General features: G+C 33.5%; 7 protein-coding genes, 2 non-coding genes and 1 pseudogene across 10 annotated transcripts; 6 read left to right on the top strand and 4 right to left on the bottom strand.

Annotated features, from left to right (window-relative positions):
• The first annotated feature begins 53,739 nt into the window (after nt 1-53,739).
• On the top strand, nt 53,740-55,786 carry LOC131601382 (tubulin beta-2 chain-like). The gene is made up of 3 exons (XM_058873184.1): nt 53,740-54,291; nt 54,572-54,841; nt 54,953-55,786. The coding sequence occupies exons 1-3, from the start codon at nt 53,898-53,900 to the stop codon at nt 55,636-55,638; spliced, it is 1,350 nt and encodes a 449-aa protein (XP_058729167.1). The 5' UTR covers nt 53,740-53,897; the 3' UTR covers nt 55,639-55,786.
• Nucleotides 55,787-69,977: 14,191 nt separating this feature from the next.
• On the bottom strand, nt 69,978-70,335 carry LOC131606336 (small ribosomal subunit protein uS14z/uS14y/uS14x-like; annotated as a pseudogene).
• A 7,372-nt stretch (nt 70,336-77,707) lies between these two features.
• On the top strand, nt 77,708-79,816 carry LOC131601383 (tubulin beta-2 chain). The gene is made up of 3 exons (XM_058873185.1): nt 77,708-78,211; nt 78,554-78,823; nt 78,915-79,816. The coding sequence occupies exons 1-3, from the start codon at nt 77,818-77,820 to the stop codon at nt 79,604-79,606; spliced, it is 1,356 nt and encodes a 451-aa protein (XP_058729168.1). The 5' UTR covers nt 77,708-77,817; the 3' UTR covers nt 79,607-79,816.
• Nucleotides 79,817-81,909: 2,093 nt separating this feature from the next.
• Nucleotides 81,910-81,983, top strand: TRNAI-UAU (transfer RNA isoleucine (anticodon UAU)). The gene has a single exon. It is a non-coding gene; the product is annotated as a tRNA-Ile (tRNA).
• Nucleotides 81,984-83,436: 1,453 nt separating this feature from the next.
• On the bottom strand, nt 83,437-84,856 carry LOC131606337 (L-type lectin-domain containing receptor kinase IV.3-like). Its single transcript, XM_058878585.1, has one exon. The coding sequence runs from the start codon at nt 84,619-84,621 to the stop codon at nt 83,557-83,559; it is 1,065 nt and encodes a 354-aa protein (XP_058734568.1). The 5' UTR covers nt 84,622-84,856; the 3' UTR covers nt 83,437-83,556.
• Nucleotides 84,857-100,882: 16,026 nt separating this feature from the next.
• Nucleotides 100,883-104,493, bottom strand: LOC131601385 (uncharacterized). The gene is made up of 4 exons (XM_058873186.1): nt 103,998-104,493; nt 101,902-102,080; nt 101,332-101,674; nt 100,883-101,253 (listed from the first exon to the last, which is right to left on the bottom strand). Exons 1-4 carry the CDS (start codon nt 104,391-104,393, stop codon nt 101,173-101,175), a joined length of 999 nt encoding a protein of 332 aa, XP_058729169.1. The 5' UTR covers nt 104,394-104,493; the 3' UTR covers nt 100,883-101,172.
• Nucleotides 104,494-106,400: 1,907 nt separating this feature from the next.
• On the bottom strand, nt 106,401-107,994 carry LOC131604273 (putative F-box/LRR-repeat protein At3g59230). Its single transcript, XM_058876725.1, has 4 exons — nt 107,098-107,994; nt 106,864-107,019; nt 106,525-106,779; nt 106,401-106,418 (listed from the first exon to the last, which is right to left on the bottom strand). The coding sequence occupies exons 1-4, from the start codon at nt 107,992-107,994 to the stop codon at nt 106,401-106,403; spliced, it is 1,326 nt and encodes a 441-aa protein (XP_058732708.1).
• Nucleotides 107,995-115,407: 7,413 nt separating this feature from the next.
• On the top strand, nt 115,408-120,514 carry LOC131601386 (transcription factor MYB1-like). The gene is made up of 2 exons (XM_058873187.1): nt 115,408-115,809; nt 119,491-120,514. The coding sequence occupies exons 1-2, from the start codon at nt 115,524-115,526 to the stop codon at nt 120,273-120,275; spliced, it is 1,071 nt and encodes a 356-aa protein (XP_058729170.1). The 5' UTR covers nt 115,408-115,523; the 3' UTR covers nt 120,276-120,514.
• A 15,629-nt stretch (nt 120,515-136,143) lies between these two features.
• LOC131601387 (serine/threonine-protein kinase ATG1c-like) lies at nt 136,144-142,823 on the top strand. Of its 2 annotated transcripts, XM_058873188.1 has the most exons (13): nt 136,144-136,666; nt 137,727-137,844; nt 137,919-137,977; nt 138,143-138,207; nt 138,566-138,659; nt 139,274-139,354; nt 139,521-139,629; nt 140,097-140,175; nt 140,252-140,622; nt 140,739-141,094; nt 141,651-141,942; nt 142,172-142,242; nt 142,386-142,823. In XM_058873188.1, exons 1-13 carry the CDS (start codon nt 136,412-136,414, stop codon nt 142,635-142,637), a joined length of 2,202 nt encoding a protein of 733 aa, XP_058729171.1. In that variant the 5' UTR covers nt 136,144-136,411; the 3' UTR covers nt 142,638-142,823. The 2 variants fall into 2 exon arrangements, with proteins under 2 accessions (XP_058729171.1, XP_058729172.1); XM_058873189.1 differs by lacking the exons at nt 136,144-136,666; nt 138,143-138,207 and having other exon boundaries at nt 137,764-137,844.
• Nucleotides 142,824-143,595: 772 nt separating this feature from the next.
• TRNAA-UGC (transfer RNA alanine (anticodon UGC)) lies at nt 143,596-143,668 on the top strand. Its single transcript has one exon. It is a non-coding gene; the product is annotated as a tRNA-Ala (tRNA).
• The last annotated feature ends 511 nt before the right edge of the window (nt 143,669-144,179 follow it).

Raw genomic sequence — 144,179 nt, forward strand, 5'->3', positions numbered from 1 at the left:
GACCATGTGTATTTTTAAAATTATCACTCTATTTTCGGAGATATATCTTAAGAAACACTTTTTTTTACTCAACATTAAATTGTTTCGTAGATACATCTACGAAATCTTCTCTTAACTGAATTATTTTGAAGTTTTTCTCAATATTTATCAGTTTAAACTACTTTCGTAAGTGTAGTTTCGGAAAAATTTAAATTTGGTCAAAAAAGTACTAGTACTACCTAATGTGTATCTTAAAAAATAATGGACATGAATGAAATTTCGCAGAGTATAAGGGAGTATAAGGGGTAGATTGAGATATTGTTTTTTTTTTTATCAAAAGAAAATCAGCTCATATCATTAATAAGTAATTGTTCAATACAAGGAGGACTCACATGAAAGAAACTACGCCTAGTCCAAGAATCAGCCGCCTTAGCAATAGCATGAGCAACTGAATTCGCTTGGCGTTTTACAAACTTGACCTCAAAGTTAGGAAAATTAAACAATAAACTACGAATAGCAGAAATAATGTGACTAAACTCCGATAAACCAGTGAGATCAGAGCGAATTGCTTGGACCGTGTTTTGAGAATCACTCTCAAAAATAACATGCTCCAAATGCAAGTCTATGGCAATAGTAATAGCTTCTTTGAGGGCCAAAGCTTCGGCTTCCAAAATGGGGAGGGAACCAAAATCCCAAGATGCTCCGGCATAAATGAAATTACCCATATGATCTCTAATACACCAGCCTCTGTTTGTAGTGCCTCGACGACTATTAAAGCCTGCATCAACATTACATTTCAAACTACCTTCTACCGGTGGGTACCAGTTCAGTTGAGGTTGGTGCGTTTGCTCCTTTACGGAACTATCCTGAGCCAGAAACCACTCCTGCCAACTACAAAAAGCATGTAAACCAAGTTTAGAAAAAGACTCACTCTCATTATTCCAAAGCATATTATTACGGTTTCTCCACAGCACCTCAAACATAACCGCAACTCTCCCCCGCCAACAGAATAATGTTTTCAACTATTAGGAGTGATAAACAATAAAAATTAAATAATATAGTTAAAAGGAAAAAAATTAATTTAAATTGTAAGTTGAAAATGATCACTCATTTTAGAACACTTTTCTATTTCAATTGAGTCACTTGAGTAGGGAGTTACTTGTTAAAATCGAGAAAATGTTGAACAGCATGCTAACAAAACGTGACCACATAAATTAATAAGGTTTTCAACCTCATGAGGATGATCCATTAAATAATCAACAATGTCAAAACCATTTTTCTCCACCTTTTCCTTCACCACTTGATCACTTGCAACTCCTCCAAGCTTCACCACTCCATATTTCTCCTCACCTTCTTCTCTTATCACATCCCTCTCATCAATAGGATCATATGCGACATATTCTTTGAGCATCGATGGATCGTAGGTGAGTTCGGTTACGGGAGAAAGTTCATACTCTTGGATTCCATGATTTTGTGTGGTTTTGATCGCTGAATATTTTGGTGTTTCAACTCCAACTCTTCCCAATACTAAACCCATATCAAAGGATGAGAATGAAAAAGTAACAAAGATGACACAGTTAGAGATTTTGATGGATGGTTAGAACTAAGAAGTGGCTTTAAATCATGTGAATAATGTAAAATAAAGAGTTAAAGATATGCAAAAGGAATAGGGAGAGTTTGTAGGGTTGATAATTCTATGAGTGTAGTTTTCATTCTTTGAAAAGAAGATAGTAAATTGAGACTTTTCATGGAAAATGAAAAATGAATGGACTCAGTCCTCCACGACTACAAGTTACAACATTTTTGGATCTTTGCATGTGTGAAAGCTAACACTCATTTCTAAAAATACGCGTATTTTGAATGCTTGTAATTTGAAGTTTCAATTTTTTTTTGTTTTGGAAGAAAAGATGACCGAAATACAAAGAGAAAAGATTACATATTATTGATCAATTTAGGAGGAGAGATTTTAATATATTTCACTAACAAAAGAAGAGAAATTTGAGAAAAATTTACTCATAAAACATCAAATTATGACTTTGATCACATCTCATGTTCGAATATGACACCTAATTCAGTTTGAGCAATTATTAAATTTATTGTATCAATTGCATTCTAATTATACTATTCTGTTCAAAATCCAAAGTATTTTGAACAACCACTTTAAAATTTATAGGCATTCTAATTAGTCTAATTTATCTATTGGCATAATTACCTCATGAGTCCTTTAAGTAATTTAATTGTAACAATGTGGTCTTTTAAGTTTTTTTTTGCTACAAGTGAGCCTTTTAAGTTATCTAATGTGTGCACCGTAGACCTTTTTTTACCATTTTTTTTAGGGGTGGCAAAACGGGTCCAGCCAAGATTTTAGGTCCGCACCCTCTACTATGACCGCCCCGCCCCGCCCCGTTTTTTTGCGGGCTTTTGCGGGGCGGGCCTAAACGGGGCGGGCATGCCCGTTTGCCACCCCTAATTTTTTTCAATCTTAGATTAAACCAATCACCCAAAATACAGAGTTGAAACAAAAATACAAATATTAGCATCTTAAATATATAAAGTAGCATCCAAAAAATATAAAATCGATTCTAATTCAACCAAATTTTTTTAAAGGATCAATTTGTTAAAAAAAAACTTAAAGGACCACCTTGTTACAATTAAATAACTTAAAGGACCTCTGAGGTAATTATGCCTTTATTGTTATTTTGACTTAATCCTTACCAAATATATTTATAATAAATTTGATTATTGTAATATTTTGATTTTGATTTTGTGGAATTGAAATTAAATAATTTGCATATTATATATAATGATCAATTTTTCTATAAATAAATTACGTAGAAACAAAATTAAAATAATAAAGCTAAGCCACTGCCCGTACCTCTCAGCACAAGTTATGGATTACAAGGGCCCCTTTGCACTGGGAACCATAGTACGAAAGCCAAAAAAAAATTAAAATAATAAAGATTGTTCCAACCTAAGCTACGACATAAATAAGGGAATAAAGTAAGTACATTCACAAGATGAGTTATAGACTAAAATTACACTTGTTTCTACCCGGTCACAACTCAATGAGAATAGGTCCAATATAGTTACAGAGCATAAAAGAAAATATATTTATGATATAATGACCACTAGTCGTTGATGTTAGAGGCCAGAATATCTATATTGACGGTTAAACATAAGGTTTTGGTACTTGTGGAGAAGGACTTAGACTTGTTTAGAAAACACTTGATCTAGGTAGGAAACCAAAGCATGATCGCCAGATGATAGAACAAATCGCATGTTAACATTTGTCTCCTCGAACGACCATGATTAAGGCTAAGGGTCGGGTGTCTTCGAAAACTCTAATAAACCCTTATATAAAGGGTTGTAGACACCAAACAAAGTAAACATTCTTGAAAACCTCAAAATGTTACTTCTTACCCTATTCATGCACTGTTTTGATGTCTAAGTGTTTTGCAGGTACCACACTTTACCAAAACTTAGAACCAGAAAGGAACTCTCAATGACGAAGCATCACCAGACATTGTCATTTAATAGATTCCCAACTCATTGTTGGGATATTTTGGTTTGGGTAGGATCATTGGCACCAAATACGAGAATGAAATAATTAGGATAAAGTTATTAATTATAGAATGTGATTCTATCTACAACTATATCCTCAGACACTCTTCATTAGCAACCTTAAGGGTGGTTTCCTCTAGTGTTCACCTAAAACTAAAATTCAATGCTCTAGATGATTAAACTATGGTGTTAGAAACTGACTTTCCATCATCTTGGGCTTGCTTTATAGCTCTCTTCACAAAGCAAACCCACACTAAAGAGTTTTAGGACCTAGTTGAAAAGGCTAAATATGCATTGAAACCAGCCTCACCACTATAAAAATAATTTATAGATGAAGGCCAAAGAGAAGAAAAGGTCACCCCACCAAGGCCCGGAAGAAGGTGGAGTTACCCGTAAAAATTGGAGATGTCACCGCCAACTACGTAAGAGGAGATCCATAAAAAACCTAAAATTATGTTCCTCATGAGACAGATGTTAAACATGATGTCCTGACAACTAGTTTGACAAGTTAAACCATAATTACTATAATGAACACAATCTAACTTGTACAAGATGTTGGAGCAGAAAAGTAATAAATAATACAGTCAATTGGTAAACCAGTTTGATACAAATAGCACCTACATCGGGAGGGTTTGCTTCCAACCTGTTAATTCTCTATATTTTGATTGGCATTATATTTGGTAAAACTAACTTATGGAAATATGTTGAACAAGATGTTCCATTTACTTCAACTGAAGAACATGTCAAGAAAGATGTCTTATGCAGATTTTATTGGACATCGCGTCTGATATGTTACAACTGGATTTGTTGAAGTTAGTTGATGTACATGTGCCGAATATTTTGGAATATTATGCAATCCTATGTGGCGCTTGATTTAAGGGATAAGAGATTGTCTCTATTTTCAAGATATTTGATTAGTTACAGGAATCTAATATTTGAAGCTCTATCTTCATGAAGAAGATTTTGGAAGATTTTCTGGAGTGCCCTGCAGCGATTTGAAGTCCAAATCCAGATCAGAAGATTGTTATAAATAGCAAGCATCAAACCTATTATTTCGTGTAAACTTTCATTGTAATTTGTGTTAGGGTTTGTATAGTCTTGTCTATTGTAAGCCACTCTAATATCAAATTGATAGAAGATGTTGGTGTTTCCATTGAGTTGTAAGTTCTGTGTTCATTCATAAGCTTTTAAGCATTGAATGATTGTATTTTAGAAGCGTGTCTTCTAATATTTGTAATTATTTTAAGGGGGTTTGAGGAGGGCCTCATAAGTAACACCCTTCTAAACCCTTGCGGAATATAAAATAATTTCAGAGTAAAACATGTAAAAAGGATGCTACAACTCCTCAATAGCAATTTTACAAACCATTGTCATGCTTTTCCGAGGAACATAATCAACATTATTCAACAAACATGTTTAACACAACGGAATAGAATCTCATAATTCGAATAATGTAAAACACCGTTAATCGGCACCAAAAATCATTGGTTCGTGATTCAGCCAAAATTATCTAAATAAATAAAAAAAGAGTTTATTAGATCACTCTAAAATAAAAGATCGTTCCCCAGTGTTACAAGACTAGAGCATGACACCCGACTCGACTAAAACTAAATGGATTAGCTTTACGAGCTATCCTCACCGAGCACAAAAGTTGTTACTCATTAATCTGAAAATGGTCAACAGTAAGGGTGAGACATCTTCACAATTCACATATTTTATGAGTTCATAAAAAACAAAACATCAAAAATAAATTGTTCACCCTATTGCAATATATTTTAGATTTTAGAATATTAACCAACAATTCACAATTACAAATAACACAAGTCACATCACCACATTATAACACTGGAATTCATCCACTCATGTTATAAGGAACATACATAATAATTCAATGAGACACTATGCATGTCGTACCAAAATCATGGGATTAACCCATCTCACCTATCCAAACACCACCGGGATACGGCCACTGCCAACTCACTAATTCCACACAATGGGAATTAGCTTCCACTGATCCAAACACCACCGAGATACATCCACAAATATGATTATGAATGCATGCACACATAGCATACTAATTGTCATACCCCAAAATTTGCCCACCATATTTTCATGCAGAGACCCGTGCGATCGCCCGGGTGCATTATTTATGGTGTAGTCTTTTATGAGCGATACGTAAAAATTTGAAGTAAAGTATTTTCCACAAAATTGAATAAAAAATAGGAAATTTACCATTAAAAAACGGTTTATAACATATTATTAGTATAAAATTCAGGTTATATGACAAGTTAATGATCCACAATAGTTGTTTAAAATAGGTCAAAATATAATAGCAAATAATTTTAGGGATAAGCATAAATTATTGACGAGCCAACAACAATAGAGAATAAGATGGCCCATTCTATAATGTAAATTTCTAGGAATACATGACCCATACAACATTTTAAAGATATTAACAGAAATATGTGTTCTCATTAGTTAACATTAGACAAATTATAATGAAGTAGAGAAAATGATTGTTAGGAGCATGGTAATCAAATAACCACATCATTGTTCTGCTTGATAAATATATGGGTTGTTCCTTGGAACCAAATCAAACAAAAATAAAAGAAACTACACGGTTGCCATTACATAGATATAGGTAATTATAATTCAAACATATAATGGAAAGAGACTACACGGTTTCCATTATAAATCATATGTCAAAATATTCAGAAACAATTGAATAAGTTATCATGCCTTATTGGGGTGCACCAGTATATGATAAAATTATTGATGTGCATTGTATTGAAAACCCATGAATTGCATAAGTAAAAATGGATTGAGCTATTACATAAAACAAACAATGTAGAAACTAACCTTAGGTTGAAGACTTATGAAACAATGGATTGAGCTATTGCACCAGTATGTGAAATGTAATATTGTCTGGCAATAATTATGAAATATTAACAAAGATATGCAGCTATGAGTTGGCTAAGACAATACCAATTGTTTGCTCAAAGTATGCAAATCCGAAGGGTAAAGGCTTGCATTTTCACAAACGGTTAGGTTGAAGACTGTATTTTATTGTTTAATTTAGGTTCAAAAAAGGACTTAGTGGCAAGGATAATTTGATTAAACAATGGAAAAAATAAAGCAGGACAGTTAATATCCATTACCATTTAATTAAAAGTAGGTAACTCTATTATTTGGTAAAAGGAAAGAAACCAATTTGTGAAAGTAATAATATTTAAGTGTTTCTTTTGTATCATTCATCCTTTGTGAAGTTTGTTTCCTTTGGTTGAGCAGAAACACTAAATCAAATATTGAATGAAGATCCAAGTTTTAAAAAAACTGCGAAGTATCTAAAAATGAGAACAATTTCCCCATAAATCGGTTCTTGTGTAAAAAACCAATTTGTGAAAGTAATAATATTAAAGTGTTTCTTTTGTATCATTATTCCTTTGTGAAGTTTGTTTTCTCTCTAAAATAGCATTTCACCAATTTAGTTAGCTTACAACGATATTGTGTGTTGGTAATGCAATGACTAATGTGTGTATGCTGACTGTCAACTTTCCAAGCAACAGAAACTGCACAGTGTGCAGTGTATCATTCAAACGTGAAATCTGGACAAACCATGAATATTATATAACTTAATATGACTTTACACCATAAAGTAAGTAGGTTGTCTAAGTACTTTTACCGTCGTTTAGTGTAGACGATATACTAGCAATTAGGTAGTACAGCATGGGAATAGCTTAGAAGTAAGACCTTGCATTTAAGGATGACTTGACTTTGGGTTTGAGGGCTATCTTGAAATGCTGCCTCCTGACAGACAGGATATATCACTTGATGCAAACAGATAGGGATGGCAACGGGTCAGGTCGGGTGTGGGTTTCACACTACCCAAATCCGCACCCAAAATCGACACCCGAACCCGAACCCAAACCCAAATATTGTTCGGGTGGCAAAACAACACTCACGCCCACACCCGTTGGGTTTCGGGTTTTTTCACCCAAACCCGAACCCGTAACAAAATACACAAAATACATTTTTCCTACAACTTTCCACAATATATCTTATATATATATATATATATATATATATATATATATATATATATATATATATATATATATATATATATATATATATATATATATATATATATATATATATATATATATATATATATATATATAAGCGGGTGTGATTTCGGGTTTCGGGTGCGGGTTTCACACTACCCAAACCCAAACCCGAAATATCGGGTGGCACCCGAACTCAAACTCAGTCAACTCGGGTTTTCACCCGTTGACTCGGGTTCGGGTGCGGGTAGGCTCTGCGGGTTTGGGTCTACTTGTCATCCCTACAGACAGATGCGAAAAGTAGCAACACATCCGGTTCCCAAGGTAATAAAGCAAAAGCATTGGTCATCCATATTTGACACCGAGTCGAAAAAATCACATACTTTACATCATTTCTGCATGTGTAGTGCATATTATGAATTAAGTTTTTTATTTTCAATATACTTTGGCTATTCTATGTGGTACATGTCGAAGCCACTTAGTTTGGCTATTGAGAACGGAAAGTATGAAAACATCATTAAGCAGAGAAATATACTTTGTTTATTGGCTATTGTCCATTGTTATTTAGATTGCACAGCTGAAACATTTGTTACAACAGGTTGTGTTTTTTCCTCCATGCAAGTTTCATATATTCAAGGATTGGTGATTTGCAAGTTGATAATGGATAAGTATCACAGAAATAATATTTTTAAAATAAACCTGGAAAGAAATATTGCAAAGCAGGCCAAAGATGGAAAAATAGTTTTGTCTTATGAACTATTTAGTGAAATATATAAAAAGTAAAACAGCAGTATCTAGCAAAAGTAGTTATAGGATAATGGCTGCATATTTAGTCAATATGTCTAGCAAATTCATAACAGCAAAAGTAGTTTAGCAGTAAAGTAGTCCAAGAGGATAATGCATACAAAATGCATAGTTACACCCACATATTTTGAATTCCAAACATTGTGGAATCAAGCAGTACAAAAAGGGTGAAAACATAATTATGCATCAAAAGAAATAAAGTTTTTTGACATAGGACCCCTCATCACTCTTTCTTGATATGCTTGACTTTTCTTTCAGGCTTGACCTTAGTGGCAGATTGTTTTGGAGTAAGATCTTCAGCCTCAATAAGGTCGTTAACCGATGTTGACATAGCTATCCTCTTGGCAGGTGTGCTAGTGGATCTTGCATAAGGACTCCAAGCATGGTTTGCAGCAGACGATGGTTGAGCAGAAATTGATGGTTCAGTACAAAGTGTCATCTAAGGAGGATATATCAATTAGAATAATAATAATAATAATAAAGTGAATGGGAGGGATATGATTCTTACACTTGTATCATTTGGATGATTGTCTGGGTGAGATGGTGATATGTCAAGAACTTGTGCATTTGAGGTATGCTGGGAAGAAACAGATTATGAGAAACATCTTCCACACCTGGTTTTCTTTGACCAGGTCCTTGATGAGAATGGGAACCCTAGACATAATTAGTATCCAAAGTTGAGAAATATCTAGAAAAAATATAATACTTTAGTATCACAATGTTAAAGGCATCGAAAAAAATTGTTAAAGTCAGGAAAACATGTAAAGTTTATATTTTTTTCTCTCATGATGTCACTGTTAGGTGTAAAAGGCATGTAAAATAGGTTTAAATCAAACTATGCAACCATATAAAATTAGGATAAACATCAAAACTTAGGAAAACATGTAAAGTTTACATATTTTCTCTCTCATAAGGTCACTGTAAGATGTAAAAGGCATGGAAAATAGGTTTAACTCAAACAATGTAACCATATAAGATTATGATGAACATCAAAACTCAAGAAATAATGTAAAAAGGCATGAAAAATGGTTTAAAAAACAATGAAAGCGTAAAAGTTCCAGTAAAAGATGTAGACGACATTTGCAAAGGTGAGGAGGAAAGAGTATCCGTTGTAGAAGATGTAAAAAGCCATGGAAAATTGGTAAAAAAACAAACAATCAAACAATCACTGTAGAAGATGTAAAAAGCCAAGAACAATTTTTTACGAAAAAGTTTACGGAAAATTTTACGGAAGATATATCTTGTTCATTGTTGATGCAAAGGCGATTTGGAAAGTTACCTGGAAAAGATGCGTGTTGAAAATGGTATTCAGGAGAGAGGAAAGGTCAGACAAGAGGAAAGCAGTTCTTTTAGTTTGGGAAGGAAAGTAAACTGTTGGTTTTTGTTTAAAGTTTGGGAAGAAGGCGTTTGTACGATAAGGGGGTCAGACAAGTTGGAGGGAAATTGAAATAAAAAAGTTGGACCAATCAGATAGGAACAATTGTCACCAAGAATAGAAAAAGTAGGAGAAAAAGTGGAAGAATTAGTGTTCTATTTAGTTGATTACAGAAAAGCCCTTTTTGCTTTGTAAATGAAAATTGATGAAGGGACAAATTGGTAAGTATGGTCAATTGATTAGTAAATGTATGATAGTAGATAGTAGATAGTAGATGGGCCTGACTTTTTATGACCCAAACTTGTTCCTAAAGCCATCAAGGAGCTCCAATTCCATTCCCACGCCCATGTGATTTTTATTTCATTTTTTATTGAATTTTTATTCATTTAAAATGAAACTTAAATCAAATAATTGAAAGAAAATAAAAAGATTTCATTTGGTTCTATTCTCCAATCAATTCCAATCATCCAAAGACCATATTATTGACTTAAATTCGTGGCAAGGGATATTGGAGAGAGATGAGCCATATTTGAATCAATTAGGAAAGATTTCATAACTAATTTTCAATCAAATTTTCCATCATCAAAGAACAAGATTGAATTGGATTTTCTGCAAGTTTGTTACCCTAATCCAATCCCATATATATGTACAACAAGTTCAGATGCAGAGGGAGAGATTTTCGGCAGCCAAGAACCCTAACACGAGTAAAAAAAACTGTGGTGCACCAGCAAGTTGCAGTCAGGGTTTTAGCTCATTTCAAACCATTCTAAACATCCCTACACGTCCCTGGGATTGCTCTTAATCGTTCCAGACTCTTACAACACATCAAAGCGTCCAGAATCACAAGGCTACGATCTCGGTTTGCACCACTTTTCTCAAGTTTCGATTTCAATGTTTCATGCATTATAAATGTGATTCGATTGCATATTCATGTTTATTTTAATGTTTAAAATGTCTCTGTATGGTTTGATTTAAGTTTAGGCGCAGGTACCGTGATCCACCATTATTAGGTTTTAGAAGCTTCGTTTTAGGGCTTTGAGTTACAAGAGAAATTGGCCAAAGCCACTGCCACCAATGCATTCAGACGGAGATTTTGAGTCGAAATATGGTCTTACTCGGAATTTATTTGATGTTTGTGATGAGTTTGTTGCAGGTACTAGCTACGCAATACTTCGTAGCTGATCGCTGGCAAAATCGTAGCAAAAAACACATAGGCAAGAGGAAGAAGACGATGGAGCTCGCGCGCGTTTTTCATTTTAAAATTTGAAATAATTGTTTTTCCTTTATATGATTTGTTGGATATATGTTATGAGTTGAAGCAAAAGGGCGAAGCGAATGGAATACGCGCCCGATGTTCTAAACGCATGGGCAAGGGTTCGATCCCCGCCTCTTGCCTTTATTTCTATTATTTTCCATAAAAAGCTTCTCTTGCAGATCCAATGTATCCGATTCATGCATGACCATGGTGTACCTACGTCCATCAGCCATCAGATCATCTCAGCTTCAGATCCAACGCATGAGAAGGCGCAGGCGTACCATGAACCCTCAAATGCTAGCCACACACGATCAGGCGCCAGATTTTTTTTTTAGTTTTTTATTATTATTTATATAATATTTTTATTTCTTCTTCTTTTTTTTATTATTACTACACTTATTTCAAGTTAAGTTTTAGTTTATAATTTAAATTTAGGTTTAATAAATAATTTTGATTTAGTTTTAATTAATAACTAGACGTTTGCCTGTGCGATGCACGGGATTGTTATGCATAGTTTTAGAAAAATAGAATAATAAACGATGGATGACTCATTGCATCTTATATCATTTTTTCTATCAAAATTTTAGAAATTGTCCCTTTCATTTCGTCACAATAATTCAATTCAATATATCACACCAAAGTACACTAAAAAAAGTTAATTAGTGGGTTAGTGTGTTTTTTTATTAATTTATTATTTATTTAATTAAATTATTATTTATTAATTAGTTTACTTATTAACCACCTTGATAAATTAATTATTTTATAGAATAACACTAATTTAAAAAATGAAGATTAAAATGTACACAATTTCTTCTCACATTTAAATTGCTTTGCATAGTAAATGGTAAATATGTGTTCCAGTGCTGCACATTAACTTTGGGAGGAGGTGTTGCCATTAATTAAAATATTTAGTTCACATTTTACAAACATAAACTAACATAAAGTATATTATAAATAATATATCATGAACAAACCCACTATATAATTAAATAATTTCGTTGAAATTGAATAAACACAGCTATAATTTAAAAGCAATTAAAATATACATAAAGTGAGAAACATAATAGTGATAATTCAAAAGCAATTAAACTATACATAAAGTGAGAAACATAATAGTGATAATTCAAAAGCAATTAAACTATACATAAAGTGAGAAACATAATAGTGAAATCAAATTCATCAAAAATGTATTTTACAATACAAAATAAACCTAGCAAATAGAATAAAGGTTGGGAGAGGCTGGAGAGAAAAATAGGTTTTGGTGTGTGTTCTTCTTAACCGATTGCCATAAAGGACTGTTTCTTCAAATTTCAATTGTTCCAAATCTTCAAATTTCAATTGCCCTTAAGTAATTAAGTAATGAGAATGAAATGAATTAATAAATATGGAAGTTGTATACATAGTTAAAACTTAGTGGAGTTAGTGGAATTAGATAAGAATAAGAAAACGTGTAATTAGTAGTTTTATATATAGTTGTGAGTTAGTGGGGTTAAAAAAACCACCTTTAAAACAAATAAATTATAAAATCACATATTAGTGGGTGAGTGAGTTTTTTTAATTAATTAATTTTATATTTATTATTATGTATTAATTAATTAGTTTATTTTATTTAATTTATTTTTTATTTATTATAGATTTTTTGGCGGGAAGTTTTGGTGGGAAGAATTTCTAGGATTATAATTTAGTATGATGATATGATTTAAGGGTTAAATGGTTTTCATCCCCCGCAATAGTAGCGAGATTTGATTTTCCCCCCTATTAAAAAAAATTTAAAATTGAACCCATTAACACTTAGATACAAAGCAACCACCAAACCTCTAAATCAATTCCTTTTATTTGAAATAAGTTTGCTCCTGAAATGATATATTATATACATTTCGGTAATATGTTAATATAAATCTATTTAATATAATTATATTAATATAACATATAAATGTATATTAATATAAGTTTGCTCCTGAAACTGTACATATTAATATAAATGTATTTAAAAAAATTGTAATTATATAAATGTGTTTAAAAAATATAATTACGTTTTTAATATAAATGTAAATGTATAAAATGTTAAAATATTATTAACGTAATTATATAATTAATGTAATTATATAAATGTAAATGTAAATATTTTTAAAATGTAATTATATAAATGTAATTATATAAATGTATTTAATAAATGTAATCATATAAAATTTTAATTAACGTTTTTAATATAATTAACGTTTAATATAATTATATTAAAAAAATATAATTAAAATGTTTATTAAAATGTTAAAAATGTTTATTATTAAAAAAATGTTTATTAAAATAATTATTTAAAATTATTAAAAAAATGCTTATTAAAATTATTTAAAAAACCTTAAAATAAAATAGCTTTACCTATAGTATATTTGAAAAATGTTTATATAAAATAGCTGTACATATAATATATTTTATATAATTATATTTTTTTTAATAATTTTAATTAACATTTTATTTATATAATTATTAAAAAAAAGTTTTAATTAACATTTATATATTAAATTATATAATTATAAAAAAATGTTAAAATATTTAAAGTACATTTATATAATTATATAAAAAAAACATTAAAAAATTTAAATATATTTTATATAATTATATTTTTTTTAATAATTTTAATTAACGTTTTATTTATATAATTATTTAAAATTATTAAAAAAAAGTTTTAATTAACATTTATATATTAAATTATATAATTATAAAAAAACGTTAAAATATTTAAAGTACATTTATATAATTATATAAAAAAAACATTAAAAAATTTAAAATACATTTAAACATAATTATAAAAAAAAGTTAATTAAAAACGTTAATTAAATATTTTATAAAAAAAAGTTAATTAAAATACATTTTAACATTTTATAATTATATAATTATTAAATAATACATTTATATAATTATTTAAATATTTTATATGTACAGCTTTTTTAAATATAAGTATAAAAAAATGGAGTATTAATATGTACAGCTTTTTTAATTTATATATTATTGAAAAAAAATGGAGTATTAATATATAGAACTGCTTTGCAATTATAATCAACAAAACATGCATGGTTTGGTGTTAAGCTTTCAGCAATGTATCCTTCACCCTACTATTGCAGGGGGTAGGTTTAATAATTAGTTTTATTAGTTTTTTTTTAATTTAAATTTTTAGGTTAATAATTAATCAGGTTTAAAATTATTTTTTTAATTTTATTAATTAGGTAAAATAATTAGATAATTAATATATTTTAGGCTTAAATAATGTTTTCGTCCCTGTAAGTTAGCGTGTTTTTGGTTTTCGTCCCTGGTGGCTAACGTTTGCTGAGTTGGCATGCTTTTTTTATTTATTTATGATATATTCCACTTGGAAAATTTAATATTATTTAATTATTTGAGTGTTGAATCTTGAAAATCAAAATTTTTAAAATTTGGTCTTATGGAGATTCAAACCCTCTCCATCTAACTCAATAGATGCACGCTTCTCTTCCAGGCCACTCATGTTTCTTGTTTAATATTTGCAAAGCATATGTATATAATGAATGCTTTCAGCATATTTAATGCATTAATAGCCAACTGACATATTTAATGTATATAATGAATATTTTATATATTATATTAGGTTTTATTTAAAATGTTAAATAACAATGTTGAATAATAATGATAGACTTTAAAATATTTAAACGATAATAGTTTTAAAATGTCAGAATGTTAAAATGTTAAAATATTTAATATAATATGTTTTTAACGTTAAAATATTAAAATAGTTTAAATATTAATAATTGAAAAATTTAATTGTAAAAAATATTTAATCTGTTAAATATTTATTTTGTTAAATATTTAGTTTATTAAATATTTAGTTTAATAAAGTCCATTATATTTATAACTTTTCATTATTTTTTTAATAAACTAATTATTTAATAAATTAAAATTTTAAAAGTTTAATAGTTGAGATATTAAATAGGTGAAATATTTAATAAAATAATTATTTAATGAACAAAATAGTTAAAATATTTTTTCCAACACAAAATATTTTAATTATTATTGAAAAAAATTGTTTTACAAAATATCGTAAAACCTACTATTATTATTTTTCTAAATATACCTTAACTATTTAATATTTAAAATAATCAATTATTTAATAGTTATTTAATATTCAGTCAAACTAATTAAGTTTTAATTAAAATAATTATTTAATATTTAATTATTTTATTAAATTCATACCTAACTATTTAATTTTTAATTGATTATATTTAATATTTCACTATTTCATATTTATTTGATATTAGTATTAAATAAATATTTGAAGTATTAAATAAATATATATTTGTTTTTATTAAATAAATAAATATTTGAAGTTTCAAATATTTTAACTACTTATTAATACTGAAGCATTTATGTAATATATATGATGTTGCATTCCAATGACAGAATGGAAAGTGTGGCTTAGTGGTTAAACATTAAAATGTGAGGGCAAGGGGCATGGGTTCAACCCTTGTGTAAGCACTCGGTTTTGTGAGACGCAAATTGACTCTTCTTTTGCTTTTTGAGTTGTGAAAATCAGAGAGTCGCCACCGACTTTTACTTTATCCAATTAAGGAAAGGTTTATAAAAGAAACAGAAAAAAGACCTTTAAGAAATTCTGGGTAAGGGGATAGGTTATACAAAGGGAAGGTGTTAGCACCCTTTGTATCCATGGTTATCCATGGGCTCTTAGTTGCTTGGCTCACTTCTTTGAATCGTTTGTCTTGCCTTTAAATGCTTGTATGTGGTTTTAAAATTCATTTTGTGAATTGACTTTGTAATGATCCTTGTGCGGATGTATACAAAGTGTTTTGTTTTTCGAAAGATGTTTTGAAAAAAGATCTTTAACTTCGTAATGATCCTTGTTTGGATATATACCAAGTATTGTCTTTTTTGAAAGTTTTGTTTTGAAAAACGGTGAATATGTGAGACATTTGTTGTTTTGATTTGAGCAAGCAATTAGGAGGTCTATCCTACATTTATAAGGTCTTTTCCTAATTCTTTTAGAAAATTCTCCTTTTACCAGATGTAAACAAAAGTTTGAATTCGTATTTGAAACAGTAGAATTTGATTTTTGATTTCTGAAAAGAGTAAAAGAGGGATTACCCTAAGAGGTGCAAGTGTGATTGTGTTTTGATTCAAATATTTTATCTTTGAAGTTAGTGACCTAACGCTTCAATTTTTATCTTTGACATACACGCAATTTTATATATACAGAAAATAAAGTGCGGGAATGTAAAATGCGGAAAGTAAATCTACGCTATTACATCGATTGTGCGGGAAATGTAAACTACGCTATTTACATGATTTTGACAACCTATACACTTATCTAGGAATTTTAAATTGCAATAAGATAAAAGAAAATTTTTTGGATTTTTTGTATGATTGATTTTAATTAGAATTAATGCATGATTAATTTAATTAAAATGAGAAAAAGGTGGAAATAAAATTTAAACCTAAAAATTAAGTTTAAAATATGTTCAAAATACTTGTCAATTAATTTTAAGATAAAACTAATTTTTTTGGAATTTTTGAAATTGATTTGAAAACTATTAAGTTAAATAATATATAATTATAAAAATAATTAAAACTTAAAGAGAAAATTATACTAAATATGTGCAAAATTAGTCTATAATATATAAACTAAATTTAATATAAAGAACAATTTTTTTTTTTATTTTTGATTGGTTGAAATAATTAAAAGATAAATATATACATATTATCTAATTAATTATACAAAATATTTAAATTATGAAGAAAAATAAAATATTTTTATATCAGAAAATAATATATTATTTAATCAACTTAAAAATATTTTTTATGTATTTTTTGGATTTTTAAAGCTATTTTAAAATAATTTTACAAAGAAAATTAAATAAAATGAAAATATATTAAGTTATGATCTGGTGTGGTTGGCTGGAGAGTCCATGGTAAGGACTAGCATGTTAGATGCGTTGGATGGAGTGGTAAAATGATCTGATGGTGACCAGCGTGAGGGAGCATGGCGCATAACACACCTGCAAAACACTGGATCATAAATTTTAAATTAAAAAAACACGTGCGCGCTAGCCACTCAGAGGACGCCACGTCTTGTCTTCTTCATCAGGATGGATCTTTTACACCGTTCGTTTGCAGGTGCTGTAAAAGACTTCAACCTATTACACCTGTTAAAATAACGAATACAAGCAAAACGTGAAATAAATTTGGCGCAAGACCATGGATCAACTCGTTTTGTTCATACGAGTTTAATGGTACCATTTAGAACTTGTAATTTTGCATGGATCATAAAGCCCTAATTTTGAAAGCAAGAACCCTAAAATGGTGGTTCCTCGTACAGGTATCCAAACATCAATTAAACTTCCAGAAACGATCAGTACATCAAACTAAACTCAAATATATATCTACATCTTGTTAAACATGCGTGTATGATCAGATATGTGATGATTTATGTTTGAACAAACCGTGGCTTGTGTGGCTCGATTTGTGAGGCTTTGATGCTTAAAATTTATTTGGATAAGTTCAATGAAGTTCAGAGATGATGTTTGAATACTTAGTTTGTATTGAAAATGACTTAAACTTAAAATTCGAATTTCAAGTTTCTTTGAATATTACAAGTTGTTACAAGAGTGGTATATGTATATGGTAGGCTATGAATTCGTGTCTCTCTGTTTACTGAAGTGTCCTAGCCATTATATAAGCAATGAAGTGCTTCAAAACTAAGCTAAAAAGCATTAAGTGCTTTTGTTGAATTTTGGAATTTTTTAATATATTAAGCTTTGAATTCAAGCAACCATGGCTTGATTTTTCCACACCTCTTGCTCTAGGCCTGCTGTACTTCTCTTTGTTGCAGAAGATAAGCTATCTTTGATGACTCAAACAAGAGACAAAGCCTTGGATAATGATCTTGCATCATTTCTTTTTCAATTTAATTTTAAATGTAATAAAATTAAACTAAAAAAGAAATAAAAATGTTATGGGCCTTAGGTTGGTCGTGGGAGGACCTTAACATTGTTAGAATCATGTTTGGATCATGAAAACTTGGCCTCTTTTGGAAAAAAAACATTTTTGAACAATGATGGTTTCATGCATTTTCCCAAAATTTAGCCAACTTCAACAAGGCATAAATCCCTCAATTTTTATCATATGAAGGAATTCTTGTACTTTTTGGAAACCTCAAGATGTCCTCTAACCAACGTCTTTGGTCTCATATCAAAATGATTTTCCATGCTCCTTGTGTGTCCTTTTGAAAAAAGTGACTTTTTGTTGACTTTGAAAATGACCTGTAGTGTCTTGGTTCATATTTTTCAAATGGTGAATCTAATGACCATGGGACCAATTGCATTTGAAAGATAATTGAATTTCCTTCAAAATGAGATTTGGTTTGAATTTTTTGGATGAAGGATGAGAGAGTTATGACCAGTCAAAGTTCAGTTGACTTTTTAGGAGAAAACCCTAATTTAGAAACTTAGGGTTTTGCTGATTTTTTATCTTTCCTTGATGAATTATGATCAACCAATGATCAAATGATGAATCTTTTGACAAAATATGGATGTTGACAAAAAATTTCATTTTTGACTGTCTGTTGACTTTTTGGTCAAACGGGTCGTCTGTTGACTGTTTGAACTGCTGATTGTGCGTCTGAGTGAATTGAAGTTTGAAAATTTGTATGGTGGTACTTTGAGACATATGGAGGTACATGAAATCCATTTGAGGTCTCAAAAACTTGTTCTCCTGAAAAAAAACAAAAACCCTAGTTAGGGACTGTTTGTGTAGGAGACAGTCGAGCATACCTGATTTTTGTGTAGTGCTGAGTCTTTGCTGATCTTGTGATTGTCAGAAGACTTCTAGGACAAAAATCTTGGAATTTTGAAATGTGAAAGATGGATTTGATTGATGGTACAAAACACGGAGAATTGCACTGTCAGCGGTTTTTGACAGTCTTCTGACTGTTCGGTTATTAACGTAACAGTTAAAGTGAAAATTCAACAGTTAAAGTTAATTTTTCTTTTTGTTTTTGTTGTGTTAATGTTGAGAAATTATTTACATGATTTGTTAGAAAAACACAAACATAATAAATAATTAAAGTACACTGTACGAGAACAAAATTACCGTCAATAATAAGACTGAAAGGATTTAATGCACAGAAAAAATAAATATTTTAACTAGCAATAAACACATATAATATTATCTTACTAGTTAAATAACGATATAATAGATAGTGTAATACTTAATACTGACAGTACAAATATTACCTAAACAACACGTAGTGAACAGCACGGTAAATATAAAGAACGGTACATTCTAAAAACAGAAGATACGACAAACTTTACATATGACGATTAATAATCCATGCTATGACCAACAGAAAATAGATGATCGGAAGTGTAACCATCGCAGGTCCACATTTTTCAGGACTATGCAGACAGAAGAAGGACATGATCACCGTAGCAATGGTGATGACTATAAGAAAAAGTGTCTCCATCCACTTTGCCATTTTTTACCGGGGAAGAAGAGAAAATAGATATGAGGTAGAAATTTGAGAGATTGAATGAAATTTGATGTGAGATTTTATGGAAAAAATGAGAGGTATTTATAGAATGAAAAGAAGGATAGAGACGTTGGGGAATGAAGTGATTCCGTACAAAAAAGGAAAATTTGAGTGGAAGTAGGATTTGAAAGAAAGAGATGTATAGAATAAAGTTAGGATTTGATTTTGAAAGAAAGAGAAAGAAAGAGATTTTGAAAATAATAGAATATAGTACAAAAATTAGTGGGAAACAATAATAATTTAATTGTTACCAGTACAGTCTGAATCCCCTGGACTCTGCGCCTGCAAAATAAATTCTGTACCAATTGTGTCAGTACTATTTATCCGTAAATAAATCTCAAATAAATAGCGTGTGCGAAGTGATAAACAGTACTTGGCGTTTGCGTAAAAATAAATTTAACAGCGAACCAAAGTACCGTATAAGAAAAATTCTAAAAACCAAGTATTCATAAAATCAGGATATTTATGAAATAAAATCAAAGATTATATGAAACTCCCAATTTTTAGACAGAAGTCTGTTGCCTTCTTTTTTGAAAAAGATGTGGGCAAATTTTGGGGTATAACAGTTGCCCCTATTCAATCTTCTTAAACCTGATTGGAATCTGAAGGTAGAAGATGATTGAATATTTAGATGCCCTGAAATTTGCACTTACCTCCACCGACAGTGATGTTGGAAATTACATTTGAATGTCGTCTGAGAAATGTTGTCTGCAGATCGAAACATTGCCTGAGATGGGCCTTCAGATGCCATCTGGAAAATGTGTTGATGGTTTGTTCATCAGAATAAATCCATTGATTATATCTTGATGAAGGATTTGGAAACCTCTGTGTTGATCGTTACGGAACCGTCCGAGGTTACCGCTTTAAATCTTTGAGGTTGATTATTACAGAACTGTCCAAAGTTTCTGCTTCGAATTTTTGAATGCTGATCGTTACAGATCTGTTCGAGGTATCTGCTTTTAGATTTTGAAGATTGATCATCGTGGAACCGTATGAAATATCGGCTTAAATCTGAATGGTAGATCATGAAGGAACCGTCCAAGGTATCAACTTAGATCTGAAGGTAGATCATGAAGGAACCGTCCAAGGTATCAACTTAGATCTGAAGGTAGATCATGAAAGAACCGTCCAAGGTATCAACTTAGATCTGAAGGTAGATCATGAAGGAACCGTCCAAGGTATCAACTTAGATCTGAAGGTAGACCATGAAGGAACCGTCCAAGGTATCAACTTAGATCTGAAGGTAGATCATGAAGGAATCGTCCAAGGTATCAACTTAGATCCGCTTTGCTTGTTTAGAATTAGAGCTCTTCAGAGTGAATCTTTGGTTTGATTATATCTGAAAAGAATGCTCGTAATTGAAGATAACTTGCTGAGGATATTCGTCCACCTGAAAAATCAAGTTAGTGATATGCAATGTCATGATGCATGTAATGTATATGTTGAGATTCTCAAACTAAATGGATCCGTGTATGTTATGTATGAGTTTATCATGAAACATTATATGATATGTATGAATATGCGTATGATGTATGATGCATGATTTATGCAGTTTAAAGCGTATCAAACTTCTAGTTGGGAAAATAAATCCCTGCTTGCTATTTTGGAAACGATGGCATTATGAATGTTGACGATCTTCGCTACCCTGCTTGAGTACACTCAGCTGGGGAACTTTCTTACGAACCAGAATGTTCTATTGAAGGATCTTTGAATACCACTTGGTGATGAAAGTAACTTGAATAAGAGAGATAGGTAATCCTCCGATGCATTATTTGATCAGGCCTTGATGTGGAGGATCACACCTTCTGGGGATAGTGATCTTGAACAGCCCTGCTGGGGAATAAGGTTTCTCGAATCACCTTGTTGGAGAGAAAAATCTCATCAAAGATTCTGCTGAGAAATGCCTCTCTGTTGGGGAAATTTTCTTCCGATGCTGGTGTTGGAACGATGTCCAGATGATTGGGACATTACCTGAATGCTATTCCTGTTATTCTTGTTAATCATATTCAAATGCATATGTTCATTCAAAATTATCATTGGGACGTTTATGCATTCAAAACAGAAAAAGTGAAAACATTGATTTTAGCGTGAATTGTGTTGATTTTGAAAGAGGGCCATAAAAGGCGGATTAGTACAAGGAGACAACAATCCTAGTAGTAGGAAATTGTCATAAAACTTTGAAAAGTAAAATAGCTATGTGGAAACAATCTAGTCAAGTTTCAATTCTGCTATTGCCAATCTGTCTTCGAGTATCTCATCCCTCACTTGTTGGAAGAAAATGATTGGACTGATTAGTGCCTTTGATGTGTTGAACCTTGAATGTGAGCAAATAGCCAAACGGGACATAGTCGTATGCTTTATTCCCTAACTTTTGCCTAGGCTGCCTTTTCAGGTTTTCAGCCTACCGGGATAATTATTTTTTTAGTCTCTAATGTTAGAACAAGATTTGTTCTTATCAATTATCTTAGTTTTGATGATAACAATAATATGAATTTTGCTTAAGATAATATGGTACTCTAATCCAATGCAATTTCCCTTTCAGGAAATATATAAAGAGTACGCATAATTCAGCGCTCAGAAGTTGTATCTCAAATGGTTCAGCATGCAACATCAGAACATGGTCTGGCAAGACATCAGAAGATGGTCGAAGCAGAATCAGAACATGGGTCTATGGAAGCATCAGAAGAACATGAGATCAGAAGCACTGAAGATCAGAAGATGGTATCACGCTCAGAAGCACTTCAAGGTCAGAAGATCAGAAGATGCTATGCACCAAGCTGTTTTGACTCTGATGATATTCAAACGTCGTATTCACAAACATCAGATCAGAAGGAAGTACAGGTGGCAGACTACGCTAACTGACAAAAGGAACGTTAAAAGCTACTAAAGGCTACGTCAGTAGACACAGCGTGAACAAGGCTCGAGGTAGTTGACAAAAGCGTATAACATTAAGTGCAATGCTGTACGGAACACGCAAAGCATTAAATGCATTCAACGGTCATCTTCTCAACGCCTATAAATATGAAGTTCTGATGAGAAGCAAGGTTACCAATTCTTAACAACTCTGAACGAAAATAAACTTGCTGAAACGCTGTTCAATCAAAGCTCAGAATCTTCATCAACTCACTACATTGCTGTTGTAATATTTTAGTGAGATTAAGCTTAAACGATAAGAGAAATATCACAGTTGTGATTATCGCTTTTAAGAAGCATTTGTAAACTCTTAGAATTACATTAAGTTGTAAGGAACTAGAGTGATCAGTGTGATCAGTATACTCTAGGAAGTCTTAGCAGTTGGCTGAGCAGTTTGTAACTAGAGTGATCGTGTTGATCAGAATACTCTAGGGAAGTCTTAGGAGTGAACTAAGCCTAGAGTGATCGTGTTGATCAGTAGACTCTAGAAAAGTCTTAGAGGGTATCTAAGCAGTTGTTCCTGGAGTGATCAGTGTGTGATCAGAAGACTCTGGAAGACTTAGTTGCGGACTAAGTGGAAAACCATTGTAATCCGTGCGATTAGTGGATTAAATCCTCAGTTGAGGTAAATCATCTCTGCGGGGGTGGACTGGAGTAGCTTCGTTAACAGCGAACCAGGATAAAAATAATTGTGCAATTTATTTTTATCGTCCAAGATTTAAAGTCACACTTATTCAATCCCCCCCTTTCTAAGTGTTTTTCTATCCTTCAATTGGCATCAGAGCGCCGGTTCTAAGGTGCAAGCACTTAACCGTGTTTAGAAAAGATTCAGGAAGAGAAAAACGCTTCATTTAAAAGATGGTTGATGAAAGTGGAAAGTCTACATCTACACCTGCATCTACATCTGGCTCTGCTGAGCAATACAACGGAAACAATGGTTATACTAGACCGCCGGTATTTGATGGTGAAAACTTTGAATACTGGAAAGATAAACTGGAAAGTTATTTTCTGGGTCTAGATGGTGATATATGGGATCTTCTAATGGATGGTTACAAACATCCAGTAAATGCCAGTGGCGTGAAGCTGTCAAGGCAAGAAATGAATGATGATCAAAAGAAGCTTTTCAGGAATCATCATAAATGTAGAACTGTTTTGCTGAATGCTATCTCTCATGCTGAGTATGAGAAGATATCTAACAGGGAAACGGCCTATGACATATATGAGTCCTTGAAAATGACTCATGAAGGAAATGCTCAAGTCAAGGAGACAAAAGCTCTTGCCTTAATCCAGAAGTATGAAGCCTTCAAGATGGAGGATGATGAAGACATTGAAAAGATGTTTTCAAGATTTCAAACTCTTACTGCTGGATTGAGAGTTCTTGACAAGGGATACACCAAGGCTGATCACGTAAAGAAGATCATCAGAAGCTTACCCAGAAGATGGGGTCCTATGGTGACTGCATTTAAGATTGCAAAGAATCTGAATGAAGTTTCTCTGGAAGAGCTTATCAGCGCCTTGAGAAGTCATGAAATAGAGCTGGACGCAAATGAGCCTCAAAAGAAAGGTAAGTCTATTGCATTAAAATCAAATATCAAGAAATGCACTAACGCTTTTCAGGCCAGAGAAGAAGATCCTGAAGAATCAGAATCTGAAGAAGAAGATGAACTGTCCCTGATCTCCAGAAGGCTAAATCAACTCTGGAAGACCAAGCAAAGGAAGTTCAGAGGCTTCAGAAGTTCAAGGAAATTTGAACGTGGAGAATCTTCTGATGAAAGAAGATTTGACAAGAAGAAGGTCATGTGCTATGAATGCAATGAGCCTGGACACTACAAGAATGAATGTCCAAATCTTCAGAAGGAAAGTCCCAAGAAAAAGTTTCATAAGAAGAAAGGTCTTATGGCAACCTGGGATGAGTCAGAAGATGATTCAGAAGATGAGCAGGCCAACTGTGCGCTGATGGCGACAGAAGATGACGGATCAGAATCTACATCAGAATCAGATTCTGAAGAGGTATTTTCTGAACTTACTAGAGATGAGTTAGTTTCCGGTCTAACTGAACTTCTGGAACTCAAGTCTCAGATCAGTCTCAAATACAAAAAGCTGAAAAAGCAATTTGAATTTGAAACAAAGAAGCTTGAGTTGGAGAATTCTGAATTAAAAGAAAAACTTTTAAAATTATCCAATAATGTTGGATCTCCTTCTGATTCAGAAAAATCCACTCCTAGTCTAAACCATATTCTGAAAGAATATGATTTAAGTTTCAGGAAGTTCTTATCTAGAAGTATTGGCAGAAGTCAGCTAGCTTCTATGATATATGCCGTATCTGGAAACAAAAGAGTTGGCATTGGTTTTGAGGGTGAAACCCCATACAAACTTGAACCTGTTGATGAAATGAAAATTACATACAAGCCATTGTATGATCAGTTCAAGTATGGCCACTCTCATGATATTAGGCACACTTCACATGCTCAAAGTTTTCACATAACACACACACAGAAGCATGTGACACAACCTAGGAAATATCATGAAACTCACATTAAAAATTATCATGCTGTTCCTCCTATTGCTTATAATGTTAAACCCAAGTTCAATCAGAACTTGAGAAAATCTAACAAGAAAGGACCCAAGAAAATGTGGGTACCTAAGGATAAGATTATTCCTATTGCAGATATCCTTGGCTGCAAGAAGGACAAAGCACAACATGTCATGGTACCTGGACTCTGGATGCTCACGACACATGACAGGAAGAAGGTCTATGTTCCAAGACCTGGTGCTTAAGTCTGGAGGAGTAGTCAAGTTTGGAGGAGATCAGAAGGGCAAGATAATTGGCTCTGGAACTATAAAGTCTGGTAACTCTCCTTCCATTTCTAATGTACTTCTTGTTGAAGGATTAACTCATAACCTCTTATCTATCAGTCAATTGAGTGACAATGGTTATGATATAATCTTTAATCAAAAGTCTTGCAAGGCTGTAAATCAGAAGGATGGCTCAATCCTATTTACAGGCAAGAGGAAGAACAACATTTATAAGACAGATCTGCAAGATCTTATGAGTCAGAAGGTGACCTGTCTTATGTCTGTTTCTGAAGAGCAGTGGGTCTGGCACAGAAGATTAGGTCATGCTAGTTTGAGAAAGATTTCTCAGATTAACAAACTGAATCTGGTCAGAGGACTCCCTAATCTGAAATTCAAATCAGATGCTCTTTGTGAAGCATGTCAGAAGGGCAAGTTCTCCAAACCTGCATTCAAGTCTAAGAATGTTGTTTCTACCTTAAGGCCATTAGAACTCTTGCACATTGATCTGTTTGGACCAGTCAAAACAGCATCTGTCAGAGGAAAGAAATATGGATTAGTCATCGTAGATGATTATAGCCGCTGGACTTGGGTAAAATTCTTAAAACACAAGGATGAGACTCATTCAGTGTTCTCTGATTTCTGCATTCAGATTCAATCTGAAAAAGAGTGTAAAATCATAAAGGTCAGAAGTGATCATGGTGGTGAATTTGAGAACGGATCCTTTGAAGAATTCTTCAAAGAGAATGGTATTGCCCATGATTTCTCTTGTCCTAGAACTCCACAGCAAAATGGGGTTGTAGAACGAAAGAATAGGACTCTGCAAGAAATGGCCAGAACCATGATCAATGAAACCAATATGGCTAAGCATTTCTGGGCAGAAGCAATAAACACTGCATGCTATATTCAGAATAGAATCTCTATCAGACCTATTCTAAATAAGACTCCTTATGAATTGTGGAAGAATAGAAAGCCCAACATTTCATATTTCCATCCTTTTGGATGTGTATGCTTTATTCTGAACACTAAAGATCATCTTGGTAAGTTTGATTCCAAAGCTCAAAAGTGTTTCCTTCTTGGATATTCTGAACGCTCAAAAGGCTACAGAGTATACAATACTGAAACATTGGTTGTAGAAGAATCAATCAATATCAGGTTTGATGATAAGCTTGGTTCTGAAAAACCAAAGCAGTTTGATAATTTTGCAGATTGTGATATTGATATATCAGAAGTTGTTGAGCCAAGAAGCAACGCATCAGAAGCAGAGCTCCTCAGAAGCAAAGAACCAGAAGATCAAGTATCAGCTTCTCTGGAGGATCTAAGTATTTCTGAAGAACCATCTGTCAGAAGATCATCCAGACTCATCTCTGGTCATTCAGAAGATGTCATTCTTGGAAAGAAGGATGATCCAATCAGAACAAGAGCATTCCTTAAGAACAATGCAGATTGTCAATTAGGTCTTGTATCTTTGATCGAGCCAACTTCTGTTGATCATGCTCTAGAAGATCCAGACTGGATAATTGCTATGCAAGAAGAACTGAATCAGTTTACAAGGAATGATGTTTGGGATCTTGTTCCAAGACCAGATGGATTCAATATAATTGGTACAAAATGGGTCTTCAGAAGCAAGCTCAGAATGAGAAGATGAGAAATTCTTACGTATGAGTATCCTTTGATATGAAATTTTTTTTAAGAAGTTCTGATAGAAATCAATTAGAAACTGTGATTCAGTTATTACTAACGTTTCAGTGTCTAAGATGATTCAGAATCTCTCTAAAAGCAAAACAGCTGTAACTGGCTATCCAAATGGTAAACACGTGTTCACTATTCCTGGACAAGCGTGCGTGCAGTTGAGGGGACGTCTACTTAGGTAACTGTGCAAATCACGTCTTCATTTGTCTTTATTATCTCTCCTCACGTCACGTAACATTAAATGCTATTCATCATTCGTTTCACTTTATTTTCTTTAAATACTCTTCAAAATGGTTTTTGGTTTCCTATCTCTTTGTCTTCCTCTTAAAGTTTTTTTTTTCTCTCTCTCTCTCTCTCTCTCGTTTTTCATTTCTTCTCTCAAAACCTAGCGTTCACTCTAAGTCTGTTGAAGCTCCATGACTCAAAGGCGACAGATCTCTGTGCATCTCGGGATGGCTCTTCTAATACCGCTCAAGTCAGCCTCTTCTTTGATGTTGTTATCAACTTTCATCCAAAGACAGAAGACTTTCCTGAGTTATGGGAGGAGGTTAAGAATGATATTCTTGACTTCTATGTTGAAGGAAAGCCCCGTTTGCAACATTAGCTCTCTGTCTGTGAACTGTCCCTCACTTCCTCCTTGGTTCTGGGATCTCTCCTACAGTGGAGGTTTCAGTCTGGAAGACAAGAAGTCCTCCGGGATTCTTGATGGGTTGACACAGAGCGTGTCTAGCTAGGGTTCTGTTTTTTAATTTTTGTAGTGATTTCCTCCTTGGAAACTCTACTTTGTATTTGCTAGGAATGTTTTTCATCTTGTTAAACATAGGAACCTTTTGTAATATCTTTTGATTATCAATGAAAAGTTTCTTTGTGTTTTACATTCCAGTAAATGTCTTATTTGTCGTTTTATGCATCTGAATTTTTTTTAAAAATATTCTTTTTGATGTTATGACAAAAAGGGGGAGAAGATAAATGATAAGATAAATGATAAATGATTTGATTAATCTATCAGTTGCTGGGTAAAGGCTCCCACACATTCACTAACAAGAACTGCAAGTTCTATATGGTTTGAGTGTTTTGCAGGTACAAAAGTGAAGTTAATCTTCAGAAGCAAACACTAGAAGCAAAACCTTGGAAACTGAAGCAAGCTGAGTGCTGTCAAGCTTCAGAGATCAGAAGCAAGAAAGAAGAATGAATCAGAAGCACTGATAATAGAATTTGAATATCATTGTCTATCCTGTTCTGACAAAATTCTATTTGCTCTGATACATATAATGTTATGGCTCTGATACATTATTTGCTCTGATACATTATTTCAGCCTATATGGCTCTGATATATATAATGTGTTCAAACATACATTTTATGTTCTAACTCATTCATGCTGACTTTTGTCATTTAGTTTTTGTTCTGTAACATTTCAGGATGTAGAGATGCTCTGATGATGCTCTGGTACATTCAACAATGTTCTGATACAAATCTAGCATGAAGTGATGTTGGTAGACATTCAAAGTTCTGAAGCTATCCGAGGGAAGCAGAAATCAGAAGATGTGAATGTTCTAAAAGATCCAGAAAATTCAAATTCTGAAGCTGTCCTGAATAGAAGCAGAAGTCAGAAGCTGTGAATGTTCTGAAGATCAAAGAAAGTCAAGTTCTGAAGCTGTCCTGAATGGAAGCAGAAATCAGAAGCTGTGAGTGTTCTAAGGATCTAAAGAAATTCAAGTTCTGAAGCTGTCCAATGGAAGCAGAAGTCAGAAGCTATGAATTCTCTGAAGGCAGAAGCTTATATGATCGTCTCTACCGAAATAATCAGGGAAGTCTTTTATCAAAGTTCTTCGAGTATTTATTTCAGGGGGAGATTATTTATCTCAGGGGGAGATTGTTAATCTCAGGGGGAGACATATTCATATGCTTATGCTATAGCTGTGTAATTTGTCTTTTGCCGTCTACTCTTTCTGATCGCAAATTCATATCATTTATATATGTTTTTGTCATCATCAAAAAGGGGGAGATTGTTAGAACAAGATTTGTTCTTATCAATTATCTTAGTTTTGATGATAACAATAATATGAATTTTGCTTAAGATAATATGGTACTCTAATCCAATGCAATTTCCCTTTCAGGAAATATATAAAGAGTACGCATAATTCAGCGCTCAGAAGTTGTATCTCAAATGGTTCAGCATGCAACATCAGAACATGGTCTGGCAAGACATCAGAAGATGGTCGAAGCAGAATCAGAACATGGGTCTATGGAAGCATCAGAAGAACATGAGATCAGAAGCACTGAAGATCAGAAGATGGTATCACGCTCAGAAGCACTTCAAGGTCAGAAGATCAGAAGATGCTATGCACCAAGCTGTTTTGACTCTGATGATATTCAAACGTCGTATTCACAAACATCAGATCAGAAGGAAGTACAGGTGGCAGACTACGCTGACTGACAAAAGGAACGTTAAAAGCTACTAAAGGCTACGTCAGTAGACACAGCGTGAACAAGGCTCGAGGTAGTTGACAAAAGCGTATAACATTAAGTGCAATGTTGTACGGAACACGCAAAGCATTAAATGCATTCAACGGTCATCTTCTCAACGCCTATAAATATGAAGTTCTGATGAGAAGCAAGGTTACCAATTCTTAACAACTCTGAACGAAAATAAACTTGCTGAAACGCTGTTCAATCAAAGCTCAGAATCTTCATCAACTCACTACATTGCTGTTGTAATATTTTAGTGAGATTAAGCTTAAACGATAAGAGAAATATCACAGTTGTGATTATCGCTTTTAAGAAGCATTTGTAAACTCTTAGAATTACATTAAGTTGTAAGGAACTAGAGTGATCAGTGTGATCAGTATACTCTAGGAAGTCTTAGCAGTTGGCTGAGCAGTTTGTAACTAGAGTGATCGTGTTGATCAGAATACTCTAGGGAAGTCTTGGGAGTGAACTAAGCCTAGAGTGATCGTGTTGATCAGTAGACTCTAGAAAAGTCTTAGAGGGTATCTAAGCAGTTGTTCCTGGAGTGATCAGTGTGTGATCAGAAGACTCTGGAAGACTTAGTTGCGGACTAAGTGGAAAACCATTGTAATCCGTGCGATTAGTGGATTAAATCCTCAGTTGAGGTAAATCATCTCTGCGGGGGTGGACTGGAGTAGCTTCGTTAACAGCGAACCAGGATAAAAATAATTGTGCAATTTATTTTTATCGTCCAAGATTTAAAGTCACACTTATTCAATCCCCCCCTTTCTAAGTGTTTTTCTATCCTTCATCTAATTTTTGCCTGGATCGCCCTTTCAGGTTTTCAATCCACCGAGACGCTCATTTTTGCCTAAGTCGCCCTTTCGGGTTTTCAACTTAGCGAGCTTTTCTTTTCTTTAAGCGAAGTACTTTTTGACTATGTTCGCATTTACAGGGTGTGGGAGACCTTCTCCGTCCATAGTAGTAAGCAACATAGCTCCGCCGGAGAATACTTTCTTGATTACAAATGGTCCCTCATAGGTGGGAGTCCACTTGCCCCTGGGGTCACCCTGTGGTAGGATGATGCGTTTGACAACCAAATCACTGACTTGATATGTCTGACTCTTGACTTTCTTGTTGAAGGCTTTTATCATACGTTTCTGGTACAACTGACCATGACAAATAGCCGCAAGTCTCTTCTCATCGATCAAGTTTATCTGGTCCAATCGAGTCTGAATCCAATCGTCTTCGTCTAGATCGGCTTCTTTCATGATCCTTAGGGAAGGAATCTGGATTTCGATTGGGAGAACTGCCTCCATACCATAGACTAAGGAAAATGGAGTTGCCCCTGTTGAAGTACGCGCTGATGTGCGATAACCATGAAGAGCAAAAGGTAACATCTCATGCCAATCTTTGTAGGTTACTGTCATTTTCTGTATGATCTTTTTGATGTTCTTGTTGGCAGCTTCCACCGCGCCATTCATCTTTGGTTGATATGGAGATGAATTATGATGTTTGATCTTGAACTGTGTGCAGAGTTCAGTGATCATCCTGTTATTTAAATTTGTGCCATTGTCCGTGATGATCCTTTCAGGGATGCCATACCGACAAATGAGATTGTGCTTGATAAACCGGGCTACAACATTCTTGGTAACTGAAGCAAACGAGGCTGCTTCTACCCATTTTGTGAAGTAGTCAATAGCGACCAGTATGAAACGATGTCCGTTGGAGGCAGTAGGCTTGATTTCTCCAATCATATCAATACCCCACATTGCAAAAGGCCAAGGAGCCGTCAGGACGTTTAATGGGACTGGAGGTGCACGTACTTTGTCGGCATATATCTGGCATTTGTGACAAGTTTTGGAGTGATGATGGCAGTCTGTCTCCATGGTAGACCAGTAATAACCTGCTCTCAGAATCTTTTTAGCCATTGTATGTCCACTTGAATGAGTACCAAAAGCACCATCGTGTATGTCTTCCATAATCTGTTCTGCTTCCTTCTTGTTTACACAACGAAGTAAAGTCGAGTCATGGTTGCGTTTGTACAGGATTCCATTACTTAGAAAGAATTTGGCCGCAAATCTTCTTAGAAACTTTCTATCGTTAATGGACGCCCCTTCAGGATACTCCTGGGCTTTGAGATATCTTTTTACTTCATGGAACCATGGTTTTTCTTCCACTCCTTCGGTATCAATCTCATTGCAATAGGCTGGTTCATTGTGTCTATAAATGGTGATCATTGGCGCCTCATTGTCCCACCTGACTTTGAACATAGATGACATGGTAGCTAAAGCATCAGCCAGTTGATTTTCTTCGCGCGGGATGTGTTCAAAAGTGACTTCTTCAAAGTAAGGAATCAAACTCAGCACATATTCTTTGTATGGAATTAGATTCGGGTGCTTTGTGTCCCATTCCTCTTTGACTTGATAAATTACAAGGGCCGAGCCTCCGTAGACCTCCAGGACCTTGATTCTTAAATCGATTGCAGCTTTGAGACCCAGAATACATGCTTCATACTCAGCTATATTGTTAGTGCAGTTGAAACATCACCTGACAGTGAATGGCGTATGACCTCCTGTAGGAGAAATGATCACAGCTCTGATGCCATTGCCAAGCGCATTAGAGGCTCCATCAAAAACCATAGTCCATCGGGATCCTGGCTCGGGTCCTCCCTCTGGTCCTGGTTGTTTGTAGTCAGTGACTAGCATAATATCTTCATCTGGGAAGTCAAAGTTTAATGCTTGGTAATCATCCACTGCCTGATGAGCCAGATGATCAGCTACCACACTTCCTTTTATTGCCTTTTGCGAAGTGTACTGGATGTCATACTCTGTTAGAATCATTTGCCATCTTGCTATCCTTCCAGAGAGATCAGGTTTTTCGAACACATATTTGATAGGATCTATCTTGGAGATCAGGAAAGTGGTATGGTTTAGCATATACTGTCTTAATCGGCGAGCTGCCCATGCCAAGGCACAACAAGTTTTCTCGAGCAGTGAGTATCTTGTTTCACAATCGGTGAACTTTTTGCTAAGATAGTAGATTGCATGTTCTTTTCGGCCAGACTCGTCATGTTGCCCCAGTACACACCCCATTGAGTCTTCTAACACCGTTAGGTACATTATCAGAGGTCTTCCTTCCACTGGTGGTAACAAGATTGGTGGTTTTTGAAGGTATTCTTTGATCTTATCAAAGGCTAATTGGCATTTGTCGTTCCATCTTTCCACTTGATCTTTCTTCAATAATTTGAAGATTGGCACACAAGTAGTAGTCATATGGGCAATAAATCTGGCTATGTAGTTCAAACGTCCCAAGAATCCTCTGACTTGTTTCTCGGTACGGGGTATAGGCATTTCTTGAATGGCTTTGACCTTGGCAGGATCAACCTCAATACCTTTGCTGCTGACAATGAAACCTAAGAGTTTACCGGATCTTACTCCAAAGGTACACTTGTTCGGATTTAGTCGCAACCTGTACTTCTTGAGTCTGTCAAACAGCTTGTGCAGATGACCCAGATGTTCTTCTTCGGTGTTGGACTTTGCAATCATATCATCGACATAAACCTTTATCTCTTGATGAATCATATCATGGAACAGAGCTACCATTGCACGCTGATACGTTGCTCCTGCATTCTTTAAACCAAAGGGCATTACTTTGTAACAAAAGGTTCCCCAGGGTGTTGTGAAGGTTGTTTTTTCCATGTCTTCGGGTGCCATCTTGATTTGATTGTAACCGGAGAATCCGTCCATAAAGGAAAATACTTTGCATTGTGCAGTATTATCAACCAGTACATCGATGTGAGGTAAAGGGAAATCATCTTTGGGGCTTGCCCGGTTCAGATCTCTGTAGTCTACACACATCCTGACCTTCCCGTCTTTTTTAGGCACAGGCACGATGTTAGCTATCCAAGGAGGATAACTTACAACTTTCAGAAAGCCGACATTGAATTGCTTCTCAACCTCGTCTTTGATTTTCTTGGACATGTCAGGCCTACTTCTCCGTAGTTTCTGCTTAACTGGAGTGCTACCTTCTTTGATTAGCAGGCGATGGACCACTATATCTGTGTCGAGACCAGGCATATCTTCATAAGACCAAGCGAATATCTCGACGTAGTCTTGTAACATTTGAATCAGTCTTTGTTTGACACTGTTTTCTAAATCAGCCCCTATCCTGACTTCTTTCTTTTCTTCGTCACTGCCTAGGTTGATAACCTCAGTTGGCTCTTCATGCGGCTGTATAGTTTTTTCTTCTTGTTCTAACAGCCTTGTAAGTTCCCTAGGTACTTCACAATCTTCTTCACCTTCGTCCTCAGTTCGGTAGATCGGATTTTCAAAGTCATGATTGGCAATAGCAGAATCGTTATCGACAGGATCCAGAGTGAATGTGAATCTGCATTTATTATGTGGGTGTGTGTAAGAACACATAGCTATTTGAAAACAAAGTGAAGAAATGAATAAAAAGGATCGCAATAATTTGAACATGCAAACGTCCCATGATTTTATTATATGAACATATGATCATGATATGACAAACCCTTATAAAAAGGACCAGTGTGCTTCGGGCAAGGCACACGGCTTTCAAGCTCATGGTTCGATAGTACAGGAACCATTTTTATTTTTGAACATATGGATAGTGAAAACAGGAAAATGCATTTACCCCTGATCAAAGGAGATGACATCTTCAGCTTCTCAGTTGTTCAATCCATTGTTGTGAGCGGGGAATATCCAGTTGCCCCAGTTGCAGTTGTCTTCTGTGTTTCCCACAACATTGACTTCTTTAGTGACGAGATGAGCTATTGATCCTTCAGGATGAGCAAGATGCTCTGTTGGATATGAGGATCCAGGTTAAGGTATCTCTGTTGGTTGAGAGAGATACTCGATAAGGCCGTCCCATCCAGTCGGGATGACGTCTTGGATAGAGACTTGTGCATTCTGCTGAGTAGTGTACTGTGACAGAAAATAACCCTCATTATTTGGTATCTCCCAGGCTTCTCCAGGAGTGAAATTGTTTTCGCAATGTTCATCCCATCCAGTTGGGACAATGTCTTCAATGGCGACTTGTGCGCTCGGAGGAGCGGAATATTTCACCATAAAGTCATATTTGCCACTTGGCTCTCCTAGCGTATCCCAAACTTCTTTAGGTGGACTTTGATATTGCTCAGTAATGGAACTTGTGAGACTTTTGTAATCCTCGAACTGATTATCCCATCCAGTCGGGACAATGTTTTCGATGGCAATCGAAAAACTCGGAGGAGCAGTATACTTTACCATAAAGTCATACTTGCCACTTGGTTCTCCCAAAGTGTCCCAAACTTCCATGGATACATGTGGAACTCCATTGGGATATTGTTGAATCATTCCATCGTCTTCAATAGCATTTACTTCTTGGCTGATGAAATGTGTCATTAACCCTCCAGAATGAAGACTTTGATTGTTCTTCTGAGTTCCATTAGCATAGCCCAAACCCAGCTTGTCGAATTTGTAAGGCACATCAATGAGTTGTCCCCATGCTGTGCCACCACCTTCTTTGATTGCAGCTTTTGCATCTTTGAGAGAAGCCATTGTTGGATTTATTTTTATAGCAGGATTAACAGAAATGTGCTTGGCAGTAGAGACATCAGGAGAGACCACCTCAAAAGCTTGGCAGGGGGTTTCAATGAATTCTCCATCCATCTCAACATACTTGGAGTTACTCAGGTGGCTAACCACATATTCTTCTTCACCATGGACTGTGACGATCTTCCCTTTTACTGGATACTTTAACTTCTGATGCAGGGTAGAAGTTACAACGTTTTCCCCATGTATCCAAGGGCGTCCTAGTAAACAGGAGTATGTTGGATGAATATCCATCACAGAAAAGGTAGAATCAAAGACCTGAGAGCCCACTCTGATTGGGAGCCTAATTTCTCCATATACCGTTCTTGTCGACCCATCGAAGGCTCTTACCACCACATCACTTGGTTGTAACACAACTCCTTCGAAGTCAAGTTTTTCCAGTACTACTTTTGGTAATACGTTTAACGAGGAACCATTGTCTACCAGCACATGAGACAAAGTGGCGCCGTTACATTCAATAGAGATGTGCAGGGCTTTATTGTGATTTTTCCCAGCAGGGGTTAAATCAGCGTCGGAGAAACCGAGACCGTTGTGCACTGTAAGATTGGCAACACAATTTTCAAATTGGTTGATTGAAATCTCCTGTGGCACATGGGCAGCTTTCAAGAATTTCATTAAAGCTTTAGCATGAGCTTCTGAATACTTTAGCAAAGATAGCATTGAGATCTTTGAAGCAGTGTGCCCCAGTTGTTCAACAATATTGTAATCACTTTTGCAGATGATTTTCAATATTTCCTCCATTTCTTGCCTCGAAGGATCTTCAACAAGGACTTCAACGGGTACTTGAGCTGGTTCGGTCAGTGGCTCTTTGCCTCGAGCATTGACATCTTGATTAGAAACTGGGACCTGGACTGGAGTAGTAGCAACATTTGGAGAAATTTTTGGCGAAAAGATCCTTCCACTTCTCTTAATCTTACTAGTCCCCACAATATTGTCAACAGTTGGATTTACGGCCTCCTTTTGTTTAACTCCATGGACATAAACTTCAGTGTCATATTTCCATGGGACAGCTTTGTCGGTGGAATATGGAAATGGAGCTGGATTGGTAATGATTACAGATGCTACTCTGGGTGCTGCAGAAATTTTAAAGGGAGCTTTGGTAGGGATTTTCAATGGTATGTTAGAAACCACTGAAACGTCCTCTATTCTCATCCCGTTTGCAAAAACTTCGCATAAATCGTCCATAGAAGGGAGCCTTTCAAACATAATGACACGGCGATCCATCCATTTTTGAATTCCCATTTTCAAATTCTCACAACCATTTGGTAGGTGTGCACAATAAGAGCAATCAGGGTCACAACCTGGAAAGAAACCAGCTCGTATTAGCTTTCTTTTAACTTCAAGGAGCGGAGTTGACAATTCTCTCACATCATAGATATAAACAGTGTCTATGATAGCATTAACTGTCTTGTCGTGCTTTGGCATAGGTGCAGTGATGACATTTGGAGTTTCTGGAGGATCGAACTCAATTTCCCCAACATCTATCATGTCTTGGATTTTGTTCTTCAGAGCCCAACAGTGATCTGCGTCATGTCCTGGACAATCGGAATGGTATGCACATGTTGCGTCAGGGCGGTAACTAGGAGATGAAGTGTTGACATTCTTCGGAGGATCTTTCAATATAATCAAATTTGCCTTTAACAAGTGTTGCAATGCTTGAGAGATTGGCATATCGATTTTAGTGAAATTCCTTCTCGGTGCATCGGGTCGACGCGTATACTTCGGCGGTTGATCTTTTTGAGGTGCAGATGCAGAGATCAAAACAGCCCATATAGATTGGTGATGTTCACTTTTGCGACTTTTCTAATTTTGCATTGTATTGACCTCATTTTTCCCACCAATGGGTCTCTTTGCAGTACTAGAGGAAGAACCTACTTGAATTTTTCCATTTCGAATGCCACTTTCGACACGCTCTCCAGTCAGTATCTGGTCAGTGAAACCTGATGATGAGCTTCCCAGCAAATGACTATAGAACGGGCCAGTTAAAGTGCCCATGAACATGTCAACTAGCTCGCGATCAGATAAGGGTGGTTGAACCCTTCCAGCTAGATCTCTCCACTTTTGCGCATATTCTTTGAAACTTTCTTTTGGTGCCATGGTCATGCCTCGTAATTGAGTACGAGTTGGTGCAAGGTCAGCATTGTATTGATACTGTTTATAGAAAGCAGCAGCCAGGTCTCCCCAGGTGTGAACTTTTGTACTTTCTAGTTGGTAGTACCATTCGAGTTGAGTACCTGACAGACTTTCCTGGAAAAAATGAATCCATAATTTGTTATCTGCCGTATGAGGTAATATCTTCCTCACATAGGACCTTAGATGCAACTTTGGGCAAGAGACTCCATCATACTTTGCAAAGACAGGAACTTTGAAATTTGGAGGGATAACAATATCTGAGACAAGTCCAAGGCCGTCGAAGTCTAAACCAGGTATTTTCTGTATCTCCATGGCTTTCATGCATTCTTCCAACTGCTAGTATTTGTCATCATCCTGTCCGTCTCCAGAATGATAATCTTCTTCATTAGAAGAGAGAGAGGGTTTGGCAGAACCCTGGTTGCTGTGATTGTCTTCCTGATCACCATCACCGACTATTTCAGGGATCGGTGGCTTTTTGGGCTTTTTGACTGGGATTTTGATCTTCCTTTTCAGGTGACTCAAGCCTACAGATCCTTTGGGCTTCTTTTTCTTCTTGGTTATCAGGGCTTTCAGTTCTTGTTGCTCCTTTGCTAATTCCAGAATTGCTACTTGAACTTGGGCGTTCTGTGCTTCGAGATTCTTGATGCTTGTTTCGGATTCCATCTCTTCTAACTGAAATAAACAGCGAGGAGATGAGAAACCCATCATGTGAACCTGTTATGCAATGTTTATGAATAAAATGTATATGCAATGTTTATGAATGAAATGTATATGCAATGTTTATGAATGAAATGTATGTGCAATGTTTTCAAGGATCTTAGAATTTAGATTTTTTAAAACAAAAGAAAAACAAACATTTGTTAGTCAAACAATTTTTTCTTTTTTTCTTTTTTTCTTTCTTTCTTTTTTCTTTGCCTCATTCGGGCTTACAAAACAGAAAAATAGAGAAAATGAAGGATCCCTCAGGTCTCCCATGGACGCTTTCCCTTTGCACCCAGGAATGTGTTGATCTGCTGTTCTTCTTGGAGTTGTCTGGTGAGCTCCAACACTTTTCCCTCATAGTCTTGACAGTGTGCTTTAAAGGTGTCTCTTTCCTCTTTTAGCTGAACCCAAGATTTCTGCAACTCTTCCAAGTCAGTTGGCATGTCCGGATGTAGAATAACTCGAGGTTCCTCCCCTTCGACTCCTGGTTCAATAGTCATAGGTAGGATAGCGGGATATGGCATGATTAACTTTTGTGCACGGGTACGCACCCATTTGAGGTAAGGTTCCATGGGAATTGAATTCCACTGTCCTAAAGTCTTGCTTTCTACTTTGTAGACACTGCCCCAAGCATGTATAAACCTTCGTCGATACCTTTGGGAATCATCTTCGTAGTTGAACACAATGCCACAGATAATCATGTCATGAGGACCGTTACTTCGTGCATATCCGAATTGGTGTAAAGCTAAAGAGGGATTGTAGGTGATGCCTCCCTTAATGCCAAGGAGTGGCACATTAGGGTACTCCCCACAATGGTCAATGAGAGTGATGTCTCTTTGAAAGAAGTTGTTCCACCGGATATCTGAATGAGATAAAGACATGATTCTACGAGACCATTGCATCCTTTGTTCGTTTCTCAACACTGATCGGGGAAGGTGTAAGGTAAACCATCTAGCCAGTAGTGGTACACAGCACATAAGAGTTCCTCGTTTTTTCATGGTACGAGTGTGTAGAGAATGTAGGATGTCTCCCAGCAAAGTAGGCACCGGATTGCGGGTTAAGAAAATGTTGATAGCATGCACACTTATGAAATGGTCAGGATTAAGGAATAAAACCAACCCATAAATCAAAAGAGCCACAACTTCTTCAAAAGCTAGGTAACTTCTGTTTTTTAGTAGTAACCGAGCCTTTTCCATTAAGAACTTAGCAAGCAAACCCTCGACTCCACTCTTTGTTTCCCAATTGGACTCGATTTCTGACTTTTGCAAATGTAAGGCAGCAGCAATGATTTCTGGCTTTGGAATCTTTTCTAAACCAGTGAAAGGTAATCGATCTCGAACAGGTAACCCAATCAGTTTAGAGAACTCTTCCAAAGTGGGTACTAACTGGTAATCAGGAAATGTAAAACAATGATGTTCGGGATCAAAGAATTGGAACAAAACCCGTATCATGTCTTCTTCAAATTTTGAGGTAACCAAATGGAGTAGGTGACCATGCTTTTCCGTGAATTGAGCATTTCCGGGAAATTCTGATATTAAGTCCTTGAGTTCAGATGGTACTGTTGAGATGTTGATTAGGACATAATCTCTGGTAGCGGGAGCCATTACCTGCAACAACAAAGGTAAACTCTTTGATCCTTGAAATGATTAGTGAAAAAATGATATGCTTATGATGCTTATGATGTCATGATGTCAAACATGTGGCAAACACAAACAAATCAAACAATAGCCTTAGGTTCAAAGGCTTGCATGAGTTTGATAGGTGATACCCTCCCCACTGAAGTTGAGTTGGTTAAAACCTGTCTTAGAATAGTATTCGGGTTCTATGATCCTTGGAGACAACATCTTAATACGGCACTCGGGCGGCCGATTAAAATATTTCTCGAGGATAACTAACTTCGATCAATTTCAAAGCTAGCCACTTAATAGGCCACAAGTCAAGTTCAACTAAAAGGTTCTAAGACAAATTAGTGTTTAATGACATTTCGGAAGCCTAACATACTCCTTGATCATTTTCAAGGGACATCAGTATAAACCAAAGTGTCGAACTAACAGTGACTACCAGATCAACCGTATCGGTACATGCCGTACAGTTTCCTTGGTCTATTGTCACATACTTAAGGTATCTCGAGATTCGGGTTAGAATCTTTCACACAAGTAAATACCCAAACAAACCTTTGAACGATAAAGCAAACAAGACAAGCAATTGAAAACATCGAAATGGCCTAATCTCTAAGGTAACCCCTTTTTGAAAACATTTTGTTTTTGAAATCCCCAGCAGAGTCGCCAGTTCTGTAAGCACTCGGTTTTGTGAGACGCAAACTGACTCTTCTTTTGCTTTTTGAGTTGTGAAAATCAGAGAGTCGCCACCGACTTTTATTTTATCCAATTAAGGAAAGGTTTATAAAAGAAATAGAAAAAAGACCTTTAAGAAATTCTGGGTAAGGGGATAGGTTATACAAAGGGAAGGTGTTAGCACCCTTTGTATCCATGGTTATCCATGGGCTCTTAGTTGCTTGGCTCACTTCTTTGAATCGTTTGTCTTGCCTTTAAATGCTTGTATGTGGTTTTAAAATTCATTTTGTGAATTGACTTTGTAATGATCCTTGTGCGGATGTATACAAAGTGTTTTGTTTTTCGAAAGATGTTTTGAAAAAAGATCTTTAACTTCGTAATGATCCTTGTTTGGATATATACCAAGTATTGTCTTTTTTGAAAGTTTTGTTTTGAAAAACGGTGAATATGTGAGACATTTGTTGTTTTGATTTGAGCAAGCAATTAGGAGGTCTATCCTACATTTATAAGGTCTTTTCCTAATTCTTTTAGAAAATTCTCCTTTTACCAGATGTAAACAAAAGTTTGAATTCGTATTTGAAACAGTAGAATTTGATTTTTGATTTCTGAAAAGAGTAAAAGAGAGATTACCCTAAGAGGTGCAAGTGTGATTGTGTTTTGATTCAGATATTTTATCTTTGAAGTTAGTGACCTAACGCTTCAATTTTTATCTTTGACATACACGCAGTTTTATATATATAGAAATTAAAGTGCGGGAATGTAAAATGCGGAAAGTAAATCTACGCTATTACATCGATTGTGCGGGAAATGTAAACTACGCTATTTACATGATTTTGACAACCTATACACTTATCTAGGAATTTTAAATTGCAATAAGATAAAAGAAAATTTTTTGGATTTTTTGTATGATTGATTTTAATTAGAATTAATGCATGATTAATTTAATTAAAATGAGAAAAAGGTGGAAATAAAATTTAAACCTAAAAATTAAGTTTAAAATATGTTCAAAATACTTGTCAATTAATTTTAAGATAAAACTATTTTTTTTGGAATTTTTGAAATTGATTTGAAAACTATTAAGTTAAATAATATATAATTATACAAATAATTAAAACTTAAAGAGAAAATTATACTAAATATGTGCAAAATTAGTCTATAATATATAAACTAAATTTAATATAAAGAACAATTTTTTTTTTGATTTTTTGATTGGTTGAAATAATTAAAAGATAAATATATACATATTATCTAATTAATTATACAAAATATTTAAATTATGAAGAAAAATAAAATATTTTTATATCAGAAAATAATATATTATTTAATCAACTTAAAAATATTTTTTATGTATTTTTTGGATTTTTAAAGCTATTTTAAAATAATTTTACAAAGAAAATTAAATAAAATGAAAATATATTAAGTTATGATCTGGTGTGGTTGGCTGGAGAGTCCATGGTAAGGACTAGCATGTTAGATGCGTTGGATGGAGTGGTAAAATGATCTGATGGTGACCAGCGTGAGGGAGCATGGCGCGTAACACACCTGCAAAACACTGGATCATAAATTTTAAATTAAAAAAACACGCGCGCGCTAGCCACTCAGAGGACGCCACGTCTTGTCTTCTTCATCAGGATGGATCTTTTACACCGTTCGTTTGCAGGTGCTGTAAAAGACTTCAACCTATTACACCTGTTAAAATAACGAATACAAGCAAAACGTGAAATAAATTTGGCGCAAGACCATGGATCAACTCGTTTTGTTCATACGAGTTTAATGGTACCATTTAGAACTTGTAATTTTGCATGGATCGTAAAGCCCTAATTTTGAAAGCAAGAACCCTAAAATGGTGGTTCCTCGTACAGGTATCCAAACATCAATTAAACTTCCAGAAACGATCAGTACATCAAACTAAACTCAAATATATATCTACATCTTGTTAAACATGCGTGTATGATCAGATATGTGATGATTTATGTTTGAACAAACCGTGGCTTGTGTGGCTCGATTTGTGAGGCTTTGATGCTTAAAATTTATTTGGATAAGTTCAATGAAGTTCAGAGATGATGTTTGAATACTTAGTTTGTATTGAAAATGACTTAAACTTAAAATTCGAATTTCAAGTTTCTTTGAATATTACAAGTTGTTACAAGAGTGGTATATGTATATGGTAGGCTATGAATTCGTGTCTCTCTGTTTACTGAAGTGTCCTAGCCATTATATAAGCAATGAAGTGCTTCAAAACTAAGCTAAAAAGCATTAAGTGCTTTTGTTGAATTTTGGAATTTTTTAATATATTAAGCTTTGAATTCAAGCAACCATGGCTTGATTTTTCCACACCTCTTGCTCTAGGCCTGTTGTACTTCTCTTTGTTGCAGAAGATAAGCTATCTTTGACGACTCAAACAAGAGACAAAGCCTTGGATAATGATCTTGCATCATTTCTTTTTCAATTTAATTTTAAATGTAATAAAATTAAACCAAAAAAGAAATAAAAATGTTATGGGCCATAGGTTGGTCGTGGGAGGCCCTTAACATTGTTAGAATCATGTTTGGATCATGAAAACTTGGCCTCTTTTGGAAAAAAAACATTTTTGAACAATACTGGTTTCATGCATTTTCCCAAAATTTAGCCAACTTCAACAAGACATAAATCCCTCAATTTTTATCATATGAAGGAGTTCTTGTACTTTTTGGAAACCTAAAGATGTCCTCTAACCAATGTCTTTGGTCTCATATCAAAATGATTTTCCATGCTCCTTGTGTGTCCTTTTGAAAAAAGTGACTTTTTGTTGACTTTGAAAATGACCTGTAATGTCTTGGTTCATATTTTTCAAATGGTGAATCTAATGACCATGGGACCAATTGCATTCGAAAGATAATTGAATTTACTTCAAAATGAGATTTGGTTTGAATTTTTTGGATGAAGGATGAGAGAGTTATGACCAGTCAAAGTTCAGTTGATTTTTTAGGAGAAAACCCTAATTTTGAAACTTAGGGTTTTGCTGATTTTTGATCTTTCCTTGATGAATTATGATCAACCAATGATCAAATGATGAATCTTTTGACAAAATATGGATGTTGACAAAAAATTTCATTTTTGACTGTCTGTTGACTTTTTGGTCAAACGGGTCGTCTGTTGACTGTTTGAACTGCTGACTATGCGTCTGAGTGAATTAAAGTTTGAAAATTTGTATGGTGGTACTTTGAGACATATGGAGGTACATGAAATCCATTTGAGGTCTCAAAAACTTGTTCTCCTGAAAAAAAAAAACAAAAACCCTAGTTAGGGACTGTTTGTGTAGGAGACAGTCGAGCGTACCTGATTTTTGTGCAGTGCTGAGTCTTTGCTGATCTTGTGATTGTCAGAAGACTTCTAGGACAAAAATCTTGGAATTTTGAAATGTGAAAGATGGATTTGATTGATGGTACAAAACACGGAGAATTGCACTGTCAGCGGTTTTTGACTGTCTACTGACTGTTCGGTTATTAACGTAACAGTTAAAGTGAAAATTCAACAGTTAAAGTTAATTTTTCTCTTTGTTTTTGTTGTGTTAATGGTGAGAAATTATTTACATGATTTATTAGAAAAACACAAACATAATAAATAATTAAAGTACACTGTACGAGAACAAAATTACCGTCAATAATAAGACTGAAAGGATTTAATGCACAGAAAAAATAAATATTTTAACTAGCAATAAACACATATAATATTATCTTACTAGTTAAATGACGATATAATAGATAGTGTAATACTTAATACTGACAGTACAAATATTACCTAAACAACACGTAGTGAACAGCACGGTAAATATAAAGAACGGTACATTCTAAAAATAGAAGATACGACAAACTTTACATATGACGATTAATAATCCATGCTATGACCAACAGAAAATAGATGATCGGAAGTGTAACCATCGCAGGTCCACATTTTTCAGGACTATGCAGATAGAAGAAGAACATGATCACCGTAGCAATGGTGATGACTATAAGAAAAAGTGTCTCCATCCACTTTGCCATTTTTTACCGGGGAAGAAGAGAAAATAGATATGAGGTAGAAATTTGAGAGATTGAATGAAATTTGATGTGAGATTTTATGGAAAAAATGAGAGGTATTTATAGAATGAAAAGAAGGATAGAGACGTTGGGGAATGAAGTAATTCCGTACAAAAAAGGAAAATTTGAGTGGAAGTAGGATTTGAAAGAAAGAGATGTATAGAATAAAGTTAGGATTTGATTTTGAAAGAAAGAGAAAGAAAGAGATTTTGAAAATAATAGAATATAGTACAAAAATTAGTGGGAAACAATAATAATTTAATTGTTATCAGTACAGTCTGAATCCCCTGGACTCTGCGCCTGCAAAATAAATTCTGTACCAATTGCGTCAGTACTATTTATCCGTAAATAAATCTCAAATAAATAGCGTGTGTGAAGTGATAAACAGTACTTGGCGTTTGCGTAAAAATAAATTTAACAGCGAACCAAAGTACCGTATAAGAAAAATTTTAAAAACCAAGTATTCATAAAATCAGGATATTTATGAAATAAAATCCAAGATTATATGAAACTCCCAATTTTTAGACAGAAGTCTGTTGCCTTCTTTTTTGAACATATAGAGACGTTTTAAAATCAGGGCGGCATCCGACCCGTTGCCATCCCTAATTGAGATCGAGGCCCATGAATTATTATGTGAGGCTGAACTCGTAACTTTCAATCTTTGTAACAATCTTATAATTTTTTTTGCCAAATGTTGAATGCAGTATAGGGAAAGCAACAAAAAGATTTGGAAATATTGATCCGGGAATTATCGTCCTCAGAGATGGAGAGATGCCATTCAACAGTTTCTACGGTTTCGAACTTTGGATTTGAATGAGCAAAAAGTAAACAAAGATATAGACAATAAAAGAATAAACATATTCTTAGAAGAGAAATAACTTATCAGGAATGTAAATATATTCACTCTTCACAAACATTCACTTACCAACCCGTTATACTCAACCTACGATACTCATCTATGTCATCACGTATCTCTCACATAAGCGTCCATCTCTGGAGCACAAACGAGATCATCTCACAACTAAGGTTATCTCTAGCGCGAAGTCGCGAGAACATCTGTATTCTCGCGTCGGCGATCTCTCGCGCGCCGCTCAAACACGAAAGCATTAAGTACAGATACCCACAGTGAATGCTAGCTCTAAATCTATCTCTAGAGTTCAGATCCAACAGATTATTATCCTAGATAAGGATTCAAGAAGTTTATCTCTAAAGCACCCCAAATTCCCAGCATAGAGCAAAAATCCAGGATAACATCAACACAGATTTGTAAAGCAAGTTAAACATAACATTATAATCGGTAAATATACATAAGATTCAAGTAAATATACAAACAAAACCCAACCTAAGAGAAATACACAAAGAAGAAGAGAAATGAACCGAAAATCTCCCGGTTTGTCAGCTCCGTTCGACGCTCAATCCACTCCCAATCATCCAAATGCAACCTCCGAAGTTGTTTTCTAAGCTAATCTACCCTAAGAATGAAGGTTTGATGATTTGGGAACAATTACCCCAAAACATAACCTAAAAATTGTGTTTTTGGCCCCTTTTAACGAGCTGCTATCTGTCATGGTCGCTCAGCGAAGGTACTCCCGCTTAGCGGCTGACAGCAAAAGTGAAATCTTGTTTTCGCCTTAAGTTGAGAACCGTAACTCCGAATTGCGCCCGGTTTGAAGCGTTGGAAAGCTAATTCAATGCTCTATCCAATAATGAATGAATGGAAACCAAAATGATGATTTTGGCCATCCTTATTTTGAGCCTATGGAAGTCCGCTTGATGGTGGCTAAGCGGGCTTGCACAAAAACTGCAAAATCGAAGTCGTGCCTTTGACACTTTATTCCTCAAGGCTCCAATAAACATGAATACCTATAAAAACAAAGGAAAAACTATCAAATGGTATAAAAGTATATGAAAATACAACTATTCACAAAGTATACGTATTTATACACAAAATGGGGAATTATTCAAACGATATTAACAAAAGTATCGATAAGTGCCACTATTTACATACACAAAATAAGTACATTTTGACACTTATCAAACTCTCCCCAACTTGAAACTTTGTTTGTCCTCAAACAATGTCAAATAAATCAAAGAATTGAAAGTAATAAACCAAAGAATTGTGAACCAACAAGCTTTGAAAACCAAAAACAAATGTATGGTTCAACACAAAAACGTATAAACAAAGTAAATACTTACCACTATCCTACAACGACAACATGTAAACGAAACGCATCTTAAGTACAAAAAGCATACAAAACATTCTAACACAATACATGCTCACTTCATGAATCACACCTAGCAAAAATTCATCAATGGATGAAGAACACACAAAGGTGAGGGACTTTTAACACTCATCCAACAATCTTGCAAACAAAAGATTAAATTATGCATTCATCCAAAAATCACATTGAAGATATAAAAGCAAGAATCACAAGGACTTTTCAAGGTTGTAATGTGGCTTGGTTAACAAACAAGGGATATGTCCTAAGGCTAATCGAAACAAAAACTTGCATAAACCTAAGGGAGTGATCAATCCACCAAAGATTCAAACAACAAAATCTCGATTAAACTTCTTCCTTAACCACAAGTTTCTCAAACCAATCACAATACTTATTAGCACAATTATTAGCTTCTCTTTTCTTTTTGTTTTTCAAAACTTTTCACTTTTTTTTTCTTTCCTTTTCACTTTTTTTTTCTTTTCTTTTTTTCTTTCCAACCTCATAGAAACAACCAAATAAGTACATAATCATTTTCTCCCCAACTTGAATTCAACCACATCATCATGTGAATACTCCCTACTTTCTAAGGCAAGGTAAAAATTCATACCAAAAATCATGGTTGAAGGTTCAAGAAAAAAGAATCAACATCCATGCAAAAATGAGAACTAAACACTCAAAGATAAGCATTTAGCAAAAACAACATGGAAATTGACAAAAAGGGTCAAAAGGGTTAACAAATGATCACACACTCACAAGGTAGATTTAACTATTTGGTTATGGTGGTTGTGCTCAAAATGAAACAAAATGCCTTGATCCTTTTCATGCTTTCATAAAATCAACATAAACAAAAGATTAAGCATAATAAAATCCAGTTAAAACAAATATTGTGGCCTCCAGCATATATGAACAATGGAAAGCTTCCTCACATTTATGGTTTGGAAACTAAAGTGATTCAATCAACAAGCAAGTAATGCAAAAGAATGAATGGTATGGTAGTTGTACAAATGAAAAGTTTCCTAAACATGCTATGCTATAGAAAGCGATAAATGAGTACCTTGAATGATACAACTTCAAAAATAATATCCTACCATACATCCGCAAGTTGAAACACTCAAGCTTTGGAAAATCACCTCAAAAATCTTCGAATCACCGACAAAATTTGAGTACAAACAACCAATAAAAGAATTAGAAAAAGAAAACTAATATATACTACTAATTAGCCTTGGTGAAAGTGGGAAAAATGAGTGAACCAAGTGGAATGGGAACCCCACTGGTACAGAGCAGAAAAACAAAATTTTACTGTCATCGCTTAGCGGAGCTAGGCTCGCTTAGCGGATGACAGAAAAATCAGAACAGAAACACCTGTTCCAATTTTCCTCCACTTCACCTAAATACCTCAAATACTGAAATATAGACAAAAATCTACAACCGTTGGGGTGCCTCCCAACAAGCGCTTGTTTTACGTCGTTAGCTCGACGCCTTTATTGTTTTGGTGTTTGGAAAGTAGCTTCCTCCAATCATGCCATGGTGACGTCTCACTGCACAAGCCTAAAGAAAGTGTCCTAACCAAAGCACTCAACAAACGTTATAGGTACAAATATATACAAAAACTTCACAAACATAAAAACGAAAGTATACAACTATATACACAAACAAACACATATGCACAAGTATGGAACACAAACAACTATTATCATGCAAAAAGGAAAAAATTGTGAATGTAAACAAGTAAATATATACAAGTGAAAATATACAAGTGAAACTATACAATATATACGATATATACAAAGCTCAAGACCATATAAACTATTGTGATGCAATTCAACAACCATCCCCGGCAACGGCGCCATTTTGTTGAATGCAGTATAGGGCAAGCAACAAAAAAAAAGATTTGGAAATATTGATCCAGGAATTATCGTCCTCAGAGATGGAGAGATGCCATTCAACAGTTTCTTCGGTTTCGAGCTTTGGTTTGAATAAGCAAAAAGTAAACAAAGATATAAACAGAAAAAGAATAAACACATTCTTAGAAGAGAAATAACTTATCAGAAATGTAAATATATTCACTCTTCACAAACATACACTTACCAACCCGTTATACTCAACCTACGATACTCATCTATGTCATCACGTATCTCTCACATAAGCGTCCATCTCTGGAGCACAAACGAGATCATCTCACAACTAAGGTTATCTCTAACGCGAAGTCACGAGAACATCCGTATTCTCGCGTCGGCGATCTCTCGCGCGCCGCTTAAACACGAAAGCATTAAGAACAGATACAAACAGTGAATGCTAGCTCTAAATCTATCTCTAGAGTTCAGAACCAACAGATTATCATCCTAGATAAGGATTCAAGAAGTTTATCTCTAAAGCACTCAAATCCCCAGCACAGAGCAAAAATCCAGGATAATATCAACACAGATTTGTAAAGCAAGTTAAACATAACATTATAATCGGTAAATATACATAAGATTCAAGTAAATATACAAACAAAACCCAACCAAAGAGAAATACACAAAGAAGAAGAGAAATGAACCGAAAATCTCCCGGTTTGTCAGCTCCGTTCAACGCTCAATCCACCCCCGATCATCCAAATGCAACCTCCGAAGTTGTTTTCTAAGCTAATCTACCCTAAGAATGAAGGTTTGATGATTTGGGAACAATTACCCCAAAACATAACCTAAAAATTGTGTTTTTGGCCCCTTTTAACGAGCTGCTATCTGTCATGGTCGCTCAGCGAAGGTACTCCCGCTTAGCGGCTGACAGCAAAAGTGAAATCTTGTTTTCGCCTTAAGTTGAGAACCGTAACTCCGAATTGCGCCCGGTTTGAAGCGTTGGAAAGCTAATTCAATGCTCTATCCAATAATGAATGAATGGAAACCAAAATGATGATTTTGGTCATCCTTATTTTGAGCCTTATTCTTTGATGAATTGGTAGAATTTGCATTCTTGAAGCTTAGCCTTTGGTCTTTATTACTCAATGCTCCAAAGATGCATGAATACCTATAAAATGAATGGAAAACTATTAATTGGTATAAAAATGAATCAAAAACACAAGTATGCACATATTTACACAAAAGTTATGATTTTGGCACTTATCGATACTTTTGTTAATACCGTTTGAATAATTCCCCGTTTTGTGTATAAATACATATACTTTGTGAATAGTTGTATTTTCATATACTTTTATACCATTTGATAGTTTTTCCTTTGTTTTTATAGGTATTCATGCTTATTGGAGCCTTGAGGAATAAAGTGTCAAAGGCACGGCTTCGATTTCGCAGTTTTGGTGCAAGCCCGCTTAGCCACCATCAAGCGGACTTCCAAAGACTCAAAATAAGGATAAACAAAATCATCATTTTGGTTTCCACTCATTCATTATTGGATAGAGCATTGAATAAGCTTTCCAACGCTTCGAACCAGACGCAATTCGGAGTTACGGTTCTCAACTTATGGCGAAAACAAGATTTCGCTTTTGCTGTCAGCCGCTAAGCGGGAGTACCTTCGCTGAGCGACCATGACAGATAGCAGCTCGTTAAATAGGGGTAAAAATCACATTTTTAGGTTATGGGTTAGGGTATTTGTTCCCAACTCCATCAACCTTCATTTCTAGGTTAGATTATGTTAGAAAACAACTTCGGAGGCTGCATTTGGATGATCGGGGGTGAATTGAGCGTCGAATGGAGCTGACAAACCGGGAGATTTTCGGTTCATTTCTCTTCTTCTTTGTGTATTTCTCTTTGGTTGGGTTTTGTATATGATTTTACTTTGAACTCATGTATATTTGTTGATCATGACGTTATATAAAACTTGCTTTACAAATCTATGTTGATTGTTGTCTTAGATTTTTGCTCTGTGCTTGGGATTTGGGTTGCTTTAGAGATAAACTTCTTGAATCCTTATCTAGGATGATTATCTGTTAGTTTCTGAACTCTAGAGATAGATTTAGAGCTAACAATCACTGTGGGTATCCGTTCTTAATGCTTTCGTGTTTGAGTGGCGCGCGAGAGATCGCCGACGCGAGAATACGGATGTTCTTGCGACTTTGCGTTAGAGATAACCTTAGTTGTGAGATGATCTCGTTTGTGCTCCAGAGATGGACGCTTATGTGAGAGATACGTGATAACATAGATGAGTATCGTAGGTTGAGTATAACTGGTCGACAAGTTTACGTTGGTAAGAAGTAGATCATATGCAAAGCTTGATAAGTCTTATCTTTCCAAAGAATGAATTCTTTCTATGTTCATATTTTACTTTTCCGTTCTTATACTTTTGTTATTCAAACCCGAGCTCAAAACCATAGAAACTGTTGAATGGCATTCTCACCATCTCTGTGGACGATAATTCCCGGATCAATATTTCCAAATCTTTTTTGTTGCTTGCCCTATACTGCATTCATCTATGTCATCACGTATCTCTCACATAAGCGTCCATCTCTGGAGCACAAACGAGATCATCTCACAACTAAGGTTATCTCTAGCGCGAAGTCGCAAGAACATCCGTATTCTCGCGTCGACGATCTCTCGCGCGCCACTCAAACACGAAAGCATTAAGAACGGATACCCACGGTGATTGTTAGCTCTAAATCTATCTCTAGAGTTCAGAAACTAACAGATAATCATCCTAGATAAGGATTCAAGAAGTTTATCTCTAAAGCAACCCAAATCCCGAGCACAGAGCAAAAATCCAGGATAACATCAACACAGATTTGTAAAGCAAGTTAAACATAACATTATAATCGGTAAATATACATAAGATTCAAGTAAATATACAAACAAAACCCAACCTAAGAGAAATACACAAAGAAGAAGAGAAATGAACCGAAAATCTCCCGGTTTGTCAGCTCCGTTCGACGCTCAATCCACTCCCAATCATCCAAATGCAACCTCCGAAGTTGTTTTCTAAGCTAATCTACCCTAAGAATGAAGGTTTGATGATTTGGGAACAATTACCCCAAAACATAACCTAAAAATTGTGTTTTTGGCCCCTTTTAACGAGCTGCTATCTGTCATGGTCGCTCAGCGAAGGTACTCCCGCTTAGCGGCTGACAGCAAAAGTGAAATCTTGTTTTCGCCTTAAGTTGAGAACCGTAACTCCGAATTGCGCCCGGTTTGAAGCGTTGGAAAGCTAATTCAATGCTCTATCCAATAATGAATGAATGGAAACCAAAATGATGATTTTGGCCATCCTTATTTTGAGCCTATGGAAGTCCGCTTGATGGTGGCTAAGCGGGCTTGCACCAAAACTGCAAAATCGAAGTCGTGCCTTTGACACTTTATTCCTCAAGGCTCCAATAAACATGAATACCTATAAAAACAAAGGAAAAACTATCAAATGGTATAAAAGTATATGAAAATACAACTATTCACAAAGTATACGTATTTATACACAAAATGGGGAATTATTCAAACGATATTAACAAAAGTATCGATAAGTGCCACTATTTACATACACAAAATAAGTACATTTTGACACTTATCACCAAAATACTTTTGTTCCTTGTGTTTACATGAAAATTCCAATTTGTCAAAACATGTTTAAAAATAGGAAATTTTACCCCATAAGTATTTTGGTACACAATTTTTTTAATTTTTTAATTTTGTATTTATATTTAACAGGTATGGATATTCCTTTGGTGATATGCGATAAAAGTCAGACAAACGTAGATACCACTGAAATATTTTCAATGACACAAAGATTTGCAACACGGGAAGAGGGGACAAGGTGGATTTGGGAGGTTGGAATCAAGAATAAAGTGACAGTTATACTAAGTCATTCAGATACCAAAACGGCAAGAGAGGAAGAAGTAACAAATTAATATTTGGTTGTGATAGATGTGGAAAATACAAAGAAAGAGATAGTGAAACACAAAGTGCTAGTAATAAATGTGATTGTCCTTTCAAAAATAGGCAAACACTGTCAAAAGATGGTTTTGGATGGAATATTGATGTAAAATATGGACTTCACAACCATGGCTTACTTAATAAATTTGAAGGTCATTCATTTGTAGGTTGATTATGTGAAAGACACATGGTTGAGGCTATTCATATCCTTTGGAGAAAGCTAAGTATGGAAGGCAAACAAGAGGTAAATACACATGATGGATCAGAGATGGACATGACCAATGCAATTGATGCAATTTGGAAAAGGTTCAGGTTACTAGATGTTGCCGGAAAAAAAAAAACACTAAAAAGCAGGGTGTGTGAAATTGCTTATCCCACTACAACAAGGATGTGCCCACTGTCTGAAAAAATAAAAACCAGAGGAGGGGTGAAGAAGAAAGAGAAGAAACCCGTGGGATATGACATTGTTGTCGCTCTCCATCCACCGCCGGTCGACATTGTCGTCCATCACCCTGTCGTCGCATATTGTTGTCGTCCAGGCTTCTTCTTCTGCGCACCACTAAAAATAAATAAATAAAGTTTAAAAAACATGAACCAGATAACCTCTTCACAAGTTATCCAAATGACCATATCAAAAAACCGGATAACATGGCTCAAAGTTATCTGGTTAGCATTCTTGGGAACCGGAGAACCCTGACCTAAGTTATTCGATTTGCTAATTTTTCTAGTGAAAACCGAAAAACTTACTTGTAAGTTACCTGAAAACTTCTCCTCATGTTCTTTAGTTTGTGTACTGAATTTTGGTTCAGACAAATTTATTCTGTGTTCTCCAATTTTTGCTCTCCCAATCCTTTAAAACGAAATGAAGAAAAAATATCATTTCTTAAAACGGTAAGTATTTATACAAGAATACTTCGGTCCAAACGCATAATTTATAAGGAGGATAAATGATGGGGGTTACAAAATAAAATTTTCTCAAAAATATATCTAAATGCAGATTTTCCTTCTATATAAGCCCAAAACATGTTATGCCCTTTAATCATTTTATTCAAAAAGAGGACCCCATTAGTTTGAATCAAGTTCACACATCTTCTAAAAAATCTAGAGTAAAAGACAATTCTTCCCAACTTTTTTACATACTTTTTCTTTCAAAAAGCACACTTTAATTAATTACCCATCTACTTTTTCATTATTTGGAGGAAGAAATATTTTAGAATCTAAAAAAAAAAGCCCGTTTAAGTTTAGGCCAAAAAGCTACTATTACACTCTGTCTGTCCTTTTCTCCCAACAAAACCCAAAACCAGCAAATCATCCAGCTGTTATCTCTCTCTATCAACTTTCAAATTTCAAAAATCTTCCAAATTTAACACATTCATTATTCATTACAACTCACATTTCACAACGTTCCACTCTAAATCTAACCGTTACAACAATAATAAAATAACCCATTTTTCATTTCCATTTTCCCTATATAAACTAAAACCTCATTTCTAACCCTACATTCGCCCCACAAACCCCCCCTCTTTCTCTCTCTAGAAATTCTCTCTCTAGAATCTCTCTTCCAATTTTCACGAAAATGAGAGAAATTCTTCACATCCAAGGTGGACAATGCGGAAACCAAATCGGAGCCAAATTCTGGGAAGTTGTCTGCGCCGAGCACGGCATCGACCCTACCGGAAGATACGGAGGTGACACAGATCTTCAATTGGAGAGAATCAATGTTTACTACAACGAAGCTAGTTGCGGTCGTTACGTTCCTCGAGCGGTTCTCATGGATCTTGAACCGGGTACCATGGACAGTGTCCGGTCTGGACCGTACGGTCAGATCTTTAGACCGGATAACTTTGTGTTTGGGCAGAGTGGTGCTGGGAATAACTGGGCTAAAGGGCATTATACTGAAGGCGCTGAGCTTATTGATTCTGTTCTTGATGTTGTCAGGAAAGAAGCTGAAAACAGTGATTGCTTGCAGGGTATGGATTTTTAGCTTTTGTTGATGATTTTAGGGTTTTGTTAATTTTAGGGTTTTGTAGTTGAAATTATGTGTAGTTTTGAAATTGGATCTAGCTTTTAATGTCACGTTGCTGTTAATTGGAAGTTGATTTTATTTATTTTATGAAATTAATTTGTGTTCAAATTTAGGGTTTTGGTTGTGTGGAAATTTTTAGGGTTCATAATGATGATGGTTTTTTTTGGTGGAAAAGGGTGAATTTATTGTTGTTTTGAGGCTGATTGTGTAATGGGTGTGTGCAGGGTTTCAAGTATGTCATTCACTAGGTGGAGGAACTGGATCTGGAATGGGTACTCTTTTGATTTCGAAGATTAGGGAAGAATACCCTGATAGGATGATGCTTACTTTCTCGGTTTTTCCTTCGCCTAAGGTTTCTGATACGGTGGTGGAACCCTACAATGCTACTCTATCTGTTCACCAACTTGTTGAAAATGCGGATGAATGTATGGTTCTTGATAATGAAGCCTTGTATGATATTTGCTTCCGAACCCTCAAGCTCACAACCCCAAGCTGTAAGCAATTTTATATCCTATTGCGACTTGTTTAATCTATATATGTTCTCGGTTTTGTTGCATTTGTTAATAAGGTTTTCTGATGTTGATGTTTGGTTTTTTGTGATGCAGTTGGTGATCTTAACCATTTGATATCAGCAACCATGTCTGGTGTCACATGTTGTTTGAGGTTTCCTGGTCAGCTAAACTCCGATCTACGAAAGCTTGCCGTGAATCTGATTCCGTTCCCTCGTCTCCATTTTTTCATGTTAGGGTTTGCACCTTTGACTTCAAGAGGCTCTCAGCAGTACAGGTCTTTGAGTGTACCTGAAATCACACAGCAAATGTGGGATTCGAAGAACATGATGTGCGCTGCTGACCCTCGACATGGACGATACCTCACTGCATCGGCTATCTTCAGAGGGAAAATGAGCACAAAGGAAGTTGATGAACAAATGATGAATGTTCAGAACAAGAATTCATCCTACTTTGTGGAATGGATTCCAAACAATGTGAAATCAACTGTTTGTGATATTCCCCCAACTGGTTTGAAAATGGCTTCAACTTTCATTGGAAACTCAACTTCAATTCAGGAAATGTTCAGAAGGGTGAGTGAACAATTCACTGCTATGTTTAGGAGAAAGGCTTTCTTGCATTGGTACACCGGTGAGGGAATGGACGAAATGGAATTCACTGAAGCCGAGAGCAACATGAATGATCTTGTATCAGAGTACCAACAGTATCAAGATGCTACTGCCGAGGAGGATGAGTACGGAGAGGAAGATGACTATGAACAACAGGAACACGATGATATGTGAAGACTATGATCTTTTTTGCGGTGGAATTTTGGATTGAATGTGTAACAATTCATGCCGCAACTTCCTGTTGCCGGTTCATTATCTCTATGTTTGTAATGCTATACTTCATTCCGGTTTATGTGAAATTAATTGAATCTGCTTTTATTTCTGTTGGTTTGTAACAATGTTAGGGAATGATATATTGATCGTTGAAACAATTATTATTACTATATGCATCTATCTATTCTTCTAAATTTGATCTTTTATATACAATATACCTCTCCCAACACTTGAACTCTCTGCCTGATAACTGAATCTTGTAGTCACCATTGACAACCTTTTCAATATCTTAAAAAACCAATGTCCATATAAATTTAATAATGTCTATTTTCAACCTTTTCATAACCTTAAAAAGCCACATTGGTCTTGATTGAATTTAAAAAGCCACATTGGTCTTGATTGAATTAAGGTGTTACAATTATATATAAAAAAATCTTGGAACATATCCTCTTTTGAAGACCCTCTGCACTCCTAAGTGGAGTGATTGAGTTTGATTAAATTTACTATAGTTGATTTACAGTGTTTGGGCTAGTGCCCATACTTCTCGGCAAACTCTAGATTACTAGGGCCTCTTTTTCTTAGGAACCAGAGTGCAAAAAGAAAAGCTCTGGATTATTAGGGCTTCTTTTTCCTAGGAACCAGAGTGCAAAAAGAAAAGCTCTAGATTAGAGCTTCTTTTCCTTAAAAATCATTCGGCATAAACTCTGAATTACTAGAGTCTATTTTCCTTGGGAACCAGAGTGCGAAAAGAAAAGCTATGAGAAAATGAAAGAAAAAAAAAAAACTTGCTAGTAACAAGTGGCTTTACATGTTAGCATCAAGTGGGGAGTGAAATGAAAGCAATGACCAAGTGGCCAACCACAAGTGGGGTTTGTTAGATGCACAATTATTGTCAATATTAATACTTTAATTATTAAAATAAAATTATTTATTAGGAATAATAATGTATAATTTCAGTTTAATCTTACTTGGTGTGATTGGTGAATTGGAAGGAATCCTATACCATCCTGCTGGTATACCATTCAATCAAATCAAAGACCCCTCTGGAATGATTAACAATTTAACATGTTTCCTTTTGTCTTCTTTTGAGTTAATTCACATTATTTGATATAGCTGTGTTCTTTAACTTCAACAGCAACCAAAAAAATATTGTAGTTTTGTTTTCTAGGTATGCAAGTTAATCATATAGGTACAATGCCATGTCATATTGGTTGGCATGTTCATGTTGCTAATCTTTAGTGGGTAGACTGAACAGTAATGATATATGTATTAGATCAATTCACACCACATGTCAAAGCTTATTCATGTTGAGTATTCTAATTAAAGGTTCAACTAAAAAAAAAGAATAAATAGTTATGACACACGGACACGTTGAAATTGACTTCGACACTGACACGGCGACACCGATAATAATTTTAAAAAATGAATAAATTAAATGTAATCACAAGTGTCGATACAGGTGTTCGACACCGACACAGACACGTATATATTTTTTCAAAGGTGTCCGTACTACGTGGGAAACTCATGAACAAAATCAAAGTAAACATGGATTTGTACTAAAACAACAAAATAAATGGATAGAGAAATGAAATTGTTGTTCTTGACGCAATTTTACCAAAAAAATAATTGTATATAATAAAGAGAGTAATTTTTCTATCTACCATCAATGGGTCTTTAGAAGAGAAACAAAAATATCACAAGCAATTAATTCCAATCGTTCAAGATGAGCAATCTTAAGGTTTATTCTTTTTCTCTCTCCAATTATATAATTATTTTAACAAAATCAATCAAGTTCAAACAATGCTTGAACTTTGATATAAGTATGATTTGGGAAACACGTGAATGAAATCACTTTCCTTATAGAAAAATCAATTTAAATCAATTCGATCCATTTGGTTTATGAAGTAGCTTTTTCAATCATGATTTCCTTATATTCTACCATATCTCTAATGAATATAAATAAATATTAATGTGATTTGTCATCCCATGAAACACTATGATTCTTCCAATGAAATTCACTTTGGTTATCACAATATATCTTAAGACATCCTTGAGTATTCGTAGTTCCTCAATCATGCCCTTCAACCATATGATCTCTTCACTTTTTGACAAGGGCAATGTACTCCTCCTGAGTAGCATCTATAAAACCCTCCAAAGTGTCTTTCTCTTGACCAAATCTTGCGTATTTTAAAAACAATATAGACTTATTCAAGTATTTCAAAATCCACTTCAAAACTTCCCAATGCACTTGACACATATATCCTATAAATTGATTCAATATGCTAATTGCATATGTTAAGACTAGAATACTATAAATCATGTCCTATATGATGTTTCCTACCTGACTAGTATATGGAGTGATGTCCATCTTTCTTCTCTCTTCTCCATATTGAGGAACTTGCGTAAACGAAAGTTATGTTTGATGACCCAAATAAGTATTAACCGGCTTAACATTGTGCCTAAACTTGTCTACCATTTTTTCAAGTAACCAAATTAAGATAAGAATATTTCATCCTTATTCTAGTTACTCTCGATATCCATTCCAAGCATCCTCTTTACTGCCTATAGGTCGTTCATCTCAACTTTAAAGTTAACTTCTTTTAGAACTTACAGATCTTCTCCTTTCTAGAAATTTCCATTAAGATATCGCCTGCATATAGAAGCAGGTTGAGAATGAACTTCTCAAACCTTTCCATAATGTAGACACAAATATCATACACATTTCTCATAAAATTTAACATCTTAAGAAACTTACTAAACTTGTGATACCATTGTCTTAGACTATGTTTCAATGGACACAAATGTTTCTTTAAAAGACACATTTTATAGCTATACCACTCTGGTGCCACAATATCCCATATTTTCCTATATATATTTCCAATTGATAGTTAAGATCAACAATTTTTGTACTTCTTCTAGAATTTATGATGGAGGATTAACCTCATCTTCACACCTTATTCACCAGTGGAAGATTCCAACTAAAAAGGAGTTTTTCTCACTCATTTTTTAAAGTTTATGTCCTTTAGGTCTTTGTATTTCCTCCACATGTGGATCTTATTAAAAGTAATACCATCCTTATTAAGAATCTTGATCATTTAGGTTTCATCTTTAACCACGTAGCCTTTCACACCTTCTAGATAGCTATTGAAGGTGAGAACATTTGACGTCCATGACCAGATTCTTTATATATTTCTCAAATTGACACACCATTATTCCATCTTTCAAAGCATTCATTACTTGCATAAAATTATTCTCCCTTCTAAGGACAATCCTTGTTAAAGTGATATGTCTTATTTGAATTCAAGCATTTGTACGTTGATTTATAGTTTCCCTTTGATTTGGATTTAGACTTAGACTTTTTACTTTGTTATATCATTTAATCTTACATATTTCCCTTGAAACAATTAAGCATTCCCCATTATCTTCAACCTTCAAGTATTGAAGTTTGGATAGATCATCAGTCCTAAAAGATTATTGGACCTCTTACAAGAAAATAGTATATTTTTTCCATAAGCGAGTGCACATATTTGAAATGCTCAAAATATCTAGGCAACAAACTCAACCAGAGTAAAGCTTTATCCTCATCATCTAGTTTCACTTTAATATTTTGAAGTAATTAATGATCATGTTGAATGTTGTAAAATTCTACACAAAATATTTTGACTCTTCCATTATAAATGAATTGATTTGTTTTTTCATACATAATCGACATGCGAACGAATTGGTCATGTATAAAAATTCTAACTTTGTCCACATCTCTACCTCAGTCTTCTTCCTTGCAACTTAAATTTAAACTTTATATTCATTACACAAGATTATGACACTTCTTTTCTTATATATCATCCTTATCTTCTCTAATTGAGTTAGGGTGACCAAAATATGGGCAATATCTTTCAACTCATCACACATTTTTGTTAAATCAAGATTCCTTCCATCTTCACTTTTTATTCTGAAATTGAAAGATTCAATTATGTGCGGTGACAAAAAACAATGACAACCAAAATAAATGGTCTTTGGAAAAATAACTTTATGCAATAAGACAAAAACTTAACTTGGCAGAAGAAAATAAAAGATATAAAGCAAAATAATTTTTTTACCTAGTTCAATTAAATGATCTACTCCAGGGAAGAGACAAGCTCTATAGTTCACTATACGTCAAGAGTTGTTACAAAATAATTACAAATGAGATACAAGAAAATAGTCGCCCAAGTTCCCAAGGTCAAACCCTATTTTCTATCAAAATGTTTCCTAATTTTTCCAACTTTCTATAGATAAATCACTGTTGAATGCAGTATAGGGAAAGCAACAAAAAAGATTTGGAAATATTGATCCGGGAATTATCGTCCTCAGAGATGGAGAGATGCCATTCAACAGTTTCTACGGTTTCGAGCTTGGGTTTGAATGAGCAAAAAGTAAACAAAGATATAGACAAGAAAAGAATAAACACATTCTTAGAAGAGAAATAACTTATCAGGAATGCAAATATATTCACTCTTCACAAACATACACTTACCAACCCATTATACTCAACCTACAATACTCATCTATGTTATCACGTATCTCTCACATAAGCGTCCATCTCTGGAGCACAAACGAGATCATCTCACAACTAAGGTTATCTCTAACGCGAAGTCACGAGAACATCCGTATTCTCGCGTCGGCGATCTCTCGCGCGCCGCTCAAACACGAAAGCATTAAGTACAGATACAATCGGTGAATGCTAGCTCTAAATCTATCTCTAGAGTTCAGAACCAACAGATAATCATCCTAGATAAGGATTCAAGAAGTTTATCTCTAAAGCACCCCAAATCCCCGGCATAGAGCAAAAATCCAGGATAACATCAACACAGATTCGTAAAGCAAGTTAAATATAACATTATAATCGGTAAATATACATAAGATTCAAGTAAATATACAAACAAAACCCAACCAAAGAGAAATACACAAAGAAGAAGAGAAATGAACCGAAAATCTCCCAGTTTGTCAGCTCCGTTCGACGCTCAATCCACCCCCGATCATCCTTATGCAACCTCCGAAGTTGTTTTCTAAGCTAATTCTACTCTAAGAATGAAGTTGATGGTGTTGGGACTCAAAAATACCCAAACCATGACCTAAAAATGTGATTTTTGCCCCTTTTAACGAGCTGCTGTCTTAGCAGGTCCGCTTAGCGGACCCCCTCCGCTCAGCGGACTCAAAATTGCTTCCAGACGCTGATTTGCTCCGCTGGAGCTCCGCTCAGCGGACCCCCTCCGCTTAGCGGAGTCTGCTAAAAATCAGATTTTGTTTTCGCCATAAGTTGAGAACCGTAACTCCGAATTGCGCCCGGTTCGAAGCGTTGGAAAGCTTATTCTATGCTCTATCCAATAATGAATGAATGGAAACCAAAATGATGATTTTTATCATCCTTATTTTGAGCCTTATTCTTTGATGAATTGGTAGAATTTGCATTCTTGAAGCTTAGCCTTTGGTCTTTATTACTCAATGCTCCAAAGATGCATGAATACCTATAAAATGAATGGAAAACTATTAATTGGTATAAAAATGAATCAAAAACACAAGTATGCACATATTTACACAAAAGTTATGATTTTATTACAAAAATCATAAGAATAGAATCGATAAGTGCCACAATTATATACTCAAAATATCGACATTTTGGCACTTATCAATCACACAAGCACAAGTTGTTTAGAAGTGTTTCCCGAACCCCTATAGATATCTCCAAGAATTTCCCAAATTCCAAGAACACACTCTTTGGAATTTACCCTCGTCTCTTTAAGATTACCATTAGGATTTCAAAAATCTTTTCCCTTGTCTTCAATTCTAAAGTTCAGAAGTTTGTGAAGACAATAATGATGAAGATTTGTATTTATAAGTGCTAAAACATAAGAGATACTTAACGGAGACCTAGCGTGCTCGGATAACCCTATGTTTTCAAGAAGTTTATCTCTAAACCAACCTAAACGCCAAGCACGGAGCAAAAATCCAGGACAACAATCAACACAGATTTGTAAATCAGATTAAATATAACGCCATGGGCGATAAATATACATTATTCAAAGTAAATACATACACAAAACCCAATTATAAGAGAAAACATAAAGAGGAAGAGAAATGAACCGAAGATCTCCCAGTTTGTCAGCTTCGTTCGATGATCAATCCACCTCCAATCATCCAAATGCAAGCTCCATAGTTATTTTTTAATCTAACCTAAGAATGTGAGTGATGAAGTTTGGGAGCAAAAATCCCCAAAACCTAAAATGTTACAAATGAAGAGAATATAAATAAAATATGTGCAGGCTCGCTAAGTGAGCTAGGCTGGCTAAGCGAACTACACTTATTCCCTAAATATCTAGTATAGTAAAAGAAATCTCGCATAGCGAGGTGACTTCGCAAAGAGAGCTCTAGAAAACTCGGCTTATCTGTTTTGTGACTAATCAAGCACGCTTCAACTTGGCTAAACGAGCTTCTACAAAATTTCCATTTTATTGCTCCAAAACTACGTAATCGAAGTTGTGCCTTCGACACTTTATTCTTCGAGACTCCGATATGCAACAATACCTATAAAACAAAGGAAAAACTATCAAACGGTATACAAAACGAATCAAAACTCTAGTAAACGAATATTTACATAAAAGTTGTGATTTTATTACAAAAACGAAAAGAATAGATTCGATAAGTGCCACAAATATATACTCAAAATAACGACATTTTGGCAATTATCAAACTCTCCCCAACTTGAAACGTTGTTTATCCTCAAACAATGTCAAATAACACAAAGAATCAAAAGTAATAAACCAAAGAATCGTGAATCAACAAGTTTAGAAAACCAAAAACAAATGTATGGTACAACATAAAAACGTAACATATAATCAAAATAAATACTTACCACAATCCTACAACGACAATATGTAAACAAAACAAATCCTAAGTACAAAAGTCATACAAAACAGTCTAAAACAATACATGCTCACATCATGAATCACGCCTAGTAAAAATTCATCAATGGATGAAGAACACACAAAGGTGAAGGACTTTTAACACTCGTCCAACAATCTTGCAAACAATAGACTAAATTATGCATTCATCCAAAAATCACATAGATACAAAAGCAAGAATCACAATGGCTTTTCAAGGTTGTAATGTGCCTTGATTAACAAACAAGGGATAAGTCCTAAAGCTAATCGAAACAAAATTTTGCCTAAACCTAAGAGAGTGATCAATTCACACAGGTTCAAACAACACAATTCCGATCAAACTTCTTCCTTATTCCAAGTTGTCACAATTATTCCATACTCTTTTTGTTTTTCTTTTTCAAAACTTTTTCTCTTTTTCTTTTCTTTCTTTTTCATATTTTCTTTTCTTTTGAACCTCATAGCAGCAACCAAATAAGTACATAATCATTTCTCTCCCCAACTTGAATTCAACCACATCATAATATGAATACTCCATCCTTTCTAAGACAAGACAAAAATTCGTACAACAACACAAAGTTAAGGGTTCAGGAAAAAAGGAACCAACATCCATACAAAAATAAGTGAATTAAATGCAAGCATAGAAGTTCAAGAAATTACATGGATTTTGACAAAAAGTTCAAAGGCGTTAAAAAATGATCACACACTCATAAGGTGAATTGACTATTTGGTTAAGGTGGTTGTGCTCAAAATGAAATAAAATGCCTTGATCCTTTTTATGCTTTCATAAAATCAACATAAAAAAAGATTAAGCATAGTAAAATCCAGTTAAAACAAAGATTGTGGCTTCCAGCATATATAAATAATGGAAAGCTTCCTCACATTTATGGTTTGGGAACTAAAGTGATTCAATCAATAAACAAGTAATGCACAAAGAATGAATAGTAAGGTAATTGTACAAATGAAAAGTTTTCTAAACATGATATACTATACAAAGCGATAAATGAGTTCCCTGCATGATGCAACTTCAAAAACAATGTCCTACCATACATCTGCAAGTTGAAACACTCAAGCTTCGAATAATCACCTCAAAAAATTTCGATTAACGAACAAAATTTAAGTCCAAACAACCAATAAAAGAATTAGAAAAATAAAACTAGTATCTACTACTGTAACACAGTGGGAGAACTGACATTTTTTAAAATGTACAGATAGCAAGAGTCGCCACCGACTTTTATTTTATCCAATTAGGAAAGGCAAAAAGAACAGGAAAGACCTTTGAAAGAGATTTTGAGTTCGGGGGGTAGGTTATACAAAGGGAAGGTGTAAGCACCCTATGTATCCATGGTTATCCATGGGCTCTTAATTGCTTAGTTCACTTGCTTTTGTTTGAAAGTGCGGTGTGTGTTTTGGAAAAACAGTTTGTAAAGAACTTTAACTTTGTAATGATCTTCGTACGGATGTATACAAAGTGTAGTTAGGGATGGCAACGGGTGCCCGCGGGTGCGGGTTTTATACTACCCAAACTCGCACCCGAAATTACCACCCGAACCCGAACCCGAACCCAAAAGCTATTCGGGTGACAAAATAACACCCACGCCCACACCCGTTGGGTTCGGGTTTTTTCACCCAAACCCAAACCCGCAACAAAATACATAAAATATATTTTTCCTACAATTTTCTTACAACTTTCCATAAAATATATATATATATATATATATATATATATATATATATATATAATATATATAATATAATATATATTATATAATATATATATATATATATATATATATATATATATATATATATATATATATATATATTCGGGTGTGATTGCGGGTTTCGGGCGCGGGTTTCACACTACCCAAACCCGCACCCGAAATATCGGGTGGCACCCGAACCCGAACCCAAACCCAGTCAACTCGGGTTTTCACCCGTTGACTCGGGTTCGGGTGCGGGTGGACCCCGCGGGTTTGGGTCTGTTTGCCATCCCTAAGTGTAGTCTTTGAAAATGTTTTGAAATAGGAGGTGTGAAAAGCTTTTGAATGTTTTTGAATTTGTTGTGAGCAAGCAGTTAAAAGCTACCTACCTTAAGTTTAAAGTCTTTCTTGCTCTCAAAGTCTTTCGTTAAGGCAAAGAGACTATCCACACCATTAGTTAGTGGGAAGTCCTTTCATTGGATGTATTCGGGACATCGAGGGTCATCGTATAGTCATAGTGCTATCCATACCATAAAGAGGGTAGGAAGTCCTATGCATTGGATGATAATAGTCATAAAGGCATCAAGTAAGGATACCATTGATGGCCATACCCACTGCCTTTCTTTTCGGTAGTCCCGCATCGGTATTACCTCGCACAGCCCTACAGGTTACCCAATATCATAAATTATGCTTAGTTCATATGTAACCAAATGTTTGGTTATGTCATACATTTTGTATATGGTAAAAACAACAACAACAATACCTATAAGATGAAGATGTCTGGAAAGATTTTCGGTAAATAGCCGCATGATAACTTTTGTCAATAAAACCACCAGCAACACCGTCTGCATTCTGTTTCCCTACAAGCCCTTCAACACTTGCTTCACCCATCATAACATGTTTACCTTTACCTGCATTGTCCTCATGTTCCAGCCCTGGATTTGTCTTCACCTTTGAAGCCTCAATTTATGCGATTGCCTCCGTGCTTTCTTTTTTTACACGGCCTAATTCTTCAAGCATCTGTTTCAAAACAAAACTCCTTGTGCGTTTTGGAGTGTTTTGCTTATCACCTGATGACTCTTCACGTCTGCATGACAAAGACGATAAACTATAACTTAATATTCTCATCTTTGATCGTTAAATGAAATATAATATAGGGCTATGTAACATCTTTTTAGTATCATGACACCCATGGAAGCCTCGTTACATAACAAAAAAATATAACACACGGAAAATCTTTTAACATCAAGTTTTGAAACAACAAACACGACATGGAACTGAAAAACTTGCCATAAATCTTCAAAATTCCAAACTTAATAACTACCAAAACGATCGGAAATCCAGTAGTATACGGTTAAACCAACCAGAAACATTAATTCTAATCGGAGTAAACACTCCGATCACCATCCCAAAACACAAAGCGATGGCAAAAACCAACAACGGCAAAATATTCTTACCTTGCGAAGGACGTTTTGACCGTAGTATCCGGTTGCTTGGATGAACCTCCTTCCACCGTGTACCGTCACAGTGAACAAGGAACAACACTTGGCAAAACTGGGGTTCGAACCCCTAACCTTTATGTTATAGTAGACATTTTGAACCACTGCGCCATACATGCTTCTTGGACTAAGTTGCAAACGAAATATTTATGTATCATATTTTCTACCTTTTTTCAAATATAATATAAACCATATATGTTAAACCATTTTTCTACCATTTCAAACATTTTTTATAATTATAAAAAAACGTTAATAAATAAAATTATGAAAACATTTATATAAATTAAAAAAACTGAATAAAAATGTTTATGAAAATTATTAAAAATATGTTTATATAAATTATTAAATATTACATTTATATAATTATAAAAAAACGTTAATTAAAAAACATTTAAATAAAATTATTAAAAAAAACATTTATATAAATTAAAAAAACTGAATAAAAATATTTATGAAAATTATTAAAAATATGTTTATATAAACTATTAAATATTACATTTATATAATTATAATAAAAACGTTAATTAAAAAAAATTTAAATAAAATTATTAAAAAAACATTTATATAAATTTTAAAAACTGAATAAAAATGTTTATGAAAATTATTAAAAATATGTTTATATAAACTATTAAATATTACATTTATATAATTATAAAAAAACGTTAATTAAAAAAAATTTAAATAAAATTATTAAAAAAACATTTATATAAATTAAAAAAACTGAATAAAAATGTTTATGAAAATTATTAAAAAAATGTTTATATAAATTATTAAATATTACATTTATATAATTATAAAAAAACGTTAATAAATAAAATTATGAAAACATTTATATAAATTAAAAAAACTGAATAAAAATGTTTATGAAAATTATTAAAAAAACATTTATATAAATTAAAAAAACTGAATAAAAATGTTTATGAAAATTATTAAAAAAATGTTTATATAAATTATTAAATATTACATTTATATAATTATAAAAAAACGTTAATAAATAAAATTATGAAAACATTTATATAAATTAAAAAAACTGAATAAAAATGTTTATGAAAATTATTAAAAAAAACATTTATATAAATTAAAAAAACTGAATAAAAATGTTTATGAAAATTATTAAAAAAATGTTTATATAAATTATTAAATATTACATTTATATAATTATAAAAAAACGTTAATAAATAAAATTATGAAAACATTTATATAAATTAAAAAAACTGAATAAAAATGTTTATGAAAATTATTAAAAAAACATTTATATAAATTAAAAAAACTGAATAAAAATGTTTATGAAAATTATTAAAAAAAAATTTATATAAATTAAAAAATATTACATTTATATAATTATAAAAAAACGTTAATAAATAAAATTATGAAAACATTTTAATTTTATATTAACAAACTAATTAATATATATTAGCAAAAAAACGTTTTAATTTTATATTATTGAAAAAGTTAATTAAAAAACTAATTAATATGTACAGTTTTTTTAATATATAAAACTGCTTTGCATTTTTATACAACAAAGTATGCATGGTTTGGTGGTATTCTTGCAAGAGTGTAACCTTAGTGACTTGGGTTTGAATCCTAGGTTTTGCAAGTTATTAATTTGTAATTTTTCAAACTTTCCAAATGCAGCAGCCAGGGGTTCCTGAAAACAGAATCTTTTTTGTTAAGGGGCAAAGGCTAAGGGGGAAAACCGAATCTCGCTTATTTGGCAGGGGGTGAACACTATTTAACCCTATTTTTTATAAATGTCCAAACATAACCTATTTTATAGTATTTCTAATATTGTCTTTGTATTCTTTATTTTTTGATAATTTGTTGCAGTATATTATTTCCCATATTTTATTACAATTTTAATAACAGGCTTAAGGTCACTTATAAATATAGTCTAATATCTAATTTTTATTTGTTTATCATCAATTTATTTTATTCCTTCTAATATATATGTAGAAGAAAAACTCTGTCCGACTTATTATTTTTTATAAATGTCCAAATATAACCTATCTTATAATATATCTAACATTGTTTTTGTATTCTTATTATTTTTGGGTAATTTGTTTCAATATATTTTTTGTCATAAATTATTACAACTTTAAAAGTAGGCTTATGGTCACTTATAAATATAGTCTAATATCTAATTTTTATTTGTTTATCATCTATTTATTTTGTCCGTTCTAATATATATGTATAAGAAAAACTCAGTCAGACCCACAGCAAAACCTGTGCGGACGCACGGGTTTCCCACTAGTTTTAATAAAATTAATAACATTATAGTGCAAAGACCAAAAAACCACAATTTTAATGTAGTGTCAAAAAATTAAATAAGGGTATTTTTGACTTTTTCACAACCATTAATTTATGGCTTCTGTCTCAGTAAAATTATCTACTCTTTCAAAAATAAAATAAAATAAATAACTACCACTAAATTTACAACTCAACTCTTTTTATATTACTTCCAAACATTAGACTCACTTTACTTATTTATTGAACATCTTATAAATTATAAATTATACTAAACTTCCAACTATCATTGCACCCAAAATAATTAACACTTTGTTTTCTTATTTTATTCTAAATATTAATTAATTAATTAATTTACATATTTCAATCTTACTCCTTACTCCTCCTCTATACAAATAAGTATCATTCAATTCCATTCAATTAATCAAAATAAAATATAAAATAAATATTTGTTACATATTATTATATAATATGTTTCTCATCGATAATTCTTTCAAAAACACAAGATCAATATATCACACTAATAAATACATAAAAAATACAAGACAAATACTTATAATTCATACATAATAAAATGCAAAGCAATTATTTTCTTTCATTAATACGAAAAACATTACTCAAATATTTGTTATAAATTGATACAGGACAAATAATTTTCATCATAAAAAATATGATAAGAAAAAAAATATTTGACAATAATAAATAAAAGCATGAGATAAAATTGAACCAATAAAAAAAAATCCATTTTAAATTCGTAAAAGATAATTTTGATTATTAAATATTTATTTTAACATAAGGCAATAGGAAGAAGTGTAATTCAAGCTTATCTATATAAATAACACTAGTAATTTTACCCGTGCGATGCACGGAGAAATAAATTATAAATACATATTGTATTTTTATGAATTTATATTGTATTTTAAAATAAAATATCTATTATTTTTATTAAAAATTATTTAAAAATATAATAAGTATAATAAAATAAATAAGTATATCGATAATTTTATAGTTCTACTTATTCAAATAAATATTTAAGAGAAAGAAATAATGTGATTGAGATTAAAAAGGAATACATAACAACTTATTGGGTTGTAAATTACAAACAAATGTTGCAATTGAAGATAAAAAAATCACAATCTAATAATTCTTAATTAAATTGTATTTATTGGAAAGAAAAATAAATAAATGATTGATATAAAAAGGAATGCATAATAACTCTTTAAGAGAAAGAAATAATATGGTTGAGATAAAATAGAAAATATAGAGCAACTTATTCGATTGCTCTTTTTAAATATTGTAAATATTAATTAAAAATATTTAGGTGGGATCTCATTGCATTTAGGCCCTTAAAAGGATACATAGTATTGTGTTTGATTATATTAAGGAAATATTAAGGTTTATTTTAAGCAATTATTAATTATAAAACATAATCAAAATCAAGAAATTCTAAGAACAAACGATTTAAGACATTTAGATATTTATTAGTACATAAGTAAAGCATTTCAATTGTTTGATACCATTTTTTTGGTGTAGTTCTAAACACGTCACAATTAATAGTGACAATAGTTTGATTTTTTGTTATTAATTTTTGAAAAAAAAGATATGAGATACTGAAATATTCAGGAACCTAAGTCTTCTTTTTATTGTTTTGTACTTTGGATAATAACCTAATTTAACTAAATTTTAAGTTAACTAAATTCAGCACAACTAAAAGAGATATGTAGGACATGAGAGGTATGTATAGCATTGGAATTGGAATGAGTCCAAGAGGCCATGAAAAATAAACTCTAATTATTAAATAAATTAATTATCTAATAATAATAATAATAAAAATAGTAAATGTATAAAACAAAATTAAAAAGTTTTTCTAAAAAAAATGGCCATAATAAGGGAGCGCTGCATTTTGTAGTTAATATTATTATTATTTTTCCACAACAAAGTTGTAAAGTAAATATAATATTCTCAGAATTCAAGTTTGATAACAAACATAATTAACTAAAAACCATAAAATAAGTTCTTCAAAAATTAAAATCATCCTGGCATGATTAACATGACAATGTAAAATATAAAACAGTGGAACATGTGAATGCTGATACATCAGCAATACTGCAACACTGTAAATGGAAACAACTCTTCAACGATACTTAATGAAACCGATTTCCTTGGCATTGCTATGGAAGCATTGCCTGCAACACATGAGTCTGTACTTCCTGATCAATCCATGAGAGTTTCCACATACACAGCAGGTGCGATAACCAGGTCTTTGGAGTGGGAATTCCAGACATTGGAGTGACCCATGACTTCGATTTGAGATTGGAGGAAATGCAAGAGCAGCAACGATCTCAAAAATAAAAACCCTAGTCACGCACACAAAAAATCAAATAATATTTTCAAATGGTTCTAAGTCTCATCAATTACATCGCCAATTAAGCATAACACACGACAATCACTAAATAATAAAGTAATAAAACGAATAAATAAAAAATAGAAAGAAAAAAAAAAGAAAAAACCAAACAAACTCTTATTTCTCTCTCATGTACCATTCTTCTTCTTCTTACGATAAAAATTTCTCTTGGGTCAAAGGAAGGTGAGTCTGCAAGTGTCATAGGAGAAATCCTAGTGGTTTGGGGCTGCAGGGCAGATGACCGAGGCGGACGTGAGCGGTTATGATGGCATGTTGCACAAATTCGGAGATGATGTTGCGCAAATTCTCCTGAAAAAAATTGTACAATTGTGAGTTTATGGTTTGAAATTATTGTTATTATAAATTTATATTTTGAATGAAGATACATGTTGTAGTATGATTTGTTATACAGGAACCTAAATCATTAGTTTATGAAGAAAAAAACATATATCATGTTTAGAGAGAAAAGTTTGAAAAGATAAAACTGATTGATATTGGAGGCAAGGGTATAGGGTTTATATTATGAATAGTGAGAATACAAAAGGTTAAGGATATGAATGTGGATAGAATTCAATAGCCAAAAAATATTATAATGATTCAAACCTTAATTTATGTGAGATTGAAAACCCAAAAGGCATGGCTGCTCGTTGAAAAAAAAAACAAAAAAATGACCATAACAATTGTTAAAGATTCCTTATCAATTAATGTGATAGTTAATGGATGTAAAATAATTTAATAATGGTTTAAATGCATCTTTGGTCCCTGTAAGTTAGCGAGTTTTTGATTTTCGTCCCTGTAAGTTTTTTTGTTGGTATGAGTCCCTATATCTTACTTTATGCTTGCGATTTAGTCCCTAAAGCCAAAATCCGCAGGAAAATCTGCAGGTTTTCCTGTGAATTTTCCTGCGGATTTTGATTTTAGGGACTAAAACAAACGCGAAAGTGAAATATAGGAACTCAGATCCAGAAAAAAAACTTACAGGGACGAAAATCAAAAACTCGTTAACTTACAGGGACCAGAGGTGCATTTAAGCCTTTAATAATTGCTTAAGATTTAACTAATAACAAAAAAACTGAACGGTTTGTTTGTTTGTTTTCAAAGCCCAATTTAATTATTATTATTAATAAAAAATATTAGTTAGAAATAAATAACTAAATTAATTAAATATTTAAAAGATAATTATAGAAAGTTTACTATTAATAGAAAATATAAAAATAGAAAGAACTCTAAAAATATGACACTTGGCAAACTTGCCAAAATTCTCATTTTGCTTTATTATATTGTATGATTAGAACAATATCACCTCCAAATCCATAGATCGGTTATTTGTCTAGTTACTTATATTTATCTTACACATATGTAATTGTATATGAAGATTTAATGATAAAAAATGATTGATAACTAAATCTACATATTATGTCAACAAATCAACATTATTTAAGTTCTCCTTTTTGAAAAATAATAATAATTTCTTGAGAAAGTTAAAACAAGAAAATACAAGAAACATGACCTACAACGATGTAGATAAATGTTTCAAAACTATGTCAAAATAGACTACCTGATTATAAACGGGCCGGCTTATGCGGGTCTCGGACTTTTCTTATCTAAAATTATGATTTTTAAATAATCTATTTAAGTTACAACTAAAATGTAAAACAACATATTAACTTAATTTCAACTATTCAAAATACATCAGAAATTATCCAATGTACCACACAAAATTAATAACTTGTTCCAACAAATTTTAAGATATAAATACTCATGACAATTATAATTTTATAACAATCATAACAACAAACTGTTATAAAATTTTATAACAATTATAATTAGATTGATGGCATATTATTTTATAGCAATTTGTTATATAAATTATTTGTACTAACTCTAGCCTACCATAAAATTACATCAGAACTTTTTAAATCTCATTTTTAATTAGAATACAATATGATGTCTTTTCTATACTATCCACATAATTATTAAGGTAATGTTAACTTGTGCCAGGGCACAAGTTAACAGATAAATATAGTAAAAATTGTGTGTTGAATTTAATACAAAATTATAATTAATGATATTATTGTTTTTTTCAATACGAATTTACTATTTATGAGTTTTTTAACATGTGCCCTTGGGAAGGGCACAAGTTAGCATAATTATTATATTATGATGAAACCTTTTAGTTTAAAATTAAGTCAAACCATCAGCTTTTGTTTGATATTTATACATTTATAATACAAAAAAATATATTAAAATACATAATACGTAAATTGTTTATAGCATACCTTTATGAATTAGGAAATGATACTTTCTAAGTATATTAAAAGTTTTAATTTTTTTCGGGCTGGCGGGCTACCCATGGCCCATACGGGGCGGCCCATATTTTTAAGGGCTTTTTCGGGCCAGGCTTAAAAAGGCCCGGATGTAAATGGGCACAAAAAATAAGGCTCAAGCCCTGACTATTTTCGGGCCTGATGGGCCGGCCCATGGGCTTCGGCCCATTTTGACAGCTTTACTCAAAACCATGGATATTGGCCGTAAATTCTTTACCGACGGATATTTTATTCCGTGTATTTTGATTATCTTATATCCATAGAAATTTTCGTCCCAATAGTCTATAGCTACAAAAATTTAAGTCTTATATCATTGTACATTTATACTTAAATAAATCATGTTTAACGAGTATTTCTCCGTTGGTATAGCTTTGGTACCATTTTTTTATATTTTTTAATAATAATAAAAATTACATTTTTATTTTTATAAATAATAAAAATAATATATCAAATTTTTTTATACAAACCACACCCACTAAAATTATAAAATAAAAATTCAATTATATTAAAAAGACAGACCAGTCTTGCGAACCTTTCAAACTCAGAAAGTACATTAAAACACCAAAACATTGGCATCTAAGTAAATATATCAAAATTGAAATTGCACCAAATAGCTTAAAGTATAGTAAAATTGGTACAAACTCGAAACCAATATGACAACCACTGTTTACTAATAATCCATCCTAAAATTAGAAATCTAAAAACTAACCACCAAAATATACATGTGTATGACATCCCTACCAAGAAATAAACTTCAACGACTTACAACAAAATCCAACTAGATAGTAGTAGCCACCAAAATCAATCAAATAGAATAACAAAGAGCTCACAATACATTGCATGACAAAAAACATATTCACGATAAATCAACTTCTAATCTTTCTCTCTTCGATCTTCATTAGTGTATTGACTTGGAGAACCATTTGTTTGGAAGAATTAGGAGGATTTATAACCTGTAGAAAATAAAAGAAATCATATTACAAACTCAATCTAATTTTTGTTTTCATAATATTCTAAACATGAACTCAAAATGGTGCAGTAGAATGTCTAACACAATTGTAATTAAAGCTAAACAGAAACTTAAATTTGAATACAAATTCACATTTTCGACAATAAATGGAAGGAGAATTATAAGAAACTCGTGACTGTGATGCTTGTTTTCTGCAGCAATGGAAAGAGACTGATAGCCATGTTTTTTATGCAACATTGGGGTGCCCAGAAAGACTTAACTCACTAATATGGGATATAGCGAATGTGAACAACTTTTAAATGAAGAAAGATAGTTTGCATTATATATTGAGAAATCATTGTACTTATATCATTTGTAGTTATTTATCATTACTAATTAAATCTCAACAACCTTAACAATCTATTGTAAGTTAGTCATTGAGAAGCTAAGCTAAAGACACTACAATGGTTAAGCTGACTTGCTAAGAAAGTAATTGTACCAACTACTTTTAATCTTCATGCTTAATATCTCCCCTCAAATTAGAGAATGTATTCGTCATTCCTAGCTTTCTTTGAAGGTTGTTGAATGTCCCTACATGTAGTGACTTGATCATGATGTCAGCCACTTGATCTTTTGATGTAATAGAAAGCAAATAAAGATCTTATGCTTGTACCTTGTCTCTAACCACATGGAAATCAATTTCTATATGTTTAGTTCTAAACAATATGAAATGTTCAATATGAAGGAAGATGAAGACATTAAAACCAAGTTCTCATGATTTCAAGTTCTTGTATCTCGTCTTCAAATTCTGAACAAAAGTTATACTACTGGTCATGTAAATAAAATTCTTAGGAGTCTTCCTGCCAAATACAGACCAAAGGTGACTGTCATATAATAAGCTAGAGACTTAAACAAGATAATTTTGGTTAGAAATATCTAGAGTCGTGATATGAAGCTGATAGGAGATGAACTTGTCAAGAAGTTAAAGTTCCTTGCTTTGAAATCTGTTGATCATTCTGCCAAATCTTATCAAATATGGAAATTTTAAGAACCTATTCGTGAAAGAGGTTCTGAAGAAGAATCAGAAGATGAAGAAATGGCATTTATAATCAAGTGATTTCAATATCGTAACAATAAGAAGAATATAAGATTCTTAGGAAGAGGCAATGGCTTAAGAGGGTCAAGCTTGAGAGTCAACAAAGAGGATCAAAAGGGATACTTCAAGTGCAAGAAGCCTGGTCGCTTTATCACCTAATGTCTAGAGCTGCAAAAGGACCAGCCAAAGAAAGGAAGTTTTTAGAAGATCATCTTCAGAAAAAGAACTCAAGAAGAGTCTCATGGCAACATGGGGTGAACTTGACAAAGAAGAAGAATCTGACAAAAATTAAGAAGTTAATCTGTAAGATAGGTTGTAAGAAGTTTCTTACTGTTTCTTGAGAATATGAAGTATCTTGCTTGTATGCTAGAGCATATGAAATCTCTTGCTTGTGTGCTTGAGCATTGAAGTATCTCACTTATATATGTGTTTGAACATTTAGAAGTCTCTTGCTTTTGTGCTTGAGCATTTGTAATAAGAAGTGATTATAGTGGAAATCCCTTGGAAGTACAAGGAGACTGAATTACTCCTGATTTACAAAAGGAACCAAGATAACTGCTTATGTTTCTCTTTACCTCTTTATTAACTCTTAAACTTATTTTGCTGCAATCATCAGATTTTCACTAAGATTTTAACCATGTGTTCAGCATATGGTAAGAGTTGTTAAGAGAAAAGGAAGAAAAAAGTTAATACAATTAACCCCCTTCTTGGGTTTTTCTCACCTTCAGTTGGCATCAGAGCACAGTCTGTGCATAAACACTTAACACTGGTACTTCTACAAATATTTATACTTCAAAACCTCCAGCCTTCAGTGGAGATTCTACTGAGTTTGAATGGTGGAAAATTAAAATGTACACTCACACCATAGGTATTAATGATAAGTTATGGGATATTCTTGAAGATAAAATTGGCTTTGAAGTATATGGAGTAAGCATAGTGGCTGACAGAAAGAGCCTCATACCTGCTTAAAAAACTATATATAGTGAAAATCATAGAGTAAGACGAGTCCTGGTAGATGCTCTAACTTATTATGAGTATCTCAAAATTCTCAACAAATCTACTACCAAAACCATTTTTGAGTCTCTTCGTGTTACTTATGAAGGAAATCAACAAGTTTAAGAAGAAAAGGAAAACTTGTTGGTTCAACAATATGAATTGTTCAAGATGAAGGAAGATGAAGACATTGAAACCATGTTCTCAAGGTTTCAAGTTCTTGTATCTGGTCTTCAAGTTCTGAACAAAATTTATACTATTGTTGATCTTCTCAAGAAGATTTTTAAGAATCTTCCATCCATATACATACCATAGGTGACTTTCATACACGAAGCTAGAAACTTAAACAAGATAAGCCTAGAAAGTCTGATTTTCTATTTTATTAAATATATTGAAAATTTATATTTTATTAATTTTATTTTTAAATTTGTGTATTATTTAAAATTTAATAAATATTTATTTATGTGTTATTTAAAATAAATAAATATTTATTCTAAATTATTAAGTTAAGTATTCATCGTTATAGAAATTAACAATTTATTTATTTAATTGTATAATAGTTATCATTTACCAAACTTAGGTTCAAAACCCCATTAAATTTTCCCAGTTATCAGACCATTTACAATGGGGGTGTTGAAAAAATTATTCAATAGTTGAATGTCTACAATGGTTTGTTGAATGAGGTATTTAATGTGATGTGGATTAATTGGTGTTGAAAAGATTCAACATGTTGAATGAGAAAAAAGTGGGGCCACATGCAACACTTTACACAATTTTATTGGTTGTTGTGATTATTTAGATTTTATTTTCTTTTAATCATTTAAAATTAATTATTTCATAGTAAATAAATTTTTTATTTATTTTTATTTTTATCAAAATTCATTATTTTTTTCCTCTATAAATAGAGACTTGGTTCATTTGATTTGGACTCATAAAAAAAAACTCACTTTTTTCTCTCAATTTTTTTTCTATTTAGCCTTAAAAAAATTATTGTTTGTAGCTCTAAACATCCTTGTAGTGAAATGGATCCCAACAATAACCCTTTTAACACCCTGAGGCAAGTGAGTCTAGTACACCGGAGTCATTCTCGACCGAGGTGCTACCTGCATTTGCGAATCACGTGCGTGCTAGATCTGTGATGCGTGATTCAAATGTACATCACGACTTGCAAGCAGATCTAGTCAAACACATATGGGAAAAGTTCGGAATATTTCATAATTAAATAAATTGTTTGTGAGCCGAGTCTATTGTACTAATTAAATTATGTGTGTTTCATTTTTTGTGTGTTTCTTTTTTAGTGTGTTGTGTGTTTAGTGTATTTATTGCATTTTAAAGTTTTTTTATAATTTTATTTTTTTAAAAAATAATTATTTTTACATCTCTTATTTATTACTTGCAAGAAAAAAAATTAAGAATAAAAAATTAGAAAAAATAAATAAATTATTAAATTTAAAAAAAAAGTTTAAATATTAATTATTTTAATTTAATTTTAATTGATAATAGATATTAATATATAATCATAAAAACAAAACTTTAAAAGAAAATAAGAATATGATGTGGGGTAGGGTGTTGAATTTTATTAAACAAAACCATTGTAGTGAAAAAAAATTGAATAGGTGTTGAATTATTAGGTGGAAGAGAGAGAAGATGATGTGGAAGATAAAAAGTGAAAAAGTAGCGTGTTGAATAATGTAACCATTGTACATAGTCTCATATTTATCTGTCTTAAAAAAAAGAAAAGTTTAAAATCCCAATAAAATTTGGCGGTTTAAATTTTGACCAAAGTAAAATAGCAACCACACTTCCTCTCAAAAAAAGGTCCCACAAAAACATATGTCATTTCAAATTTTCAAATTTCAATTTCATTTCAAATCTCAATTTCAAATTAATCAAATAAATACCAATATCCCTTTCACTTTTTCACCCATTTCTCACACCAAACAAACCCTAATTCCCAATCTCTCTCTCTTCCAATTTCCCTCTTCCAATTTCACTTTCCCCACACCCGAAAATGCGTGAGATTCTTCACATCCAAGGTGGCCAGTGCGGCAACCAAATCGGCGCCAAATTCTGGGAAGTTGTCTGCGCTGAACACGGAATCGACCCTACCGGAAGATACGGCGGTGACTCTGAGCTTCAACTAGAGAGAATCAATGTTTACTACAACGAAGCTAGCTGTGGCCGGTTTGTTCCTCGAGCGGTTCTCATGGATCTTGAACCGGGTACCATGGACAGTGTCCGGTCTGGACCGTATGGTCAGATCTTTAGACCGGATAACTTTGTGTTTGGGCAGAGTGGTGCTGGGAATAACTGGGCTAAAGGTCATTACACTGAAGGCGCTGAGCTTATTGATTCTGTTCTTGATGTTGTCAGGAAAGAAGCTGAGAACTGTGATTGCTTGCAAGGTATGGTGTTTTCAACTTTTTTAGAAATTTAGTTTTTTTTTTTTTTTTCTTTTATGAAATGAGATCTATATATATATATATATATATATATTTTTTTTTTTTCTAAATTTGGTTGATGATTTTGAATTAGAGTGTTTGTTTATATGTTTTTGTTAGGAAAGTTGGAAACTTTCATCACTTGTTGTTATTTACTATCATGAGCTGTAAATGGTTAACTTCAATTTTTTTTAATTTAGGATTTAGGGTTTCATAATTTGTGTGTTTTTTTTATTTTTATGTAAGGGTTAAGTGGCTGATTATGTAAAGGGTGTGGTGTGTTTTTTTATCTTTTTGTGTGTGCAGGTTTTCAAGTATGTCATTCACTAGGTGGAGGAACTGGATCTGGAATGGGTACTCTTTTGATTTCGAAGATAAGGGAGGAATATCCTGATAGGATGATGCTTACTTTCTCGGTTTTTCCTTCGCCTAAGGTTTCTGATACGGTGGTGGAACCTTATAATGCTACTCTCTCTGTTCACCAGCTTGTTGAAAACGCAGATGAATGTATGGTTCTTGATAATGAAGCCTTGTATGATATTTGCTTCCGTACCCTCAAGCTCACAACCCCAAGCTGTAAGCTGTTTTTTAAACGCAGATGAATATAAGTTTTCAATTTTGTTGCATCTGTTCAATAAGGTTTCTAATTTTGGTTTTTGTGATGCAGTTGGTGATCTTAACCATTTGATATCGGCTACCATGTCTGGTGTCACATGTTGTTTGAGGTTTCCTGGTCAGCTTAACTCTGACCTTCGTAAGCTAGCTGTGAATTTGATTCCGTTCCCTCGTCTCCACTTTTTCATGTTGGGGTTTGCACCTTTGACTTCAAGAGGTTCTCAGCAGTACAGAGCTTTGAGTGTACCAGAACTCACACAGCAAATGTGGGATGCTAAGAACATGATGTGTGCGGCCGACCCTCGACACGGACGATACCTTACTGCATCAGCCATCTTCAGAGGGAAAATGAGCACTAAAGAAGTTGATGAACAAATGATCAACGTTCAAAACAAGAACTCATCCTACTTTGTGGAATGGATTCCAAACAACGTGAAGTCCACAGTTTGTGATATTCCCCCAACTGGTTTGAAGATGGCTTCAACATTCATTGGAAACTCTACATCCATTCAGGAAATGTTCCGTAGGGTGAGTGAACAATTCACTGCTATGTTTAGGAGAAAGGCTTTCTTGCATTGGTACACCGGTGAAGGTATGGACGAGATGGAATTCACTGAGGCTGAAAGTAACATGAACGATCTTGTGTCGGAATATCAACAGTATCAAGATGCTACTGCTGAGGATGACGAGTATGGAGAGGAAGAGGAAGAAGAAGAGTATCATCAGGAACATGATGACATATGAGCACTTTGATGTTGTCTGTGTGGTGGATGATATGTTAGATGGATAACAAACATATCATGCTGCAACTTCCTGTTCCCGGGTCATAGTCTCTTTGATATAAAGGGGATACTTTTGCTCCGGCTGTTGTGTAATTGTTTGTGGTTTTTATTTCTGTGTCTATGTAACATGTTGTTATGCTGGTATGAAAAGACAATATTATTGTTTAAACAACTATTGCATGAAGTATCAGTCTGAGATCCAGAAGTTGCTCTGTTTCAGTGAAACAAAGCTCAAATCTTCCAAACAATTCCTAAACTACTGCCTCCAACCGTTGGTGGTTTATAGTGCTAATTAGCAAATACCAAAAATGAATATTATGTGTGAATTTGGTAAATTGATAAAATTTTAAAATTTAGCTTAATAAAAGCATAAATGCTTAACTAATAAAATTTTAACTAAGCTTGTCGAAAATTCTTTGTATATTTATATTTGAGCTATTAGAAAGTCTTGCTCAACTTTTAGAGCTAAAACTAATTATAAAATGTTCGATTGTCATTTGATTGTTATTGAAAGTAATCAAATATGTTTCTAAAATTATGTTTACATTGTAAGTAGTGTGAACCTTATTCGCCTTATGAAGTGTAAGAAGGTTTTTTTTTTGGCTTTTAAGTATGTAGTGATAATTTTTCCTAATTCCTAATTATGTAGTTGAGAAATTCATAGGCTTGACATTTATGGAGTGTGTAATAAGGTTTTTTTGGCTTTTAAGTATGTAGTGATAATTTTTCCTAAGCATGTAGCTTAGAAATTTATAGGTCAAACAGTAACTACCAGATTCCATTTTCCACCTACTTGGCTAGATCATGAGAATAGGAAAAATCAGCCGCCCTTTAATAGGAGGCGCAACTTTGCTCTTGAACAAGTGGTGTTGTGGTTTCCTTTCCTTGCACGTGTGTTGACACGTGTTCGTGCGTATGGACTGAACCAAAAGACTCATGCTCAAGATGCATTGGGTCGGGTTGGCCGAGCTCACGTGCTCGCCACATGATGTCACCCATTCGTTCCTAATCTCATCTAGTGTTACTCTTAGATCGGGGGCGCTATGTGTCGGCCTTTTTGGGATCAAATAAGATCATTTCAATTCACATTCCCTCAAGCATGACGCCAAAAGGGTCTATATGATTAAGCTAAGTCATTCAAGCTCATAGTCCCTCAAGCATTAGGTTTAGAACAATGATGTGATTTAAGAGAAGTACCTATGTTCCATTGCTAGCGAAAGTTGAAAAAGATAGTCCCTCAAGCGATACCTAGAAGGGCGAGTTCCCCATAAGGTGTGTGACAATTGGATTCTCTTGAGGAATGTGATGCATTTAAGGCTATGTAATGATGGAACTGCCTCGGAAAGGTCTAAACGATGTAGGTGGTAGATATGTTTACGCACTCACAACAAGAGTGGTTGACACGCTGCTCCTACATAAGTATGCACAACTCTATTGTCTGGTGATGATGGTCAACACGACCTAAGGGCTTAACAACTCCATAAATAGCTTAGTCATGATTTTCTTTCTTCCATTGTCCTCTTTATGAGTTTGACTTCTGCACTTCCTTATGAAATTTTTTCATATTACATCTTCATCATCCCCAACCATTTTAGGTATTGAGCCCATTCTCACACAGTTTTTTTTAAATCTTTTTATGCATAGAAATGACTATTATTAGAGAGTCAAATGAAAACGATTTCGTAATAGAACCTAACTTACGAAGGGGTTTGAAAGACATGGAAGTATTGCGTAAAGGAAGTGAAAAGGAGATGAATCAGGGCAGCCATTAGTTGCACCATATGTATTGTACTTGAAATATAAATTTTCCGATCTTATTCCAATGACTAAGGATGTACCAAATGCATGTATGCAACAAATTCTTGACTTTTGAGAACCTTGATCTGACATCATAGATAGATTTGATCGAATACATATTTAAAATTTACTTTCCTGATCATTATAATTTATTATATTGTTCTCTAATTTTATATATTTTTTATCATTAGAATATTCAATAAAATGTCGTTGTAAAGTTATTTACTAGTAAGTTTAATTCTAATACATCGTCGTTAATATTTTTTAAAGTCAATAAATTATAACCAATTATATGTGACTTTGAAAATAATTAAAATTTAAATCAAACGAAATTAACGATTTTACAATTATGATAAATTGACAGTATACATTTTTCTTATATGATATAATAAATAAATTCTTATAGGTTTGCAAGTATTGTAATTTTTCTTATTGTCTTTACATAAAAAGAAAAACATTAAAAAACATGGTCCCGTAGCTCAGTTGGTTAGAGCGTTGGTCTTATGAGCCGAAGGTCGCGGGTTCGAGCCCCGCCGGGACCACTGTTTTTTGCTTTCTTGAAATCTAAATTAAAAAAAAAAATTATGATTTTTGTAATGATTTATTTGTAAAAAGACGAATTAAATTAAATGATAATTAGTGTAATATAATACTTTACCTTGTAAAAGTACAAAATCTCATATGAATAAAAGTAATATATTTAATAGGGATGGAAAACTGAGAGACATCCTTCTTTAGACTTTCTCATTTAATCTATTGAAAAGTGAGATGAGGTGAGACGAGTTGAGTTAACTTAGATTGCCGAGTACAAAACCTCAATCCGCTCCACTTATGGCATACTAACAACTTGGTGGTTGACCCGTTGAACAAAAATCTTTTTAGCACATTTTTTAATTATAAATCAAATGCAAGCATTTAGAATTTTGATAAAAATATTAAACATGAATTAGCAAGATAATTGATAGTTTTTACATGTTAGTAACTTCAACTCATAATTTAAACATATTTTTTTTATATCAACAGAGACTCTATCGGAGACTATGTAAAGACAATTTTCATGATTGAAAATAACAGTCGAATAACAAAAAAATATAAAAATCGAATAACAAAAAAATATAAAAAAATCTTAAGAAACATAACTCAAACAAGTAGGAAAAAAATTTCAAAATTTACTACATTGTACACAAGAGTGTCTACCCGACATAAAAAGAAGCTGGCATAATATGTTTATTTATAGAGGGGTTAATAATTGAAGTTAAAACCTTGCTTAGTAAAACATTTCATAGATTAGATTTTTGTAAAGGAATACATTAAAATCTATCCATTTTTATTAAGTCTATTTTCTAAAGTTGAGTTTTATTGGTTATCACATAATCACACACAAAATAGTTAATTTTTAGATGATGACATTGCTCTTTATTGTTTGTTCATCCTTCCATATGTTGCCTATTTTCTTTTATAATGAGAGTTTTGTTAGTTTATGAGATGTCATGTAACCTTTGTTGCAATTTCTTTCTATATACAATTTGCTTAAAAGTCAAGTAAGACATGATTGTATCATTTCTTCTCATTAATATAAGAAAAACCAAAGATAACAGCTATACATCCTTCTTTTCATATTTTTATATTCTATTTCATTTTTCTATTGGTTGAAAAGTACCAAACAAAGCCTAAAAACCCAATTTCTATTATGAGCCATTTGATCTAAACTTATTTTATTCATCAACTCATCATTATATAGTACACAATCTGTCATCAACCTAACATAACAAAGACCTATAACCTACCTAGAAAAATTGTATTGAAAGATACCGATACAACGATACGACGATAATTATGTTTTATTCACACTGCAACGACCGCAATCAGTCTCACAACACCTAGACCGATATTTAAAACCATGCCTATAATTTCAATTTCATCATCTTTCATAAGAAGCAATCAATATTTAATCAAGTTGAATTTCAATCTCAATTTGACAAACAATAGACAATGTAACCAAAAAACATAGATTATGAATCATCATACAACAGATCAAAACCTATTAAGTACAAGAAACACTAGATTTACAAACACCAATTTTCCAACAAGATAATTCATTCTCACAAGAACATCTTACTTATTACCATCTCCAATGGTTTTACTATCTACAACAATTTTAACTTTCCTATAATCACCATCCAAACCTTGCATAACACATCCTTCCGGAACCACCGCGCCGCGTTTATTGCCAAAGATTGTCCACAAATAAAGCACAGTGAATGCTGTCAAAGCTCCACAACCAGTACCAAATATCATTGCAGCAAGAACTCTCAAAAAACAATCACTCTTTCCCTTTCCCTTTGCTTCAACCACCATTGGAATCTCACTGTTTTTCACAAAAACCTTAGGATCAAGTGGCTCTGAATGCATTGAATGTGGTGGAAAATTCCTCACAACAAAGCTCCATGAGTACAAAAAAGCATTACTCTCTTTCACAGGACTAAAACCTACAAACATCTCTTCCTTCTTCAACACATTAGATACTTCAATTTTGTCCCATAACAATGGATCAAGTGGCTTTGAGTTTCCATTTTTACTCAACCTTACTTCTAACCTCTTTGAACTTGCTTCATAATCAATCCAAGTATGCATCTTTTCACCACTAGTTAGTCCCAAATTGGTAACATAGATCTTACTTGAAACACCATTTCTAATCAAAATCTCATTTTTACCATCCCTTGAAACACTAAACTCAACCCCAATAGCTTCAAAATCATTATTTTCCAATCCAAGAGAAAACCCAGATGGGGTTTGCTTAAAAACCTCACCTTTAACACCTTTAACACCATTTGGAATCATAACAAAAGCTAAACCAGCACCACCCCCACTTTCCAATCCACTTTCCAAAGAGATTGAAAATGTAAAGTAAGTTGAAAATGAAACTAATTGCTTAGGTTTACCTTGAAAAAGCTTGATGGGTTTCTTGTAAATCACTCTCCCAGTCTCAGAGAGCTGAATCCTGGACTCACCATTGACAACTTTTGCATTACCAAAAAAAGCAACATTGGACTTAAATTTCAGATCTTTTTCAAAATCAATAAAGGAAAACAATGGAATTGGGTCAAAAGATAGGGTTTTTATGAACAAAATGATGAAAATTAAGGATGTGAAGTAATGGGTTGTGGTGAATGATGCCATGGGTAAGAGATGGGTGGTTTGTGATTCTAGGGTTGGATGGTGGAGTTTGATTCCATTTGAAGCATAAAGGTTGAAACTTTGTGAAGAGGGTGTTGGAAAAGTAGGATTGGGGGGTGTGAAAATTAAATGGATTTTGTTGTATAGTGGAACATGGTGGTGGTGGTTCACTTTTTTTTGCAGTGGCAGATGACCAGGGGAATATAATATTATGGAGAATAATAATATTTATTTGTTTTTGTAGTATTCCTTTGTGGGAACTCTCAATCTCTCAACTTCTTATAAAAATTATCATAATATAAGTTATTTTACATTAATTAAATAAACTAGAAATAAAAAATAAAAAAACTTTTTTATTAAATTCATTAAGATTAAGTACTATGGGTTAATTTTAAATATTATTAATTTAAATTAAAAAATAGCTTACAAATAATGCATATTATTTAGATATATTATCATAAAATAATATTTGATAGTCTTATTGAAAATTATAATTATTTTAAGACAATTTTTTAATAATTGTAACAACTCCTAAATATGTACAATTCACTTTAAAATGTATATATTTAAAGAGATTAATTGGAATAAACCAACTTTACACTGTCATCCAATTAAAATGAGTGATTTTGACATATAAAATGAGAGAATTATAGAAGAAGTAGTTATTAAAATAATTTAATTATAATTTATTTATTTTTATTTTTAATTTCATATTTATGTGTGAATATCACTTATTCTAATTAGATTTACACTGATAGTGTATTTCGATTAATCTCATATTTAAATATTTATATGGTTAAAATGTTTTTTATATGTGTATATTTAATTTAATTTTTTATATCTTCAAATAGTTAATAATATTAATAAAAAATTATTAAAATATAAACAATAAATATTTCTAATGTTTAAAATAAAATATATCTACAAACAAGTGTAGGTAGAAGGATTATTATGAAAAAGAGGAAGATGGAGTACTTTTATCTTTTTAAGTTTTGGTGTAAATATGGTCCACTCAATTTATTGTGAACCATCTAATCTTAGGATTCGTGTGAATGCATTTTTTGAAGTTTTTTAGTTAAAATCCAAAAATATTTGACCACTCAAATTTAATATCAAAATACTTTGTTTTATTATTTATAACAATTTTTTAGTTAGAAATGTGTACTATTTCTCTTCACATCAAATATATTCGTGTGTACTTTGTAAGCAAAATAGCAGTGCTAATTATTTTTGCATATTTATCACTTGATGAACATATTAAAAGAGTATTTGAAGATGAACTTTTTGGAAAAATTTATATCTTTATATCCTACAAACTCATGTGTGACTTTTTAAAATAAGTAGCTTATCCTCAAGTGGAGATGGGGCACCAAAAGTAAGAATGAGGGACCAAAAAATGTATTTTAAAATGTGACACATAAGAGTTTTTTGTAGGCAAAGTGGAGATGAAGGACCAAAAGTGTTTAAAAACAAAATTGCGGGACTAAAATCATGAAAACACAAAAATAAGAAGACCAAAATTATAATTTAACTTATTTATTTTTATACTTTCAATTTGAATAATAAATAAATATTTTTTTTAAAGTTTATTAAATAATAAATGTATCATAAGATATGTTCATTATTTAATCAACTAAAAAAGCATAATTGCTTATAAGACTATGTACAATGGGGGTATTGAAATTTTTTTTCAACGGTTGAATTCATGCAATGGTATGTTTAATAGCTTGTTTAATATGATGTGGATTACTTTGTGTTGAAAGAATTCAACATGTTGAATGAATGAGAGTGGGGGCCACATACAATATTTTGCAAAATCCTATTGGTTGTTGTGACTATTTGAATTTTTAGTGTGTTGTGAATGGTGGTAAAGTAGGGTGTTGAATTTTATTAAACAAAACTATTGTAGTGAGTAAAAGTTGAATGTGTGTTGAATTATTAGGTGGAAGAAAGAGAAGATGATGTGGAGTATAAAAAGTGAAAAAGTAGGGTGTTGAATTTGGAAACCATTGTAAATAGTCTAATAATAACACAATCTATTTTGAATTTATAAGTATGAAAATGATTTACGAGGTTGACAAATGGCAATACAATAATAACATGGTGGAGATAGGATATGGATTCCACTTTTGAAGTATCACCCTCACCACACACACAGCACTCCATCAGTCACTTTTTCTTTTGTTCAAATCCGAAAGAAAGTGGATGGAGCACAACAGATGACAACAGGTTTTTCTTCCTCATATTTTTTATGTGTGTGTGTTTTTTTTTAATTTAAATTATTTATATACAATGTAGGTTTCTGATTTTATCTTTGAATTGAAAGGACTTCAAATATTAAAAAAAAAATAAAATTGATCATGATCACAAAATTTTAAGTAACAGTCAACATTTGCAAATTTTTTACAGATGGGTGTTAAAATAAATAGAATAAAATAATAATTTTGTTAACTTTCTTTTAGAAAGATGCTAAAATGTTATAATTAAGTATTTGTTATGAATATTTATGTTAGTGGATGTCCATCTATCTCCAAGTTTTTCATCTTCCTATTCCATACTTAATATGTGTTTAATATGTGTGATTTTCTATCTCCCTTGAATCCTATAAATAGAGACCTATATTACAATGTTTTCTCTTCTCTGCCTCTCTTTGATCTTTATTATTTTAGTTAGTTTTATAACACGTTAAACTCACTTTACAAGTGACTCACTTTTGGACCTGTAGTCCAAACACCTCAAGGTGTGAAACCAATTGGATATAAATGAGTTTTTATGAAAAAGAAACATAAGAATGATATAAAGTTTGATTTATTGTTCAATGACTTTCACAAATACCTAAGATTGATTTTGATAAAAATATATCCACCAGTAGTGGATTCAATCTATTTTGATATTTAATTAGCCTTGTAGCACATGAAGGGCTTGAACATGGTGAATGTTATGACATCTTATTTATATGGTTCACTTAATAGTGATATTTATGTGAAACTCCCTGAAGGGTTCAATATACCAGAGACACGCAATTGTGGATCTCGAGAAAACTACTATATCAAATTGAACAAGTCTCTCTATAGGCTAAAAGAATCTGGATGCATGTGGTATAATCACCTCAGTGAATATTTACTAAATGATGAATATACTAATAACTCAATTCTTCCTTGTATTTTCATAAAATGATGTGGAAAAGTATTTGCAATAATAGTTGTCTATGTGGATGACATAAGTATTATTGGAACTCCTGAAGAGCTTCCAAAAGCTATAACTTCCTTAAAGAAAGAGTTTGAGATGAAGGACCTAGGAAAAACAAAAATTATGTCTAGGCTTAAAAATTGAGAATTTGGACAATGGAATATTTGTACATCAGGAAGATTATATAGAAAAGTGTTGAAACACTTCTATATGGACAAATCTCATTCGTTGTCTACTCCAATGATTGTTATATCATTAGATGTAGAGAAAGATCCTTTCAGGCCTCAAGAAAATGATTACAAAAATTGTTTGGTCCTGAAGTACCATATCTTAGTGCAATTTGAGCACTAATGTACCTTGCTAATTATACACGTTTTGATATATCGTTTGTGGTCAATCTATTACCAAGATACAATTATTCGCTTACATGAAGACATATGAACGAAGTCAAACATATACTTCGTTATCTTAGAGATGCTGGTTACTTGTCAGATTCTCACAATGGTAGATCAGAAAGAGGTTATTTATTTACATGTGATGGTACAACCATTTCATAGAGATCTATGAAACAACTCATGGCAACAACTTCACCAAATCCTGCATAACTATTAACACTACATGAAGTCACTTCCAAGAAGAAATTTTAAGCAACTACTACAAATAATATCGTCTCACATGTAAATGTCTGCATGAGGGGGAGAAATACATATGTTTTGCACTCTTTTTTCCTTCACCATGGTTTTTTCCATTGGGTTTTCCCGGTAAGGTTTTTAACGAGGCCATTCACATTCAAAGAATATTGTACTCTTTTTCCTTCACTAGAATATTTTCCACTGGGTTTTTTCTAGTAAGGTTTTAACGAGGCATATCTTCAACGAACATCCAAGGGGGAGTGTTATGAATATTTATGTTAGTGGATGTCCATCCATCTCCTAGTTTTTCATCTTCCTATTCCATACTTAATATGTGTTTAATATGTGTGATTTTCTATATCCCTTGAGTCCTATAAATAGAGACCTATATTACAATGTAAAGCACACTTGAAAGAAGATGATATAATATTGCTTTTCTCTTCTCTACCTCTCTTTGATCTTTATTATTTTAGTTAGTTTTATAACAATATTTTTACTATTATTATGAATGAAAAATAATACTATATAATAATTTATATGATTGATGTGTGTATTATTAATTATGAGATATATAACTAGAGAAAAAGTAATTGGTTACATTAAAAGTAAATAAATATAATATTCATTTTAAGAATATATTTTTGTAAAAATGATATTCAATGTGGATGACTTAAAAAAAAAAAAAATTTTTAAACAATTTAATAAATATAAAATTAAAGGGGAGAAAGAAAAGCATGTGATAAAAGGCTAAAGATCTACAATTTTACCAAAAGAAATTAAGTAAGGCTTTTCTAAAATTGAATAAATATATATTAAAGTTTTCAAAGAAAAAAAAACTAAAAGTCATGAATGAATTAAATTTCGTAATCGATAAATAAATAATCTAATTAATGACATATATTAGCTCACATTTTGAATTAATTTTTGAAGAATTTTAGCGCTAAAAACATTAAAGTGTTACATATATATTTTGATATACATTTAATATTTTAAAAAATAAACATGAACCTATAATATCATCTTATTTTTCACCGCTTGTAATTTAAAACATAATTAAATAAAATATTTGATTATGCGAGTATTTTTCTTATTTGTGAGTTATAAGTCTTCCAACTTATAAAATATCAACGTCTATTTTTTCAAGAAATGTGAATCTTTCCGTTCACAATTGTATCTCAACGATCTCCCATTATATATCTAATATATTTTCCTTCAAGCAAAAACTCTTTCGTTTACACGCACTTGTACCACTATTGTCATTCTTTTCACGCCACATACAGATAAATGGAATATGTGGTCTAACAACAATCATGTTAGGAAAATTTTTCATACAATAAGTCAGTCCTTTATCTAAATTTGTTTTTGATATCATTGATGGGTCACGTGAGAGAAACATTTATATTAGATTAAAGACTTACTCAAACAAAAAAAATATCACATATTCGGTCAAAATTTTAAAATTTTGGATGAATATATCACGTCTCTCTTATGTATTGTTTTTTAATTTAACGTGGAGGCTCACCTCTTAACCTATATAAACACTTCATTAGGGTGTCAATTTGCATTAGTTAACGGGAATCCCCGCAGAGATTATCTGTTTGAATCATTGAAATTGGAGTTTTTTTTCTCGTGAGGACAGGGATGGAGGAAAAAGTTCTTCCAATGACACTTTTGGAAGGGAATTGAGGAAGTACCCTCTGCCTCATGAATTCTCCAACCCCGACCATATTATTTAACTTTTATATTTTATATATTATATAATATATAATTATATAATTTTACATAGAAAAATGTTAATGCATTAAAAATGAAGAGTTATTAGTGGATCATTTTATTTTTATGTTTCATTGTATAATATATTGTTTCACTACCCAAGTACCCAACCATAAAAAAGTGCACCCAGTACATACAATGTACACACCGTCTCCTCCTTTTCTTTTCTCAATTATTTTTGTCTCATCCATTCATTGTTTCCTCTATTCTCATCATCATCACAACGACCACTCTCATTTGTTTATTGTGCTTGTGATAATTACTCTTCAAACTCACTTTACTTCCATTAGCAACATGTTTTCATTCAATTAGTAAATTATTAGTTATGAGTTTCCCACACCCACACATAATCAACCACTTGCGCTGGACGATACTTATACTATGGTAGTATATTAGCAGAAGCATGGTAGCAACAAGTTCTGTTAATATTTATTGTTTTTTTTACAGAAAGATATATTAGCAAAAGCAAGTGCTTTTGTTTTTTTATATTGATGGAAGTTGTATTTTTATTTTTTTTAAAAGAAAGATGCAAAATATATGTCTTATTTTTTTAAAAGGATAAAATAACGAACTATAAGTGTCACATCGAAAAATATTAAAATTTTATTAAAATTCGATCTCCGTGGATTTCTTTGGGAGTGGGGATGGAGGAAAATATTCTCCGTGACGAGGATTAAGGACGAAGATGGAAAATAAATTATGAGACGGGGCGAGGAGCGGTGAAGTATCCTCTGAACATTTTCTGCTTCGTTGACATCCCTACAGCTCATAACCTATATTAGGGATGGCAAAACGGGTCGTCAATCCTGCCCCGCCTTAAGCCCGCCAAAAAAAGAGCGGGGCGGACAAGCCCGTCAAGTGAAAATAGGCATAAAAATCAAGTCCGCTCCGCCAAGGTGGCAGGCGGGCTTGTCCGTCTATTTTTTATTTTTTAATATATTATTAAATTTTTTTACCTTTCAATTAAATTTTTCACTTATTTTTTAAAGAATTTTTTATAAAACAACTTTTTAACTTATTTATTATGAATAAATAAATGTATAAAACAAAATCATCAAGAATTGAAATTACTAGAATTGACTAAAAAAGAACTGGTTTAAAGCGGGACGGATTGGACGAATAGGCGGAGCGGACTTTGGCGGGTGGCGGGTTTTGGAGGGACGAGCATTGGCGGACGGTGGGTTTTGACAGGACGGACTTTGGTGGACGACGGACCTATAATCTCAACCCAACCCGCCATTTTATGGCAATGCACATGCCGATCCGATAGACCGCAACCTATTTTGCCAACCCTAACCTATATAAACGTGAATAAAAATGATAAGAAATAAAATATTGAATGTTTGAACTCCCTTCCACCATATTAAATTTTGTCATAGTATACATAATTTGATTTTAATAGGCTTTTGATACTTCTAAATTATAATTATTGGAATGATAGGCCTTGCCTTTCTATTGATTTTCTGAATAATATATATACACCAAGACTATTTAATGATAATAATATTCTAATAATAACAATGATATCCTAATAATAACAGTGATATTCTAATATAATAACAATGATATTCTAATACACACCCGTAGTCGAAACGAGAGGCTGACGAATGTTGAGACTATCACGAAAATCATCAAAGAGTTGCAACGGAAGTCCTTTGGTGAAGATGTCAGCGATTTGGTAACGCGAAGGGACATGTAAGACCCGTACTTGGCCGCGGGCGACTTTTTCACGCACAAAATGTATATCCATCTCGATGTGTTTGGTACGCTGATGTTGGACTGGGTTGCCAGATAGATAGACAACACTCACATTGTCACAATAGACTATAGTGGCTGTTGTGATTGGGCAATGTAGTTCCAACAGTAAGTTTCTAATCCAACAAGATTCAGATACTACATTGGCGACTCCGCGGTACTCGGCTTCGGCACTGGACCGAGAGAGGGTGTGTTGGCGTTTGGCAGACCATGAGATTAAATTGTCACCAAGATAGACACAGTAACCAGAGGTGGATCGCCTGGTGTCTGGGCAACCAGCCCAATCTGCATCAGTGTAAGAAACTAATTTGCTGACAGATGAGGGATGCAAGTGAAGGCCGAAATCAAGAGTGCCGTGAATATATCGAATTATACGCTTCAGTGCTGACATATGTTGTGTTTTTGGGTCATGCATGAATAGGCATACCTGTTGTACTGCATAAGAGATATCGGGTCTTGTAAAGGTTAAATACTGCAATGCTCCTGCAAGACTCCGATATTCAGTTGGGTCATGATATGGTTTCCCAGAAGAGCCACTGAGTTTTGCCTTGGTGTCGACTGGAGTTGGGGAGGGTTTGCAAGAGGACATGCCTGCTCGTTCTATAATTTCCTCTGCATATTTTCTTTGAGACAAGAAAAGACCACCTGTATGTTTGGTGACAGATATTCCCAGAAAATAACTTAGAGGACCCAGATCCTTCATGGCGAATTCAGAACTAAGTTTAGACATAATAGAGTCACGAAGAGCATCAGACGAAGCAGTGAGAATTATGTCATCCACATATAGAAGGATATAAGCAGTATCAGTACCGCGATGAAAAACGAATAAGGAATGATCAGAGATGCTGTGAGAGAAACCCAATGTGGCAACATAATCAGTGAATCTTTGGTACCAGGCGCGAGGTGCTTGTTTTAGACCATAGAGAGACTTTTTGAGTAGACAAACATGCTCAGGATATTGTGGATTGCGGAATCCAGGAGGCTGGTGCATATACACTGTTTCATCCAGATTTCCATGCAAAAAGGCATTTTTGACATCTAGTTGATGGAGACACCATGATTTGGATATTGCAATGCTAAGTACCATGCGAATAGTGGCCGGTTTGACGACAGGGCTGAATGTTTCACCACAATCGACACCTGATTGTTGATTAGTACCATTACCTACAAGACGAGCTTTGTATCGCTCAAAAGACCCATCAGATTTCTTCTTGTGCCTGAAAATCCACAAACTTCGAATAACATTAGCATTAGAGGGACGAGGAACTAATTCCCACGTCTTATTTTCAATAAGAGCATAATATTCGTCTTTCATGGCCATTTTCCAATTAGGATCTCTTAATGCATCAATTGGATTTGTAGGCAAAGGAGAGATTGATTGGTGGGTAGACGTGTATAGGTTAAAAAGCTTACGGGGTTTTACAATTCCGTGTTGTGACCGGGTTGTCATTTGAGGTGAATGAGGTGCAGGAGGGGAAATGGGTGTTGGAATAGGTGCAGAGGAGGTGGTAGGTGTTGTTTTTGTAGATGAAGTTGTTGGTTGGGAGGGAGAATGTGTTTGAGCCGTGGATATAGTTTGTTGGGCCGAGGGGGTTGTTGAGAGGGGAGAGGTTGTCTGATTCGTGGTTGGAGGGGGAGGAGTTTGTTGTGCTGCTGGTGATGGTGGTTGGGTGACAGTTATGTTGGGAGAGGGGGCTGTTGGAGATGTGGTGTACAAGTGTGAGGGACGAAGGGGGATTATGCCGTCATCTAAGAAGTTATAGTTAGTCGTTGTAGGAGCATTCATGGTGGAAAAGGGAAACGTATTTTCCTAAAAAATGACATGCCGAGAAATAATGATTTTATGACTTGACAATTCGTAACACTTATAACCTCTATGATTAGACGGATATCCTAGAAAGACACATGGTGTAGACCGGGGTTGGAGTTTATTCCTAGTGGTGGACGGAATTAAGGGATAACAAAGACATCCAAATACTCGGAGGTGTGAATAAGACGGATCTTTTTGGTAGAGAACTTTGGTGGGTGATTGGAGAGTGAGTTTCTTATTTGGAAGTATGTTGTGTAGGTGAGTGGCCATTTGAAGAGCATGATGCCAGAAAACCGGTGGAATAGACGCATGAGCAAGGAGGGTTCGGATTATATTATTGATTGTACGAATTTTTCTTTCGGCTTTTCCATTTTGTGGGGAGGTATGAGGACAAGAGAATCGAAAAGACATTCCATTTTGTTCACAAAACTTATGAAAGAGAGCATTATCGTATTCCTTTCCATTGTCACATTGAAAACATTTTATTTCACGTTCAAATTGTGTTTTAATGTGAGCACGGAATTGTAAGAAAATGGAATGTACTTGTGATTTGTTTGACACTGGAAAAGTCCACAAAAAATTAGTAAAATCATCAAGAAATAAAACATAGTAACGATGCCCTCCGGAGCTTAATACCGGAGATGTCCAAAGATCGCTATGAACAATGTCAAAAGGCATACAAGTAAATGATAAGGAATTATAAAAGGGCAATTTTATTTGTTTCCCAAGTGGAAAAGAGTGACAAAAGAAATCATTTCGAAACTTATTACATAGCAAAAGTTTGTTTCGATGAAGAGAATGTAAGATAGGAGCTCCTGGATGTCATAAACGACTATGCCATAACTCGTTAGATGAGGCAGCAAAAGCGGATGGTGGTAGTGCTGTTGTGTTTGGTTTTGCGGGAATAGGGTAGAGGTCGCCAGAGCTATTACATCTCATTAAAAGCGTTCCTGTCTAAAAATCCTTCACAGAAAAACCGAGATAATCAAATTCAACAGAAACATCATTAATATAATCTGAACCCTCCTTGGTTCTGATACCATATTGGAATGATAGGCCTTGCCTTTCTATTGATTTTCTGAATAATATATATACACCAAGACTATTTAATGATAATAATATTCTAATAATAACAATGATATCCTAATAATAACAGTGATATTCAAATATAATAACAATGATATTCTAATAATAATGTTATATTTTGACAATTTAGTGTTAATTTTTTTTTGACTAAATAAAATATTCATTCATTCTAATCGATAGAGTACATTGTTGCAATACAAATTAAGAATTGCCAAAAACAAAAAGGATGAAGCTGCAAACAAACTCACAACATCCATGTTAATAGCATAAAACGGTAAATTGCATATGCCTACGAATATAACTATGACTATATTGAAATGTCTGAAATATTCATGTCTCCAGATCTGTAGCGTTAATGGCACCAAAGTCATAGATAGGATCTCCACTAGATCGAAACTCATCTTTCAACCTGAAACAAATGAACACTGCATACAAAAACAAAAAAATAAAATACACCGCACAAAGACGGGAAATCAAAACAAACAACGACACACTAAAATGACGAAATCACAACAAAAAAACACTAAATACATATGTGAAAATCACTTATTTAACTAATAGAGAAACAAGAACGATTTGGAGGGGTGATTTTGAATCAAAATTGATCTTAAATCACCCCTCTCTAAGGGATACAGAAGAAGAAGAAAAGTGACTACGGTTAGGGTTGGGGATAGGATTTGGTGTTTTAAAGTTATATAGTGTTAATTTTTTTAAATAATGAATGAATTGCATATTTTAGACAATAATAAATCAAAATCAAACGTAAAAAAGTATTTATTTTCTTTTATGAGACAAACTAATAAGAAACATAACTAACAATAAATTGATCTAAATGGTAAGAAATTTAAGTTTCTTAAATAATTTCTGACTCACGTAATCTTCATGAACAAAAAGGAAGTATCAACTGTTTAGGATAGGGTCTCAACCAAAAAGTATGGTGATCTCGACACATCACACATGGGAGCAATGACCAATAACATGTGGGGTTTGACATAGGGACCATCACTTTGTTTGTTGTACCATTATTTTCAATAATTATATTTATTTAATCACATAAATAATGGTGTACCTAATAATCTGAAATCATGATCAAATCAAATTTATATATAATTAAATTAAATCTAAACTTTAAAAAAACCATAATGTTACATGCTTATTAAAAAAAAAGAAAAATTACTATTTGATTAGAATGTTTGTGTCTGTTTTTGAGTCAAGTCACAGTATATGAACTCGTAGTGTTGTTTTATATGTGTGCAAGTTAATCATAATAAATAGGTTTCTTGTCATGTCGCATTGGTTAGCATGTTACATGTTTGTAATATTTATGGGCGACCTAAGTTTGTGACTTAGAGTGCACGTTCGACAGCTTAGTCTATATTAAAGTAATAATAACTTTCTTACTTAACAATTCACATAACTAATAGCCTCAAAAATGTGTTGAAATCAAATGAAGGTCACGTTTTGTATCTAGAAGACATGTTATTACTAACAATCAAATTTTCATACCTCAATTGTGACAAATTAACGTTAAAATTAAGAATTAAAGAAATCGGATTAATAGACAACGTAGATTTAAATTAATAATTGGCAAAAGTGCATTAGATTGGATAATTAGATCATCTGTTTTACAATTTAGAAAAATTGTTAATAAAGATACTATAGAATCAAGTAACAGACTAGTTCGTGCTCTTTAATATGTTTCGTGGCACTACATAAAATTTGTAAGATAGACAATCAATCACGACACTTTTAGGATAAAGTAGTTCAAAATTCCTCTAGCTATACCGAATAAATAGCTACTACTTGCTTTGGAATCATCTTATAATGAGTTTGAATAAGCATCATTGTATCCTTCAAGTATAGTACGAAATCTCTGGTAATATAGACCAAGATTCATGGTCTTTTTAAGGGAATGCATGACTCTTTTAATGGCTTACGAATGCTCATTACTCGGTCTACTAGTAAGCATGCACAACAACCCTACGACATATCTAATGTCAGGTCTAGTACAATCACTAGTATACCTAAGATTGCCAATGATGCTCGCATACTCAGTTTGTCTAACATTGTCATCAGTGTTATTAAACAGTTTTACACTTGGATCGTACCATGTGCAAGCGGGTTAATAGTCAAAGTAGTTATATTTCTTTAAGATCTTCTCCACATAGTGAAATTGATCCAAATATATTCCATTTTCAGATCTAGTGATCTTGATTCCAAGAATCACATTGCCCCTTTTAAGGTCTTTCATATCGAAGTTGTTACACACCAATAATTTCACATCATTCATAGCCTGGATGTTAGATCAAAATATGAGTAAGTCGTCTACATAGAGATATAGATACTGCGAATATTGATTTCATATTTGTAATAAACACATTTGTCACTTTCATTCATTTTGTACATATTGGATATTATTAAATTATCAAAATTTGTATTTCATTGCTTCGATGCTTGATTTAGAGCGTGCAAAGGCTTATCTAACTTACAAACATTGTTTTCTTTTCCATAAATCATAAACTCTTCTGGTTGGTCCATATATATTTTTCTTCTAAATCACCAATAAAAAAGCGCAGTTTTAACTTTTATTTGATGTACTATTAAATTATAAATAGTAGCGATAGAAATCAGTATCATAATGGATGTAATTTTTGTGACCACAAAAAAGTACCAAATAAATATATATTTTATATTTCCCTAAAACCTTTGGCTATAAGACAAGCTTTGTACTTATAAAATATTCCATCTAGTTTAAGTTTCCTTTTTCAGACCCCATTTACATGTTTGGTTTGCGACCATGAGGCAAGTCTACTAAGTGTCAGTTCCTGTTAGATTCTAGAGAATATATCTCATTGTTAATAGCTTTTTGCCATAAATCTGCATCCAGAATTGACAAGGCTTCTTGAAGATTTGTTGGATCTTCTTTTACTATATTTGCCGCTTAATTAAGCCCATAGTCTTTAGTAATTCTTACTCTCTTACTTTCTTGAAGTTTTTTTTACTTCATCATTGTTTCGGTGGTTCTTATCACATGAATGTGATTCAGTTTAGTGCCCCCACTATTTCTCTATTTGAAAAAAATCTACTATTCACATGAATCTTTTTTGAATTCAACATCATTTGATTATATGATCTTTTTAATATTTAGACCATAAAACCTATATCCCTTATTGGTTGCTACATACCCTATGAATACACGTTTACATGCTCTACTAGCGAGTTTAATTCGCTTTGAATCCGAACTTCTGACATAAGTCACACAATCCCAAATTTTAAACTAAGACAAGTTTGATTGTATTTTCTTCAATATCTCATAAGGAGATATCTTATTTTTAGACTCGGGAATCCTATTCAGGACATAGCAAACAATCAGTAAATTTCCCCAACTAGTAAGATGCAACATCAGAATTCAAATAATAGCAACTACTAATTCAGTAAGAATATTATTCTTTTTTCTTCTTTCTATTTTACCATTCATTTCAGGAGAATATGGTGCAGTTGTTTCATGTACAATTTCACGTTGTTTTTAAAAGTCATTAAATAAACTAAATCATACTCAGTTTCCATATCACTACAATTTTCAATTCCATTCACAAAATTCTTAAACATATCAAAAGCTCCACTTTCATTTTTAATAAATTGATCTTCAATTTCATTTATAAAAATCTTGAACATATCAATTTAAGTCACAAAAATATCATTCTTAGTGATGGTGTACAAATCTACCCCAGTAGACTGAAGAATGTATGCCTTATTCAGAAGAAACTCATAAAGAAGACTCTCTCTATTCTCAGAACTATGCATAACATCCTTCAAGATTAAGGACTTTTCGGAGGTGAAATTCACCTCCACGTCTCCAATACTAGAAACATTAGTGGTGTGAGCATCTCCCAACAACACTTTCTTATCATAAACATTTGTGTATATTTTGAGCAATGCACAATCATAACAGCATGATGAGAGGTACTAATGTCTATCCACTAACCATCAGATCCACCAACCATGTTGATTTCAGTAATCAGTGTAATAAAGTACTTATAAGTCAATTTAACCTGTGCATTAGGAGCATCACTAGGTTTTGGCATGCTCTTACATTTCTTAGTTATATGACTTGATTTTTCATAGTTGAAACAAGACAAAATTCTAGTGCTATTTATTTGAGGCAATGGTTGTTGCCAATCAATTAAGCAATTGGAGCCTTGAAGCATTCTCATTTTTAATTAAGTTCACAATATCGTGGTTCTGATTCTTTAATGATTTTTCCAAATAACTTCATAACCACACCAAATTACTTTTTGTTGTTTGAAACAACCAAGACTTTTTCTTTTTGATCTTGTCTCTAAGATTTGTCTTCAATTCGACAGTGAATAATCAAACTCTCAATTGAAAATGGCGAAGCAAAATTTTTAAAATCTTTTAAACTATGAGGAAATTTGTCAATAATAAAAACAATTTGAATTTGTTTATCTAAAGACATACCTTTACTGATGATCCCATGATCAATCTGTTGAAGTTACTGACAATAAACCTCCATGGACCTTTCATCTACCATATGATATTTCAGGTAGTGACTAATATCATAGTTCTTTGCTCCAGCTTGTTCGATATCACACTTCTTTTTCTGAGCTTCTCAAACCTTTTTTATAGTGTCGTAATTATTGTAGTAATTATACAGATCATATGCGAGTCCATTCGAAATATGATTTATGTAGAGATAATAATTCTATTTCCATAAGATGATTTCTTTTCTCAATTGTAGATCCATTTCTTTAATCTGTGTAGCAGATTCAGATTCATCATAGTGAACTGTTCCATCTGAGTCCACATATTTCTCATAGTTAGTTTGCTCGTTTTATCCAAAAGAAACAATGGAAATATCATCAGCCAAAATATTGGCAACCTTTTTTAAGGTTAATAAAAATCACATTTTTTGTTGCAAGTTTTTAAAGTGACTTTCCTCAAACTTGAATAGTTTTTCAGAGACAGTAGCAGAAGTACCAATATTTTCTGCAGTAGTCATGGCAATTTGAAAATTTCTTAAAATTGTTATTTTACGATTTTGAAAAAGTACCACTAAAAAAATTATTGGATTGAGTCACAGACTAGTTCGCTCTCTTTAAGACGTTTCGCGGCACTCTCCAAAATCGTGCAAGGCAAACGATCAACCACGATGCCTCCAGGATTAAGCAACCCAAAATTGTGCAAGGCGGACAATCAACCACGACACCTCCAAGATAATCAATTCTATATTGTACGATTACTACTTACACAATAGATAATCGCTCTAAAAATACACTCTCTGATGATACAAAGATTGGTCAAATAAGGTATAAATGCCACTTGTAGTATCTGGTATAAAGACCAATCGTAATAATTTCTCAAGCGAGAAAAATTTAAATATTTCTCTATAGAGAATTTAATAATGATCATTTTACTCTTTAAAATATTTTTTTCAAACAAAGAAAAAATCAAATAATTCTTCTAAGAGAATCCAAAAAAAAAATGATAATTTTCAAACAAAGAGAAATTTAAATAATTCTCTAAAGAAAATTCAAAAAAATACTTGAAAAATTCAACGAGTAGAAAGAAAAGAGAGAAGTTGGTGCATTGACAATTAGAAAATGCAAAATAAAGAGAGATAAAAAGAAAAAACTCAAGAAATTTTTGACGTGTTTTAGAATAAAAAACATACATTCCTTATATAGTAAAATAAGTTAAACAAAAGTATGTAATCTAAAGTCTAAACAAAGTGAGAGTTATAATTTTTTCGATTGCCACATAAACATACATAGTTTTCTATCGATAGACTTATTAAGGAATTTTTTTTCCATATTCAGTATTTTTTTTAATAATAACAGTTATTTATATTTTAAAACCATAAGGATACAAGGATATCTGAATGATTTAGGGGTGGGGGAAGAGGTACCATATAAGAAACCTTGTGAATGAGACGAAATATTTAGAAAAAGCTTGGGGAAAATAAACCTTAACATTGCAGTCACAACTGTAGTTGCAACTGTTTGTTAAAACCTTCAGTGAAGAATTCATTCATGAAATGTAAACTAACAAAAACATAAAGCAACAAACCTCCTAATTTTAGGCTCACTATATAGACATCTAAGATTTCAATTTTGGGAATTAAGCACCAGTACAGATCTCAAAATATACATATATGCACTAGGTAAAAATGCATTTAATTTTCTTCTAAAAAATGACCTTTTCGACAAGTGGAAAAATCCAAAAGAGCGCGCAGAGGCGCGACTCTTCAAAGTTTTATTTTCATAAGAAACATACTACCAAGGGAGGTTACTATGTAGTCTCTGGAGCAATTTCACTAACATTTAAGTCTACTATGTTCTCTTTCCCGAACATGGTTAAATGCACCGTCGCCTGCACGAAGAATGTTAGATGAGTTAATAACGAGAACTATAAGGAAGGACAGATAATCCAGTGAAGTTGGAAGCTCACCATTTTGGTTTTGTGGCTCAGCTTCTTGAGGGTGCCTGCAAAACCCGAAAATGTTCCAGATATAATTTTGACAGTGGAACCTTTGGTAAGTTTAACAGCTTTTTTAGCAGATGAAGCTTCTTTTGTGACTGCGAGTTGGTTAGAGGTTTTTCTAGAGCCTCTTTTAGGCTTAGAATCAACAATAGATTCTATCTCTGAATTCGGATTGGCAGCAATTTCTGCAGAATTTTTTTGTTCTTCCTCGAATGCTTTGTCAGCATTTTCTTGCTCCACTTTTGCCTGTCTGAAGATTGCTTCCATATCAACCTCAGCTACTGGCCTTGGTTTATTAATCATTTTCTTTCTGCAAATGATAAAGCAATTGTAAGCTTCAACTTTGGCTTAACAAGAAACCGTAAATGTAGGAGACGTTAGATGCCTATGTAGCACTGACACTTCATATTAAAGATGTGTATGGTGTCTGATACATGTCAGGGTCCGTGTCAGAGTCAAATACTGACACGACACCGACATATAAGTGTAACTGCCAAAAAAATAGCAATGCATTAAACACTAGGAGAAGATGCTTACGTATTTCCAACCTGGGAACCAATAAAGCCACCAACACCAGCATACTCTCTTATGAAGTCATGCAATGGTTTGTTCAACACACATCTCAGAAAAATACAACCCGCAAACAGAGGCTTCGGTTTTACAGAGATGGAACCATTCTTCAATTTCCTTTTTTCATGGATAACTGGAGCATATATCTAAAACCAAACAATACCATGGATCAATACATACCAAAGAAACATCATATAAAACATCATTTTTTATTTGTTCATCAGCTTACTTTGCTTTCTTACCCCCTCAGCAGGTAGGGTTATAGCTACAAGCCCCAAGCAATATGTTTGGATGGAAAGTTTTAAGCAAGAAAAAAAAAGGGTAAAATACTTATATCAAATAAGTTTCTGTAATATATTTTGGTCTTTAACACTCCAACATCTAGGGAAAACAAATCAAGACGAATTTGAAGTTTGGTAAAAAATAAGTAAGGTCAGGTCAAAGACTGTTTCGGCAAAAGATCGGACTTGGATACTACCCGATTATTTGACTTTAGTTGCAGTGCATTAATCACTTGCAACTTAATAGGCATTTGGAATGAAAGTACCTAAATTATAGATAAATAGGCAGTTAATCTCGGATAGCAACGCGTAGCGCCGAACCCCCAAAATGCTATAGCGGCATAGCGGATAGCAGGATGATCGCTATTGTGAAGACTTAAAAACATTATTTCACACAGCATGCATATCCCATCAAAATGAGTTCCCATCAAAATCAAATTATAAAAGTTTTCAAAATGACTACACCAAGTTCTAAACGTAAACAAAATGAAATTTCTAAATCACATATGTGTTTGCCTCATCTTCACTTCTAAGTTCCACCACATTAATATTATCTTGTTCATCACTTGATTAAAACTCTTGTTTTTTGCAACTCCAACTCCTCATCTCTATTAGACATTGTTGTTGCAAGTCTAGATTAATGTCTAATAACTCTTGATGATTCATTAGCCCCAACTGCACTACCAACAACTTCTCAAAACCAAATCATTTTCTACCAAAACAAAACCATCTTCCAATATTACATTTTCGCTTTCATAATATTCATTAATATTGTTGAGGAGAATAGGGTCAGTTAAATCATTGCCATTAAAGTGGTCTATAAGAGAAAGAAGAGAGGGGAATCAGAGCAAGAGAGTTCAATATTGAGTTACTAAACTATGAAGAGAAAGAGAGCAAGGAGAAACAGAACAGAGACGATAGGTGAAGAAGGAGAGGAGAACAGAGGTGAACGATGAAGAAACATATGAAAACAACGGCGAAGAACAGGTGAAGACAGCAAAGGCAGGGAAATGGAAAAAAAAAAACGCCGGAACTGAAGAAGCATATCACATGGGGTTAAATATTAGGTCAATAAAAGGGTGGGAAAGATCACTATACCCTTAAAAAATATTAGGGTTTACACATTTTCCTCAAATTGAGAATAGCAGCCACCAAACCGTGATGGCACTTCTATAGCACCACTATGAAACAAACCGCTATTCACGGCCGCTATGACCGCTATCATCGATAGCACTTCGCAAGCCAATAGCATAGCAGTGACATGAGGGGTTGTGCCGCCGTGCTATGCCGCTATAGCACGCTATTGACAACCTAGAGATTATCATAGACTAAATGAGTGAATCACTGATTCATTCCCCGAAATTATTGGTCGAACAATTCGGTCTCTAAGTTTACAAAATAACAAAATGATTCTCACCATTGAAATTCTAATCAAATTAGTTCTTCTAACTAAACTAATTCCATCACTAAATTGACCAACCCAAACAATTTTCAACTTCGACGATCATATTGAAAATTTCATCAATTTTAGGGTTCAAACTGATCTTACTCTTATTGAACTAAATCAATGATTGAAACTCAACTTAATCTCCAAAACAAATCACACTCAACTTAATCTCAATCCATTTTTCTGAAAGTAAAAAAATAAACTTTACCAAAACCCTTATCCACATAAATTCATACCCTCATTCAAACAAACACAAAACTTACCAAAAACAAACCACAAACCAAAACCATTTCCATCCTTATCCATAACAAAACAACATTTTCAAAAACACCAACCTTAAAGTCTGTATCAGGGAAAAACTTGGCCAACGAGCGAGCAAGAGCTTCAGCAGTATACTGAGCCTTAACACGCGAAACACGAACGATCCACCATTGAGGACCCAATTTGATAAGATTATCAAGGTTGAGTTCATCCATCCATGATTTAAACTCCTTCTTCTTCTTCTTGATGAGTTTGTCTTCAACTTCTTCTCTCCAACTGGTTGTGTTCTTGCTCTCTCTTCGCTCGTTTCTCAAGCGCCTTCTCTCTTTGGCTGTGAGGAGGTCTTGTGGCTGGGTGGTTGAGGAGGTGGCGGAGATTGAGAGAGGGTGAGGGGAGGAGAAAGAGGGAGGAGAGAGAGTGTGGAAGCGTGGTGGTGGACTCCATAGCTGGAGCATAAGAACCGCTTTCATGGTCTATCTAAGAATACCAATCCTTGTTGGTTATTGTTTTTTTTTTATTGTTCTTTTTCTTCGGCGAAGACACAAGAAAAAAATGTTAGTGGTTGGAAAATAATATGTTACCATTGAGAAAAATGGGATATTAAAGTAACATAATATTTGTGAACTAATCAAGTCAGTGTTTGAAAATAATATTTGTGAACTAGTCAGTGTTTGAAAAAGAGCACAATATGTCATTTGGACCCGGTTAGATAACCGGTCTGATTTAATTGTTAGATCGGATATATTATTGAATTGATGTAAATCGGTTAAAATTAAAAAAAATGGCGGTTTTCTAGAACCAGCAGTTTAAGTGTATTTTTTTTGTTTTAAAAAATTAAATCGGCGGCATTTTGATTATTTTAATAAAAAATTAAAAAAAAGAAATCAAATAAAAATAAAATATATAAATAAAGAAAAAAAATAAAAGAAATGAAATAAGAATAAAAAATATAAATAAAGATGTTGCAGATGCGGTTGATTTTATTTCAGATAGTTTTGATATTGAAGAAGGAGATTTCGACAATAAAATAATTTTTTCTTCATTGAAATTAAATTTAACAGACAATATAGCTATTTTGTTATAAATTATGCAATTAGATTATTTTGCGATAATATTTTGTTTGCAATTATTCTTTGTAATTTTATACTATTTTGTTAGGTGTGATACTATGTTTAAAATTTGAATTTAAATTATGAATTTTGAATTTATTTGTGATATGATATTATCAAAAAAATTTAAGTGCTAATTATATTTTGTAGACACTGAATCACCCGATTCAATAGGTTTTATATCTACTAGTATATAGTTTTGTTATAATGACGGTCTATTTAACTGAGTTATCCTTTAGTCTTGTGGTTCTATCATTGACTCAATAATTCGATCAATAAACCAATAATCCAATACTCTTATCAGTTTGATGTCTGGTCTAATTTTTAAAATACTAAATCAAGTATAACTATAAATCTATTACGATTTAAACTATCATAATTGTCCTTTTTAATTTCAAAATTACACACTATAAAAGGTTAAAACATTAATCAATTAATTATCTAAATGGCAATTTTGTTTTTCTTTGCCTTCAACCAATCGACATCAAATTTTTTGAAACTCATTTACCATTAACCAATCAGCATCTATATTTTCACTTTTCTGAATTTTGTGTTGCCTTGAACCTTTTTGCATTCAAAGATTATTCTTTTATAGTTGTTACTGATTTTAACATTTTGTCTCAATAAATACCAATCTCGGTAAAAATATAACAAAAGTCATTCTTTTAAGTTCAATTTAGTATAATTATAATATTATAGTTAAAGCTCCCAAATTATGATAAATAATAATCTTGAACATGTTATTGCAGGATCAAGATTCCATACCCTCTTGACAACTTCCAAGCATGCAACTACTGCTTGTGCTTGAAGGATCAAGTAAACAAACTATTGATTTTGAGTCTGTTTGCTTATAAACAAAACTTTTGTTCAGTATGTCAATTGAATATCCTAAGTGTACTGACTGATATTTCTTAATTTTGTTATAACATCCAAATTGAGAAGCTATCTGTCATACTTGAAAAGCTAAAACTATCCATTATCTTCACCATTTCGCAGCAACATCTCATTTATAACTGTTGCTAACTTGTTTATAATTGAAAACACTTCAACTTGATCTTGAACTGTTATTTTGCTTGCTAGTTCTTGGTTTGTATCAGGCCATAAATAAACAAGCTCAAATTGGATTTTTAGCATCCAAGCCTCACTCACACATCATTCTATTTCTACACAAGTTCAGTAACTCAACATATATTGCTCTACTTGGAAGATATCAAGGTACTAAGTCAGATTTATACAACCAAAAACAAAAACATACTCTATATACAATATCTAACTTTCTGCTTCATCACTGCAGAATTCTATGCAACAAACCAATCTGCTTCTATGACTTTCAATAACTCTTGATTCAATCCTCTAATGCGTCCATCTTCAAACTGACTTAATATCCTGAAACAGATGTTGAATAAACAAATCATAAACATAAACATGAACATTATCTCTGCAAATACAAAATCAGTATTGAAGAAAAGAAATGGTGGTGCAAACTTGATACCAATAATAGTGCAGGCGATTTCCTTGACCCCTTGCGTAAACTTTTTCTTACTGTTTTCAATCCTTTTGTTGCAAAAATCTTCACATTCTCTAACTTACTTGACTCATTTATGATATATCGCGTAAACTCCAACTCAGTTTCCATGTCTTGAATTCCTCTAAATTCAAATGTAATAAGACTCGTCGAAAGACATGTTGGAATTTCGGCTGGTACAACCCAACCCGATTTTCCATCCTTTTTACTCTCACAATTTTTCTGCCCAAAAGTTATTGTCAGAATTCAAAAACTGAACTGATATATAGATGAATATAAAAACTTGATACTTTACATTACACATACCTCAATGACAAGACTCTTAAGTTTAGGAGCGTTTTGAAGAAAACTAACGAGCATATTCCAATCGCAATTCTCAGATATATGAACCTCGAAAAATAATAGATTGGAAAAAGTGGGAAGACGGCTTAGCTTCTCGAGATTATCCTCCATGCTGAGAAACTGCATAAAAGATAACAAAATTATAAAAGAAAAAAACTCGCATATTGTTTTTCGAAAGAAAAAGATTATGAAACTTACCCTAGTTGTTGCTATACCAAGATACAATGATTTGACTTTGGAAATTCCTTTCAAGAGTTGATACAAACTATCAAAATCTGGATGCTTATTGATGTAAATGGTAGCTTCATCAACATTGAAGAAATCTATACACTCATATTTGATGGGAGTACTACCATTATCAAAAATACGGAAAACTTCAAGTGAGGATGGGACATTAATTTGAAGTGTTTTGTCACCGGGAATATCAAGAGACTTACGCAAAATAAGAATTAATCTCTTCAGTAACGGAAAAGAGATTTTGATGGATTGATTTACGAGGACGTCGTGTAAAAGAAATTCCTCAAGAAGCGGACAACCAGATAGAAAAGGAAAGAGAGTAAACTCAACTTGATGCCGGAAACACTTGATACCAAGAAATAGAAGATGAAGAGTCTTTAGTTTCGGAAAATACACTTTAGAGCAATAACTGAATTTCGGTTGAATATTCCCTCCCAGTTTCAAGACAACGAGTGACTCAGATGTAGAAAGCTTGAGTGGCAAGAAACTCGGTCGAGCATGATTCAAATCCAAATGTAGTTCCTTGACCTTGAGATCTAATGCCTTTAAGACCCAGTGGTATACATCAGGTTGTTGGCAGCCATTGTCACTCTCGAGCATTAGTTTTCTTATATCATTCTCGCGTCTCAAGAAAATTGCATATACAGATTGAATTTCTCGGGACGACGTAGGGTCTGAAATCTTTGGTAAAATAAAGTGAAAATCGAGGATCTTGGTGCAAATCACAGCCCATCTTTTAGATAGAACAGATGTTCTGTAAGCCATTTTTGTTGGCAAAAAGGATAGTATGTGACATACCAAATCGTCCAAGAGATTGTTGAACGCGTCGCCCTCATTTTCAGAAGACGCCGACGCCATTGTTTGGAGTTTCTTGGTTGTCTTCATCATCTGTATGCTAATTCTTGATTCTCAAGTTTGTGCAGAGAAAGAAAATGAGTTGATAGAATGAATTAATGTAAGTTTGATGGAATGTGTATATTATATAGAAGGAAGAGGAAGCTTATGGTTAGTTAAGATGTGTGATATTATAATAGGACTAAAAATAATAAGAGTAGTAGTAGTTTTGATTATAACAGAATTTCTCAATTGGAGGACTTACACACTATTTGTTCCATGTGTATTATATGTTGTCCCACCAAATGTATATAATAAAAAGTATATCTCCTTTTCTCTAAAATATCATACATAGGTAGTAGTTAAACTTATGAGTTAACTTTTAAAATTTGATAATGACATTATTATCAGTGTGAGTGGGATGGCTAGATTGGGGGTTTTAAGGGTTAGAGATCATCATAATAAATTGTATTGGGAGTTTAGAAGGTGTCCCTGATAATTGTAGGTTTTTCACTGTGTGGGGTCTATGAGGTGTTATTAAGAAGAACAGGGTGAAAGACATTATTATTTATTATGTCTAATATAATCTTGATTTTGTGATAATTCTAGAAAATAATTAAGCTTAGTGAGGTTTCTACCTCGTTCTTACATTTTCTTCGGGTAATTACTTTCGCGATTAGAGTTTTGTAATGACTACAGAAAATAACTCGAGTTTGCTTTTTTTTTTTATGGGAAAAGCTAACATGTGCCCCAAGGGCACAAGTTAATGAGATATTTATAGAAATATTTTCTTGAAACGCGTGCATTCAATGTATTGGAACTTTAAATATAACTCTATTGCATTTAATTACATTTAACTTTTTCTAATTATAGTATCTTAAACATGTGCCCTTAGGGCACACGTTAGCATGACCCTTTTTTTATTTAGTGTTGTTTCAAAGGAACTTCTCTTTTCACCTTTGTGGGTTCTAGTTTCATCGATGTATGTCTTCAATAGAGATATGTTAAATCCAATTGTTTAGAGATAAATGTATATTCTAAATGTGCCTACTTAAACAAGAGGTCTATTTGGAGTGATCTTGCGAGGCACAAATGTAAACTTGGTGGGGAGGTTTAACTTATGTGAGAGAGAGATGCCGATGGGTCGTATGTCTCAATTGATTTGGTAGAATATGTATTTTTTTTATTTCTTTGTCAATATGGATCTTCTTGACCTTCTTCTTTTTGGGTATACAATATATTTCGTATTAGTCAAATAGGAGAGTTGTGTGTCTTCTTAATAGAATCTGCATGTGATTTGGCTTATGGGATTTTTCGAAAGTAGTGTCCTAATGGGCGTTTCCAAGAGATGTTTCATACCATTGATTGTTGGCTCTCCATTAAAGCTCTCAAGGATGGTTTGAAGCATTGGAGAATATAGGTTTTTGGTTGTGATGCTTTAAAAATGCTCTTTGAGATTATTCGGATGATTGACCTCAAAGCATAGAAGGAAATCCTCATGGGTGATGGTGTTGTTTCTAGAAGTGGATACCCTATTAGTCTCTGATCCCTTCTTAAATCCAAACATTCTCAATTTTCTAAAAAGGTATAAGGATGGGTGGCTTAGAGAGATGTAAATTTTTGGTATTTTCATGTTAGTGAGAATAATTGGATGATAAGAAATATCATCTTCATTTTACATTTTTGTAATGTTTGGGCGTGGAATCACTAGAAATTTTGGGCTAAGCGAGATATCTCTACAAGACCACTCCTTGTTTGTTGCGTGTGAACAGTCAATTCTTTTCTCCAAGGGATGGAATACAAGGAATGACCTAAAGATTATACTTGTGAAATTTAAATGTTTTATGATTTATATTTGCTCAATTTTTACTTTTTTTTTTTTTTTTGAAAAATTGCTTTCAAAAGGTTTGTATACAAATGGTTCAGATGATGATCTGAACAACAATAATGCATGGAAATCACAAAATCTAGGTTAATGACAAAGGACATGAACAAATGATATGAAAGCTTATAGAAAGCTTGATTTTAGTACTGACTTGTGAACACATGTCAATGTGAGTCAAGAATCTTAAGCCTACCAAAGTGAGAGGTGTGCAATCTCATGTTTTATATAAATAATAATAGGCTTAAATAGTCTTTTGGTCCCTGTAAGTTGACGTATATTTGCTTTTCGTCCTTGTATTTATATTTTTGGGATAAAGTCCTCAAATGTTAAATTTCATTTGATTTTAGTCCCTAAAGTGAAAATCCGCAGGAAAATCTACATGTTTTCTGCGGATTTTCCTTCAAATTTTCCTGCAGATTTCAATTTTAAGGACGAAAACGAAAAGGATTTTAACATTCAGGGACTATTTCCAAGAAAAATAAAATACATGGACAAAAATAAAAAACACGCCAACTTATAGTGACCAAAAGACTATTTAAACCATAATAATAATTGACATACATGTTAACTATGTGTATTTTGCATTAGTCTTTCTATTACTTTACAGGTTTGAAGTCATGGATATAGTCAATGCATTATTTGATTTTGGGTGAAACTACTTGACCAAAAAACCTACCTAGTGTGGGTATGATCCTTTGACACACCATTTGAGCCTAAAATAAATTTTTTGTTCTTTAAATATTATAACTCTTAGTCAATTTTAAAAGAAAAACAATGTTCACCACCTTATTTTAAGGATAGAAGAGCACTTAAAAATACAAGGGTTATTCAAAAATTAAGATAGGGGAAAAGGAAATGCATGAAAAAGAAAGTCAAGTAATGATGAAAAGAAAAGAAAATAGAATTGTTTTTGACAAAACAAAAAAAAAAATCAAAAGTTAAAACGTACAAAAGAAAAACATCAAGAAAAAAATGGTTGTAAAACGTGGGATAAAAGAAAGAGACGTTTTGAAAAATAATAATTGACCAATAAAATTTTACTTTCTTATTTTTAGCTTTTTTAATTCAAAGAAAAACCAATATTTTTTAATAAGCTCAACTACATTACAACCAAAAGAAAGAATTTAGTTATCTATGACTGATAATTTATCTTGTAATATTGCTTGGATGAAATGTAAAATGTTTCTATAGTTCGTGTATTGTCCAAATTATGAAGGAAATATTAACCATTCAGAGATACTCATTGAGATCATGATTCTACCAAATAATTAACTATTGATCTAGACATGTTTTAAAATCTTAATTTAGTCAAGCAAGTAATTTATCTTCAGTCTATGGGTATTTATGATGTTGATGATGAACTGGAATTAGCAAGAATATCATGTCATTCAAATGCTTTTCAAAAATCTTTGACCTAGTCATTTAACTTTCTCATGAAACATGTATTTCAAAACTTCTAGACCGTCTAGATGAATTTTGTTTGAGGTCAAACAAAAATATAAGTTGGGAGAGTTGATAAGTTCCAAAATTACGTAAATTGCATAGCACTTATTGACTTATTTTACAAGTAATCAATATAAAAACCCTCGATTTATCTATAAAAAATGTTAAAAACACTTGTTTTGACTTTCTACTGACATATTAATAAAAAAACCAATGAAAAGGACTGAACAACCACTAAGCAACACACAGAGACCATGTAAATACCAACTTTCTATAAGCAAGGCTCTCTAGGCCACGTCCATGGACACGCTAGGCGAGCACAAGAGAGAGAATACTTCCTAGCTAAGTAATTTTATGGTGAAGGAAGGGTTTGTGCGCTAAGCAAAGACACTGCGTCTAGCGGGCTAGGGCGGATATGGCTAGTTGTAGGGTGACCTTACATTGCTTAATAGAGAAGAAAGTAGATGCGCTAGACATGGATGGGCGGTGAACCTAGTGATCTTACCTTTCTCAAGCATATAAATAGCGGATCCAGTTTCAGTTCTAATAGAGTCATAGTACATTCAATGGATTACAGAAAGGTAGTAGGTTCACCTTAGTCTCAATAGGATAATAGGAGAAGGAGATTAAAGGCGGAAGCTCTTCTCGCGTGACTGGTTGTGGATGATTTTCCAAGTTTTCTTCTCATAATTACCTGCACAGTTACGATGAGTAAGTGTAGTTATAAATCTCTTTGTTGGAGATAGATGTAGTCATTATATTGATGATTCTTCGTTCTTAATGTTTATTTTGGATTAGCTACCTAAAATATGGTTTCATGGTGTGGCTTGACATATGAAAGGTGTTAGTCGTTACTAGATTCAAGTTTCCATCTATTGGATGTTAATGCCTAGACAGAGGTTTAGGCCTAATAATCGCAAAATACTTAAAATAGGTAATCAATATCCTTATATCATTGGTGGAACTTATTGTTGTTGTATTTAACAGTGCGAGACATCACCTATTAAGTAATACAACTGATCTCATATTGTTGAGTCAAAAGTGAGATACGATGAGATCAAGAAGAAATAATATTAATATTCGAGTAGTTAACATATTATTGATCAATGATTATGCATGAGTATAAACCATGAAAAAATCCATCCCTAGCAATTTTTTCACTGTTAACACCAAAATCTCCATTTATTTTATGTCATTTACTTTTCTGCAACTAAACAACTATTAACCCTTGCTTATAATCATAAAAACTTTTGAATTCGTAAGTACAATTAGTCTTTATGGATATGATAATATTGCACTTGTTAACTGTTACTTCTACAACACCCACCCATCACCGCCACACGAAGTGATGAAAATCTTGCATCAATGAACCCACTTTGAATTGAAGGCATCAAAGCAACATAATGAATCACAACAACAACCATTTTTCCTATGAAATATCATCTTTGAAAGATTCAAAAGAAAATTATTTTCAATCTTTTCCAATAGCACTAATGGACTTCTTTTCCAAATTTAGAACCTCGCCTACTTCTTCCCTCCCTAGAATACTACCTTGTGTAACAACAAGATTGGTTATGTATTTGGCCTTAAATTTTGATGATAACTTTACATGTTATCTTAAAGAACAATTGTATACACTAATAGTTTATTTTTATTATGTGGCTTTTGCCTTGTAGGTTCCGATTCTGGTAAGAAGGTTTGTGATGTCATCTGGTTTTAAACTCAACACTCTGGAATAATACATATGTTGTGTTACGATGGAAGTCAAGATTTTAGAATGCTACTTTTGCAACGGTTTTAAGGAATGTTAATAAAAGAGCTTCTAATCGTGAATTTGCAAGGAAGCTTTGGAGGCCTTCTAAAGTTTTTTTTATGTGTCCCATGTCCTAAAGATGCTGAAGAAGAGGTTCTACTAAACAAGTTCTGATGATTTGAAGACAACTCTTCTGAAGACCAAGTGCCGAAGACTCTGAAGACAAGGTTGTGTTAAACACGTTGTGAAGACTCAAAGATCTAGGTTCTGAAAACTCAAGTTCTGATCATCAAGAACATGCTTCAATTAACTTACATCATAAGCCTCTGAAGACTTAGAAGATCAAGAAAGGCTTGTGTGTAATGGTGAGCATAAAAGTACTAACGTAAACTGCGACCTCTATTCTTATATGGTGGCGTAAGGACAACTCTATCTGTACTTGTTATCTACCATCCCACCATGACCGTTGGGGACTTTACATATGTACTTTGTATTTCCTATTCTACCCTCCAATGGGTCTATCCTTCTCTATAAAGGAATCCATTGGAAGAATTTGAAATTAACGAATCAGTTCTACAAAACTACACCAAAGCTCTGAACAAACTTTGTTTAGAAAATCTTTGTATAGTTTTGTATTTTAAGTAAGGAGCTTTTGTTCGTATCTTGCTTTCAACACTTTTATGTTGTTGTACTTAAACATTGTGTAATCTGCTTATTAGAAGCATATTTATATACACGCCTGTAATCAACGTTGGTTGATAGATGCCTTGGGGGACTATAGTCAAAAATCTCAAGAAGACTTCGGTTGTGGTCATAGTGGTTTCACGATAAGGATCAGATGAACTTGTTGGGATTGTCAGCAAGGTTGATCATTAGGTTATTGTGGTTGTATGTAATCATTGGATTATAGTGGATTAAGTCCTTGTTGATAAGGCTAAATCATCTTGGCAGGTGGACTGGAATAACTTAGATAACAGTGAACCAAGATAAAAATAATTGTGTCATTTATTTTTATTTACTTGTTAACCTTGTGTTTTGAGTTGCGAAAACATTATATTTGGTGCAACCCAATTCAAACTCGTCTTTCTTTTGTTTCTTGCACCTTCACCTCATTCCTTCATAACCACATGCCCACCTTCCTTCCATTGCACCACATCAGCATACGACATTACTTTACCACTTTCTCATTAACACCTACTGGTTCACCCTTATCATACACTTCCCAAAATCTCACCTCCCACCTGCCTTTTTTTTCTTACCCACTTGAACAATACTCCATCAAAGATGCTCACAATCTTACCACCATCGAGACATTGAAATCTTGCTAAATTTAACCACACCTTATATGTATCAAACCAAACATTATTCAGAGCATGAATCATCTTGTAACAATCTCTAACATTATAGAATCAAACGAAATCAAACTGATTTCCTTTGACATTTCTTTTACGAGATAGAAAAATATCCTCTAACATATCATATGAAAGAAACCCTTCCCTTAACTTTACGAATAAAATATCTTCCGGGACATTCGTAAAATAAAAGGCTGCCACTATCTGCTTGTTGATGTTGTTGTCATCATCTTCTCCATTGAACTTAAATTCTCGAACTATGTCCTATCTCGATGTTACTGATTGAATCACTTTCGGTCGTCTCAGTCTCACAACAGTAATCCACGAATCCCTATATCCTCATTCTAATTAACCCTCCCTCATTGATCCTCATCGTCGATTTCGCCCTTGACAAGTTCCGACACAAAATAAACTAGGGTTACCGCACTCATTTACCTTAACGCGCTCTCTCACTCATCCTTTAAAATCTATGATTAAAAAAAGAGTTTAATGTTTATGCACTGACAGTGTAAAAAAGTTTTACACTGTCATCCAATTAGAATATAACGTTCTGCCAATTCATACAAGTTTTTTTAAATTTTCAATCTGACTTGTCCTGATTCATAATTGTCATTGGTTGACAGTGTAAAACTATTTTACACTGTCAATGTATATTCCTTTTTTCAACAATTAGAAAATTAGTTCATTTTAGTCCAATATATACTAATTAACAAGAGAAAATAATTGGACCAATAGACAAAATGATAGTAAAATTTTAAAGATGAATAATTTTAATTTTTAATTTACGAAAAAAAGTAATAAAAATAAACTTTCAATTTAATTAACAAAGTAATCATTAAAAACAAATTATTTATTAACAATAACATTTTTTTTCCATTTCATATTATATATTTTACCCATACACCCTTATAGGTTTTAACTAATTTCCCTTTTGAAAAAAATCGAAAAGGTCACAATCGTAATTCAAACCCAAAGAGATGCCACCTAAGTACCTGAAAATGTTCGGAACCCGTTTCTTCAACCGCCGAAGCATTTGCGCGAATATTTCTATTTATTTATTTCCTGTCTCTCTCAAACTAACCCTTTCACTTTTTTCTCTCACTTTTCAAACATAACCGTCATGGAACCGGAGCCACCTACCGTTACGGCGGTGCACGACGGAAGCGGCGACGACGGCGTAGTTGCATTAGGAGAAGGTTCTGTCAGCAACGAGAACAGCAACAGGGATAGAGTGAAGGGACCTTGGTCTCCTGAAGAAGATGCCATTCTCAGTGGTCTGGTGAGTAAGTTTGGTGCTAGGAATTGGAGTTTGATTGCTCGTGGGATCTCTGGGAGATCCGGGAAGTCGTGCCGACTGAGGTGGTGTAATCAGCTTGATCCTGCTGTTAAGCGGAAGCCGTTTACTGGTATGTGTGTAGGTTGATAGTTTTTGAATTGGATTTGAATTTGATTGTTATTTGTGTTTGTTTGATTTGATTTTGTGTTGATTCGTGATATCAAGATATCGAGCATTGGGATTATGATTAGAGTGAAAGGATGGTTTTTTTGTGCATTGTGGTTTGTTTGAGATTATTTAAGTAAGAATTGAATTTTTGTGTGTTGAGTTTTAGGGTTTGTTTGATTTGTAAAAGAATGAGTGTTGGAGAAGGATAACTATTTAAGTTACTGGAAAGGGTTTTAAAGTGCGGTCGAGGTCGAGGTCTTTGATTGTTTACTCGGAGGAGAATAGTGGTCAATGTGGTCAAATGTGGTTGGTGTAGCCTTAATTGCAGTGGTAGAAATATATTAAAAAAATCTTAGTAGTGCGGCCTTGATGCGTGGTCGTGATAAGAATCACGGACTCGGTGGAAAACCGCTGTCAAATGCAGTCGTTGAGGCATAAAAGATTTTAATAGTGCGGGCTAGATGTGTCGTTGTGATTCTTTACAGAATGAAGAATCATGGTCAATGTGGTCAAGTGTGGCCTCAGTTGTAGTTGCAGAGGCATAAAAGATCTTGACAGTGCGGTCAAGATGTGTAGTTGTGACTTGTGATCCTTTACACAGTGAAGAATCATGGTCAATGTGGTCAAATGTGGCTGGTGTGGCCTCAATTGCAGTCGTAGAGGCATAAAAAAATCTTAATAGTGACCTAGATAGTAGTTGTGTAGTACTTTTTTTTTAAGAAGTTCTGCTTATTGGTGGGTATTTAATGGTATAGGTGTCATGCAAGGTTTTGAATTGTTGTTGCAGTTCATCACCGTTCTAGTACCAAGTAAATTATAGACAAATGTTGCATATGCGGTGGTGGTGGTCGTTGTCTGTTTTGTAAACCTCTAAAATCTTGATTTTGAGGATCACAACTTTGGTTCTTGACTGCAATTTTCAAAACCTTCATATTATATTACATGCAGGATATTTTTTAAGGTAAATGGTACATGAATCAATGTTATCATTCTGAATCAATTGTTTTTTTTTAATTTGCTTGAATATTTGGATTTTCTGTATGTTTTTTATTGCCTCTTGATATATCATTGGTAATACTAATACCTCTCATCTAGCTGTTAGTTTATCGATATACATTTTGTCGTTATGCTAATAATATTGTTCGGGATGGTGGTAGTTATTGCAGATATTACTGATTGATTTCCGTGATTCTTGCCATAGTATTATGGTTGAAACTTGGCAAGTGAGCTCAAGTCTTGAACTTGAATCACTCCGGCAAAGTAGGGTGTAAAAATTTGGTCGCTTAACAGGAGGATTACATACTCACAAGTAGAGATCCATAACTGTAAATCGGTTTATTTTCTTTTTGTAGGCTCTAAATGGCCACACATGATTGAAGGATTTATCACTCTTGACAGTTGTGCCTTTTACTTTTTTCCTAGATGGGCAAAATTTTAACATACAGGCTCAGTTTAACATTAAGAAAATAATGGCAAAATTTTAACAAATAGGCTAAGTATAACATTAACAAAATAATGAACCTGATGATCTAGTTTCTCATCATTTGAGCTTCCGTGTGAACTTCATGCCTGGTATGGGGACCTCTTGTTCTGCAGCCAAGTTGGTTCCGCATCTAGTCTACTTATATGATGTTTGGTTTTAATATCAAGAATCCCGTCGACTGATGGAAATAAACTTCTTTTGACCTTGGACATTGTTTGTTTTATCATGTTTATCTTTAAAGTTTTCAGTTATTATTTTTAATTTATTCTCTAACTTTGTTTTTAATTGTCATATTTCCTTTTAAATCATGATTCATAAAATGAAAGGTGATATTATTACAGGTTTTCATTGAGATAAATGAACTGATGATATACATCCAAGGGTCTTAGTTCAAGTGTCACTAAGATAAAATTCTTAGCTTTTAAAAAGAGAAATGGGTACCTGTGAAGAAAGAGAAAGAACACTTTGGTAATTGTTTACTGAATCACAAATAGAGGCTAAAGGAGGCGAGAATCCTCCTCCATGTGTTTTCCTTCCCCTTTACAAGTGATTCACTGCTCAATTCCCCAAAACCAACAAATATGAATGCCCCTGCTTCTACCCATCTCATACTTTTGAGGATAATCCCTAGTCTTAGCAATGCTAACTAACTGCCTAACCGGTTCCATGATTTAGTAATTACTTTTTTGGCCCATCAATGTCATCCCCGTGAAGTTCCACCTCGCCATACCAGAGTTCTTAAGTGGCTACATTTTGCCTATTGTACTTCTCATGCTAAGGGTTCATCTTAGCAAATCTTCCTTTCTTCCGTCCACTTGTTAATATTCTGCTAAAACAGTAACCTTCATGCTTCTTTTTAGGAATTGGTGCATGGGAGCCAATTGGCTGACCACACTGTAGGAATCCCTCTCAATGGTCTCTCTCCTCTATTCCGTTGTACTCAGTTGGATAGTGTCTCCTATTTAGTGATGAGGTCTCCTATATTTAGGAGATTTCTGATTTAATTTCATTACAGCTGTCTTTAGTTTCCCAATTATCTTAGTTGTTTGGAATTTAGAAGGGGGGGAGAGGGGAAGGGCTTTGGAGGGGAGGGAAAGGGAGGGTAGTCCCTCACTTTATTTGAGAGAGTATTTTCTAGAGGGTAGCGGAGAAGAATGCTTATGAGTGTATGACGTATATTTTATTTGTTATGAGAGTAATATAAAGAGGAAATGGTTTTGAGAAATATTTCAAAAAATGAACCCCCATTACTGGTGGGTAACCATTCCCATTATCCCTTCGCTATCCTCCTTCCTTCCCCTCCAACCCCCAAAAGAAAAGCCCCTAAGTTTTATAATATTAATGACTGTTAGTCATGTATATATAATCAGTCATGCCGAGGTCTTGTCTCAGGCAAAACAACTCACCCCTCTCAAGATGATAACCGAACTTGCATTATATGATGGTACATTGAAATGAAATTGTTTCAGATCCAAGATAAAATTCTCAGATTTTAGTTAGGCAGCTGAGGGTTAGAGAAGAGAGAAAGAGAAAGAACTTATGTAATGGTTCACTGAATCACAGAGACAAAAGGCCCTTCCAAGGGTTTTCCTTCTTAACAAAGGGTACCCTTTTACAAGTCACTTACTCCCTCCCTGCTTAGTTTTGCAGAAATAGTTAATATAAATTTCACGTCTTCCACGATAAGTCTGGTTTAAGGGCATCTTCTGCATATGACTCAAAGCTTTTGATTGGTGTGTACCAAAAGAGTATCAGTAATTTGTGTTGGCTCGTTTTGTGTCATTTACCTTCACGTGCTTTTGATGTGTCTAGAATATTTTAAGTTAGTTTTTTCAACCACTGCAGCTTTGTAAGATTTAATAATTCTATGAATCTCTATTGTCTGTTGGATATGCATGGAGTCTCTTCCTTTTTTCCAAAGCTGCATAGTAATATGTTAGGATAAGATTGTGTAATATTATGAATTGCTGTATCCCTATATCTATACCACGTCATTTATGTCTTTAGTCGCATAATTGCATTTGTTCTTTATGGAGTATGATCTTCAAGGTTTATATATCATTTAAATTTTCTTAGAACCTTCTGGGTTCCTTGTATAAAATCTTATTATTCCACTATCCTGAATATATATAGGCTAAACAAATAAATAATTTTTTTCAGATGAGGAAGACCGGATCATAGTTGCTGCTCATGCGGTCCATGGAAACAAATGGGCAGCCATTGCCAGGATTCTACCAGGAAGAACAGACAACGCCATTAAGAACCACTGGAATTCTACTTTGAGGCGCCGAGGAGTTGAACATGATAAGTTCAAGTTAGAATCAGGTAACATGGGGGAAGATATTAGCATGGAGAAAGCCAGAGCATCATCAGAAGAAACGCTATCATGTGGAGATCTTAATTCATTGAAATCTTCTGAAGGAAGAGATTTTAGTTCTAAGGAGATTGTGGATGATAGATATGAAGACAAAGCCAGGACTGATCCGCAATTACACCATGAAGCCAGGGATCTGCCAATTGTTGAAGTCAGGGATCCGCCGACCCTTTTTAAGCCTGTAGCTCGTGTAAGTGCTTTTAACGTATATCATGCTTTTAATGGTTCACAGCCGTCAACATCAGTTCCAAGACCTGTTCCAATGCAAGGACCTATTTTACATTCACCACAATCAGATATGGAAATTTGTAAAATGCTCAACGGAACTTATGGCGACAGGTCAATACCTCAGCAATGTGGTCATGGATGCTGTTCTTCTCTAAATGGTAACACCTCAAAAAGCTCTTTGTTAGGCCCGGAATTCGTTGAATATTCGGAGCCTCAATCTTTCCCAAGTTTTGAGCTGGCTGCAATAGCTACAGATATTAGTAATCTTGCTTGGCTTAAAAGTGGATTGGAGAATAATAGTGTCAAAATGATGGGTGAAACTGCTGGCAGGGTTAATATCTAATGGATCATGATTACATATTGGCCATGGTAATGCCAAAAAAGGACCAATCTTAATGGGACTGGATTGGATGGATGTGCATAAAGGCTATAGTGATGTGAACCTTAGTAGCAAACAAAGTCTTAGGGGTTGGAGTTATGTGAATCATTGTAATGATGTATATGAATTCGGCCATTGACTGAGTAGTGATTAGAACTATTATAATTACTCTCTTTTCATAATTATATGATCAATTTCAAACATTTGTTTGTCCCTTTTTTGTTGCTTGGTTAACTCATGTTGACTTTAAAGATTTCTTATGTAGCAATTGGGATCAAAACATTCCCTGGAACATTCAAATAAGGAATGTCCAACCAAGCTCTCAAAATGTACAAAGAAGTTTTTGAAGATGTTTTTAGAAAAAGGGAAGACTCCTAGGGAAGATTAGATAAAATTGTTGCATTATTGAGTTTTCATGTGAGAAGAAGCTCAAGCCAGGTTGTGGAAAGAGTACGAGGTATTGTTTACCAGAGTCATGCCTTAGTTAGAGGTAGGTGCTCTATACAAGAGACATTGCTAGCTTGCTTAAATATTAGGATTCACACGCTTAAATATTAGGATTCACACACTTAAACATAAATCAAATCAACAAAATTGTTGTCGTATTTTTTATTATCATCAAAATTAATTAAGAGTCATTGTTGTTTAAATTAAATTGATTTTAAAAGTTTATCCATCAAAACAAAATGAAGGAGCAGAACTCCTTGACATAAATCTCATACTCCTTGACATAAATCTCATACAAAGTAGAACTTGACATGACTCTCATAAAAGGTCATGGAATATTGGTGCCAATTTTGCAGTTGAGCTTATATATAGCAATGGAAAGTTTATTTTTGGTGAGGGTGGAGTCTTCGTTCTTTTTTTACATGCGTGATTTCATTTTGTATATCGCATGAATAAAGTAAATAAGTTGAATATCTTCTACAACCTTGCAAATGTTCAAGATATCTAGTCTATTGTCAATATTGAAACTTTTACCCTTGTCGCCACTCCTCTGGCGACCACTGCTCCTTCTCCTACCCCGGCTATAAAAGCTCTTACTTATGTAGCGAGGTGGATCAACTTGTGGACTATGCAACCACTTTATTAGTCGGAGAATCAACCCCACCTCCAGTTTTAACAAAGAGGGCTCGAGAAGATGAACAACAATCCCCCTAGAATGAGGTCTCCAAAGCGGACCCGGGTCGCTGAGGACGATGCCTCTAGGGAGGTAACTCTCTTCATAAAGATACCAAACATCTTCTCTTCTCGGCTTCCTTGCACTAATGAGGAGGCTGCTACTACTGTTTCGACGTCGAACTTATCCTTCGTCCATAATCTCCTTGAGGGGGATAAAATGGAATCGGCTTTTCAACTTGCTCATAACATCTGCAAAGTTGGTACCATTTTTTCTCTTGACTCTGTGTTAGGAGTAAATTAATGGTAAATTCATGTGTTAATATAAGTGATTTCTTCTCTAAACTAATGCAAATTGTGATGAATTTATAGGTTTTTATGAAGAATTGAACTGAATAAGTTTAGTTCATGTATAAAGCAAATCGAATCACTTGTGGGTGTTATTGTTGCAGGTTTTGAGCTGAATTGGAACTTAAGAAGAACATGAAGAGGAAAGAAAGCTGGAAGTCTCAAAGGCAAAGCAAAAAGTTGAAGTCTGACAAGGGCGCGCCGCGGGAGTTCTAGCCAGCGCCGCGCCAAAGTCTCTGTTTGTGAGCGCGCCGCGCCAGTCCGATGCCGCGCCGCGGCCTCGGCGTTAAAAGCCCAAAAGTTATAAATAGAAGCCCTAGCTTCCAAGTGAGGAGAGATCCTTTGTGAGCGAAATTAGGAGAGCATTCTGAGTTTGCAGTCAAGAACAACAATTGAAGGCCAATTCTTTACCAATCGAAGACATTCCATTGATGAAGATGAATCCCTCCATTAATTCTTGTGTGTTCTTCATGTCTATGGAGAGCTAAATTCCTCTTGTTGAGTCTAAGGTAGTAGTTAACCTATGAATATACAATACCATTGATTAATTCCTGTGAACAATTATTTGAATTCATTATCAATAAGAAACCTTGTTTTTAATTTACATTATTGTTGAATCTTTGATCGAAAGAAAGGATTTAACTTTTGCCCTAGGTTACTATATTGATTCAATTGCAATTTGCAGAGATGGAATTGTAATTGGGTTTTCATAATTATCGTTCTTAATTACTATTATCGTTATTGTGATTTGGAGAGATCGAATCTCATACCGGTAAAAGTTATCTAATTTGATTTGCAGACATGGAATCTTATTTGAGGATAAGTGAAGATAATGATTCAAAGGATTGTTCTATTGTGAATTAATTAATAATTGTATAGGATTAGGATGATGAACCCTAAAGACTCAACATCTTTCTTTAATTGTTAACACAAAGTCTTTTACTTGCTTGTATTTTATTATTTGCTTTTGATATTAGAAGTATAAAACAAACCAAACTCAATTTTCCTAACTCAAAATAAACAACTATAGAACGGCAGTGATATTAACCAATCCCTGTGGATACGATATATTACCGAAAATATTTACCCAAAAATACTTTCAACAAATTGGCGCCGTTGCCGGGGATTGGTGTCAATATTGCACGCATTGCAATAGTTCTTATTTTGAGTTTTAATTTTTATTTTCTCGATTTGGTTGTTTCACGTGTTTGCTAGTTTTGCAGAAGATCGTGTATGCGCAGCAAAGTTTCTAGCGATCAACTTCTTTTTGATCCCGAGATCGAAAGGACCGCTAGGAGGTTAAATAGCAAAGCACGAAGAAGAGCAAACATAGCAAAAGCAAGAGACAACGCAACCGCGACATCGTCACAACAACTTGAAACCATTGACGAGTCGCAAGAAGGATTCTTCTTTCACGAACTATTCACGGAGGAAGAACCGGAAGTTTTTATACAACCTACTGTTGTCAACATGGCTGCTAATGGTCCATGTGCTAATAGTCCAAGACTCAATCCTCAGTTCGCTAGAACTGCTGCCAACGGGCGACCGACAGAACTGAAGACCGGTATCATACAATTGATTTGTGCAAGTCCTTTCGCCGGATTGGACCATGAAGACCCGTACACGCATCTTACTCGATTCTATGAGTTAGCAGGTACTACGGGTGTCGCTCAAGCTGATGAGGAAGCATTATTTAAGAGGTTGTTCCCACACTCTTTGCTATCTAAGGCAAAAGATTGGTATCTGGATCAACCCGAAGCAGTGATGACTAATTGGAACACATTGGAAGAAAAATTTCTGGAAAGGTTTTACTCTCAAAACCGATTCTTCGAAGCAAAAACAGCAATAGCAGTATTTTCTCAAGGTAGTAATGAATCTTTAAATGAAGCATGGGAAAGGTATAAAGCTATGTTGAGAAAGTGCAAAGGACACGGCTTTACAGACGTCGATCAAATCCATATGTTCCGTAACGGTCTCACAGCCACAAACAAGACACTTTTGGACGCCACAGCTGGTGGTTCTCTCATGTCCAAAACACCTGAAGAAGCTACTCAGATAATAGAGCGAATGGCTCTAAATGATCGTCAAGGCAATCATGATCGAACAGTAAGAGATAAGAAACCCGGAATGTTAGAGTTGAACAACAGTGATGCTCTACTTGCTCAGAACAAATTGCTAACTTCACAAGTGGAACTTTTGACACAACAAATGTCTAAATTACCACAACAGATCAAGGAGCTGAACGGGGTATCTAATTCATATCAAGTTGCTAAGTGCGAATTATGCAAGGGAGATCATCAAACAGGATTCTGTCCACCAGTGCAAGAAGAAGAAGTGAATTACATGAATAATAACCAAGGACAAAGGCCGAATCAATATCAAAATCAGCCATACCAACAAGGTTATCCACCAAGATATAACAACCAAGGGTACCAACAAAGGCCACCGAATCAAGGGTACCAACAACAAGCATTCCAACCGTACACTCAACCACCACAACAACAGCAAGGAGGACAATCCAAGTTGGAAGAGATAGTGAATCAGTTCATTCAAACATCAGTGATAAATCAGAAGAGCCAGGAAGCTGCAATAAAAAATCTGCAGACTCAAGTGAGTCAAATAACACATCAGCTCACTCTACAGGCACAGGGAGCCTGTCAAAACTCAACGGTGAAAAGCCCGCAAGGCCAAGAGAAAATTAATGCTGTTACAACAAGGAGTCAAAAGGGTGTAGAATCGGAAAAAGAGAAAGAGGAAATAGGTGACCCTATGGCGATGGAGGTAGATCTGGAAATAAGAGAGGACCTAAAAGAGCCAGAAGTTGTAATACCACCAATGAAACCAGTTGAAGAAAAAAATAAGAAAGATGGTGAACAGGTGATTAAACCACCCCTCCCTTTGCGAGTAACAAAGAAGGACTCAAAAGAGAGAGACGTTCGGAAATTTACGTCCTTGTTCAAAAAGTTAGAAGTGAATTTACCCTTCTTTGAAGCGCTGGAACACGTGCCTGTGTATAAGAAATTTATGAAGGAGGTATCGGCGAAAAAAAGATCACTAGAGGGAGAACCAAAAATGGCAATCGAAAAATGTAGTATAGTCGCTGCAGAAAGAAAAATCCCAATTAAGAGAAGAGACCCTGGGGCGGTGGCAATACCATGCACTATCAAGAATATATCATTCAAAAAGGTACTTCTCGATTCTGGCTCTAGTGTGAGTCTAATGCCGTTATCCATTTTCAAAAGGCTTGAATTAGACAAAATTAGTGAAAGTAAGTCGCAATTACGGTTCGCCGATCACACTATTAAGAAATCTTATGGAGTAGCGGAAGATGTACTAGTAGAAGTTGGTAAGTTTGTCTTCCCTGTTGACTTCCACATCATGGACATCCCAGAAGATGAAGAAACTCCGATCCTTCTTGGGAGACCCTTTTTGTCGACAGGACGCTGTAATCTTGACATTGAAAAGGGGACGCTAACGCTAAAATCATTTGATGAAGAAATAACCTTGAAGATGCTGGGAGTCAAGAAACACAGGTCAGGGGTAAATGAGAAAAATTCAACTGGTATACCGGAAGATGCACAAGAAAACAAAAATCTCAAAAATCTCCAAGAAAAAGTCTCTAACATATCTTCTCCAATGGAACCAAATTATGATGATGTCAAAAGTCCTGAGAGGGCTAAGGAGAGTGTTAAGAATAGGGAAGATAAAGTGAAGAGAAAAGCCATCCATGTTTTTTATCTTCAGGAGTTTGTGAGTATGGAGGTGCAAAGTAGCGAGTGTTGGAAAAGGAAATACCCTCCATAAAACAAAGGGTAATGGACCGTCGAGCCATGCGACGTTAAACGAAGCACTTTGTGGGAGGTAACCCACACTTCTAATGTTTTATTTTGTTTTGTTTATTTTTATTTCAGGAAATAATAAGGGAACCTTTCTGGTGAAAGCCAGGAAGAGGCAATGGATATTGCAATACCCTCTGTGAGTCAACCCTCTCGGGCTTGTTCTGAAACATTGAGGTCAATGTTTAGTTCAAGTTTGGGGGTGGATTTACTCTTTTGCATTTTTCAATTTTATGCTTTTATTTTTGTTATTTTGTCCCCAGTTTAGAGTAAGTAGTTCCACAACAGAATGAGAATCTCAAGCGAAGTATCAACAAGGAAGCAACATGTATGAAAAAAGCGAAGTATCAACAAGGAAGCAACATGTATGAAAAGTGGTAGGAAGTGAATGTTCAAAATTTTTAAGTTTTCACTTTCTTTTTCAATAAAAGTAACAAAGCAGGTATGAATTTTTGAACTCAAATTCTTAATGTGTGCATGAAATTTAGGTTGTTAGTAAATACTGTCAGAAGTTCTTTATGGTACACTATTTTATTGGATCAGCTTAGCCTTAACCATTGTGAGGAAAGCTTTCCATTGTTTACTATATGCAGGAGACCATCAATTATTTTGACTTGTTCGCATCATGCTAAACCGGTTGTTGCATCGTCTGTGGAAATCTGTGGAAGTGATTTAGGCAATTGTTTGAATTTGAGAGTTCTTTAAGCCGACTCTACCGTAAAAATTATTTTCTTTTGTGAGAGTGTGATCCTTTGCTAACCATTCTTTGAGCCTGAGGTCAAGGTAAGTATCATAATATGCACCAAGGAAAATACCTGGTGAGTATTGATCTCAATAAAAGTTTTGTTCTGGATCATCAACCATAAAATTTGGTGATATGTTTTCTCTTTAACCCTTTTTAGAAAGTAGGAGAGCATTCATATAATCTGAATACAGGTTGATCTCCAAGTTGGGGAGAGTCACATTCAAAAGAAGAGTAAGTACTTATGGTAAGCGGTGAAAGAAAAAAGTCGTAGCTTGAAAAAGAAAGAGAAGTAACAACGTTTGAATCTAAACATTTGTTGGAAAAAAAAAAGGAAACAGCAAAAAAAAAAAAGAAACACTGAGCTACGAATGAAAAGAGATGAATGGGTGAGAATTAAAGTATAGAGAAGAAGGAATGAGTTATGATTTGGATGCTTCCCTAGATTAGGAACAACCCTTGATTATCTTCTTTTCTTTGAATCTAAACCGCATTACAACCCTAGAAAGACCTTCTGATTCTCAGATTCCACACGACTTGATGCTAACAATTTGGTGAACGTATGATATGGATTTTTGTTGATTTAATTGTTGGGATGAGTGTTTAACTTTTTTTTTAGTCATCATACTTTTTGATGAGAGTGATCAGTGCTGATTCAATTACAATTGTGTAGTGTTTTGAACTTCTGGAGGTAATTTGCTTTCAAAGTTTGTTTCATGTGTATATTCTGAGTTTGCAGGTAGAAGAGGAGTACTTGACTTAGTTACTGTATTGAACCACTTGAGAAAAACTTTTTGAAAAAAAAAAAAACCTGTTGCATGATTGTCGGTAAACTTTGCTGGAGGTAAGTAATTTTGTTTAGGGACAAACAAAACTCTAAGTTGGGGAGAGTTTGTTAGGAGTAAATTAATGGTAAATTCATGTGTTAATATAAGTGATTTCTTCTCTAAACTAATGCAAATTGTGATGAATTTATAGGTTTTTATGAAGAATTGAACTGAATAAGTTTAGTTCATGTATAAAGCAAATCGAATCACTTGTGGGTGTTATTGTTGCAGGTTTTGAGCTGAATTGGAACTTAAGAAGAACATGAAGAGGAAAGAAAGCTGGAAGTCTCAAAGGCAAAGCAAAAAGTTGAAGTCTGACAAGGGCGCGCCGCGGGAGTTCTAGCCAGCGCCGCGCCAAAGTCTCTGTTTGTGAGCGCGCCGCGCCAGTCCGATGCCGCGCCGCGGCCTCGGCGTTAAAAGCCCAAAAGTTATAAATAGAAGCCCTAGCTTCCAAGTGAGGAGAGATCCTTTGTGAGCGAAATTAGGAGAGCATTCTGAGTTTGCAGTCAAGAACAACAATTGAAGGCCAATTCTTTACCAATCGAAGACATTCCATTGATGAAGATGAATCCCTCCATTAATTCTTGTGTGTTCTTCATGTCTATGGAGAGCTAAATTCCTCTTGTTGAGTCTAAGGTAGTAGTTAACCTATGAATATACAATACCATTGATTAATTCCTGTGAACAATTATTTGAATTCATTATCAATAAGAAACCTTGTTTTTAATTTACATTATTGTTGAATCTTTGATCGAAAGAAAGGATTTAACTTTTGCCCTAGGTTACTATATTGATTCAATTGCAATTTGCAGAGATGGAATTGTAATTGGGTTTTCATAATTATCGTTCTTAATTACTATTATCGTTATTGTGATTTGGAGAGATCGAATCTCATACCGGTAAAAGTTATCTAATTTGATTTGCAGACATGGAATCTTATTTGAGGATAAGTGAAGATAATGATTCAAAGGATTGTTCTATTGTGAATTAATTAATAATTGTATAGGATTAGGATGATGAACCCTAAAGACTCAACATCTTTCTTTAATTGTTAACACAAAGTCTTTTACTTGCTTGTATTTTATTATTTGCTTTTGATATTAGAAGTATAAAACAAACCAAACTCAATTTTCCTAACTCAAAATAAACAACTATAGAACGGCAGTGATATTAACCAATCCCTGTGGATACGATATATTACCGAAAATATTTACCCAAAAATACTTTCAACACTCTGCTAGATAAGGTGATGTTTTGGCCCAGGATAATCCCTCCCAGGAATGGGATACTTAGAAAGGGAGTGTCGAAGCTTTGGATATGAAATCGTGAGAATCCAAATCTAGAACTTTCATGCTAGCTCGATGGTGTTTGCAAAGCGGATGCGATTTTTGTGGAAAATGTAGGAATTATAAGTCGATTTCCCAAGACGGCGCCACAGTTCCGTTTAGGAACCAGAAATTGATGCTCTAGCTTTGCTCAGGAACTAGAAATGAAAATAGTTTGATAACTAGTGATCTTTAATGGTGGCTCTGATCTCTTTTATGGCGGCACGAGGTGGATCTGCGTGGTTAGCACTCTAACTCCCAAGTTAGTTCAAGATTTAAGATGAGTATACTAAAAGTGGAGATCATAGATTGTACTTTGCTCTTTGCGTTTGAACTAATTTATTCTTTGGGTCAAGTGGAATAAATTTGAGATGCATTGGGTCTTTGGCTGGTCCATAATAGATACTATATATCACACATCACTTTACTAATTTTATAAAGAATAATATTCCTACTACGAGTAAGGAAAACCTATCCCTTTTCTTCAATTTAATTCATGGAATTTGAACAGCTAGAAAGAAACTCAATAATATTTAATCAGAATAACTTACATGTTGAAGAGGTCACCAAGAAGGCCAACCAAAAGAGTAGCTGCTTCTACTTTAGTATATCCTCCTCCAAAAATGGGACCAGAAATAACAATAGTTCTAATAATCATAATAATCGTAATAAAAACAAAAAGGAAATGGGGAATCTCAAGGAAGGTCGGAAGAATATCAGAAGGCATAATCCCAATCATAGCAAGGAGGTGACATATAATCCCAACCACAGTAAGGCGGTGCCATCAATTCCAGAGAAGAAGAGTAAAGAAAGTCATCAAAATAATGAGAAGGATAGGACTAAGCTGAATATGAAAGGAAAAAAGAAAATAGGACAAGAATTGCACTTATCTGAACAATGATATCTACCTTAACAGTTAACAAAAAGATAATCAAGTTGAGGAAAATCACATTCAAAGAAGTAATTAGTTTAATGTTAAAAACATCAAAGATTGCATAAAAGATAAGAAGAAGAACAATATGAAAGAAGCTAGTATACCTGCTACCCACAAGGATTTGGAAGATTATGATAATCAGAAAAGCAATAGTCAAGGGAATCAAAGGATGAATCAGAAAGCTATGGAAACTCAACAACCTACAAAGGAAAAGATTAGCAAAAAGAAAGTCAATATGCAAGATATGAGATATGACCACAAAGGTTATATGCAAAACAACAATCTGACTGATAAAAAGTCTAATTGCAAGAGTAACAATTACCTCAAAGTAGATTCAGATAAATGAAAGTCTCATATGAATCCAAGTAGTTGTCAAGAGGATCAAATCAACACACATGATCAAAATATGATCCTAATAAAAACATCCAAAGATTTAAGTCAAATACTATGGAGGAGAACATAGTGGGAAAGAATTATTAGAGTAAAATAGAGCAAAAACTCACGAGGATGCATGAACTTGATTACAACCAGGAGAGTCGAGACAACATTAGTCAAAAGAAAGATAAGCAAAAAAATGAACAAATTCAAGCAAAAGCGATAGCATCAACTTGAAGGATAAATGGAAGTCTCTGAATCAGGGTTGGGTGAAGTGTAATACAAATGCTAGCCTTGTCAACGGTGACTTTTGGGGGTTGGGAGCCATATCCTTGAATGATTGTAGTAAAATCCTAGAAATTATCGTGTGTAGAAGGGAGGGGGAGAAAGAACCTCTTGTTGTTGAAACAATGGCGATGAAGATAGCTATAGCAAAAGCAATTGATTGTGGGTTTCAAAAGCTTACACTATAATAAATAACGCTTTTTATGACGAAGCATTCACGTCATCTAGAAAAATACCTTGATTTTTATAAACACCGAGGTGATATACCATTCAAGACATGCTTTGAATCCCAACTAATGCACTTTATATTTTTATTTGTTAACAAATATTAAGTAAATGAATTAACCCTTCGGTTTCTTTGATAACCCGGGGGATAAAATAATTATATTTTATTATAAAAGACCCGCTTGACAGATTTTACCCTAATACTATCTCATATGTAGCCGCTCCACCATCGAATACATCATTTTTTTAGGATGGATTACAAAATTGGAAAAAATGTTCTTCTACCTTGAACAAAATATTTTTTCAACTTTTGCAATTCATCTCAAACAATGGTGTTGTTATTGTTGTTTAAGATTTTGAACAACTATGATTTATTCCTAAAAATATTTACTGATGGATTGCAAGTGCTGAAAAACATTTTCTTTTTTATGATGCACACACTTGATTAGAAGTTGGATGCATTCCAAACATGTAAATTGTATACGCTAGCGAAAGTAGTGATAATCATAGCATCAACAATCAATCTTGGTGAAGACATGTCTGACATTCAAGACGGATCTTTACCACCTTGTATGAGATCTGGACATGCTGCATTTTTGATATTATGGATAAACAATCTTGATATTCTGCAAAGATTTGTTTCATACAATGTATTTTTGATATTCTGGAAAAACAATGTAACCATTTAAAAAAAACTCTAACCCCTCGATTTTGGTTTAAAACCGAAAGGTTAGAGTAAACTAAATTTTGTTTCAAAAATGGTTACATTGTTTACCTAAAATATAAAAAATACATTATATACAACAAATGTAACCATTTTTGAATATTTTTTTTTACTCTAACCCCTCAGTTTTATTGAAAACCGAGATGATAATTGTAACACCCTTCTACCCCACATAGAATTTCGTATATAATTTTAATGAAAAACAAAACAAACATCCACAAGGGTGTCACATCTTCATAATAACCTCATTTAACAAATAGCCCTACTTCGTAACACGGGTTGCAAAAACATTTAAATCTAGATAACTTCTTTAGTATCATCAAATAAATTACTTCAAAGCTTCACAGCGGAATAAATAATTCAAACATCTTCGTCATAAATAACCAATACCACAAAAGGGTAGTTCAACATCAACAAAATCACCATACTTCATGTTAAGTCTACATGATTATAAAGGTAATGCAAAATTCTCAAAAATAACAAGGAATAATCGTCGTTCTCAAATGAATCGATCCCAACCCAAATGTTACATATAAAAGCAAGACTCATAGACTCAACGAAAAACCAAATAAGCACACTCTGAAGCTACCTCCTAAGCTTCATGCACTATTCTTTATCACTTGTAAGTTACCCATGTTTCGAGGCAACATTTCCAAGCAGAAAGGGTGAGTAAATCGCAATCATTATAAAAAAGCATAAATAATAGATATAGTAGTCATAGCAAGGGAACAACACAACATGACATCATCTATTACATCCACAGTATAATCATAGTCTCCAAGTCTTCGCATCAACCATCACAACTCAAAAGTCAATCACATACATCATATAATTCAAATATTGTGCAATGCCACAAATAATAGAATGCAACATCATTAGACTCGTGCATGTGGTACCAAATGTCACTAATGACTTAGTCATCATTATTCTCCAAAGATCCCCACCATAGGATCAATTTCCACTTGGAAACGGAGCACATCATAATTTGCCCGTAATCCACACAATGGGATTAAGGTCGCCATTGGACCAAATTGTCCTACAACTTCCGTGGATCATCATCCTGCAAAACTTCACTGGACTACTTGTTCGACAAATGCTATGAATGTATGATGCGTAACAATCACACAATACGACTACGACTAGTCAACAACGCATAATCATTCATCATATTAATCATATTCATTATCACATGCTTCATAATACACATATCATCATAAACAACACCAAAACATCATAGTACGCAAGTCAAGTAACACAAGACATAGTTAAATCAACTTCACAATAACAAGCATTACTTACTATTATTCATCATAATGCATCATCATCTCATCATAAAATAAGTACTATGAAACTATATCCTACAACTCATTTTAGTCCATCGGCATGTAGATTATTTTATTAGATCTCTAATGCATTGAACGGAGTCCAGAAACTCAAGTTATGGCCTTTACTATTTTTTTGGTTCATGTACCCCTCGCTCGGCGAGCATCCTATTTCGCCCGGCGACTCAAGGAAGTAGCCAACCCTCTCAATTTCTCAGGTCTCTCGCCGGCGAGCCACTTTACTCGCCCGACGAGACAAGGCAGTAGCTAACACACCCTCTCGCCCACGCATTTCACCCAGCGCATTCCAAAAATACAAACGGCTCTCCCAGCGAGGCCTCCTTCGCCCGACGAAGCTATGCGATCAGGAATTTTCTTATGCGATTCCTGCATAATTCAGTCCAAATTCTTGCGATTCCTTCACATTATAGACCCTAACTTATCATCTAAACTCAGGTTTTCATCATATAATCATAACTCCATATATCTCACATTATAGGTATCATTCTATTGCAACTTAATACATATAATTCATCAAAACTCATTGCATCACCATCTATTCAACAAACCTCGAAATCCCAATCCAATCCCACAATTATCAATCACTTAAGCCAATTATAATAATCAGGATAGACTCCCCTTACCTCAGATTGAAGCTTGATTCTAATTCGTTTTCGCGTTTCTGCAAAACTTTGAGAGTTCTCCAATGTCCTAACTTTCCCCTCTTTCACGTTCTCCCAAACTTTCATGTTTGAATGAAAACCCCTTTTCCTTTTTTTCTCTTTTTGTTCCACTTAACACTCCTGATTTTACCATCTCGCTCTTATTACTTCTAACACCAATATTATTCTATTTATCTAATTAAAACAGTCCCAACTAATTATTCTAATTATTTTAAAATACATTCAATCCTCAATAATCCTCACAACACCTATGCCCCACCAACATTCATCGAAACATCACATAAATCACCAAGACATCATATTATCATCATTAAAACATCACAACTTCACAAGGACTCATATAATAACCCCAAATTAATTAAATAACTAATTAAATAATTAATCTAGATTTTCAGGGTATTACAATAATTAAGTGTTTCTTTCACTATTTTCATTTAATGACCTTAAACAAATCTTTGTCGTTAATATAAAAGTTATCAACGCTTAAAAATTCACCATTAACGATCCACGTGAAACCTAAGGGACGTCCATTATATAATTTCTCTTACGATATTTTAAATCTAAATGAAACATATGAAGCGCTTGAAACATAACTTGAAAAAGTTCTCTTTGATGAATTGCAAGAGTAGAAAAGGGTGTAGTTACCGTGCATAGATGAAAATCTATGCACCATGCATAGATTATTATGGACCCTTGGATCATTGGATCAAATTCTAGACATCAATTGTTATTACTTAATACTCAAAATACTCAATACTCACCACTCAATACTCAATACTCAATATTAAAAACATGATCCAATGGCTTATGTAGGCTTATGCATGGTGCATAAGTAAAATCCTTATGCATATTAGCCAAAGCCAGTAGAAAATTAACTGGGTTCTAGATTTGTTATATTAAATTTTTATTTATACCAAAAATATTTTTGATTATTGATATGGAGTATCTTACTCATTTTTTTACCAGAAACAAATTCATGCAAGATCCATAGAGAATATCCTTTAATAAACCCTTTTGTTTTATTTTGAGAAAAGAAGTTCTCAGTATTTGATCGTGCCTAGAATATCAAGGAATTGAAGATCCAATAGATGATCTTCATAGACAATTAATGAAATATTCTTTTTAAACATTGTAACAAGTTTTATTAAAAAAAAACTAGTTTTTATGATAAATGAGATAAAAAAAGACGCTAGTTTTTGTAAATAATAAAGGTGCAGAAACTGGGATTCGAGTCCATGCCATAATCAACCTTTACCTCGGTGTTTAAAAAACTGAGGTGTTAAGTCATTATTTTTCATGACGCTCTTCGTTACCTCGATTCTTTTGCTGAGGTAAAATGCATTTCGCGTTCGACGTTAGAAGCGCTTTTTGTAGTAGTGTTATTTTTATATCCGACAACATGGATCTAGTGATGTTGATGAATGATGGAGAGGAAAATATGCTCAGATCTAACGTTGGTATGATGTGTAAAAAGATATTTTTCTAAGGAATATATTCAAAGAAACAAACTTCATCCATACTCCCAGAGAGTGTAATGGTTCGAAACATAGATTAGTTAGGGTTTCGGCTACTTCGAGTACTAGTGAATGGGCCAATAGTAACTCTAATCGACCTAATGGTCCAAATCGTAATATGATTGATCAATAGTAGTTAATCTATTTTAGTCACAAAAAGAAAGCTCAAGAGATATCGAACAAAGATCTAAACTAAAATTCAAAGACAACAATAGCCTTCAAAATCACATCAAACTACTAACACATCTATATTAAACTAGTAAACTTTACTTACAAAGAGTACCACAACTAAACTCATCACCAAATAACACCATTTAAAACTAGAAATTACCATAAAAAAGTTAAAAAAAACTCCTACTCAAAAAAATTCATCGACCGTAAAGTCAATATTGACTCTTGATGATTGATTATAAACTTTTAAGTATTGAAAAAAATTAATTAATTTTTATTTTATTTTTATTTTCTCTTAATTAAGTATTGAAATCATTATCTTCGTGCCGGTCGAAATACTAGTAATTGTCAAAGGAATCACAAATCAATTTATAATATTTGTTTTTCATAAGAAAAAAGGAAACTTTTGTTAGAAGAAAAACACAACCAAACAAGGGGCCAAGTCAAAACCCCTAAAATTTAGGGACATCAAACTTGTCTCGCAAGAAATTGATAGCAAGTTTTAAAAGAGTTGCAAATAAAAAAATGGTTATATGCATAGAAAATTAATATTATATTGTAATTTGATTTAAATATAACTAAAACAAATATACACCATCAAGGCATACATGAGATTTAATTATTTAAATTATATATAAAAAAAAGTCCATAAAACCTAGAGTCCGTATGTTTTAATATAAAAAAGTAGATTTTTTTTTTTATTTTTTTAAAATATTAAAAGTTTTTTTTTAAAATTCATTTTTCAACACTAACAAAACTAACATCATCATCGTCATTATCATAATCCTCTTCTTCATAAAACCTCAATTAATGAATCACAAGGTTTTATAAATTAAAAAATTAATTTTGACATTATTTATTTAAATATACATTATTAAAGATAAAAAAAACATTAAAAAATACAATTTTTTTTTCAATAATACATTTAAAAAAATAATTTTGATTGAAAGCTATTTAAAATAGTTTTAAATTTAAGTAAATTTTTAAAATTTTGATATCCAAAAAATTAATAGCAAAAAATGAAATAAATAAAATAATATTTTTTGAAAAACTATTTTATCAATTTTTTTTAAAAAAAATTTAATTTTTTTCAAACAAAATATATAACAATATAAAATTTATTGAAAAAAACTTAAAAAAAATTATAAATCCTCAATCAAAAAATTGTCTAATTGCTTTGACACAAAGGATATCAAATATAAAATATTAAATTAAAACTGTGAAGAAAAAAAAAACGATTTATGTGCGAAAAAAATATTCTCTATCATGGAAAAAAGAAAAAAATCCTAAAACACGTCTCTATTCAAATCTGAAAATCCATCATTTATTAAACTTTTTTTCTCTTTAAACTATATATATAATTAAACTATATATATAAAACCTCAATTAATCAATCACAAGGTTTTATTTTAATCCATAATCACCATCATCATCGTCGTCGTCATTATCATAATCCTCTTCTTCATTCTTCTTCATATTCATACCATAACACTAACAACAACAAAACCAAATCAATCTTCAAAATCAAACCCTAAAACTCGAAAATTCGAAACTCTCCAAATCGTTCCCATCGTTCAAACCACGATCCTCAATTCCGAATTTCCGAATTCGAGTGTTGTTAATTCATTCGTAGCTGAAAATTCGTGTTTTAGGGTTTTCGATTTCGAGCGATGGCTCAAGCGCCGCCGGGACGGAGCAGTAGCAGTAGAGTGATCGGAGATTATGTAGTTGGGAGGCAAATTGGAGCCGGTTCGTTTTCGGTTGTGTGGCATGCGAGACACAAAGTTCATGGAACTGAAGTTGCTATCAAAGAGATCGCTACGTTGAGGCTTAACAAGAAGTTGCAGGAGAGTCTCATGTCGGAGATTTATATCTTGAAGAGGATTAATCATCCGAATATTATATCTTTGCACGATATCATTCAGGTTCAATTCTACTTTTTTTGAATTTTTTGGGTTTAACTTTACTAATTTGTTTGTTTGTTGTGTAATCTAATGTGATATTGATTAATTTTTATGATTTATAGTGTGTAACTGGTGAGTTTATTACTAAAGTCGTTGTATTTAAGGAAAAATTAGTAGTTAGATGAGTTTTTTTTTTTGAATATATAGTAGTTAGTTTGTGCTTTGTTTTGATTTAACTGTTTTGAGTTTTAGGGTTTGTAAGTAGGTTTTGACATGTAGTTTTTTTTTTTTTTTGGGTGAGTAATGCTATTTTAGGAGGTTTAAACTTTAAACGGTGTGATGAGTTTGTTTGGTAATTTTGAAAAAGGAATCAGTTTTTTTGAATCTTATTATTGTCTCTGGTGCAATGTTTTGCTGCATAATTGAATTGGGGTGCTTATGATTGTTAAAATGCCGAGGTTGAAGCTTGGTTTAATTTTGGGAATAAAGAGATTTATACTAAAAGTGAAGAGGGCTGTCTTTGAGGGTGTGCAAAGCAGCCTACCGCATAGGGCCTCACACGATTTCATGATTAAACAATGGCAAAAAGAGCCCCCATACACATATTCCGTGGTTAATTTATGGGTAAATACAGCCCCTTATAAAAATTTCACGATTCAACTGAAGCTAACTTCAACTTCTTACACAGGGCCTCCTAAAAGTTTAAGTTTTGGATGGCTCTGGTTTTGAGTATTTGACAATGAACTCATGTTAGTTTAGTTCTAGATATCGCACTTGGGCCATGGAAGGTTAGGATGGTATAGTTTAACTCAAAGTTGAGTAACCTGAAATTGGCTCTGGGCTGGATTTATTTTGCATTAATGACAGATTATATATGGCTGTATACTATGATTTATGATTTAAGTATTTGGATTCATTCTTTTTGTTTTCTCAACCAAAATGGTAGGGGTTTTGACTCAGAATTTTAGCTCTTGTGAATAAATTGTTATATGTTTGAAGTTAAGTGCGAAGCCAAATGAAAGTTTCTTTGATTGGTGAGTCAAAAAAGTTTCTTCTTAGTAATGCTATTAATTTTATATAGGCTCCTGGGAAGATACATCTTGTGTTAGAGTATTGTAAAGGGGGAGATCTTTCTATGTACATTCAACGGCATGGAAGGGTACCGGAGGCAACTGCAAAGCATTTTATGCTTCAGCTTGGTATGTTTCATTTGTTTATAGCTATGTTTTGTTTTTATGTTCTTTTGATAATAAAGGAGAATTCTGTGTTACAGCTGCTGGCCTTCAAGTTCTTCGGGACAATAACCTTATTCACCGAGATCTGAAACCACAGGTATCCTAATACTTAAAAGCATAGATGTGTGTTGATTGTTTTTCTTTTTTTAGTTCATAATCCTTCCTACCCAATTCCCATTTATTTTAAAATATAATTCTTATTTGAAAGTAGCATTTTTGTTGTATCTAAATATTGGTAATATGCCTATCATCCTTGAAACAGAATCTTCTTCTCTCCAGAAATGATGAGAAGTCAGTTTTGAAGATTGCTGACTTTGGATTTGCAAGGTAGCCTAATTATTTCTATTTAGTTCACCTTTAATACCCCAAAAAATTATGAAAATCTCACAAATGGCCAAATGTTTCAGAATTACTATTATATTTTTGCGGCTCAATATTTTATTTAAGATGTTTCGTGAAAGCATATTTTAAATTGATTTATTTTGAAATTACCACAAGTTGCTAAATCTTTGAATTGTGCATCTACTTACAAATTAAACTACCTTGTTTGCTTTGACTTTTTTTCGTTCTGTTTTACGTGTTTGTTTGTTTGTTTTCTTAAAAAACCGTGGGAATTGTGTTTGAAAAAGGCTTTCTACTCCTTTCTATAATTTAGTTACTAAAGCATCAGTTTCTTTTTGGGCAGATCTCTGCAACCGAGGGGCCTTGCAGAAACATTATGTGGTTCACCACTTTACATGGCTCCCGAAATCATGCAACTGCAGAAGTATGATGCCAAGGTGATTCTTAATTTTTAAAGTCACCACTCATCATATTAGAATTTCTAGAGATGTTAATAATGTAATTCATAAATGCTATAAGATAGAAAACTACGAACTGATTGTGGAATCTCAGTTTCTATTTTGATTGAAGAATACAGTTAGTTATTACAATAGGTATAGATCCTATTTATGGAGAATCTAGGGAATAGGAGGTTACTGGCTGTGGTCAGTGAGTTAGTTACAACCTGAATTACCTAACTGCACCACAACAGATTCAGTTAAAGAGTGTAACAGAATCTCTTTGGAGGAGTAATCCTGTATGTGGGTGCAGGTCTATTGCAGTGAACTCTTCACTAATCTATTCTTTAATACATCAAAACAACAAGCATTCATTGTTGGTTTACTGACTGACATGTGTCAGTCAGTTAGTTACAACCTGAACTGCCTAACTGCATCACAACAGATTCAGTTACAGAGTAACAGAATCTGTTTAGAGGAGTAATTCTGTATGTGTGGGCGCAGTTCTATAATTTTATTGCAGTAGACCTTTCATTAATCTATTTAATACATCAAAACACCAAAGAGCATTCATTGTTGGTTTCCATCGTATTAATCCTGAATTAAATACGCAGGCAGATCTCTGGAGTGTTGGAGCAATCTTATATCAGTTTGTTACAGGGAAAACACCTTTTACTGGAAACAATCAAATCCAGGTATTTGAATTGAAGCAATTGAGTTTTTTTCTTCTTCTTTTTGTGTGCAAAAAACAAAGCATTCTTCACTGATTTAGTTGCTGTTATCTGTATTGTAGTTTTCCAATTGGGTATGATTCTTTTGGCATTCTTAGATAGCTTACTGTTGTAATCTTGAACTCTACAGCTACTACAGAATATTATGAAATCAACAGAATTGCAATTTCCACCTGATAGTCAAGGTTTGTGTTCTGAGTGCAGAGATTTGTGCCAGAAATTACTACGCCGTAATCCAGGTATATTTTGATTTCTAATAGATTGATGTTTGGGACATGAATGAAGTGTGAAATCTGCAGACCTGTTTAAGATATTTAATGGTAGCCCCGACAATTATTTAACCCTGGCAATTATTTCATCCAAACACTCTCTACTCTAAGATCATTACCCATTCCTATGAAGTAAACAAAGATACTCAATATTGATAAAAAAAACAAAGATAGTCAATTATAATTTCAATTATGTTTTAAAATATTTTATTATATTCTACCTGCAACTGTTAAGGAGAGTTTTATGATTCGAGGAAGGGTGATGAATTTGAGGATTGATCCTAGACAATTAACTGGGGATTGTGGGATGATGTTTATGAAATATTCTTGTAATAATTCTCTGTTTCTTGTACTAATTGATGGAAGTTTTCACATTTGTGCTCCAACCTACATTAAATAAAAACCTCATTCTAATACATTTTTTTTAAAATTTTTAGTGGAACGTCTAACTTTTGAAGAATTCTTTAACCACCCATTCCTCAATCCAAAGCAAAGAGAACAGGATGAATCATTAAGGTAAAAGGGAAGGCATTTAGAATTTATGGTATCATGGTTTTTTAGTTTCAAGACATAAATTTCTTTTGGTTTGTAGGAATAAAAGCTCTTCAAGGTTGGTAAGTGGGTTCTCTTCAACAGTGACCGATCCTTTGAGAAGAACTGAGGAAAATTATCAAGAGGATTGCTTACCTTTCATTCTAGATGATGAATCTAGTAGACCTGAAGGGAGTACGTTGCATTCAAAGAAGAAGTCCTCCATGAAGTCTACCTTTGGATTTGATCTAAATGCCAAACTAGAGTCAACTTCCATTTCTAATAATGTAACTTATGCTTCCAGATATAATAGTGTAACACAAAGACCTGAAATCACTTCTAAAAGATTGGACAACCATAAAATTTCAGGAAGAAATCTCACCAATCCTCTAGGATCACCAGACAAGATATTTGCAAACCCTTATCCAAAAGGTATCAATACTGAACTGAAGTTTATTTTTTCCATTTCTGTTTTTCACGGTTAGATTTAAGACACATCTTTCAAATTCTATATAATAATGCTTCTATTTGTTCTATGAAATTGGCAGTTACAGATTCACTTGAGAATATTGATCAAGAATATGTTCTTGTGTCTGGCCCCCCTATGGATGTTTCATCTTCTTCAGCAAATGCTTCAAAGCCCGGCCATTCCTTCTTTAGGACAGGTAGTTTCCCCCAAGAGTCTTCTAATACAATCACTAGATTGAGTGGCCCAATGCCAATCGTTGGTGCATCTACCAATAGCATGTGCCAAATTGGAAGTTCAGGTAGTCAGGACTCTGCTCCTGGGACATCACATGGATCAATGGATACAGCTGATGAACAACCATCAACTAACTGTATGACAAGGGTGAAATCACTGCAAGATTATGCATCTGCCCTTAGAGAATTAGTTGATGAAAAGGTAAATGTTGCTTAAAAACATTGGTATATTTATCTTATACAATACAATGACCAATTTTATTTGTCAAAATTTCACCGTGTCTCTGTTAGAGCATTTAGAAGCTCTCTGATTACATGATCTTTAAACTTATTAAACTAATCAGAACATTTTTGTGGTCAAATATTGAGTGATACAGTATATTTCATATAAAGGATGCATGCATTATAGATAATAACCAATACAACTGTTTGGTGCTTTCCCCCTTCCCATCTGCTCAAGAAACTTGTGATTGTTGCAATAAACTGTGTAGGTGTTGGATAGTTCCTGCAGTAATCAGTATGCATTATGCACTGTCTACTTGCCTGTTTAGAACTTTTCCTTTTGGGGAATGATTCAAATCCTATTTCCTGTTTACATTTTCCTTTGACCTTTATGTCTCTCATACTGCTGTCTTTAGCATTGCATGAAGTAGTTTTGCTTGAATAAAATTGAATTTGTTATTTTTGTCATAAAATTCATAATACTAATATTTCTTATTACTCCACCTCTATCTTCCCCTCCAAAACAAACTTATAAGACTGTGGCAAGAAAGCAGTTAGAAGCATTTTCTATTGAGCTTGTGATTCTTGCCATTTGGAAGAAAGCACTGCACATGTGCCATACACAGGCTGCCTCCGCAATGGAAGGAAGTCCAAGTCAAGAAGCTTCAAGATATAGGAGGAGCACCAGCAAGAAGCTAGGTAGTCCCGATTCAGAAGAATGTCTTGATGAAAACACCCAAGGGCCGAAAGATTTATCATCTGAAATTGAAAGTGGATTTTTGAGGGAGTTTGAGCATGCCCAAGAACTTGCCAAGACCATTAAGCCTGGTAAAACTTTTATATTTTTCATGAGCGGAATGCTAGTTGACTTGCTTTCTTTTTTTAAAATTAGCTATCTTTTGCACCAATGTTTGTGGACTTATCTTCAGCGAGATAAATATTTTGGTTCTCTAATAAAATATTTTCTTTTTCATGCTTGCGCTGTAATGAAATGATTTTTATATTTCGTTCTATATTTTATGAGATTTAAACAATTTTATATCTCTCCTGTTTGCAGGAAATACAGAGATGCCAGATGCAATGGAAACAATATTTCAAGCCGCCCTTGGTTTTGGGAAGCATGGTGGTGTGAGTATTTCCTTCTGCATCTCATTTTTTTCCATTTTGGACTGGGTTTTAAATGAGTTTTGCCACATCACTTTTATACACAATATAGGATATCTTAGATATTTTGTGAATGAAAAACTGATAATTGCTCATATTGTTGGCAGGTCGAAGAGCTCTTGGGTAGTACAGAAAGTGCATCTACATTGTATTCAAAAGCCGTTCGTCTATTGGTTTTCCTTCTAGTGGAAGGACCGTCCCTGATTCTCAACCCTCCATTTTCATTGACAAAATCAGACCGTTACAGGCTTCGGAATTACATTGATATGCTTAATATCAGAGAAAGTTATACAAGGTCTCAGAGATCGACACTTCCAAAGGGTGATGATAGTCAGGGCATCTTTAAGGAAAAGTTTTAGAGCTTTAGCGGTGGTTATTCGTCTCCTATTTTTACACGTTAAAATTATTTATTTGTACAGTTATTCTTTGGAGGGGAAATTGGAGATGATGCTGATAGAATTTTAACCAGCTCAACATAGTTGTAAATTTCAACATTTCTGTGACTAGAATGATCAAATGTGCATTCCATTATTTATGCTGTTTCATTTTGTCGTAACGAGCTGTTATATGCAAGCATTAAAATGTATGGTTTATATGAATATCAGAACCATATTATGAAACCATCGAGGTTTAACGTAAGTGGTTGGTGTCCGATTTTCGGATACCGAGTTCGACTCGAATTAATAACAAAAACCAAATTACAGAAACATGATAATGCAGCTGGCCACAGCTAGAGGCCTAACTTGTGGCGTGTAGACATAATATAGTTCAGAAGTTTAAACAATAGAAGTTGGATTTGGCTTGTGAAGATTGGAAAAGTGTAGTGTTATCTATGTCAGTTGGAATAACTTGGAGAGGAAGAGAATAAGAATGGAAGACAGGTTCTTAGTACGTTTAAGGAAAGAAAAGGTATCATCAGAGTGATTCCTTTACATCCTTTTGTTTCGTATCATATATGAGTTTTGTTATTGTGAAAATATTGTGACTTGTCATTCTTATTACATGACGTGACATCAACCACTTGGGATATTTTTGGACCAGCTCAATGCTTAGTTACTCACTTTACAAATTTTTTGACAAATGATTAAAATTTTGGTAAGATGATGTCACACATAAGAGAGCAATTTTTGTTATTAATAAAAAAAATATCACAGTCCATTGCTGGGAAACTAAACAAAAAGAAACCTTAAAATGGAGGGGAAAATAACTAAGTTAATGGAATAAATTAAAATCATTACAAACAAAATACATGTATTTTGTTACGTTGCATGCTGAATTATAATACAAGTAATAACAAGTTGAGTTGATTACACAAATGGGGATGTAGCTCAAATGGTAGAGCGCTCGCTTTGCATGCGAGAGGTACAGGGTTCGATCCCCTGCATCTCCAGATTTTTTTTTTTGACAATTTTTTTTTTGTTACATGATTGCATGTGTATTGTACGCTCGCTTTGTTTTCACTTTTCATAATTCAATGCACACACCATAGTTTTTCCATGTGAAAATTAATGCTCACACATTATAAGTTCCCTGACTAAAAATTAAGTTTCCAATGACTATTCTTATTTCAATAAAGCTGGGATTATGTGATTTTAAAGAGAATGGTGGAATTGGTTGTTTAACTGCATAGCAAATTAAAAGTTAGATTCATCAAAAATGATGAACATGCAAACAAATTCATAATCTATACATGCAAACTGCCCCACGTTTGAAATATCTATACATCCTAATCTATAATGTTGACGACAACAGTCATTGAATTAATATGCACTGGATTGAAATTAATTTGTTAATTTGAATCAAATAAATATTGCAATAAGATGGAAAATCAAAAAGTTGTAGAAAATGACTAACTAAACACCACGTTAAGATGACAAAATCATGAAAATCACTTATCAAAT

The sequence above is a fragment of the Vicia villosa genome, linkage group LG5, assembly GCF_029867415.1.
Source record: "Vicia villosa cultivar HV-30 ecotype Madison, WI linkage group LG5, Vvil1.0, whole genome shotgun sequence".
NCBI lineage: Eukaryota > Viridiplantae > Streptophyta > Magnoliopsida > Fabales > Fabaceae > Vicia > Vicia villosa.

Coding starts and splice junctions, on each gene's coding strand:
- LOC131601382 (XM_058873184.1), top strand. CDS start 53,898: ATGAGAGAAATTCTTCACATCCAAGGTGGACAATGCGGAAACCAAATC. Junction 54,292..54,571: donor AAACAGTGATTGCTTGCAGG/GTATGGATTTTT, acceptor GGGTGTGTGCAG/GGTTTCAAGTATGTCATTCA. Junction 54,842..54,952: donor CAAGCTCACAACCCCAAGCT/GTAAGCAATTTT, acceptor TTTGTGATGCAG/TTGGTGATCTTAACCATTTG.
- LOC131601383 (XM_058873185.1), top strand. CDS start 77,818: ATGCGTGAGATTCTTCACATCCAAGGTGGCCAGTGCGGCAACCAAATC. Junction 78,212..78,553: donor GAACTGTGATTGCTTGCAAG/GTATGGTGTTTT, acceptor TTGTGTGTGCAG/GTTTTCAAGTATGTCATTCA. Junction 78,824..78,914: donor CAAGCTCACAACCCCAAGCT/GTAAGCTGTTTT, acceptor TTTGTGATGCAG/TTGGTGATCTTAACCATTTG.
- LOC131606337 (XM_058878585.1), bottom strand. CDS start 84,621: ATGGCATCATTCACCACAACCCATTACTTCACATCCTTAATTTTCATC.
- LOC131601385 (XM_058873186.1), bottom strand. CDS start 104,393: ATGAAAGCGGTTCTTATGCTCCAGCTATGGAGTCCACCACCACGCTTC. Junction 102,081..103,997: donor TCCCTGATACAGACTTTAAG/GTTGGTGTTTTT, acceptor GTTTGGTTTTAG/ATATATGCTCCAGTTATCCA. Junction 101,254..101,331: donor TGAGCCACAAAACCAAAATG/GTGAGCTTCCAA, acceptor TTCTTCGTGCAG/GCGACGGTGCATTTAACCAT.
- LOC131604273 (XM_058876725.1), bottom strand. CDS start 107,994: ATGGCGTCGGCGTCTTCTGAAAATGAGGGCGACGCGTTCAACAATCTC. Junction 107,020..107,097: donor TTGGTATAGCAACAACTAGG/GTAAGTTTCATA, acceptor TCTTTTATGCAG/TTTCTCAGCATGGAGGATAA. Junction 106,780..106,863: donor TTAAGAGTCTTGTCATTGAG/GTATGTGTAATG, acceptor ACTTTTGGGCAG/AAAAATTGTGAGAGTAAAAA.
- LOC131601386 (XM_058873187.1), top strand. CDS start 115,524: ATGGAACCGGAGCCACCTACCGTTACGGCGGTGCACGACGGAAGCGGC. Junction 115,810..119,490: donor TAAGCGGAAGCCGTTTACTG/GTATGTGTGTAG, acceptor AATTTTTTTCAG/ATGAGGAAGACCGGATCATA.
- LOC131601387 (XM_058873188.1), top strand. CDS start 136,412: ATGGCTCAAGCGCCGCCGGGACGGAGCAGTAGCAGTAGAGTGATCGGA. Junction 140,623..140,738: donor TGCAAACCCTTATCCAAAAG/GTATCAATACTG, acceptor TGAAATTGGCAG/TTACAGATTCACTTGAGAAT. Junction 141,943..142,171: donor TGCCAAGACCATTAAGCCTG/GTAAAACTTTTA, acceptor TCCTGTTTGCAG/GAAATACAGAGATGCCAGAT.